The 122,869-nt window shown below is 36.1% G+C and overlaps 7 protein-coding genes across 8 annotated transcripts; 4 read left to right on the forward strand and 3 right to left on the reverse strand.

The window, feature by feature from the left end:
• The first annotated feature begins 6,433 nt into the window (after window positions 1–6,433).
• On the forward strand, window positions 6,434–19,625 carry LOC142623365 (aconitate hydratase 1). Its single transcript, XM_075796763.1, has 20 exons — window positions 6,434–6,591; window positions 6,872–6,976; window positions 7,548–7,708; window positions 7,806–7,898; window positions 8,091–8,276; window positions 8,436–8,597; window positions 8,832–8,976; window positions 9,092–9,234; window positions 9,306–9,362; window positions 9,451–9,530; window positions 9,635–9,710; window positions 10,317–10,502; window positions 10,980–11,047; window positions 11,140–11,258; window positions 11,348–11,469; window positions 11,548–11,646; window positions 11,740–12,219; window positions 18,716–18,814; window positions 18,932–19,174; window positions 19,313–19,625. Exons 1-20 carry the CDS (start codon window positions 6,588–6,590, stop codon window positions 19,385–19,387), a joined length of 2,703 nt encoding a protein of 900 aa, XP_075652878.1. The 5' UTR covers window positions 6,434–6,587; the 3' UTR covers window positions 19,388–19,625.
• Window positions 19,626–21,059: 1,434 nt separating this feature from the next.
• Window positions 21,060–26,372, reverse strand: LOC142625617 (putative prolyl 4-hydroxylase 10). 2 transcript variants are annotated; one of them, XM_075799278.1, is made up of 8 exons: window positions 25,928–26,372; window positions 25,730–25,811; window positions 24,390–24,487; window positions 24,146–24,243; window positions 23,627–23,756; window positions 23,353–23,540; window positions 23,028–23,116; window positions 21,060–21,388 (listed from the first exon to the last, which is right to left on the reverse strand). In XM_075799278.1, exons 1-7 carry the CDS (start codon window positions 26,128–26,130, stop codon window positions 23,043–23,045), a joined length of 873 nt encoding a protein of 290 aa, XP_075655393.1. In that variant the 5' UTR covers window positions 26,131–26,372; the 3' UTR covers window positions 21,060–21,388; window positions 23,028–23,042. The 2 variants fall into 2 exon arrangements, with proteins under 2 accessions (XP_075655393.1, XP_075655394.1); XM_075799279.1 differs by having other exon boundaries at window positions 21,060–21,344; window positions 25,928–26,313.
• A 19,230-nt stretch (window positions 26,373–45,602) lies between these two features.
• Window positions 45,603–50,265, forward strand: LOC142623408 (GDP-Man:Man(3)GlcNAc(2)-PP-Dol alpha-1,2-mannosyltransferase). Its single transcript, XM_075796815.1, has 7 exons — window positions 45,603–45,924; window positions 46,750–47,036; window positions 47,720–47,906; window positions 48,367–48,435; window positions 48,551–48,744; window positions 49,667–49,776; window positions 49,863–50,265. The coding sequence occupies exons 1-7, from the start codon at window positions 45,619–45,621 to the stop codon at window positions 50,102–50,104; spliced, it is 1,395 nt and encodes a 464-aa protein (XP_075652930.1). The 5' UTR covers window positions 45,603–45,618; the 3' UTR covers window positions 50,105–50,265.
• A 1,793-nt stretch (window positions 50,266–52,058) lies between these two features.
• Window positions 52,059–53,973, reverse strand: LOC142623447 (uncharacterized). The gene is made up of 3 exons (XM_075796865.1): window positions 53,632–53,973; window positions 52,698–52,822; window positions 52,059–52,402 (listed from the first exon to the last, which is right to left on the reverse strand). Exons 1-3 carry the CDS (start codon window positions 53,860–53,862, stop codon window positions 52,258–52,260), a joined length of 501 nt encoding a protein of 166 aa, XP_075652980.1. The 5' UTR covers window positions 53,863–53,973; the 3' UTR covers window positions 52,059–52,257.
• A 4,211-nt stretch (window positions 53,974–58,184) lies between these two features.
• On the reverse strand, window positions 58,185–58,863 carry LOC142623398 (uncharacterized protein At4g08330, chloroplastic). The gene has a single exon (XM_075796804.1). The coding sequence runs from the start codon at window positions 58,775–58,777 to the stop codon at window positions 58,403–58,405; it is 375 nt and encodes a 124-aa protein (XP_075652919.1). The 5' UTR covers window positions 58,778–58,863; the 3' UTR covers window positions 58,185–58,402.
• Window positions 58,864–62,418: 3,555 nt separating this feature from the next.
• LOC142623421 (DNA-directed RNA polymerase II subunit RPB1) lies at window positions 62,419–72,963 on the forward strand. The gene is made up of 15 exons (XM_075796831.1): window positions 62,419–62,751; window positions 63,014–63,277; window positions 64,334–64,633; window positions 64,743–64,901; window positions 65,110–65,271; window positions 65,355–65,575; window positions 65,691–65,832; window positions 65,917–66,252; window positions 66,339–66,625; window positions 67,030–67,288; window positions 67,382–70,485; window positions 70,723–70,794; window positions 71,480–71,533; window positions 71,638–71,795; window positions 72,562–72,963. Exons 1-14 carry the CDS (start codon window positions 62,668–62,670, stop codon window positions 71,756–71,758), a joined length of 5,565 nt encoding a protein of 1,854 aa, XP_075652946.1. The 5' UTR covers window positions 62,419–62,667; the 3' UTR covers window positions 71,759–71,795; window positions 72,562–72,963.
• A 4,237-nt stretch (window positions 72,964–77,200) lies between these two features.
• On the forward strand, window positions 77,201–79,920 carry LOC142624063 (terpene synthase 10-like). The gene is made up of 7 exons (XM_075797567.1): window positions 77,201–77,453; window positions 77,760–78,027; window positions 78,151–78,529; window positions 78,612–78,830; window positions 78,937–79,078; window positions 79,192–79,440; window positions 79,529–79,920. Exons 1-7 carry the CDS (start codon window positions 77,217–77,219, stop codon window positions 79,820–79,822), a joined length of 1,788 nt encoding a protein of 595 aa, XP_075653682.1. The 5' UTR covers window positions 77,201–77,216; the 3' UTR covers window positions 79,823–79,920.
• The last annotated feature ends 42,949 nt before the right edge of the window (window positions 79,921–122,869 follow it).

Genomic DNA, 122,869 nt, shown 5'->3' on the forward strand with positions numbered 1-122,869 from the left:
AAAAGAAGCCCAAAAAAATTTTTGAACTAAAATCTGAAAATATATATATTATAACATACCAAGCCCAAATGCCAAATAGACTCCAGAAAAAAAAATGCCCAAGATCAATCTCTTTTATTAAATTGAGTAATTTATGTTTTTTAAGGAATACCCTGAGAAAAATTCCTGGAGCCATTGAGTGTTTTTGTTTAAATAAAATCTTCAAAACCCAAATCATCATGTGTTAAATTTATACAAGCAATTATTGTTTTAATCCATTAATTAAGTTCTTAAATCCGAAAACAATCGCAAGAAATCTACCTTTGGTTGAGGGACTACTAATTTTCTTGGATTTGTACCAAGCAATTTCTTTTTTTATTCTTTTTTTTTTTCAGTGGGGCACCATAAAATCAGTGTTTCAATCCGTCTTGCTTACTTGGGCGTGGCAATGAAAATGGCACCTTTTGGGTCAAAGGGAATACAAGTACGGATAAGAATACAATGAATGATACCCCAAATAGGTCCACAGTCCACTGAACACTTCAATGTCTGTACTCCGTTAATAGAAGTACACTAGTACTATTTTTTTGATAGATTAGTATTACACTATAACTATTATTTATCTTTGATGACTGAATAATCATATTTGGTGATTTGGTTCTTCGTTCAATTTAGCATATGTTAGAGATTATATTATGAATTATAATGTAATGCTAATCCCATCAGACCTCCGCAGTTAAGCGTGTTTGGGCGAAAGTAGTATTAGGATGGGTAACCTCCTGAGAAGTCCTCATGTTGCACCTCTTCCTTTTTGTGGGTTCCAGTTAGCTCAGCTGATAAAGTCTCTGATAGTTGTATAAGAGATCTGGAGTTCAATCCCCGCCTACACCAAAAACTGATTGGTGTCTTGGTCTGATAATAAAGAGTAATTATCAGAAGCGGACGCCATAAGTTGAAACTCTCTCAAAAAATAAAAATCTATCACACGATGTTCTCACCCAGCATTATAAAAGTTGCTTGATATGTTGGTGTTGAAATAAAGGCCGCATCAAGATGTCAAGAATAGCAATTTCAGCGTGTTTCATGAAACTCAAAACTACAATCTACAGTAACAGTTTTTAGTGCTGGGGACCCAAAAAGTCTAAAACAAATGTTGTTTGATTTAGTGACTTATCATTATTATTATTTTTTTATAAGGTTTGATTTAGTGACTTAGGATCTTCGTATGCCTCTACATACAAACAAAACAACAGCAATCTACCAGGAAAGGTACAAAGTATTGTTTAATTTGTTTCTCATATTTAGTTTACTGTTTTAAGTCGCAATTGACTATTACTTGCTGAGACATTGTTCTTCAAAGTGGACCTAAAATTATCTCCAAACTCTTTCATTTTCCATTCTAGGTGCTGAAAATAACACCATGTTGGTAGAATTGTGATAAGACTAGCCTGGGAGGAAGTATAGTATGAAGATAAAACACACTTTAATAAGATAGAATTGGACACACGTCCGTATCTTAATGAGTCTAGTTTCACTAGACCCTGAACACAAACTCCAGTTAGATATTGTTCTTCAAAGCGGACCATAAATTATCCTCAAACTCTTTGATCTATCATTAAAGCTGCTGCAAATAAAGTAACACCATTCTGCAAGATTGATTAGGGACTAGGAAAGGGGGGAAGTATTGTATTAAGATAGAATCATAGAACACAGTTTGATTTGACAATTTGGTCCTCTTGGCCTAAATTTTATCTGAATCCTATTTATAAGATAGGGTGTGAGTTATGAGGACTGTCACAGTCACTGGCCTGAATTATCTTGTAGGGCCTCATATGCGGACCTATGTCAGCGGGCCATATACATTGGACAAAGAGTCTTTTATTAATAATTAGAGAGCAGGTGTTTAAATGGAATAAGATTGCATCACATCTCATAAAAAAATAAATAAAATAAAAATAAAAATAATTGTATCACATCGAATGGGCCCTAATAATAAGTTCAAATGTGAGCTCTAATTTACTCCAAAAATAAAATAAAAAAAAAATTTAGTTTGCTCAACTGGTAAAATATCTGATAATTAAATAAAAAATTTAAGGTTCAATTTCTGCCAATACAAAAAATCGATTGATGTCTTAATTTGATAATAAAAATAGCAATCATCAAAAATGGACATTTATTGTAGGGCCTCGTATGCGGCTCTATGTACATTTCTTTTCGTTTTTAGGTCAATGGGCCAAATACACTTGACAAAAATGGTATTAAGATAGTCTTATATTGAAAATTAGAGAGATGTCTAATTGGAAGAAGATTGTATCACATCTCATCAAAAAAAAAAAAGATTGTATCACATCTAATGGGCCATAATAATAATTTAAAAGTACGTTCCAATTAACTCATCTACTAAAATCTCTGATAATTAAATAAGAAATCTAAAATTTGATCCTCGTGTAGACCAAAAATCGATTAATGTCTTGGTCTAATGATAAGAAAGGCAATTATCCAAAGCGGACATCAAATGTGAGTTCCAATTTACTAAAAAAAAGTAATTTTCATTTAGTTCAACTGGTAAAATTTCTGATAATTGAATAAAAGATTTATGGTTCAATTTCTACCTACACAAAAAACCAATTGATATCTTAATTTGATAATAAAAATAGCAATCATAAAAAAAATGGACATTTATTGTAGGGCCTCGTATGCGGTCCTATGTACATTTCTTTTCGTTTTTAGGTCAATGGGCCATATACACTTGACAAAAATGGTATTAAGATAGTCTTATATTGACAATTAGAGAGATGTCTAATTGGAAGAAGATTGTATCACATCTCATAAAAAAAAAAGATTGTATCACATCTAATGGGTCATAATAATAATTTAAAAGTACGTTCCAATTAACTCAACTGGTAAAGTCTCTAATAATTGAATAAGAGATCTGAAATTCGTCCCGTATACACCAAAAATCGATTAGTGTCTTGGTCTAATGATAAAGAAGGTAATTATCAAAAGCAGACGTCATGAGTTGAAACTTTATCAAATTAATAATAATAATAATAATAATAATAATAATAATAATAAGTTCTAACATCCCATTAAAATATAAAACAAAAAAGTAAAAGTAAAAATAAAAAATAAAATCTGATGTCCTAATTTTTTTTTAATTAATAATAATTATATTCAAGAAAGATGGGAGGGTTTAAAAATATTTCTACTTTCATAACTTAAAGATGGGAGAGTTATTCACCATAATAAATTATTAATGATTATTTGTAATTTACATTATAAACTTCAAAATTCTATTATTAATATTATAATTTGAAATTAATTTGCAATATCTAATATACCATTTAAATCAATGTCTAATCTTATGTTTTGGCTGGAATAAGAGGCAAAAAGAGGGGAAGAGTTTAAGCCACCATTCTCCTCCCTTTCTCTCTTGTCCTAATTAATAGATTAATGGTTTTCTCAACCAAAAAAAAAAAAAAGATTAATGAACAAATATCAATCCTAAACCATGAAACTATTAGTATATTCACTCTATATTATAAATCGTTTGTAATTATCACCATGATTCGAAATTTATCTATAGATAATTTGGACATTGATTTAGACAATGATGGATAATTTAATAGTACAAATTTATATTGAATGAAGTTTTTTTTTTTTTTTTTGAGAAGATGTTAATTGCAAGCTTTTTATAAATTTTTGTGTATATTATAATTGTCCTCACAATTTATAGTGAATAATTAGGCAGGTTGAACGTGAACCTCCACGTCCAATTCTTTGGTTAGGATATAATAATAAACTCTTCACTAGTTTTTACGAATGTATGTATGCTCGCACGCATGTGTGCATGCCCTCGTGCGTGCACACACACACACACACACACAACTCTTCACTAGTCCTCACATTTTGGGTAATAAATATTGAAATTAAATCTCAAATATTATTCTCAAAAAAACTTGTAATTTCATGTATATGCATAGATACACTTAAAGATATATTATAATATGTATAATATAAATATAATTTAAATACTATTAATAGTCATTTTTATTTTTTGTTAATTCTTTATAAAAAATTGTAAGGATATTATTAGGTATAAAATGTAAATTGTCCATGTTTTTTTATAAAAAAAATTATTGTAAAGCATTTTTTTATGATTCATTTATTCTAGATCCTTTAGTTTTTGTTCTTAATAACTCGCTTAGATGAATATTTATGATGTAGTCCCACATTTGATTCTAAAATTAAGAAATAAAACTCTTTAAAAATAAATAATATAGGACACATGGCGCAAAATTAAAACTCTATTTTAGAATTCTAATTTGAGTTTTTCTCAGCTTCACCTATTATATATATATATATATATATATATATATATGTATGTATGTATGTGTGTGTGTGTGTGTGTGTGTATGTATGTATGTATATGTATGTATGTATGTATAATGTATAAGATATTGAATACATGCACATTTCATTCAAGTTAGAATTATAAAAAAAAAATTATTTTTTAAATATGACATATAAAATTGAAATTAAAAAAATTTAACAGCTGCATATATTACAAATTTGAACAAAAAAATTGGGCCTAAAAGAACTACTATATATGTTAAGTTATTATTTTATTATATTCTAAATTTTTATGGGATATATTCTAATTTATTAGAATTCTTACGTTGCCTTAATATAGTTTTATAAGATGTTATAATAAATCAACTAATTGATTATTTATTAGATTTATATACTCTTATTTTTTAGTTGTATTTTTAAGTGAAATATATAAAAATTGAATGAATAAAATGATATTTAATATATTCTTTCATTCACTTACTTGTCTTGGAAAAGACAAAATAACAAATGGTGTTTATTGTTTCATATTATTATAATTTAAAATAATTTTACTTTAATTTATATGAAATCTAATATGAATACATAAATATATATTATATATGACAATAATATCTACTCATTTAATTATAAGAACTATAAAGAAAATTCAATCTCATAATAAAATTATGAAAATACATAAATAAATTAAAAATATTGATTTTTCTTGGCAACTTTGAAAAGCATTTAGGTTCTTATTTATTTTTATTTTTTGGATAAAACGAATTCATTACATACTAATTATTTTCTTACAAAATAACTCAACCTTATCCAAGGCCAATAAATTCTCTATACCACAAATGGTAGTTTAGCAAAAATAATATGATCGGTAGATTCAGTACGTTAAGAGGTACCAAATTTAGCCAATAAATTAGCACATTAGTTGGCTTATCTGAAGATGTGATTGTCAAGTTAAAAATGGTATGAACCCTGAGCTCTACATCCAGCTCGGCACAAATGGAACTAATTCCAAGCACTTCGTCTTTTTTTTCTCTTGTTTGAGATAATTTTAACCTGGCATCCGCTCTTGATGATAATTCTTCATCATTAAACTAAGACACTAATTAGTTTTTTTGTAAAAACGGGAATTGAACCTCAAATCTCTTATTCAACCATAAGAGACTTTACTAGTTAAGGTAACTAGAACCCATTATCAGGGACTTTAATTATAGAGGTGGCAAAATTGGACACAACTTGCAAACCCGACATGACACAACACGAAATTAGTAGGTTATGGATTGAGACTTAATAGGTTGTATTATATTCGTGTTGACACGACTAACCCATTTAATAAACGGGTTGGGTTAGTGTCCATCACATGAAACCTGTTTGACATGTATGGCTCGTTTAATTAAATAATATTTTACCAATATACTCTTCAAATCCTAGGTATATAAATTTATTAGTTGTTGTGGTTTATTTTATTTGACATATTATAATTGATTATTTATAATATTGAGATATGTTTTAGTTTTGAATAATTATTTGTAATGCAATTACCCGTTAGTTCTGAATTTTAACATATATTGATTTTCATTTACATAATTATTGGCTATCCACCATGGTGGGTGGGGGTTTGGCCCATGGGTAATGGGCCACTAGGGGTCTTCGGTCAATGTTTAAGGCTGTATCTTGACAAACCCAACATAGATCCAACCACTTTATTGTCTCACTTGGTAACAAGCCTACGTTACCAGGCTCGGTAATTTTAACATATATTAAAAAAAAAACATTTAACATATATTTTATACATTTATAATTATAAAAAAGTAAATAAATACAAACATACAGTATATATGGTATGATTTGGAGATTGAAAAGGGTCAACATGAAGCTAAAAGAATATGCAGCTAAAAAAAAAAGTGTAAGATACGAGAGTAATCACTAATCAGTGGTAGGTGTGTGTCAAAAACGTGAAGTGAAGGAAGGAATATACGAAAAGGTCCAAAGGAAAAAAAAAGGCAAAATCTCATAAACCCAACCCAACAACAACATTTCAGCATAGCCTCACCCTTACCTCACACACTCTGTGCACATAACAACAACACTTCAGAGTTTAGAGAAGTTCAGATTTCTAACTCACTCACAAATCACAATATATATAATAAGACAAACAAAACCGCCTCAACGTCAAGCTCTACTCTCTCTCTCTCTAGAACCTTCTCTCTCTAGATCTCTCTCTCTCTCTCTGAGTGAAACTCGAAGCTGCGATCGTCACCATGGGTAATCTTTTCGTATCCTTCACTTCGATCTTTTTTCTCCAATTCTTATTAGTTTAAATCTAATGGAAAGGTTCAGATTGTTCTTCATTTCGTATTTGATTTTCATTTCGAATCGCAAAAGTTTCTTTCGGATTTGTTTTTGTTTTTTGATTTTTGATTTAAATCTAAAGGAAAAGGTTCGGATTAATTTCATTTTGAATCGCAGAAGTTTATTTCGGATTTTTTGTTTGTGTTTGTTTTTGAATCTGATGTGGTTTTGATTTTGATGATGATGATCGCAGCTAGTGAGAATCCATTCAAGAGCATATTGAAGACGCTAGAGAAGCCAGGCGGTGGTGAATTCGGCAAGTACTACAGCTTGACAGCTCTCAACGATCCGAGAATCGGTTAGTAGTATTTCCGTTTGGTTACTGAGAAAAATTGCTAGGAAAATCAAGGTAAGATTGTATGGTTTATGGTACTCTCAGGCCTAATTGATCCGTTGGACTTGGACTAGTTGAAGTAGCTTTTTGTTTTTGTTTTCGTAGCTCTCAATGTTGATTTAATTTAAATATCTTTACGTTTGGTTAATTAATTAATACGTTAGGTATAGTAGATCAATTACAAATGATTACATTAATATACATATAAATACATGCATATTATAATATGAATGTAGTGGATTTTATTATTTTAGTAATGATATAATAATCCTGCTCAAAATGTTGTGATCAATATGAGTTTAGATGAAAATGTTAAAAACTATTTTGTAATTATACTAATATTTATTGTAAACGGCATTAGCCGACCCCAAAAAAATTGAGATTAATGCCTAGTTGAACTGATATTTATTGTAATCGGCGTTAAGTGATTTTTAATTAGAACTATTAATTGATTTTATTTTTTTTGTGGAATGGTGTTGCCTGTTTGGTGTAGATTTTTAGACTTTTGATGATTCGATTGATGTTTGTGTTGCAGATAAACTTCCTTACTCTATTAAGATACTTCTCGAATCGGCAATTCGTAATTGCGATGAGTTTCAGGTTAAGAGTAAGGATGTTGAGAAGATTATTGATTGGGAGAACTCCGCTCCCAAACAGGTTGAAATACCATTCAAGCCTGCTAGAGTGCTTTTGCAGGTGAGCTATGAATAGTGATTTGATCTTGTTCTATGTGATTTTGGGGAATGTTATCTATGGAAGGTTGAAATCATTGTGATATATATCTTGTGCTCAGGATTTCACTGGGGTACCTGCTGTTGTTGATCTTGCTTGCATGCGAGATGCTATGAACAGGCTTGGTGGTGATTCTAATAAAATTAACCCTTTGGTGAGTTACCCATGGATTGATTCAGATTGGCATATCTAGTTCTCTATTTGTTTAACGCTTCCGTTTTATTTATTTTTTCCTTTGGTTTCGTGTTTGTGGAAAAGTGCCAATCAATACAAGGCTATATAGATTGATTTGGTGTAGTGGTGAACATGTTTTAGAGATGGTAATATAAACATCCTGTAAATGCAGGTTCCTGTAGATCTTGTCATTGATCACTCGGTTCAGGTTGATGTGGCGAAATCAGAAAACGCGGTGCAAAAAAATATGGAATTTGAATTCCAGCGAAACAGTGAGAGATTTGGTTTTCTCAAATGGGGTTCAAATGCATTTCATAACATGCTCGTTGTTCCTCCTGGATCAGGGATAGTTCACCAGGTAATTGCATCATTTGAGGAGTGCACTTGATACTGCTTTGCTATAAATGCATCTTGTTATGATCTGTGGTCTGTTAGGTTTGTGAAGATCAATTTCTGGTATCTTTCTGCAATTCCCATAATCTTGCAGTGAATTTGAGGTTTGTGATGTTGATTACAGGTCAATCTTGAATACCTTGGCAGAGTCGTCTTCAACACAGACGGCATGCTTTACCCTGATAGTGTTGTTGGAACAGATTCACACACAACTATGATAGATGGATTGGGTGTTGCTGGATGGGGAGTTGGCGGGATAGAAGCAGAAGCTACTATGCTTGGCCAGGTAAAAAAGAGTTTGACAAGTAATTCTGTATGACTGTATCTCATTATTGGAGCTGGAAAATGGAATGTTTCTTTGTTTGAATGTTTAAATAAACAAAATTTGTTACTTTCTGCAATATTCTTGCAGATATCAACTCTTTCGTTACCTATATTGAAATAATTCATGAACACAAACACATATATTTGAAATAATTTAGAGCAAATATTTATTTTTATGGTTTTCATTTTTATGCAGCCCATGAGCATGGTCCTGCCTGGTGTGGTGGGGTTTAAATTAGTAGGAAAACTGAGAGAAGGTGTGACGGCTACTGACTTGGTTTTGACAGTAACTCAAATGCTTAGGAAGCATGGAGTTGTTGGCAAGTTTGTGGAGTTCTATGGTAAACCCATTAAATTAATTATGTTCAAGTTCTATTTTAGCAATTTTGGTGGTCATTATTGTCTGTTTTGCCAATCTATCTAACACTAGATGTTGGCCTTTACTCTCTTATGCAGGGCAAGGCATGAGTGAATTGTCACTAGCAGACCGTGCCACTATTGCCAATATGTCTCCCGAGTATGGTGCAACCATGGGCTTCTTTCCTGTGGATCATGTTACTCTGCAATATCTGAAATTGACTGGCAGAAGTGATGACACTGTAAGACATTATTGAATCATTTTATTGTTATTTCCTTTTTGACATAAATTAACTTGTAAATTCTCGTGCAGATTGCTACGATTGAATCCTATTTACGGGCTAATAGAATGTTTGTTGACTATAGCGAGGTATGCATACAACTTATGTTAGACACAATATTCCTGCAGTGTATACAATAACATGGGTTCTGACTATAATTCTGCTGCCTGAACTCAGCCCCAAGTTGAGAGAGTTTACTCCTCTTATCTAGTGCTTAATCTTGAAGACGTTGAACCTTGTATATCTGGTCCAAAGAGGTACATTTTACAATATAATTTTTAACTTTCAGTCGCACACTTAATATGAACCGTACCATTTTCAATCTTCCATGATTTGCCACTCAAAATCAGATTCTCTACAGGCCGCATGATCGAGTTCCTCTAAAAGAAATGAAAGCGGACTGGCAAGGATGCTTAGATAATAGAGTTGGTTTCAAGGTAGTAACTATTTCAAACTTGTAGAAAATCGTGGTTAATTGTCAGGGTCATTAAGCTGCCAAGTGCATAGTTGTGTGGGACTACTCAAGTGTATTCCAGAATTTTGTTCTGGCACTGCGAAACATTGCATGAGAAAAAAAAAACCTATAAATGTTGGAGAAAAATATCATTCTCCATTGAGTGATAAGAAATACCATATTATGTCCATAGCTTCAAAATTGAAAAGACATAAGTAAATGTATCCTCTTTTCTAAGATGATGTTAAGGATAGTAAGTATATAAAACAAATACTTGAGAAAGATCATAAATGTGTCAGTCCAATAGTAACACGAAGATGAATATAATCAGTATATTTATAATAATAACAATCTACTAATGGGGTGGTTCCAGGATGTCACTTCCATATTAGGCCAGTCCACATGGAATTCTCAATTTTACCTAAAAATGGTTAGCGATGTTTTTTTTTTTTTAGACTTGCTGCAGGAGAAGTGTAAAATTGTGAAGCTATGCACATAGTGCGTTACCATGGGACTGTTACTTAATATAACAGTTACCACTGCCTCCCTCTTCTCTTTGTGCTTACTTTTCTTGCATGATATATAACAGGGTTTTGCTGTACCGAAGGAATCTCAAAAGAAAGTTGCAGAGTTCACATTTCATGGGACCCCAGCGCAGCTTAGGCATGGGGATGTTGTTATTGCTGCTATCACTAGTTGCACAAATACTTCCAATCCTAGTGTAATGCTTGGAGCTGCACTGGTTGCGAAGAAAGCCTGTGAACTTGGATTGGAGGTTAGTTGTCTCTACCTTTGTGTGCCTCTTCATGTTCCCCTACACTAGTTGTCCTTATGGGTAATAAGCAAAGAAAGTATGCAAGATTCAATAAGATCTGTCTGAAGAGATACTCAGTTAATAAATTTTGTGTTAGATGAACTGCATTAGCAAGCACTCAGTGTGGGATAGCGTGAGATATGCTAAAAGACTCCATATGTCTATTTGGAATACCGTCTAACTGATGATGTTGGTTGGATATTTGTTTTGCCTGCTTTGTTGTTCAATCACGTGAAGTTTTGCATTTAAGTTTTTTTTTTCCTTTTTTGGTAAGTAATAGAAGTTTTATAAGTCGTAAAAGTACTTCATGTTCAAAAGGTACTAGAAACAATTACTAGCAAATCAAAAGAAATTGTTGAAGGCAAAGCAATGAATATTTGAGTGTGAATATTATATCAATTGTTTTGCACTTACATATGGTGATATATCTTTTATCAGGTGAAGCCATGGATTAAGACAAGTCTTGCTCCAGGTTCTGGTGTTGTAACCAAATACTTGCTAAAGAGGTACTGTTTAGATGATATAAAATGCCATTTTCAGAATACACTCACTCACGCACATCCATATGCATAATTCCTGAGTCATATTGTGTCTGCAGTGACTTGCAGAAGTATTTAAATCAGCTAGGGTTTCATATAGTCGGGTATGGTTGCACAACATGCATTGGAAATTCAGGAGATCTTGATGAGGCTGTGGCGTCAGCGATTACTGAAAATGGTAGATATTTTGTTGTGCTTAGTGCTTTTTTGGATGCCATCCATAAGAGTTTTTCAAGGTGAAGTTTTTGATCTTGTGCATAATTCCAGATATTGTAGCGGCAGCTGTATTGTCTGGAAATAGGAATTTTGAGGGTCGTGTGCATCCTTTAACAAGGGCTAATTATCTTGGTTCTCCTCCACTTGTGGTTGCATATGCTCTTGCTGGGACGGTATGTTGCTTGTATCTTTGCATATCTTTGCAAACACGTGCACTTGAGATTATCTCTCATTTGGGGACAATGGTGCAGGTAAATATTGATTTTGAAACAGAACCAATCGGGTTGGGGAAAGATGGGAAGAAGGTATTTTTCAGGGACATTTGGCCATCCAATGAAGAAGTAGCAAATGTGAGTTGTTCAACCTCTTTAAGTACCACTTTTATATCCAGATTTAAAGATCATTAGCATTCTCATTTTTCTTCTTTCAAATCCTTTCTTCAGGCTGTACAATCAAGTGTGCTGCCTGATATGTTTAGAGCTACATATGAGGCAATCACAAAGGGAAATCCCATGTGGAATCAATTATCAGTACCTTCTGGCACTCTCTATGCCTGGGACCCAAAATCAACTTACATACATGAGCCACCATACTTTGCAGATATGAGTATGTCTCCTCCGGGCCCTCATGGAGTAAAGAATGCTTACTGCTTGCTCAACTTTGGCGATAGCATTACAACTGACCACATCTCACCAGCTGGTAGCATCCACAGAGACAGTCCAGCAGCCAGATACCTTCTGGAACGTGGGGTTGATAGGAGAGAATTCAACTCTTATGGAAGTCGCCGTGGTAATGATGAGGTGATGGCAAGGGGCACTTTTGCCAATATTCGCATTGTCAACAAACTATTGAAAGGAGAAGTTGGACCAAAAACCATTCATATTCCAACTGGCGAGAAACTGTCTGTGTTTGATGCTGCTTTGGTAATTTCCTCTAAGCTCACCTTTTACATATGGTTGTTAATAAATGATATTTAGCCTCTGATTCATGAACAGAAATATTGAAAGGAACAGATGGTAATGAAATGTTTAAAATTATTAATTATTGCCATATATATGCTCCAACATTGGTGCCATCCAAACTAACTTAAATTTTCATGTAGGATTATCAGTCATTTAGTTGTGATACATGGGTTTGTCACTGAATTTTAGTTTAACCAGTGATGTTCATTTAGGAGTTTCATTCACTGTACGGTTGTCCATGTGCTGGATACTCTTTATCACCCTGTTGAGTCTTATAAGTCAGTACCAAGCAAGAGAGAACCATCTTGTGTTGGATGGAGTCGGTATTTGACCATTGGGAAATTTTCTAGAACAGTATGATCTTGTTTTAGTTTAGGTGAGGCCCGGCTACCTCAAATTAGTCAGAAATTCTTTTTCCGTTTCTTTGTTTTTTTTCTGTTTTGGATCGATATGGGTGGATCTCGCAGTTTTTTTATTGAATCGAAGTTGTTTCAATTGGTGGTTGAGGAAGGGGGGAACTTTTTCTCCCTTAAGATTTTTGAACGAGGGAAGTATTTCATGCACTCAGTGTTTATGGGTAGGATTGCAGCAAGTTGGTTAATGCAGAGCTTGGAACAAATGGTGCTTGGGGTCAACCCCAAACATTTCTTCACGCTCAGGGATGGAGATTCTGCATACACAGTGCAACGGGGTTCTAACCCGTTTGGGCTTTTTATTTTAGTAACAGAGTTAAAAGTTGGCGGGATGAGAAGATCGATCATTATTCCGAAGTGTGGCACAACAAGGTTGGAGTGGCCTTTGGAATTGAATTGCGGAGAATGTTGGAACCTTCTCATTATGCGTTGGGTTCAAAAGCCATACCGTATAAGGCTAAGTTGGGTTCGTTGATTTATCCTTCCTGGCCATTTGCCGAAACGGTAAAAGCGCCGTGCAAGTAAGGAAGCCTTTGCACCAGCCCTTCATTAGAGAGACAGAGAAGTTTCGTGTTGTGGAGAATACAACGCAGCCTCCGAGAGACGAAGTGGGATTCAGTGGTGGCTCTCGAAGCTCCGGCTGATAATGTTTTACCGTTTGCCGTGGGTGGTATGGAGGGGAGCCACCGTAGTATTAATGGTGCCGGCTAGGCTTAAGGAGAAAATCCCGGAATGTAGGACAAATTCGCATTCACTAATTTGAATTTGAAAGCCGTTGATTCTCGGTGGAGCGTCAATTTAGGAGTTATGGCTGGTTAAGGAAAGGTTTGATCGTGGCAAGAGATGAATTTGGTAAGAGGCGGGTGTCTTGGCAACGTTATGGGGAGATAAGCAAGTCAAGTGTGGGTGGAACGTGAGGAAATTTCTGCCCAGTTGTGAAGGAGGGAATGGACAATGGGCCTTTTGAAGCCCATGCAGCTTAAGTGTTGCCTGTGCCCACCGTTGACTAGCCCTTTTGTTTTCGAGGCAGGGGCCCGTTCTAGACAATGGGAACTTATACCTGTACCAGTCTTACAGAGCCCATTGCCGAGGATGATAAGTTAGAGTCAAGCACGTCGGTCCGAGCACATTCTCGAAGGGTGCGACCGTCTTAGCAAGCTCGGTTCTCCTCTACCACCAAGGAGGACGACGAAGGCTCCGTGGATTCCATAGGCTCGACTCCTCCCATATCGCGCCGGGAAGTTTCGGCGGGAGTGGGTCTTGCGATCCGGTGAGTTCGAGCCGCCTACCCGGCCTCTCCTACAGTGCCGATATTGACGTCTGAAGTGGTGCAGATGCTTGCGAGGTGGGTTCGTCAACGTAGCTCCGATATGCACTTCGTCGAGCCGGCAGTGATGAAGGTGATGTCTTCAGGGGTTTTGGTTGAAGAGGTGGTGGAGATGTCGTCATCTCCGACGAAGACGATGGAGGAGGATGATGAGTTGTTGGGTCCGGAGGTAAGGGCGACGGAGCACGAGGCCTCTGATGGTAAGATGGTATTTAAACATCCTCCCACTATTAGGGGAATTGGTCGCTGACTTGGATAAATCACGGGGTAATTCCAAAGAATGGATGCTACAATTGCGAGATGGTCGACAAGTAGTGATTCCGTTAGCTCTATATCGATCTCCCGTAAAGTGTGCTCGATTGCTCGCCCATCGATGTAGAGGTCAGGTAATGACACTGTTATCATTGACGGTCAGCTAATTAGTTGGTCAGAGGACTGTGATGGGTTAGTTGAGTCTGTGTTTGTTGTTAAGGAGGCAGAGGAGGAGATGGGGGATTTTGATGAGAGGTTGATGTCTTGGGAGTGTAGTGGCAAGCCGTTAGAGGTGGTACCTTTGGCCACAGAAGTTCCTTTGGATATGGAGTGTGGTTCTGAGCGGGGGGTTGGGTGTTTGGAGTCAGGTGATGGTAATAATTTATCAATATGGGTAACAAATCGGATTAAGGCTTTTAGAAAATCGATGGGCACCTCCTTGGAAGGTTTTCGAGGAGCAGACACGGGATTGCCGCCGGCTATAGAGGCCAAGAAAAAGAATAATAAGCTTAAGGCGTAGATGATCTTATGCAAGACGGTAAGTCGTGCGTAAAGGTCACGGAGTTGAAAAATTTATTGACATATCCGAATGTTGAGGTTGATTCAACGAAACCGAGGAATATAAGTAAGGAGAGGGTCCGTGGTGGTTCATCAATGAATTTGAAGATTATTTCTTGGAATGTTGCAGGTCGAATGATAGGGATAAAAGGCTTCGGATTCGTAATTTGGTAAGGAGATGGAAGCCACATATTATTTGTATTCAAGAAACTAAAATGGAGTTGATAACTAGAGATGTGATTCACAGCTTATGGAGGGCCAACATGTCGATTGGTCTTATCTAGGCTCTTGCGAGCTTCCGGAGGGTGTTACCGATGTGGGATACACCGTTTGTTAATAAAGAGGAGGAGGTCAGGGGCGATTTTCAGCTTTCTTGTAGATTTACTAGTGTGTCGATCGCCTTGTTTGGGCGTTTACTGGTATCTATGGTCCTAATTCTGTGAGAGATAGAAGGTTCTTATGGGAAGAATTATTTGGCTTGAATAGTTGGTGGAATGTTCCATGGTGTGTGGGTGGTGACTTTAACGTGGTTAGGTTTCCTTCTGAGCGTTCTGGTTCAACCTCTTTTACTAATGCAATGCGGGAGTTCTCCAATTTTATTTCTGAGCTAGGTCTCATTGATATTCCGCTTCAAGGGGGATCCTTCACTTGGTCTAATACTCGTGAAGTTGCTTCGAAGGCTAGGCTGGACAGGTTTTTGTTTTCTGTAGATTGGGATGATAAGTTTCCGTCTGTTTCTCAACAACGCTTGCCTAGGCCGTTATCTCGATCACTTCTCGATTGTTCTCGAGGGTGGTTCCTTTCGCAGCGGTAGGAGGCCATTTAGATTCGAGAATATGTGGCCGAAAGATGAGGGTTTCGTGGAGAGGGTGCGATCCTGGTGGGCATCTTATAATGTCCAAGGAGCTCCGAGTTTTGTGTTGGCCTATAAATTGAAGCTTTTGAAAAATGATTTGAAGAAATGGAATGTGGAGGTTTTTGGAAATGTTGAAGATCGGGTGAGAAAATTGTGGCAAGAGCTTCGTGATTTAGAGATGATTGAGGATAGTCGAACTTTAGTTGCAGAGGAAAGGTCGGAGTTGGAAAGAATTCGAGGTGAATTAGAAAAAGTTACTTTGATGGAGGAAATCTCGTTGGAGGCGTAAGTCTAGAGTCCTTTGTATTAGAGAAGGAGACAGAATACCAAATTCTTTCATCGTATAGCTAATTCTCACGTAGAAGAGTTAATTCCATTGATAGGCTTATGGTAGATGGTGAATTGTCTTCGCATCCGAGGCTATAGCCGGTTGTATCTCTCATTTTTATAGGCAACTATATGCCGAAACCGTGGCTCATAGACCTTTACTAGATGATGTGGAGTTCTCTTGTATCTCGCAGGATGATGCAAAGGTGGCTAGATAGGCCTTTTGACGAGGAAGAGGTGTTTGGGGTGATTAGTGATTTTAAGGGTGATAAGGCTCTCGGCCCGGATGGCTTTTCTATGGCGTTCTTTCGCGTCTTGCCGGTCTTTGTTGAAGGCTGAAATTATGGCGTGTTCCAAAACTTTCATACTCAGCCGTGTTTGAGAAGAGCCTTAATGCTTCTTTTCCTTGCTCTTATTCCCAAAAAGGTGGATGCTGTGGAGATCAAGGATTTTCGGCCTATTAGTTTAGTGGGTGGGATCTATAAGATCATTTCTAAAGTGTTGGCTAATCGTCTCAGAAGGGTGGCACATGGGCTTATTTCGAATTCTCAGAATGCATTTGTGAAAGGTAGACAGATATTGGACTCTTTCTTGATTGCTAATGTATTGATAGTAGATTGAAGTCAGGTGTTCCGCGAGTGTTGTGTAAGTTGGATGTGGAGAAGGCTTATGACCATGTAAGCTGGGGTTTTTTAATGTATATGCTTCAGCGTTGTGGGTTTTCAGAGAAATGGAGAAAGTGGATAATGTGTTGCATATCTACTGTTAAATTCTCCATCCTGATCAATGGTAGTCCTTCTGATTTTTTTGGTAGTTCTAGGGGGATTCGACAAGGGGACCCCTTGTCTCCGTTGCTATTTGACATTGTTATGGAGGGGTTGAGTCGATTGTTGGATGTGGCTGTTACTCAGTCGGGCTTCTCGGCTTTCTCCGTAGGTAATTCAATCGGTAACTCGGTGATGGTGTCTCATCTTTTGTTTGCCGATGACACTCTTATTTTTTGTGATGCCGATGCTTCGCATATAGCTTGTTTGAGAGCGATCCTAGCTAGATTTGAGGAGGTCTCGTGCTTAAGGATTAATTTGGGGAAATTCGAGTTGGTTCCTATAGTGGGAGGTCTACAATATGGATGTGTTGGTGGGGATGCCGGGTTGTAGGCTATCCTCTCTTCCTTTGAGATATTTGGGGGCTTCCGTTAGGAGCTAAATTTAAGGAGTCGTCTATTTGGAATCCTATTTTGGAGAAGATGGAAAGGAGATTAGCAGGTGGTGGAAGAGGTTGTATCTATCTAAGGGGGGTAAGGTAACTCTTATTAAAAGTACTCTTTCCTCCTTACCTACTTACTTCCTTTCTCTTCTCCGCCTCTTCCCGGGAAGGTGGCGAATCGTATGGAGAAGTTACGAGATTTTTTGTGGAGTGGTCTTAATGGTGACTCTAAATTACACTTGGTCAATTGGGCTCGTGTTTGTAAGCCGTTGCAGTTGGAGGGTTAGGTATTAGAAGATTGAGGAGTTTTAATGCCGCCTTACTAGGAAAATGGTTATGGAGGTATGGTACGGAGACCGATGCTCTATGGAGGAGGGTTATTGCAAAGTTGAAATATGGGAATGATTGGGGTGGTTGGTGCACGAAAAAGGTGACCAGTGCTTATGGTGTTAGTTTGTGGAGACATATTAGGAGTGGTTGGACATGTTTTTCTAAACTCCTTATGTATGATGTGGGTGATGGTACTCGAGTGAAGTTTTGGAAGCAGGTATGGTGTGGTGATCGTACTTTCCAAGAGGCTTTTCCGGAGCTCTATAGTATTAGTAGGACAAAGGATTCTTCAAATAGCGGGAGGTTATGTGTTGGTCTGGTGGGAGGATTCATTGGGATGCTAAATTTCGTCGTCCTCCACAGGATTGGGAACAAGAATCCTTTGATCGGTTTATGGACATGGTCTACTCTTCGACTGTACGGGGTTTGGGTCCGGATCGGTTGTGTTGGAAGCCAGCAAGGAGTAGAGGTTTTGAGGTTAGAGGTTTCTATCATTCTTTCTACCCTCCTACCACCTTACCATTCCCTTGGAAGTTGGTTTGGAAATCAAAGGTTCCTCCAAGGGTAGCTTTCTTTTCATGGTCTGCTTCTTTAGGTAAGATTTTAACAACAGATAATCTTCACAAACGACGAGTGCTAGTTCTGGATTGGTGCTATATGTGTAAGAATTGTGGGGAGTCGGTGGATCATCTTCTTCTTCACTGCCCCATTGCTTGTGAGTTGTGGTCGTTGGTGTTTTGCCTATTTGGAATTCATTGGGTTATGCCTCAGAAGGTTATTGAGTTGTTTGAGTCTTGGCAGGGTAAGTTTGGAAGACATAGAAATATAGAGTTGTGGAGAATTGTGCCTCATTGCTTGTTATGGTGTATTTGGCGCGAAAGGAATGAGAGATGCTTCGAGGGCTGTGAACGCTCTATACTAGAGATTAAGTCTTTATTCCTACACACTCTCCTCGATTGGAGTGTGGTTTTTTGTCATTTTTCTTGTTCTTCCCTTCCTGTTTTACTTGATCGTTGTAATCTTGGTTATTGATTTATGCCCCCATAGTACATTCCCAATGTACTCGGGTTGGCTGTTCTTCATTTTTTAATAAAATTTTCGTTACTTATCAAAAAAAAACTTTAAAAAGCACTCCTAGAAGAATTCAGAAACGTGTGCATCAGTTTTTTAAATTCTTTTTATTTACAGAAATACAAGAGTGAAGGGCATGAAACTATAATTCTGGCTGGTGCTGAGTATGGGAGTGGAAGTTCTCGTGATTGGGCTGCCAAGGGACCAATGCTACTGGTACACCCTATATAGCATTTCATTTCATTCAATTTCCAGTTTGTTTACAGGCTGAAAATAACTTTTTCAGTTTGTTTCGGCTTTAATATGATGGCTTTAAATTATATTTGTCCCCAGGGTGTGAAAGCAGTGATAGCAAAGAGCTTTGAGCGTATTCATCGTAGTAATTTGGTGGGCATGGGTGTCATTCCCCTATGTTTTAAGGCTGGGGAGGATGCCGACACTCTTGGGTTGACTGGCCATGAACAATATACCATTGATCTTCCAAGCAGTGTGAATGAAATTAGACCAGGTCAAGACGTCACAGTGGTGACCGACAATGGCAAATCATTCACATGTACACTAAGATTTGATACCGAGGTAACAGATTAGACCAGCCTTTTGTCATTTTTTTGTCTTATCACAGATGAAAGTTCTGGTTTCTTAAAATTTTCCATTCAAACATAATGTTTTTTTAGGGGGGTTGAATAACATAAAGTTTCGGTTACTTTCATGCAGGTGGAACTGGCATATTTCGATCATGGAGGGATTCTACAATATGTCATCCGAAACTTGATCAATGCAAAGCATTGAATTAGCCGCGTAAATCAGCAAGCCATGTTGATGTCTTTGTGCCTGCCTCTAATTTTTGGCCATCCAAATAATCCATATGGGCTGGGAAACACACAACGTGTTTCAAATTTGGAGCATACCCTAAGCTAATTTTATGAATAAAATGTAAGGAACTTGTGGAAATATCCTAGTGTTTGACATGAATGGATCAATTACAATACGAAATTCCCAATAGTATTTGATTCAGCGTTCATCTTCATGATCTCCCCATTTATTTAACGTTGGAGTTTGATTACAGGTAAAAAAGGCTCGTAATGCCACTTTAATTTGATAGATTGAGGTCGCCAACTACTTGGATGAATTCTCATATAGCTCTTAACTATTAATGCAATGTACCAAGTGTGCATTTGGCATTGGCTTAAAAATCAATTTTTTTTACTATTCAATTTATATTTGCTACTATTTATAGGTTTTATTATACTTTTTGGTATTATTCAAGAGTTTTACTGTAATATTTTAACTATCTTTTAGTTTTATCTACAGTACTTTTAGCAAAAGATTTTCAGTTTTCAGTTTAGTACATTTAGATATCGCTTATTTTGCTAAAAATTAAAAATACTGTAGCAAAATGATTTTAAATGTATAAATAGTGCCATGAAACCTATTTTTAATGAAAAAGTTGCTAAAACAAAATTTGTGGGTCTCATAAATAATGCATGAAACTCACTAGTGTGTACTGCCCACCGCTTATTTGACTGGTCAAAGAGACAGTGGATCTTGTGAGAGACAAAACCATGTGAAAATACTGTTCTGAATAATAAAGTAAAACGCAACCGTGAGACACAACTCTCTAACCAAACGCATACTAAAGAAACTATTCCCAAAGAAACACTAGGTGCCTTGAATTAATCGGGATCATCACAGCAACCCAAGTAAAAGCGTATGTCTGCAAATTAAATGACCTTTATAAGCTTGTATTGCTATGCAAGTCCTATCTAATTTTGATAGTTAAAATCACATAAGAATCCAACGTAAGATTGTCAATTATGGCAAAAAAAAAAATGAGGATGGAGGTTCATCAAGCTTCGTGAAGCAAATCCGGGCTGGCCAACCTAGTAGATTGCTTGCATTGATTAGAGGCATCTTGCAGTCTAGAATTTTACCGCCACCCAAACCTGATTGATTATTTCCCCTTGCCAAACCTCATTCATTTATGACATAACGTGCCTTGCAAAGGATAAAGTATATATGGATCGCCTCACATTTTGTAAACTCAATACGTCTATGGAACCCATATGTTGTGAGGGGGCGTTTCATATGCTCTCTATCTCCTAAGATAAATATTCCTTGAAAAGACATTGATGCATGCAGCATCATCTTTCAAAACATTCTCATCTTTCAAAACATTCTCATTGTACCTAGAAACAAGGTACATATCTCCATTATAAAATCAATCCTCAAAAGACACACAAGACACGTTTTTAAACAGTTATCACGCAACCATCATTGCTGGGCACCGGTCAAGTCATGGTAGTCCTTTTCTTTTCTTTTTTTGAAACAAAAGTCATGGTAGTCCTATCAGGGCTCTAATTCCAATAGAGCTTAACAAACTGACATACATGTACCACAGAAAAATAAAAAGAAAACACATTATATTATTCACAAACAGAAATAAATGTACAAAGGAAATATAAAAGAAAGCACATTATCTTCATTGATTGTAATATTCTGTTTCTCGAAGGGCACGTTTCTTATCAACAAATGTTCTAAACCTATTTGATGATTTAAACGCCCATAAACTTTTTCATTTTTATTATATCGGTGGTCATAAAAATCTAAAGGGCTCACAAGTAAAAAATGCAAGTTAGCAAAAGGTGGAACTACATCAAAATTATGGCAAATTTATAGCATGAAGGCGTCGAGCTGGTATACAAGGTTACATACGAGACTTTTAAGCCCAATAGCGCTGGAGCTCTGGCTGAGAGATATAAGTACAACAATGAGATTAGAACTCATTTAAACCTGCCCAAGAAACAAGCATTAAGGACACCTAACAGATTTTCAATTGAGGATAAATATTATTATAATCTAAACCAACCAAGCAATTTCTAATTCTAAAACATATCACAAAAAAAATGTAAAAGATAAGAAATCAATTAGAAAAGGGATTGGTTTTTTCAACTAATAGATTCATTTATAAAGATTGCAGCTTCTCACATTAAACAGCCAGACCTTACCTACATAACCAGGTTTTTTAGCATTTCTTTCTTTATTTATTTGTTTTTATTTAAACAAGACATCAATCCAGTGGTCTCCAGCATCAAAAAATTACAAGAAATTTTTTAAAATAATATCAAATGCAATGCAAGGCTCAAAAAAATTTCCAGTGCCCCAGATTAAAAATCCTTTCATTTGCTTCAAAAAAGGCCGAAGATAAACTGCTGATCAAGCCCTTCAATGTATGACTAGAGGGCTTGTAGAGGAACTAAAACTACAAAAGAAGAACAAGCTTCACAAACACAAATTGCATGCTCAAAATTGTGTTCAGATAATCTTTTTTTGATAATTGGGTAGTTGAGGGAGGGGGGGATTTGAACCTTGGATGTTTCCATTTGAAACACCAAGAGGTGCCAACCAATTAAGCTACAAGGATCTTCCCATGTGTTCAAATATTCAGAGCTGACAAATATTTATCTTCTGCAGCCCATGGTGCACAAAACTAGTTCTTTTTATTCTTATTATTATTATTTTAAAGTAAAACTAGTTCAAATATTGTTAGATTGTTGACTGCATATCCAGGCTAGTAGCAAAAGAAATGCAAATACAAACTAACTACAAATAGAACCCACACAATCAATCGCCATGAAAGCTAGCATGATGGTCTAAAATCATCAAGCTTTAATATAAATATTTAGAAGAGCATATAGACCATATCAATATTTGTTCCTGTTGTTTCAATTGCGGCTTTACTAATAACAGTAGGAGTTAAAACTTAAAATCTAGAGTTTTTTAGTTATTCAAACACAACTTTTCCTATCAAATATTGAAAAATTCTTCTGGTCTCAATTTCAAGTCCAACCACAAAGCTAAAATCTATGCATGTCATTTGCAAGATATTCATTTTAAATCACAGTTTGTGGAATTTACATTTGTAAAACACCAGCCATCATCAAGGATGTTAGATTACATGATTAAATTCACAATTTCCTAATTTCAACCTTTTGGGAAAATCAATTATTTATCTTTGCATTAGAGCAGGAGGTCTCAGGTTCAAGCCCGGTCCCCATCTTAGCTCCCATTTAAAAAATTCTCAAGTTCATCATTTCCTAATAGATTAAACTTTTGGGACAATTAGTAATTTATGAAATGACTTAACCATTTATAACACCAACTTTTAATTTCAGGAAGAAAATGGTGTAAATTGTAGGTATACAAGATAACAGAATATCCTGATAGATGCTTGTCAACAGCGTATCAGCTTCACTTTATGTCAATATCTACATGTATGCAACAATCAATATCTTGATGTTTGTATATAAACACATGTTGTGTATCAAGTATCAACTCATATGAATTTCTATTTCTAATAACCACTAAATTGCTAATTAAAAATGAGATACTAAAGATTTCTTAATAATCTATTCTGGGAATACAAAATTACCTTTGACACAGTAGCTCAAATCTTGTACTCATTTACACGCACCCATTTTGTAGCTGACCACTTGTTCCCCTTGATCACAGGGCAACCACCTGAACAAAACAAAAGAATAGAACTCATCATTAACAATTGAATGATGACTCAGCATATTGTGAATAATTAACTAATAAAATGATAATTAAGATGTGCCTCATAAAATGCAGTAGTACACACACAAGAGAAATGCCACTCCTTCAAAATATGAAGGCATTTTGGCCTGGAAATGAGTGAAAAGTGAAAAACTGAACTAGGTGCTTCAGCATCCGAATGATTAACAATGATAACTAACCGTGCAAACTTGATGGATCTAGAGTAGCATCAGGCTTCATGCTCCAGAAAAGTAAAGCATCACCCATCTTTGGTTTAACAGAAAGTCCTTCTTTTCCGCAATCAGATAGCTCATTCCACCAAGGCACCGCTCTAATATTCCCCTTGGCCGAAGGAAACACTGTCTCACCCCCTTCTTCAACATCTGAGCTGTACCATTATGAAAGAAGATACTTTATTGAAAGAAATACTTGGGCCTCCAAAAATTAAGAAGGCAGAAATTTTATGTCACTTACAGATACATAAGAACTGTAGCCATACGCTGACCCCCATTTTTAGTGTTGAACTCATCAAGGAAGTAGTCAAAGTGAGGCTCATATTTTTGTCCAACTTCGTAGTGGAGCACTTGAACTCCTTCCCCGTGATCTGTTTATGATCAGCTTAATTATACAAGACAGATAACAGATAAAAATCAAAAGCCACACTTTTTTCCCTACCTGTTCCCTCATTCTTCCATAGACCATATGGAGGACAAAGATTCATTTCCATATTTGTTGCTTTCAAATAGAAATATATATTCTTAAAAAAAAATTTAACTATTCCCAAATTCCTTCCTATCAAGAGAAAATGGTGTGTCTAAGAGAGAAATATGAGAAAAAATCAAAATTTGAGGATTTGACAATAAACCATAATGAAAGAAGGTAAGTAAGAGTGAGACAAGAAAAATTCATTCCAAATTTAAGCAAAGATGAAACAGAAACTTCCATTTTGATCAACAAAAACATAAAGAAACATTGGAGGTTCAAACCACATACCCATAGGTAAAAAGGTGAAATCAGCAATCTTTTTCTCAATGTTCCTAATAATCTTATCACGTCCTCTTGGCAGAAATGTTCCAGAGCTTGTACGAACCCTGAATTTAAATAAAATATTACACATATGATGGTATTTTAAAATAATAATAATAAAGGCAAAGGAATGAAGATTAGGTCAAGGAAAACTTCCATCTTCAAGATTAAGCATAGATGGCATGACAGAAGAATGGTTAGGAAAGCAGACCTGCTATCTTTACTCTTTCCAGTTGCACTATCCACAACTGTTGACTTTTGCATGTTAGGCTTCGCAAGACTGATTAGATATTCACATTCCTCCTTGGTCTGCCCAAATAAGTTAACCATATTCAGCATTTGGTAAAATTTATATCACACATATCAAGGCCCAATCAAAATCAAACTCATCTAACAAAAAATGCATCAGAAGTATCCTATGACCCCGTCCAACATATAAGCTCAGACTCTAACAATAACTTGTTTTCCATTTTTTATATTAATCAAATCATGAGATTGCATGACTTGAACTAACCCTTCTATCTAAATTGTTGACACCCCCCAAGGACCCCAAACATTCAAGTGTACTTGTATAATGAGTAGTCAACCTTTAAAAAAAAAACTATTCTTGTGCATTAAATTTCTTCTTACTGGATGTATTAGGATGTGACTTTCACTTTTGCTTGTACTGAATTTCAAATGTTCTTCCAATACTTCACATAGAAATCTGAAAGATTGAAGTCTTAAAGACCCATTTTCAGTTGGGGCGCAAAACTTAGGTACAGTTGCTTTTTCTTTTCTTTTTTCTTCTTTTGGATAAGTAATGAAAAACATGTTGTCACCTAAGTATACAACAAGGACAAAGTACAATCAAGTGCAAAAATTACAAGAGTCCATTAAATCATGAACTGAAAATAAATAAACAAATAAAAGAACGATATCCTAACACTGCAACCCAATCCAAAAGAGTCTTAAAGAAGAAAAGTATAAGATCTGGAACTGTTTTTTTGTTTTTTTTTCAAAATCCTCAAAGGTCCAGTTATTTCTCTCCTACCAAATTCACCACATCAAACAATGTGGGACAGCCATCCAAATGTTACAGTTTCTTAGTCTCTATACATTAGGTTCCTCAATTAAATTCACCCATGTGGTTGTATTGCCATTGCCAATAAGTCATATGGTTGAATTTAATTGTCATTAAGAGAAAATAACACGGTTTGTATTTCTTATTGGTCAATACAACAAATAGCACACAACACCTATAGATCTGTAGCTAAGTTTGACCTTTTTAATTGCAGTTTTTACAGCATTTCTAGCAAATATTTTTCCTCTTCCTTAATATATTATGCAGATAACGCCATCGAACACAGAATAATTGAATCAATTTCCCCAATCAAACAGAAATTGCACTACATGAACATGAACATTTTGGAGATTCAAATTCAATTCACCTAAAAGACGCATATCTTAGTTGCTATAATCAAGATAAACAAAAATTAATCAACATTAACAGCTTAATCTTATCTTATTTATTCACACACAATTTAATTACACCAAAAATAAAAGGCTCACCAAGAAATTGTGGTAAACAAATGCTCTAGGCTCCCAAGAGATCACTTCAACCCACTGTTCTGGTCTCGATTCCTCTACAACACTAAGAAAAATGACACAAACAAATCACAATAATTACCGAATTGCCATTCCATTCCAAATTCAATTCAATTCAATTCAACCAAATGAATCAAAATTCAGGAGAAAAATTAAGCTTACTCGTGGACGGTGTTGTGTACAATGGAGCTGAGATCGTTGGCCTTAGGCGAATCGGAAGCGCTCGGAATCGAGAGGATCCCTAGGGCAAGGAGAATGAGAATGACGAAGGTGCACATGATGAGCATGGTCAGCATCATCGTCGACGACGGCGACGACGACGACGGTTTCCGACCCGGTAGCCGCGAGTACCTCGGCTTCGCCATTTTTTTGGCTTAAGCTTTTGGAGCTCCGAATCGAAACCCTAGAGATCAGTTTCTCAGATCTGAACGAAGAAAACGAAGAGAAAAAATTGAGTTCTAAAAAAACTTTCTACTACTACACAACGCGCCTTTAAATTTAATTGGAAAAGTCTTTGTGAGAGAGAGAGAGAGAGAGAGAGATGAGATGGTCTGTTAATTTAATGTTACAGTCTTATTGGTACTGCTTAGTCATTGTGCTTGCATTTAAAGTTTTAAGCTATGAGTATTTCCTTTATCACTATTCAAATGAATGAAAGATAAATAAGAAATTAATTATTTTCTTTCTTCTTCTTTTTTCACCATTACAAGACAATACCTTTTCATATAATTGTTTGAGTAATGTCGTAAATATTACATGTTTTATTACGTAATTATTATTAATTGATTTGTTGCCTGTTAAAAAATGATTTAAACATTTATTTATTATCTTAGGTTTATTGCATAATTATTACAAATTGAATTGTTTCCAATCACAAAAAAAAATTGGTTTGTAAGTTTTTGTAATAAAATTGATAGTAGTTTTTTTTTTTCACAACATTTTATGCTAATAAGTTATGATGATTTAAGATCACTTTTTAATACAAAATTTTCACATATCAATTATAACTTATTTACTCAACAAGTTATGAAATTGCGTGTGAATTAGGGTGAGTGTGTGTCCTTAAAGTTTCTCTTTCAAATTACTACTCTATATTATTATAAACAAACATGGCTTATGTCCAACGCATTATACACTAGACACATTAAGATATGAACAAATGTCCAAAATTAAACCAGTACCCAACTCATTATAAATTTATCTTAAATGCTTATCTCATTTTCTATCTTGCTCTCATAAATGCAAGTGTTTTTTATTCCCTAAAAACAATGACACTAAGGATAAATAGAGTCACTACATAAATGTACCTAGCTATGCGTTTATTAATAACCTTTTATTTTAGTTTTTTAACTTATTTCTTTATGTACTTTTTTCTTTTGTTAAAGTATTTTTTCCCCCAAGTCAACTATATTTTAAAAAGCTTTTAATAGCAAATAAGCGTCTAGCTAAAAACTATATCCACGGTGACCCTAGCCAACTTCAGAAAGCTTTGGGGGAAAAAAGGATAATGATCAAACTACACACAAAAAAAAAAAAACACTCATTGTTAGGGCCTCATGCAAGTGTTGTTAGAAGTTGCACTTCTAATTTTGTATTTGAATTTGCAGTATTTAAAATATTTCATTAATTTTCCACTTTAAAGTTGAATATTTCACATTTAAATAAATATATATATTTTTTCTATATTCAATTTTTAATATAACATCACATGCAGTTACTTCTTCTCGAGTCTCACCTCAAAAGATCTTGAAAATAAAAGAGATATATTTTTCCTAATTTTGAAAGTTGGTGACATCTAGTGGATGATTTTATCGTTCTATTTTTAGAGTACATGTATTAGTGCATTGTAAAGTGATTAAAGATAGTAATGTTTGTGTTAAAAAATAAAAGAGTGATTTTTGTAGGTTTTTTGTTACAAAATAAAATAAAATAAATTAAAAACATTCACATGAATCACATGATAATTAACAAAGAAGATATATATGGTCGGGCTTGGGAATTTTGAATGACAATATTGATCATTGTATCAACTAAGAATAATTAAAGAAAATACTAAAGTTATCACAAATTTTATTACAAAAACTTTCAAATTGATATATCAAAAATATGATCGGTTCTATTTAAGTCATATAATAAATAGATATTTATTATTATTATTTTTTTGTAATTGATGACACATCAACTCATAAGAGCTATATAATAAAATTTGTAATATTTTTAGTATCATTTAAGTTGGTTTTTTAATCGGTAACCACTCGGTTGGTTGAAGTCATGAAAAAGGCACCTACGGCTGCATGCATTCATTAATATACTGGGCTTAAGAAAATGTTTTTTGAGCATTGCCATTAATAAATAAAATAGACTACCATTGCACCACTTCAAGACTAAGACTTTTTACCACCACATACCCTTAATATAATGGTTACTCCACAAGTATAAATGCTTGCGAGATGTGAGAGGCAAGAGCCGGAGATTAAGGGCTGGAGTTTAAGTTTTCAGGAGAAAGCTTCACACACATATACACTTAGATTAGACTAGAATAGAATTTATATTTTGTATTAAAAAAGGAAAAAAAAAAATGACTGAGGTTTTTTTTTTTTTGGGAGGTTAATAGTTCAGATATTGCATATTGGTGTGGGTCTTTGTGCTAATGAAGTTAGACTAAGGCCATTTTTGTTAATAAAAAAAAAAAAGCAATTTAACAAAGTTGGCCATTCTTTCTTAACCTAAAGAAGGTTCCTGGAAAGTGCAATATAGGCTACAAATAGGATTAAGAATTTTCTAAACAGAAAAGTATCACTGTTTAACAAAGTAGGTATATATCAGTCAAGTTGATCTGGCTTTAGAGTTTCTACTCATTAAGATAAGGTTTTCCAATTTGTCTATGTACACTTTGAAACACATATATATGGTCTATACTAAACGTCGTAGGATCAAATGACGAGGCATACAACATTTGACAGAAAGCAAAGACAGACCTAGGATTTTAAGCTACTGAAATATAAAATAAAATAAACTCTAAATAGACATCCATATAGCATTAAAAAATAATGTTTTTTTTTAATACTAGGCTGGCTAGGATTTTTGTTGTTGTTGAATTTAGAGCATTCATGGTAGTGGTGCTAAAACTTTTAGCTTTTAGCACATCAAAGAGCTATTTTATCTATTTTACCACCTCACTTTACAATACACCCAATATCAAATGTTATATTTTTTTTATCATTTTTTTTAAAATAATATAAACAACTCATTAAAATAATATAATAAGAGAGAGAATTTGAGTTTTTTAATTGAAAGAAGAGATATAATCTAAATAAAATATTGTATTGTAGTTGCAAAAAAAAATTAGTTTTAGTTTCTCCAATAACACATGATATTTTGGTTCTTTTGTGGTAAAATAGTTTTTTTCTTCTAAAATATAATCACCATTGTGAATGCTTTTATTATTTTTGTTGTTTTTGTTAAGTTTTTGAGTTGGATAGTTGTCATTTGAGTGAGTCTAACTAAGCTTATTTAGGAGAAGGGAGACCTAAGGATTTGGAAGGGGGCTCAACTATAAAAATGAATTATATAACAAGTAAAAAAAAAATTTGGACCCAGGGGGCCCGAGCCCCCTTGGGCCCTACCTAGGTTTGTCCTTGACCAAAAGAATGTGAAAAAAATTGTGAAATTTCAGAAACACACATGCTCAGTTTTAACACGAGTCTATTGTTGACATAATTTTTTTACACACTAATTACAATTTATCACTTTTGATAAATCATGTAATTCTTTAAAAACAAGTAGGGGTAAGACAGTGGGTTTCAGCTAACTCAATTGATAAAATCTCTGATAGTTGAATAAGAGATATAAGGTTTAATCATCGCTTACACCAAAAACTGATTGGTGATTTGACGTCTTAGTCTAATGATAAAGAGTTATCATCAGAAGCGAACACCACAAGTTGAAACTCTCTTAAAAAAAAAGTAGAGGGTAAAACTGTCTATCATAACCTCTTCAAGACTCCATCAAAATAGAAATTTTGTGCATTAAATACAATCTTATAAATTGTGCTATATATATATATATATATATATATATATATATATATTTTTTTTTTTTTAAGTTTTCTGAGAAAAGTGAGTGTGAGCTTCTAAATTTTCTAGTTTTTATTAGTAAGGTATACGCATATCATTGCTTCTTAAATGGACAAATCATTTTATTTTTTCTCATATATATATATATATTAATAAATACAATATAATTTAAACGTATAGCGTCCGTTTCATGATAATTGTTCTCTATTATCAGGTCAAAACACCAATTTATTTTTTGTGTAGACTGGGTTTGAACTCCAAATCTTTTATTTAACAAAAAAATATTTACTAATTTAACTAACTAAATAACTCTTTTTTTTCTTTCTCTTATGAATGGAAGAGGTGTCATAAAAACTATACTTTCTTGGCACTTTTATTGCATTTGGAGATGGCTGAATTTAGAACATTTCATTAAATTTTCTGCTTTAAAACTTATATTTCCTATATACGAATTACCCATTTTATATTTTAAGTTCAATTTTTCAACAAAGGCTACCCTTTCTTGAGTCTTGAACCATTGATCTTAAAAGCTTCAGTTTTAGAGTTTAATCATTTCATGTTTCTTCTTTAGAAGAAAAATAGATATCTTGTTCCTAATTTTGGAGATCGGTCACAACTAATGGATGATGCAATCATTAGTATTTTATTAATAATTCAGCGTAAAGTGTCTAAAGACAATAAAGTTTCTAGGTTTTTTTTTTTTTTTTTCCCTAATCACTTGATAAATATGATGATACCAAGAAAATCAGTAGGCTGGATGCTTCGGACTTGGAAGGACTACTGGTTCTTTCTACGGCCTGAAAAAGAAAGAAAAGCGTATCAAAGGCGACCGGGGCTGCCGGCCAAAAATCCTCCGATGGCAAAGTTAGTTTTTTCCTCTAAGTTATTTAAGTTCCAACTTTTTTGGAGTGAAAACTGAACATACCTTGGCCTTGTCTGAAGCAGCCTTTATATAGTGTTCTTATAGACGGTTATTGAGATGGGAGCCTCTCGGATTCGAAATTTGAAACGTAACTGCTATAACCGTCCGGGAGTTACATTTCTATTTCATAACGGATACATGACCGTTATGCGTGGGATAAGGGATTGTCACATTTTATTCGGAGATTCTCCCAAGTATGGTACCCTCGTCCTGAATTTCCTTCGTCGTGTGAACCTGCTGATTCCAAATGTAAAATCCTAGTCCATGGATCTTCATGTGGACGAGTTTTCTCAGGGTAGGCTGTGCGCACCCCACGGACGAGGGATGTAACTTCGCTCACCCTATGGACGTCCTTGTTCGTTTCCCTCGTCCTGAGGATAACTTCTGGACGACTGCCGAGGTGATATCCGTCCATGGACGGGTTGGGTGGTTTGAGTGTTTTCATCCCACATCAGTTGCCCCTCGTCCAGGAGTTATGCGATTGTATCAATAGATTTTAAAACGCACCACGTGTCACACATCCATAGGAGGTTAGTCAACCGGTTTACTCCTCCGAGGCATGCGCCACGTGTCACCTTATGATTAGGTCCGTCGTCACGGTTACCGAGACTTTTCTGCTTATAAATAGTGGTTTCTCCCTCATGCCCCTCTCACTTTTTCAAATTTTCCGCTTTGACACTCTCGTCCGTCGCTTCGTCTAAGAGTACCCTCAGCGTCCTTAGTGTCTCTCGTCTAGAGCCAGGTAATCTTTCTATACTCACTTTAGTTTTCCTTGTTAAGTGTTAGGACGTTTTCAATGGCCTCCTGCTCGTCTAGCGACAGTGTGGTCAGGGCCATAGACGAGTATCATGACGGCTCTAGTTATGACACCTCTAGTAACGTCAGTAGTAGTAGTGGTCATACAACTGAGGAATATACATCTGGTGTTCCTGGAGTCCCTATAGAAACTCTTCAAGAGAGTATTAGGACGAGGACAGCCTCTGGGGCTGACACCTCGACGAGCTCCCCACCGTCCTCTCCTTTAGACGAACAAGAAACCGTATATAGTTGTGCTCTAGAGGTTCCTTCGAGGACGGACGAGAGAAGGTTAGATTCCCTTAGGACTTGGTTTCAGATTCCTGATGATCTAAACCCTAGGCTAGCTGTCCGAGGTGAGTGGTGTTGCCAGCCTCGTTTTGGAATAGGTGTTTATGAAGCCTATTTGTTAGGGGGGCTTAGACTTCCTTTAAATGCCTTTGCTAGGGAATTACTAACTAGGCTGGGCTTGGGAGTGTGTCAGCTTAACCCCAACGCATGGAGACTAGTTGTCTCCATGCAAGTCTTATGGATGGAGGTGTTTGACGGGGACCGTCCTATCACCGTGGACGAGTTCTTGTCTTGCTATAAACCCTCGAGATAAATCAATCTCGAGGCTTCCATCGATTCACGGCCGGGGGCAATGAGCATGGGCGATTAAGTCTTTGCCCTCGTCGACGAAGCGGAAGACGGAGTTTTTCTTCGTCTGCGGTTTTACGGGCGGGGCATCCCGTTGAGATTGGTAGAGACTCATTTGCTCCTTATACTGGAGACATAGGGAACCTTCGTCCAGAAGGTATGTCACGTTCTTCCTTTTTGTTTCTTTTATATTATACTTTTTGTTTGGACGATGGTCTGACCTTATTTTCTTTCTTCCCTTTCCAGCCGTTGGACGACCCTCTTTGAGCAAGTTCCATCGTGACCGCGTCCACAGGGCCCGTCTACATCCTGAACGAGACTTCCATTCGTTAGTGACCCTTAAGCGTCTACACAAGTGGGGACTCGGCCCTGAACCGTCCGTCGACGCCTTAGCACACGAGCTAACCACCCGTAGACGTGAGTGTTGCACTTACATGTCTTTTCTATTTTTGTTTTATTATTATTTATGTCTTTTCTAAATTTTTTTTTTTTATTTTTTTTTTTTTTTTTTTTTTTTAGGAATGGCAACCATGAAGGGAAACAAGGGGAAGGAAGTTGTCGACGAGGTAGCTAGACCTGAGCCTCGTCCTGCCTCTGGAGAAAAAAGGAAAAGCCTGTCCAAGCATGTGGACTTGGCTAGCTTGCCAAGTCGTCGAGGCAAGAAAGCAAAGTCCGGGCCGTCTAGGACTGAAAACGTTAGGACTGAACTTCCTCCTCAGCCACCCGTCCTGGTCGTCGACGTAGATTCGTCCACGCCTCTCAGTGCCACTCCGTCCAAGTCTCCTGCTCCTGACTCGTCCCAGCCTCCTCGAAGGACTTCTACTAATTTATTGGAGAACGAGGACCTGGCTTGGGAACGATTCCAAGAGGCTGTGAAGGGCGAGGACGTAGCTGCGTGCTACGACATGTCCTTGAAAGAGTTCGAACATTCTGGCGTCCACGATCTCTTCAAGGTAACCATCTTTGCCTCGTCCTGATTTGTCCTTGTTTTCCCAATATTACTTCTATCATCTAAACTTCCTATTCTTCTATGTAGGCAATGTCCAAGTTCATAGCTGCGTCCAGGCAGGCCACAGAGATGGACAGGACGAGGGTCCTCCTGGAGAAAAGAATAGAAGAGGTCAAAAACGACTGCAGGACGTGGGCAGAGGTGGCGAACAAGGCCAAGGACGAGGCTGAGGAGTTCAAGGCTTTGGTGGGGGAGATGAAGTCTGACGCTGCCAGGAAAGACGAGCGTCTTGAACTTCTTCAAAAGGAGAACGACGAGCTGAATCTACTTTTGAAGAAGGCTAAAGACGAGGCAGTGGAAGAATTCAAAGCGTCCAAAGAGTTCACTGACCTGATGGATACAAACTACGCAGCAGGGTTTGAGGACTTTAGAATGGATGCTATGGACAACTTTCCTGAAGTTGACTTTAGCATCATTAAACTCAATCTTGCTGCTGCTACAAGTTCCCTCGTCCATACAGGCTCAGACGATGTCAACATCGAGGACGACGCTTCCACCAAACCGGCTCAGGACGACCCCAATGTTGATGCCCCTTCTTCTTGAAGAAGTTGTTATCGTTGTTTTGCTTTCTTCTTTTCTCTTTCTCTTTTTTATTTAAAATGTATTTGAGAACTTGAAATGTTATTTAAGTACAATTTACTCGTCTAGAGTGTTCTAGACGAGCTTATGAACAATGTTTTTGCTGTTTATTTTGTAAGGGTTTTTGGACGGTGGCCGTCTACCCTTTTCAAGTTAAAGAATATCTTCTTTGTTTGTTTATCATTTATGTCATTGTCCTTTAAATTATGCTCTAAGTGTTGAATGACCGTCTACAATCTTTTTATGGACGACCCACCTAGGACTGATGATGACTGCATTACTTTAGCCTGTCCTTTAGGCAATTATTATTATTCGCCTTCTCGAAAGCAGTTTATAATGTTTATGCTTTCTCGTCTTGACGAATGCTCGTCTCTGGAATGCTATATCTTAAGGCTTACTTTTCTTCCTTAGACGAGTGGGCCTTGGCCTTCCTTTCGCTTTATTCTTTTTTGAAGGAAAGCTTTGGACGAGAAGGCCTTGGCATCTTTCTCTTGCATTTTTTGAAGGAAAGCTTTGGACGAGCAGTCCTTGGCTTCTTTCTCTTGCTTTTTCCTTTCTTTTGAAGGAAAGCTTTGGACGAGAAAGCCTTGGCTTCTTTCTCTTGCTTTTTCCTTTCTTTTGAAGGAAAGCTTTGGACGAGAAAGCCTGGACTTCTTTCTCTTGCTTTTCCCTTTCTTTTGAAGGAAAGCTTTGGACGAGAAAGCCTTGGCATTTTTCCCTTTGTTTTGTTCCCATCATCATTTTTTCTTCTTTTTTTTTTTAAAAAAGAATCTTGGACGAGCATGCCTTAGCATTTTTTCTTTGTTTTATCCTCATTTAAAGGAAATCTTAGACGAGTTTGCCTTCGTCCCGAGATTTTATTTGTCCAAGGCTTTTGTCTCGTCCGTGGATATTATCAAGGAAACTGGAATTCAAGTACATAAGAAATCCAAACCATATCATTACATGAACATTGTTCGCAAACTTGGCACACGCTTACAAGCTAGTGCCTTATTAAGATATCAAGTACATAACATCGTCTGTCATAAGCTAATCTGTAAGTAGTGCAGAAGTTTAAGAGCTAGTGCACTTTTATTCATAACACACCATAATAGTAGTAAAAGCACGAGTAAATATAAGCAAACAAGCAAATCACAACTGAAATTTTGCCACTGACTTCCTTCGTCCCCGCTCATCACTGATAGTACCTTCGCAGATGTTCCACGTTCCACGGATGCCCTAACTTCCGCCCGTCCAGGGCTTCCAGGTAGTAGGACCCCTGCCTTTTGCAGTTGATTACCCTGTAGGGTCCTTCCCAATTGGGTCCCAGTTTTCCATGAGTTGGGTTCCTGGTCGCCAAGGAGACCCTTTTGAGGACAAGGTCCCCCATACTGAACCGTCTGGGCTTCACCATGGCGTCATGCTGTCTGACCATGAGATTTTTGTACCTTGCCGTCCTTTGTTCCGCATTCATTCTTACCTCATCAATAAGATCGAGGTCGAGGCGAAGTTGTTCCCCGTTGTCTTTCTCCTGGTACTCCATCACTCGGTGACTTGCCATGTGGACCTCCGCTGGTATGACAGCTTCACTCCCATAGGCTAGTTTGAACGGGGTCTCTCCTGTCGGAGTTCGTGCGGTCGTCCTATAGGCCCAAAGAACACCCGGTAGCTCGTCTGGCCATATCCCTTTTGCCCCCTCAAGCCGAGTCTTGATGATTTTCAGCAGGGATCGGTTTGCTACTTCTGCTTGCCCATTTGCCTGTGGATGGGAGGGTGAAGAGTAGTGATTCTTGATGCCAAAATGATTGCAGAAGTCCCTGAAGGGTGCGTTGTCAAATTGACGCCCGTTGTCAGATACTAATACCCTGGGTACTCCGAACCTGCATAGGATGTTCTTCCATACGAAATTTTTCACGTTCTGTTGAGTGATTGCTGCAAGAGGCTCGGCTTCTACCCACTTGGTAAAGTAATCTATTCCTACCACCAAAAACTTCATTTGCCGGACTCCTATGGGAAAAGGACCTAGGATATCCAGTCCCCACTGTGCGAAAGGCCATGGGGCTGTCATTGGGGTCTGATACTCAGACGGCTGTCTGGGCACATTGCTATAACGCTGGCATTGATCACATACCTTGACATAGGCTTTAGCGTCTGCCTGCATTGTTGGCCAATAGTAGCCGGCACGGACGATCTTATGGACAAGGGATCTTGCCCCTGAATGATTTCCACATGATCCTTCATGAACTTCCCTCAGAACATAGTTTGACTCGTCAGGAGCCAGGCATCTTAAATAGGGTTGAGAAAAGCCTCGCTTGTACAACACCTCATTTATGATGACATACTTGGCCGACCTGACCCTTAACTTTCTCGCTTTATCCTTGTCTTCTGGAAGCCTCCCCTCTTTGAGATAGATTATTATTGGACTCATCCAATTTTCTCCTCCTCCTATCTGCTGTATGTCAGGGATGTCTATGCTCGGCATGTACTGGACGTCGTCAAACTCGTCTATGACTCCTGCCGAGGCGGCTTTTGCCAAGGCGTCCGCTTCAGCGTTCTCCTCCCTGGGAAGTTGAATAAAACTTATAGTTGAAAATTTCCGGGCAAGGCGTTTCACTTTGTTAAGGTACTTCTTCATTCGATCTTCTTTGACATCACACATCCCATTTACTTGGTTAATGATCAGTTGAGAGTCTCCTCTGATTGTTAACGACTTCGCCCCTAAGGACTTGGCCAATTCCAACCCCTTGAGTAGTGCCTCGTACTCAGCTTCGTTGTTGGTAGTTGGATACTGCAGACGGACCGCATACTCCAGCTTGTCACCCTCAGGGGACTTCAGTACAATTCCAACCCCTCCTGCATACAGTGTGGACGATCCGTCTACATTTACCACCCACATTTCATTTCCTTCGTCCTTGCTCGGGTCGTCCTGACTGGGGGTGAATTCTGCAATGAAATCTGCCAATGCTTGCGCTTTTATTGTGCTCCTCGGGAGGTACCTGACATCGAACTCGCTGAGCTCAACTGCCCACTGTACTAACCGTCCAGCGGCTTCCAACCTGCTCATCGCCTTTTTTATGGGATGGTCTGTCAGGACGTTGATGACGTGTGCCTGAAAATAATGTCTCAGCTTCCCCGGAAGCCGTGACTAATGCGAAGGCTAGTTTCTCCATCATCGGGTATCGTCCTTCTGCCCCTCTCATCGCGTGGCTTGTGTAATAGACCGGCCTCTGGACTCTCCCCTCTTCTCGGACCAACGCTGAGCTTACTGCGTGTGGGGACACTGCCAAGTACAAGTACAACTCTTCCCCAGGTACAGACGGACTCAACAACGGGGTCGTCATTAGATACGTCTTCAAATCTTGGAAGGCCTTCTGACACTCGTCCGTCCATTCAAAAGCCTTCCTAAGGATTTTAAAGAAAGGTAAACATTTGTCAGTGGCTTTCGATACAAACCTGTTGAGGGCGGCGACTCGTCCCGCAAGAGACCGGACTTCCTTGATATTTCTTGGTGGCTCCATGTTCGCATCGCCCGGATTTTATCCGGGTTTGCCTCAATTCCTCTGTGCGACACCATAAACCCCAAGAATTTACCCGATGAAACCCCGAAGGCACACTTGCTCGGATTTAACTTCATGTGGTACCGTCGCAACGTATCAAAAGTCTCTCGAAGGTCGTCAAGATGTTTATCCTCGTCCTGGCTCTTCACCAGCATGTCGTCCACATAAACTTCCACATTTCGCCCGATTTGAGGACGGAACATATGGTTAACCAGCCTTTGGTAAGTCGCCCCTGCGTTCTTCAAACCGAAGGGCATAACCTTGTAGCAATACAACCCTTGGCTCGTGACGAATGAGGTCTTCTCTTGATCCGCTTCATTCATCTGAATCTGGTTATACCCTGAGAAAGCATCCATGAAGCTAAGTATCTTGTGACCTGCCGTCGAGTCCACTAACTGGTCAATGCGCGGCAATGGATAGCTATCCTTGGGGCAAGCTTTGTTGAGATCAGTGAAGTCCACGCACATCCGCCACTTGCCATTGGCTTTCTTGACCATGACTACGTTCGCCAACCAGTCTGGGTAATGAACTTCTCGGATAAACTTCGCGGCGACCAACTTCTGCACTTCTTCTTTGATGGCACTGTCTCGCTCGGGAGCAAAAACTCTTCTCTTCTGACGCAATGGTTTCGAATAGGGACACACGTTCAGGCTGTGGGTAATGACGCTCGGATCAATGCCAGGCATGTCCTCATGACTCCATGCAAAGACATCGAGGTTTTTCTTCAGAAATCGAACCAAAGCGTGCTTTGCCCCCTCTTCCATGCTTGCCCCAACTCTGGTAGACTTCTCGGGATGGTCATCGTCCAAAGGGACGTCCTCTAATGCTTCAGTGGGCTCAGCCACGACCCTTCTTCCTTCTATATTCATCGCTTGCATGTGCTCGTCCATGGCCAGCATGGCTAGGTAGCATTCTCTGGCAGCTAGCTGGTCTCCTTGTACCTGGCCTACTCCGTGCTCGGTCGGGAATTTGACGGACAGGTGGTAGGTGGAGGTTACCGCCTTCCAGCTGTTCAAAGTTGGCCTTCCAATGATTGCATTGTATGACGATGCACAATCAACAACAAGGAAATTCACCTCCTTGGTTATCTGCTGTGGATACGTCCCGACAGCCACCGGCAACGTGATGGTGCCCACAGGTTGCACCTTCATTCCTCCGAATCCCACCAACGGCGAGTTCACTGGTCGAAGCCGATCTCGTCCTAGCTTCATTTGTTGGAACGCGGGGTAGTAGAGAATGTCTGCAGAGCTGCCATTGTCAATCAATACCCTCCCCGGTCGTGTAGTCGAGATGAGTAGTGTAATGACTATCGCGTCATCGTGTGGGTGGTGAATTCGTCCTGCCTCCTCGTCCGTGAAAGTAACAGCCTGTTGGTCTACTTCCGTCGTCCTAGGAGGTCGTCCAGACTGTTGGATGTTCTGCACCACCCTCAGGTATGTCTTCCTTGATTTGGACGATTGTACCGCCGAGCTTCCTCCCATAATTACCCTTATTTCTCCTAGTGGGGGGCGTGATGATTCTTCCACCTTGGCCTTCATTTTCTCATCTCTCTGGTCTCGTCCAAGGAAGTTCCTCAATTTTCCCTGTCTAATGAGATTTTCTATCTCGTCGCTTCAAGTCAAAGCACTCGTCCGTATCATGCCCATGGTCCCTATGAAAGCGGTACTTGCTCCTATTACGCTTGTTGGGGTCTCCCTTCAATTTGTCCGGCCACTTCAAGGACGGATCATCCTTGATCCGCATAAGAACCTCGCTCTAATGGCATAGTCGTGGGCGTGTATTGCCGATTCCTTGCAGAGAACCGGCCTTCTTACCATCCTTATCTTTTCTCTCGTCTACCCGAACTTTCTTCGGACGAGGTCCTTGGTCCCGGTAGCGATGGTGGCCCCCTTCCGAGCGCTCGCCCTTTTTCTTTTCTTGGCTATGATGGCGTCTTCGCATTCATAAAATTCTCGGGCCGAATGGACAAGCTCGGCCATAGTCTGTGGTTCCCGCTCGTAGAGCTTATGAATAAACAAGTCGAATTGACCCCATTGTGGAAAGCGGCCAGCAATAGCTTGTCATCCATCTCGTCCACCGTCAAGGCTTCTCTCGTTAAACCGGGTGATAAAAGATCGCAAACTCTCATTGTCCCCTTGCTCTATGGTCGGTAGGCTAGAGGAGGATCGCTTGTGACGCCGTCCTCCAATGAAGTTGTTGACAAACAGCTTACTCGCTTCTTCAAATGATCCCACCGAGTTTGGGGGAATCTTGCCGAACCACACTCGCGCCGGTCCCTTGAGTGTGGTGGGAAAAGCTCGCACATGATCTCGTTCGGGACCCCCTGCAGGTGCATGGTCGTCTTGAAAGTTGCAATGTGATCGCAGGGGTCGCGATTTCCATCGTACGAGTCTAGAGAAGGCATTTTGAACTTCGGGGTAGAGGGTGACTGTTGATGGAGGCTGTAAAAGGGGAGTCCGTTCGATGGACCATATCATCTACTGGGTTTGCTCGCCTCATGTTTTCCCTCATTTCATCCATGGCTTTCCTCATCTGGTCCATTTCTTTTTCCAAGTGCGGCACCCTTCTTGAAGCGGTACCCCTTGTTTGACCCTCGGACTCTACATTCTCCCCTCCTCCTTCCTGACTTGGGGCCCTTCCCTCAATGTGTCCTTGACGCTGCCTCCTAAAGTTGATCTCCTTATTCAATTCCTGGTTCTGACGCGTCAGTTCTGCCATAGCAGCCGCCATGGATTGTATGTGCTGCATAGAAGGCGGTTGCATTACAGGTGCTGATCTGCGATCACGAAGGGGATTGCTGGAAGCATCCCTACTCTCCTGGTGGCCTGGGCTGGTAGCCCTTGATCTTGTTCGAACCATTCAACCTTTTGTCTGGGATAGAATAACAAGTTTACTTCGATTTCCCACAGACGGCGCCAACTGATGATACCAAGAAAATCAGTAGGCTGGATGCTTCGGACTTGGAAGGACTACTGGTTCTTTCTACGGCCTGAAAAAGAAAGAAAAGCGTATCAAAGGCGACCGGGGCTGCCGGCCAAAAATCCTCCGATGGCAAAGTTAGTTTTTTCCTCTAAGTTATTTAAGTTCCAACTTTTTTGGAGTGAAAACTGAACATACCTTGGCCTTGTCTGAAGCAGCCTTTATATAGTGTTCTTATAGACGGTTATTGAGATGGGAACCTCTCCTGGATTCGAGGCTGAAACGTAACTGCTATAACCGTCCGGGAGTTACATTTCTATTTCATAACGGATACATGACCGTTATGCGTGGGATAAGGGATTGTCACATTTTATTCGGAGATTCTCCCAAGTATGGTACCCTCGTCCTGAATTTCCTTCGTCGTGTGAACCTGCTGATTCCAAATGTAAAATCCTAGTCCATGGATCTTCATGTGGACGAGTTTTCTCAGGGTAGGCTGTGCGCACCCCACGGACGAGGGATGTAACTTCGCTCACCCTATGGACGTCCTTGTTCGTTTCCCTCGTCCTGAGGATAACTTCTGGACGACTGCCGAGGTGATATCCGTCCATGGACGGGTTGGGTGGTTTGAGTGTTTTCATCCCACATCAAAATAAAATAAAATATAAAGGGCAGTAGAGATCAATCAGCCGTATCAAATTAGAATAATTAAAATAAATGGTCAAAATATATTTGTAATGTTACAAATCCAAAATTATATTTATTAGTTCCATGTCATTTAAAAATTTTAATTATGAAATAAATTATCTCCATTTTAATTTAATAGAAAGATTATGTTAAGAGACATAACATTACTCCTTCGACATAAAAAAGTATCTTACGTATCATAATATTAAATATATGCAACGAGCCTCTCACAACTTGTGTACTCCACAAAGCATTAGTGCATGCCTCGCTCTATATACTTGTATATATATTGAAATAAACTTATCCTTATCCTCTCCTACCGTAGATGAAGCGCAACTTCACAACAAAAAACTGTTCAGTCCTTATCAGAGGATAAACATCACTCAAGTCAAGTAACACATTATCTTATGGAGGTTGAATCAGCACATGAATATTTTTTTGATAATCAGCACATGAATCAAAATATATAACAATTTGTCTCCAGAGAATAGTTACAGGAAGCTTCTATCTCTGTATCAAAGTATTTTCAGATTATATAACCTGTAAACCTTTTTAATAATCTTTTTTTTTAAATTTTTATAATCTATAACCTGTAAACCTGATAAATATATATATATACCTTCTCCTCTGACATATACTATTAAATAAAAGGATTTTGTTAATACGTGCCCTTAGGACACACAATAAATATCTATTTTTAGACAAAAATTTCTTAAAAATTGAAAAAGTATTGACAACTTTTTCAATTTTCGAGAAATTTTTACCATAAATTACATCAGCAAGTTGAGCAACGGGCATAGATTATTATATTTAAACACGTTCCTCCTCTTCTTGTGAAGTAGGTCTGCACCAGACTTGTCTAGCCAGTAATCACTAATTGGCTGAAGCGTTGAAGAAAATGCACCTGCATGCATTCATTACTGAGCTTAACAAAATGTTATCTAAGATTCTGAGCAATGTTAAATTTCATTATATATACCATATAAAGTAATGAGCAAGACTTAGGTACCGTAGTAGATGTTATTTATTAGGTTTTTTTTTAAAGATTTTAACGTGAATTTTTTCTCATAGAATGGAATGAAAGTGTATTTTTTAGTTTAGTAGCCACATGAATAAATCTTAAGAGTGGAACCCTAAGAACAACACTTAAGTTTTGTCCATAAAAGAATAGTGATAAGTTGAATTATAAACACACGATTAAAAAAAATTAATTAAGAAATTTATTCATTATATTATTGATATAATGAATATTATTATTTTGATAAATATTCATTATATTATTGATATAAGATCAATCATATTGTGATGTCAGTTTATAAATTTTTATAGTAAAATTGATGATAAATTTAATATTTTTAGAATAAAAATTATTTGTCTTATTTTGAGTATTCTCTTTTATATTTTACTAATAAAATCTACTCTAAAAAACATACACACAAACAACATACTATAAACAACATACTATATTTTTTTTTCCAGGAAACAAAATTTAAAATAAAATCAATCACTCGGTATACAATAGAGAATATGAGAATAGTCTATATATTAATGTATATTTTGTATGTGACATTGTACAATATAGAGTCTTAATAGATATATAATGTCTAACATACAAGTACTATATTGAAAGGTAATCACTGTTTAACATATTTCTGGATTAAAAATTTTCTGGATCGATTGAAAGGTAATCACTGTTTAAGTCTTTAAAATAGCAATCAGTCATTTTGGTCAAGTTGAGAGGGCAACAAGGCTTCTACGCGTTAAGATAAGATTTTCCAATCTGTCATGATACAATTTTAAACAAAGGGGTCTATGCTTAAAATATTTTATAATCAAATAATAATGAGCTAATAAAGCAAAAGTTAAAAGTTAAAACCATATTTGACGAATGTTACCTTGTGTCTGTGGCCGCCTTCTCCACTTTCTAGAAAGGTGTGTTGCAACATGTTGAAATGGGATTTGGTGTCATTTCGATGCTTGATAGTTGATAGGTTAATACAACTATACACTACGCAAGATTTACAGTGATTGGGTGTTTTTTCATGTGTTGTTTGTTCATTTGATGCATTGCCTAGAGAAATATGTTTCTCGGAATATTAGAATTTGGAATATTAGAATTTGGATAAGAAGGGAAACAGGGTGTATGTTTCTTCACACTCATAGTTGGTGTGGCTCATTCAACTGTTAGTGGGATGAAGCATACACCCGAAATATAGTATATTTCATTGTAAATAAGAGCATATATGAGAAGTTTTTTTTTTTTTTTTTTTTATAGGATATAATTTTTTATTTGAGTGCTAAGCTAAAGAGATTTCCAAGACTATTTGACACTCGATTAATCTAACCTCACAGTCACATAACAAGCAATCATAGGGTAAATTCCTATAGATAGCCTTCAAAAGTTGGTTAAATGCTAATCCGGACAGGCCGCCGATCTCAACCGGCCCGGTACCAGTCAGTTTGGTCCAAATTTCGGAATTGGGCTTGCAGTGATAATGGGCTTCCAATTTTGGGCTTTTAGCAAAGTTTTCCTAATTGATTAGAAAAACCCAAGTACAATTTTCAGGCTATTTAGCCATTGCATTCTTACTGCCTTAGTAAAAGTTCACATCTTTTATGACAATATTAATTAGACCATTCATCACACATTCACAGTAAATCTAATATTTGTAATATATTACTGTGCACTCTTGGCGCGTTGGTTACTCTACAAGTATACACTTAAATTAGATTAGAGTAGAATTTCTATCTCGTATCAAAAAAAAAATATATATATATATATATATATATTTACAATATAAATATATAAATACGTTGACTTTAAAGTAAATACTTAAAGCTTAAAATAAAATGTAAACTGCAAATAAATGTAACTGAACTGAAAACTTGCATCAAAGAAATTACTAGAAGTACTTACAAATGTAGTTACTTGGTTTAACTTAAAATACTTGTAATGAAATCACTTGCAAATGAAATCTTATAACTAAAATACATATTCTGGAATGAGATGGGTTTCAGAAATGTAAGTTGGAAATAATACAAGTTTACGAAAGAAAGCTTCTGAGTTTTCCTTATCTAAGATTTTGCTCTACAATTGGCTTTGACATCTTCAAGGCTTAACTTTCTAATTATATTATTGGAAGTGCTCTTAAATGCGGTGAGAATGGAGACTCCTTTTTTTTAACAATGGATGTGAAGTGTCTTTGACAATGGAATGTTATGGGATGTCCTCTGTTTTTTGCCTGTTAGGATGCATGTTGCGATGTCTTAGTTTTTGTAATTTTTCTTGATGGAATATATTATTGTTGATTGCAACGGTGAAAAGATGCACATATTGCATAGTGAAATGATACACCATATTGTATAGCAGAACGTATTTAATAAGATGTACTTTTTGTATAATACATTATTGTTTGTATCAGTAGAATGATGTACTATTATTGTCTTGTTTAGTCAACATATATTGTTCAAGGATACTGTTGATGATATTCCCAATTTTTTCATGGTGATTGACGAGATTATATATGTAAGGACACAATTCAAGTTCCCAAACAACGACTGGGAGAAAAATGGGCTTGAAAGGCCTTTCTTCACAATGAATTTGTAGAGGATGGGTTTGTAATTTAGATTTCAAGGATGGTTTAGACAATTACAAAAAGAACGGGCTTTGGGCGTGGAACAAAAACAAAGAATCGTTTGCAAAGAGTAAGACTGAGAAGTCGTCCTCGGATAATATCCGAGGATGGTTTATAATAATATTTCTCAAGTTTGGATACAAGTGTTGATTATCATTTACTATTGACTCTATCTCTTCTACTCAAAAAGTCCTCCTCTTCTTCGTATGCCTTTCCTCCTATTTATATATTTTTCTCTCCCTTCATCACCTTCCACTTTCCTGGTTGCAATCCTCATTTTCGGATACTTGTCCCATCCATTCTTCCCTAAAGCCCGCTGGGATTAGGGACCAAGTTCCAAGCTCGATGTTCAGGTCCCATCCTTCCATCTATACAGTCAGCGTATCAATTTACAGAACTTTTAATGTATGGGCGGTGGTAGCAGCTTTATTTTTAGACATTCCACCGTTCTTTCTATCGCCCTCCACGTATACTGTGCATCCCCATAATTGTAGGACTCTTTATAATATAACCCAAGGATACTAAACTTCTCTTCCTATGTCCTCGGCTTTGTAATCCGAGGACAAATCTACTCCTCGGACGTATTTGGATATTTAAATAGTCCACGACCATTTTGATGTCTTCGAATTTTGGGTTTCCGGCCCAAAATACTTCGTTGGGCCATCCTTCATATACTATTGGGCCCAATACCCCTACAATATATATACAAAAACAATGAAAATCCTAAAAAAATAAATAAAAGTAAACAAAAGAACAAAATATTGAAATATGCTTCTCTTCAAAAAAAAAAATTCTGAGTTTTTCCCATGGATTTTGATTTTGACAAGAGTACAAATCCTAAAGGAGGAGAGAAAGCAGAGTTTTGAGGGTTTTTTTTTTTTTTTTTTTTAAGTTAAAAAATATATATATATAATTTAAAATTAATTAATTACTGTTCGGTCCGGTCTGGTCCAGGGACCAAAGACCGAATTGTTTTTTTTTTTTTTTTTTTTAAAATTTAGCACTGCTATTCTTTTTCAATAATAAGCAAGTATTGAGCTCCAAAAAACAGAGTAAATGGCTATCGCATATGTGATCTGGGGTGTGATCACTGCTCTCTCAGCCTTGATTATCAAACTATCTCTCCACATAATCACTGGCAGACGGAACAGAAAGAGAGCCGTGGGGTTCTTCCACCCTTACACCAACGATGGCGGCGGCGGAGAGCGAGTGCTTTGGTGCGCCGTCAAAGCCATCCAAGAAGAGACTTCGGACCTTCACATTGACTGCGTCGTCTACACCGGCGACCACGACGCCTCGCCTCACAGCTTGGCTGCTCGCGCTCTCGATCGATTCGGAGTCAGCCTAATTCACCCTCCTAAGGTCTCCTCTCTCTCTCTCTCTCTGATCTGGAATTTACTGAGATTAGCTGATTGGATTTGGGATTTTATGTAATTGCGAGTTTAATAATTTGTACACTCTTAGTATAATTTCATGACTCCTATAGTTTTGTAGTAGTGAAAGTCTAGAAAACGCGAAACACTTCATTTAGGATGTCGTACCCGTGTTATACTGGTGTGTCTTACTGGTCGTTTTATGTTATAATTTTTTAAAAATTGCTCATGTCGCCGTGTCCGTGCATCCTAGGTGAGAGTTATATGTTTATTTTTTGAGAGGCAATCTTATTTTTTTGTTTGTGTGTGTTGGTTAAGTTACATATGTGTCCGGTATTGCAGTGTGTTTTGAACTCATGAGCTAAGAAACGTGGATATAGACATTGTCAAGAGACGCAAAAATTCTTGAATAATTAAGACACCTACCTACGATGGCGATACAAAAACTATCAAAAATTTTAAAAACATAGGTGAAAATCAAGTGTGCCTTGGCGTGTCTGTGTCTAGGCCTTGATGGAAATGCCATTTGGGCCAATGCTTATTGGTGAGATGTTAGTCTGCAATAATCTGCTCCAAACCTTTGGAGCATTCAATTGCCTTGAGTAGCACTATACTTCCCATTTTGTTGCTTATTGGTGTGATTTATCTTACTGGTTATGGTGGGTGTTTGACTCTTTGTTCATTTGATGTTTGTCGCTGTTACAATACATGTTGTTGTGAATATTAGTCAATCTTTGAGTTTTGAAATTTGAATTTTTTGTTGCATTGTTACCATTGTTATATTATCTTAGTTTTTGATATCTTATATGTTCAGGTGGTGCATCTACATAAAAGGAAGTGGGTAGAAGAAACCACTTACCCTCACTTTACTATGATTGGTCAAAGTCTGGGTTCAGTCTATCTCTCATGGGAAGCTTTGTGCAAGTTTACTCCATTATATTATTTTGACACTAGTGGATATGCTTTTACGTATCCACTTGCACGGATGTTTGGATGCAAAGTAATCTGTTATACCCATTACCCTACTATCAGTTTAGACATGATATCTCGTGTTCGTGAACGAACCTCAATGTATAACAATGATGCCTTGATTGCACAAAGGTTTGTATCTAAAATCTTTAGATCACACATTTTGTATCCATGATTTGTGATGGTTACCCTGAAGGGTTTGTTCATATATAAAAACTTGCTGTTTTTCATTTCCTTTTGTAATAATGAAAATTAGAATATAGCTATAATTTTAATAAGTTTAGATTGAACTTAAAGCTGTTAGCATAAACAAAAGTAGGGGGGAGCATGGAAGGGAAGTTATTGCTGTTCATGTCCCTGCAGTGTGTTAGATAATATCCATATGATTCTGGAATTAACGTTGATTGATAATTTGATGGGTGTGGATTTATCTAAGTCATGAACTTGGTAGTGATTTTAAAGCATTTTAGTCATGAGCAAATCAAACATTACCCACCACCAAAATAAAAATAAAAATAAAGAAAAGAAGAAAAATTCCACGGGCAGCTTTTCCCTTCTTCCTCTTACCATATACAGGCAAGTATATGGTCACATGCCCATACAGATTATGAATATTTAACTTAGGTGTGCGAGCAACCTAATAGTCTTATGAGTTCCTGTATCTGACATTTCTTTTCTGAGCTGTCACTGATGGCCTGAGTTGAGATCTTCTACATTACATAAAGCTCCTGCATGCATTTGTAATAGATCTAGAAAACTTCATATTACCTGTTCTCTTCTTATGTTATAATGTAAAATTTTCTTATGTTTGGCAGTATTTGGCTATCCCGGTGCAAAATCCTCTATTACACAATTATTAGCTGGATGTATGGATTTGTAGGCTCTTGTGCACACCTTGCTATGGTCAACTCTTCATGGACTCAGTCTCATATTGAAAAGCTTTGGAGAATTCCTAACCGAACTAAGCGAGTGTATCCTCCTTGTGATACTTCAGGACTTCAGGTTTGTAATTTCCTGTTTCTTTAATCTAAGGATTATGTATGTACTGTGGAGTTGAAGGCAGGCCTTCATGTGTGTGTGCTTTTTTTTCCCCCTGTCAGTCCAAAATTCTCCTTCCATTTCTCTTTATACAACATTGTTATTGATCTTAGCATTCAATTTGTGTTCATGAATATAAGTCATCATTTATTGTTGTTACTTTTTTATTAAACAAGTTATCATTTATGTTTTCTTTACAACAAGATTATATCTATTGGTGCTAGTTTAGTGGGATTAACCACATTTTGCTCTCTTTTTTCTTTCCTTTAAAAAAAAAAAAATTTAAATGCAATGTTTATAGGTTTATGTTGGTAGCATATTTTCTCTATTCTGACAATAATACATGAAATTAATAATAATCCTCTCTTTTGTTAAAATTCCTATGCAAACACCTGTGGGTTCTAACAAGTTGCTGTCCAAACAGGTTCTTCCTTTGGAAAGACCTTCTAAAACTCCAATAATTATATCCGTAGCTCAATTTCGTCCAGAGAAGGTGGGGCATACTTGTATTATCCTTATAAGCACAAGGTATCATAAATGTGATGGCTCATTTTTAGGGCCTTTTGAAGTTATGACAAGTGCTTCATAACTTGATTCTTTGATCTCAGGCACACACTCTCCAACTTGAAGCCTTTTCAGTTGCTCTTAAAAAGTTAGATGCAGACTTGCCTAGACCTAAACTTCAATTTGTGGGTAGTTGTCGAAACAATTCAGATGAGGAAAGACTGCAAAATTTGAAAAATAAAGCTATTGAACTAAAGGTGGATGGAGATGTGGAATTCTATAAGAATCTGATGTACAGGTTTGTGCCTGTCAAATATATTCTGGATTTTTTATACATCCATATTATGTTATGTGGAATTAATGGATGAATATGTGCATTAACTTCTCTGACCCACAAGTATACATTTTATATAAAGAAATTGATTATACTCAGTCCAAAAAGAATTTTGCCAATTTGATGGACTTCTCCCACCTGGTTATTACATGTATCACATACTGATTTCAGATTCATATAGTACAAGACACGTGGTAAACACGCAGGGGATTTGAAGAAAAGCTGTGTTTTCCCTCATTAGGCAGCAGCTAATCAGATTATTACTACACATCATGTACTTGCTTAAACAGATAAAGAGCGGTTGCTTGTGCTTCTTAGACTCTTAATGTTGGAAAGTCAAATGTTTGAAGTTAACAGCCACCATGTGTGTCTTGATCTTCTGGGCAAAACCAAATTATGTGGAATGGCAAAAATTTTTACATTGACCATGTCACTGGTTCTAGGTCTTTATGATGGTGCATATTTTGGAAAATTATCTTGGGTAGACTCAGCATTAAATCAACTTTATGTGTATCAGCATTTAATTCAGAAATTAGTTACTGTCCTTTTCCACTGATGTTTCAAATAATCTTGGGGGATTTGGAGGGAGCCAACTATGCACTTCCATTATAAAATATGATCTGTGGTGATTGACATAACGGAATTAGTAAAGCCATGTAAACAAAATATATAATTCATAACTACCATTAAATTTTCAATTAGTCAGTGTATCTTTGAAGTTGTGGATTTCTTTATAATCTTTTTCGTATTTGAGTTTTTTTTTTTTTTTTTTAATAATGAATTTTTCAGAAACCCAATCTTGGTTATCTCCTATTTTGTAGTTTATTTTTTGCTGATTTGACATTCTTCTTGCTGTCTTATCTTTGGTATATTCCTCAATCTGCAGGGACTTGGTGAGTCTTTTGGGTGGTGCTGTTGCAGGAATCCACTCAATGACAGATGAACATTTCGGCATAAGTGTTGTTGAGTTTATGGCTGCAGGCGCAATCCCAATTGGTTGGCATCTTTTATGATCTCCCATTTATAACAAAATACCTTTCCACTACCGTATGTGTTGCTCATACTTTTCCTTCTCTCTTCAGCTCATAATTCTGCTGGCCCAAAGATGGACATTGTTTTAGAAGAAGATGGACAGCAAACAGGATTTCTTGCCTGCAGCGTGCAAGAATATGCAGATGCCATCCTGAAAATTATAAGGATGTCTGAATCTGAGAGACTCGAGATGGCTTCAGCTGCAAGGAGACGAGCAGGCAGATTTTCTGAGCAAAGATTTTATCAAGACTTCAAAGCTGCTATCCGGCCGATTCTGGACCGTGGTTCCTAATAATGGACTAACAACAGATACAGTCTGCTCGTAACTTAGAGAGTGTAACATAATGGACCCTTTAATTTTTTTGGCCTTTTAGTTGTAATCCAGTAATTAGATGAAGTTTTGTTGTTTAAATAGTTCACAATAATTTTAATCTCCAATATGCCTCATAAAAATCTTAATTATAATTAAATCTTATATGGCCTAGTTGGTTGTAAATTCTAATTAACTCAATTGATAAAATCTTTATTAAGGTGTCTGAGATTGAATATTAACTACACTAAAAAGAAATTTATTGGTGTATTGTGTTGAAAATAAAGAGCAATCTTATGTTATAGGAAATAAAGTTGTATCCATTCTCCTTCAAATTTTTTTTAGAACTCTTTATGTGGAAATTAGCAATTAAGTTTGTGTCTTCATACAAATAATTGACTAGCCATGTGCTCGTGATACGGATTGATTAAAAATTCAATATATTAGAAAAATAAATTTTAAAAATATTAGGGAAACTTTAATAAAGTGTCATATAGATTAAATTATTGAAATACAAATATATTGAGCTACTTAACTTAACATAAGCATATAACATGTAACTAGTAGACTTTGACTCTTTTTTTTAGAGGAAAAAGACTTTGAGCTTAAGTGAACTATCCTAATTAACGAGAAGTTAATCATTTGTCTGTCGTAGAGAGAAAATAGTCACTTGGCCAAACCATAACTATTAAGTCCAACTTTTATTAAGTTATATATGATATGATTATATAATGCAATGTATAATATCACCACTATTTCATTCACAAACAAAAGTATAGTTTTTTCATGCAGCATGAGCATACCACTTTTTGCGCCTATTTTTCCCTCAACATATGGGTGTCGTAAGGATGATACGACTGCGTTTTAATATTTTTTTTAAAATGCTGAATTTTTTGGGTGATCTTGTGGATGGAATAAACCATTAATGAAAAGTATTTTATAATGTAAGTTAGATAAAATGCTACTATTAAAAATAAATTGGATTCAATCATAAATTGGATTCAATCAATCTTTCTCTCAAAGTTTGATGCATTCAATTAATCAATTCAAGTGATCTTAGCAACACTAGCACTATTTATTTTACATTTTAGTTTTTTTTTTTTTAATGTATAAAGAAAGATAGTGAATGGTGATTGTTGTGTGTGAAGCAAGACAAAAAATTAAAAAAATCAAGAAAAAATTATATTTTAATGAAATATAATGTAAAATAAATAATCTGATGTTGGGTATTTTGAAAAATAAGTATGTAAAATAGAAAAAAAAAATGTTTTTATGCTAAAATAGACATGAATTTTAGACAAACTGATACAAATACACTAACTATATATATTTACATGGTTATTGTAGTAAAAATTGATTTTTGCACAATTTTACATTGGCTATGTAGGAGATTTTTGGGGTTAATTGGGTAAAGTGTGAGGCTTTTTTTATTTTACGTAGACCCATGCAAATACCGCTCTATTGTTTTTTTAGTCTATTGTTTACATTTATACCCTCTCTTCTCTATTTTTCATTATTCAATATTGCACTCTCAAAATCATATTAATCGGTATCTAATTAGATTGTTTAAGTATTTTATCAGCTTAGATAAACCATATCTTAAAAATCATTTTAAGGGAAAAGAGGCCATAAAACAACAGTAATCTTTAGCTTTTCTTGATGTTAAACTTCTAAAATCCCAACATAAATATTCATGTATCCATGAAAGTTTATGCAAATTTCTCTCCTCTTTTAGGCTCTCTTCTTGATTTTCCGTTCTTATTCTCCTAGAGGGTGAATAGCTGGAATCAAGTTAATTGCCGTACTTTTTTCTCACTCTCCCATTCCTATCAATCATTTCCATTTCCATTTCCATCCTTTGAGCCCCGAGCACATTCATTGCTGACACGCCAATTTGTAATGGACAAGAAAAGGAAAATGTATTGCAGCTTTACACTTCACACAAGCAAGAGGACAAGTTTTTTTTTTTAGTAACATCCCAATTCATCTCTTTGGGATTTGTCCAGAAGCTTAAAAGATGTGCAATTATACTTATTGAAAAGAACACAACTTAGCAAATCATACAAATCATGCAGCACAAACAATGTTTTTCACATTTTCAAATGAATACAATCAATTGAAGCAACTCCAATGGTCTAAAACACACCAAGGGATGTAGGATATAAAGGAGTGGGCTTATAAGGCAAACAATTGGGAATGAAAGTGGAAGCTCTTCTTTTGGAAGGATCCATGGACTCGATGGCTGGTTGGTTTAAGTAGGCATACTTGCTTTTTGTCCACCTGCAAATATCAATTAAGATTGATAATAGAACATATATTAGTTATTGAGCAAGTTGAAGATTTATGTGATGATAATGAATTTTAAAGCAGTTCACCAAATCAAATCACTAGAGACCGATAGTTGGGGGATTAGCATTTTTGCATGGCTAATTAGTCCATTAGAATTTCTTATCTTTTGAAGCTCAGTTCTTCTTAAAAGAACTTCATAGTATTTTGTAATTTGCATTTAATTTTTCTCATTGAGATATATATATATATATGCACTAATCATTCAGAATTTAGAAAATGAACTAACCAGTCCTTTATTCCCAAACGAATTTCATTGTTCTTGCTGTCACTAGCAGTGGCCGCTGTGTTGTTCTCCATGCTATCTTCATCCTCATTCTTCAAGGAATCCTCAAAGCACTTGTAGTCTTCCTCCTATACACCATACGCCTTCAACAAGTTAAGCAACTATAATAAATTAAAATGTTCTATGTTTGTGTGTTGTCAGTGTCACTAGAGAACCAATGGCCAGGGAAGAAAGCCTGATGGCAAACACATCATTTGGGCATGACACCATTGCTTCTAAAAGCCAAACAAATAGTAGAGCACTTGGAATTTTGAATGTAAGAAACTCAATTATGCTCTCTCCTCCCCATCCTCCCTATATATACAATGCAAAATAATATAAAGAAAGCAGTTTGTCAGTGTTGTTGTTTGCCGATGAATACTATTATGTTGTTGTTGACAACTTGTTTTATTAATGAATTTGCATAGATGAGATGATAAGAATAACATAAAGCCTACTCTTAAAAATAATTTTTACACTTAGCCAGGTCCAGTTTAACCTGCTAACGATGACTGACAGGAAATCAAAAAGAACAGGATTTTCATCAATTTAAACTTCTCTTCATATGAACTGAATTTAAATTTTTCATGGGAACAGAATCCAGGTTCGAACTAGTGCTCGATTGGAAGAGTTTCTTAAACTTAAAAAAATTAGTTGGAGAAAAATACAGTTGAACCTAGAAAAAGTAATGCTTTAAAAAGTTATACATAAGCTAAAAAGTTAGTAAAAAGCTTTGCCAAAAGAGGCAGCCATAAAAAAAACATTCTCACACGTTAGATTCTGTCACTTAGCTTCACAAATGATACTTTTTTTTATAAAAATGAGTTAAATTGATAGATATGAGCAGCCAATGAGTGTTGTATATCATATATCTAAAATGCATGTCATAAGATCTTACTGAAAGATTGCGGGCCCTAATTCGAGCTGCAGCCTTGATGGCAGCAAGAAGGTGATCTTCTTCCTCAATGCGCTTCTGCCTCCAGAATTTGGCAATCTCTTGATTTGTCACACTTTCTGCAAAACTCTTCTTAACCCAGAACCTTGGAAGTGGTGGCGGAGGTGGAGGAGGTGGTGGAACCACCTGTTTTGTCTTTGCACCACCAGTTTTAGTTTCCTCTAATTGCTTCATCTTGACAAACCTTTTCTTTGGTATATTCTCACTAATTGAGTAAACTTTTCTTTGGTATATACACACTAATTTTCTCTGTTCTAACAGTGTTGAGATCACAGTATGATGGGACAAATAATTTCAAAGCCTGAAAATTGACTAGCATGACCAACCTCCAGAGCTACTAATCCAACCTACCCTTCAAATATGATTGATAGATTGGTTTTCCATACAAAATCAATTGTTATATCCTCTAGTGTATAATTAATACTAAGGTCAAGGAGACTATAAATATCAGTTAGGTGAATGTGAACAGCAAAAGACAAAGAAAAATTGACTGGTAGTTGTGACATGGAAATTCTAAGAACTGACAAGTGAGCGTATGAATAAATCCAGAATTTCAGTTGTAAGAACTCCCAACTAAAAATATAGGCAGAGCATTTAGTTTTTTAAGAAATTGATGGTTGCCAAGCATTATCCAAACTTGCTTTCTCTTCAGTCAAGTATATTTTAAAGGATTGAGCCTAAGACCATACATGGATGAAATAGGGCGTCCAATTAAAACTTCCAAGTCCATATTCAACAAAAACATATAACCAGATATGCAACACTTTATAGAACTTCTCTCTCTCTCTCTCTCTCTCTCTCTTAATTGCAAAAGTGAGACTACCAAAAGTATGCAATAGTCTTTTACTCTCATTCTTTACAAAAGCAAATGTGTATTTCTAAGAACAATAATAAAAATATAAAAAGAATTTAACAATCTCATATTTCTTATAACAATTTAATGATAAAAGAGAAGAAGAAGATAATTTCAAATCTTTTTGCACCATAACAAAGCTAAGAACTTTAGTCTTTTTATACAGTTGTAGATATGATAGTTTTTTTTTGCTTGAAAATTGTAGTCTTGTAGATAAAATAGATATTTCACTAATTTCGTATAGTTATTAGATATTACTATGTTAGATCACTGGATGGTGTATGCCATTATGACCGATAATACAACCACCATCAGCATCACTTCCACAATACATTGATTTCAAATACAGAAATGTTTATCAGGGAGGAGTAACATCATAAAAAAGCAATTGTATTTTATATTGAATACACTGATTTTAAAGAAATTACAACCCCTCATTAAGCAAGAGATGTCTCATGAATTATACAAGTAGCTGAACCAGATAGACTATTGCATTTGCAGTTCTTGGCCCCTCATCACTGTGTCCTTTCTGATTAATTGGTGAGCACCCAGTAATTGAATTTCTGATATTAACACTCCATACATATGAACATGCATAATGGAGATTTTAAGCAACATAGTAATTCATAAGATCATAAGCCCCTTCTACTCCCAACACCCCAAGAACAAATCAATCCGCAGTTGGGCCCAACTTCCCTAGGCTGTTAAAGCCTGAACTCTTCCCCTCAAATGCTCGTAGCTGGGTCCAAAAGGTATGAGAAAGCAGGAATTTAGCAGCCTCTCCTAGCTGATGGCTTTCCTGACAATTTGATAGCATGAAGTCCAGTAACAGTGCAAAACTATATTGCATATGTGAAAGATAACTATGAGCGAATATGATCTTCTTATATTCAAGAGTAAACTTCCTCGTAAGGTGCCTGTTATTGCTGTCATAGATTCCTCAAATCAGCATCCATCTTTAATACTATAGATCTTCTAATCAGAAGATATACTCATATACATATACATCAAGGCCGAAACTTTCAATTTCCAGAATAGAAAAGCTAGCTAGATATTACCATCCATTGACTATACTATGTTGTGTTTATTTTCCATCATCAACTAAAAACTGCATATGGACTATGAAAATTACTCAATGTCTAAAATTATGACTCCCCATCATACTGTGCAGAGTCCTGATCTGCAATGTCTCCTGCAGAGTCCACAAATTTCCAGTCATCCAACTTCCAAGCAGTTCCAATATCAATCTTCGTCTACATTGCATGAGCAAAAAAGAATGCTTCATCTTTCTTAACAATTACTCTTGTAATCAATCCTTCTACTCCTTTCCAATACCAATCCTTCCTATCCACTCCATTATTCCAAGAAACATGTTGAAGACACAGTTTCAGCAGCTCAATCTTCTAAGACAATATCAGTAACCATTTATCACTCTTACAATCTACCACTTTGACTTAACTGGTTTGCAATAGATCACTTTACCCATGTTCCTAGTTCGGCCCCCATCTCTACAAATAGACCAGTTTGATATGCTAGGAGTTTAAGCCACTGCGCTATTCAACTTTTCATGCTAGAGATCATCCAAAACTAGTTTTATCACAAAGAAAGAACTACCTTTGATTGCCTAACACACACACACACACACACACACATATATATATATATAGTAGAAGGGGTAATAGTATAAAACAAAAAAGAGATCTTTAAGTAACATTCTACTAGCTTGTGGAGGAAAGCAAATCACACATGAATGGACAGGATGTATTAGTATATTCTAAAACATCATACCACACCTATGATGTATTAGTATTTTCAATATATTTCCATGGTTGTTTAGTCGAAAATTTTAAAAGGTGGAAGAAGTTTAAGGCAAGGGGGTCCTATATCCCATAGCTCTTTGTCCTAGCCATGGAAGTGTTCTCAAGGTTACTGCAGAAAGGCATAAACAACTGGCGCCAATTTTAAGTTTCGCTATTAATGTGGTGCTCTTAAGGTCTCCCATCTCTGATAGGCTGATGGTTTAATGGTTTTCTTGAAGGCTGACATTCACTCTGTAGAAGTGGTGCAGAAAGCTTTAGAAGACTATAGTATAATTTCTGCATTAAGAGCCAACTCTACCAACAGTGAGGTGTTTATCATGGCTAATTCTCCAAATCTTAAGCAGAAAATTCTTAACATGCTCCGATTGAAAAAAGGTAATTCTCCAATCAGATATCTTGGACTGCCCTTCATATCCGAAAATCTTATTGAAAAAGACTATGGTCCTCTCATAAATAAGATTACAGCCATAGTTAATGCATGGTCTTCCAAGTTTTTGTCCTATGCTTAAAAGTGCAACTGATTAAGTTGGTTTTATTTAACCTTCAAGTGTATTGGACCAAAATTTTGATCCTCCCAAAGAAAGTTATTAAGATTGTGGAGCAAAAGCTTTAGTACGTTTCTTTGGAATGAATTAGTCCATTTGACTTCTAGGGCAAAAATAAGTAGAGATCAATGTATGCAAGCCAAGAAATGAGGGTTTAGGATTGAGGACATTAGAGGAATGCAATAAGGTTGCTATTATTGGGGTCATTTGGAACTTATTTACCCAGGCAGGCTCCATTTGGGTTGCATGGGTTCGCTTGAATCTTCTCAAAAGAAGAAGGCTTTGAGTGGTTAAAGTTCCTCAAGACAGCACCTGGTCTTCAAGGAAGATTTTGAATTACAAGGCCATTCATTAAGTTCATAGTAGGCTCAGGTGAAACTATCTCCCTATAGCATGGGTATTGGCACCCCAATGTCACTTTGTTTCTCCAATATGGCTATCGGGTAGTGTATGATGCAGAAAGTTCGTTTGAAGTAGAGGTATTCCGTGTCTTAAAGGATGGTAATTGGATTTGGCACCCTGCTAGATCAGAGGATCTAATGTGTGCATCCAAAGTAAGTTGAGCTTGATGGAGATTGAGAGGGAAAACAAACCAATATTGACTGTTGGAAAAACTAAGCAATTATCATGCATAGGGGCCTGGAATAGCATAAGAACTAAATTCCCTAAAGTAAGGTGGCGGAAATTGTTATGATTCTCTAAAACAATTCCCATACATACCTGTATACTGGCTCACAACTAAGGATTGATTGATAAGCGGGGCATTACTATGGACAATGGACACTCAATGTATTCTTTGCGGGTTGAGGATAGAGAGCAAAGATAACTTGTTCTTTGGTTGTTCTTTTTCGAAAATGATTTGGGGAACCTTGATGTTATAGTGTCTAATAAAAAATCCTAAAAATCATTGGGAGAATGTGTCTTGCCATCTTGGGGTGAATCTCGGTTGAAGGGTAAAGGCATGAAGTCCCTTTTATGTAGACTCTCATTGTGATCTACAGTTTAGATGAGTGATCAACAATAGAATACAATGCGGTGGACAACTTTGTAACTATGTAGAAAACAGGGTTCTTTGTTGCCTTTAGGTCTTTCTGCTTCTGTTATTACGAGCAGATTGGTAATTGGTGTTAAGTTAAAGAGGCCTGAGCCTTTTCCTTTTTTAGTAGATATTTGTGTGGCTGGTGAATTTGTATTGTGCTGTTAATTGTTTCAGTCTTTCAGATTCTAATAATGCCAGCTATTGATTCATAAGCCTTATGATCTATAGCAAAATAGTACTAAAAACAAGATCAAGAGCCATTTTATTTCGACCAACATATATATTATATACAATGAAAGTCAAAATATTGCAAAACCGAACCTTTTCTATCCAAAAGTATATAACAACATATGTAAAGCCTCAGAAACCCAAAACCCTATTTTGACTTTCGAAAAAAAAAAAACACATACACACCCAAAACCTCAAAAACACAAATACCCAATTTCAGTTTCAGGTTTTAGGATGTGATCTGAAGCGCCTTGGTCTTGATCCGATACCTGGGAGCTCTAGGAATGACCTGGCTAGGTCCCATGTGAAACTGACCAGGACTATCAGTCATAGGAGGACCATCATCGTACACGTGACCAACAACACGGCCACAGTTATTGCAAATGATCTTGGTTCTTTTCCTCTGTATGCCCCAGTAGTTAAGGGTCTCGAAAAAGGGTCTGATCTTGTCCTCTTTCTCGAACCTGAACTTGGACGAGTCGACCTGTGAGAAGGAAAGTGTGCCTTTGTTCCCAGCCTCGAAGTAAAAGTCTGATGGGTAGAGGTGGGCTGAGCTCAGATTGAGATTCGTCCCACATTCCGTGCAGCTGTACATGGAAGCCATTGATTGGTAGTGTTCGATGGGTTTAGGAATTGTTGTTGTTTTTTTGACGCTGAGAACAAAAGGGTGAGAGGGTGGTTTATAAAACGGACTTGGGCTTTGTATTTTGAATTGTCATCGTATGTAACGAAGGTCAACTCTAAAGTCTAACCACGAACAATAGCATGAATTTTGCCGCAACTTGATACGTGGTGAATTATGAGAGGTAAAAAAAAAAAAAATTACGTGGGCCCATATTTGCATGAATCACAATTTATTTTGTGGCAAATTTTGACAAATTATTTGTGTTTCTAATATTTTTATGTGATTTTGGAAAAAATAATACTAATCCCACTTAAATTGACATAATTTATGCCGCAATTCATCAACATGGACTGTTGTGAGTGGCAGTGCACAGTTATTTTGAAAGAGAGGTGCTACGTCTATAATATTTTTACAATATTTTCACAATAAATCATAGGTGATTAGTTATTATTGGTTCAAATTTGAACTTAACACTAAGATTACTTTTTTGCCTCAACAATAACAACCAGTAACAACCTACCACTTAAAATTTATTGTAAAAATATTATAAAAATATTGTGAACATATCATTTCTCATTTTAAAAATGACAACGCTTTTGCGTGTCAATTGTTATCTGGAAATTTCAAGAGCAGTGAGAGTCTGAGCTGGTTTAGGTGGGTTGGATTTGGGTTTCATTGAGCATTGAGTTATGTACCGCAAAAAGATATGCTTTAGCCCAACTTTCAGGCCTGCACTAAGAAAGAATGAGTTCATAACTTTGTCTCTTCCTTTGAGCCCATTTAATCCCTTATTTATTATTATTTTTGTAAATAAATAAATTCTTTAAACAAAACACCAGTTACAACGTTATTAAAAGTGTGTCATAGTACATCTGCACATGACTACTAAGGGTCGGGTGGAGATCTGCTTAGTTTGTTAAAATTGAAATTTTTTTGCTTAAAAGTACTATAAATAAAAGTAAAAATTAGTCGAAATAGTACAATGAGACTTATAAATAGTACTCACTCCGTCCCAATTTGTTTATCATGTTTGAAAAATTAAATTTTTTAAGAAAATATCATTTATTGTTTTGTCTGCCTTATAAAAATATATAAGTTTACAAAATTACCCTTAAATAAATTTATCATTTTTTTAAAAGAATTATTCTTAATGAGGCAACTAAAAAGGTGCCCCAATTAGATTGATTTTTTAAATATTTGTTAGTTTTCTTTTCAAATAGTTTTGAATTTAAAGTAAGGGTATAATAGGAACACTAGTAAATTAATAATTTTTTTTTTTTTTTTAGAATCACACACACAAACATATATAAAGAGAGGAAGGGGGATAAGATAAGGAAATACACTCACACACCAACACCAAAGCAGTTAGTGTTGCGGAGTAAATCAATAACTTTTATTTTTAGAAATAGAACAATATTTTGGGACATCCCAAAATAGAATAGAGGACAAACAAATTTGGATGGAGTGAGTACCAAAAAGTGCAGTGGGGCCATAAATAGTAGCAAAAATAAGTTGAATAGTAAATAAGTTAACTTTTTAATTTTTGCCAAACACACACTAAATCCAAATTTAAAAGCAATAAAACACTATAATGGATAGTTCAAAAACTATAAGTTTACCTAAGATTATTCATATCATCTTATATATATTTTAATTTCTATTTTATAATAAGAACTTATTTTTTCTATTTTAGCTAATTATTTTTCAAAACACTCACATAAAATGATTATCTATTCAACACTCCATTTCATAAAAGCATCAAAATTTCTTGATTTTTAATTATTTTTCTCTCCTTACACATAACAATCACCACTCACTATCTTCTTTCACTCTCAAAAAACGTAAAAAAATAAATTGTTTTATATAAGCTATAATAACTTGTATATTTGCTAAGCAATTTGTAGTAAAATCTCATTTTGCATAACCGGTTCATAATATGATATAAGTGACTTCTGGGTTTTATTGGCTATAGTTTGGGGTTCATGCTATTTTATAATAACTAGTGCGAATAATCTTAGTTCCTTTACTTTCATGAAAGCATCTATACATCTATTGCCTTCTGTGTCTAACCTTAGTGCTGGTTTGGATCCAGCTTATTAGTGCTGCGTCTGCGTTTTGCTTTTTTTTTTTTTTAACCCAGCCGCAAGGTTGGACTTTTCAGCCATGAACAGTGCACAAATGCACTGTTCATGGGTCCCACAAATTTTACTTTTCAGTAATTTTTTCATTAAAAATTGGTCCCACGGTACTATTCACACATTTAAAAATTATTTTGCTACAGTGTTTTCAGTTTTCAGTTTCAGCAAAATAAGTTCTATCCAAACGGACCCTTAGTTTGATGAATTTTGCTAAGTAAATCTCGGCATTCACTCATGGTATAAGAGACCAATTAATGTAAGTGTTGTGGATTAGCTAGGCCAAAGCTAGTCCACAACAACTTTTACATCGGTCATCATGTTCAACATCCAAAACTAGCAATTGCATTTAGATGTACAATGTAAGTCCATCTTAGGGGTGTGCATGGATCAAGTTGATAAGTTTTTTCAACACAAACCACCATGATGGGTTAAAAAAAATCTAATCCTACCCAACCCATCATAGGGATTGAACCTAACCCAACCCAACCCAACCTACGTAAATCAGGTTGGGTCGGGTTGGACCCATGGGTTAAGCAATTTTTTCTAATTATTATTATCATTATTAAATTGAGCATTAGAAAAACCCCACAAAAATAAGAGCAAAAATTTATAAACTAAATAATCATGAGCATAATATTAAACAAATACAAACTATATGAGAAAAACTTAGGGTTTAGGTTTTATTCAGGAGGAGGGGCAAAATAATAAATACAAAAAATTATATAACATATTTTTAATATATATTTTTATTTTAAATAAAAAAAATATAGGTGGGTCGGGTCGGGTTAGGCAGGTTCGTAGATCTTATGGTTTAAACCCAATCCAACCCACTGTAAAAAAAAAAAAAAAAAAAAAAAAATTCATGACCCAACCTAACCCACCATCTCCTAAAAACTGACCAAATCCGATGGCTTTGGTTGGGTCAAGTCAGTTTTGGCGGGTTCATTGCATACCCTTAGTCCATATTTATATGTCCATAACTTCCTAGCTTCATTAGTGACCACACCAATGGCTCCAACTTTCACCTAGAACATCTAGTTTGTCAAATTATGATTCTCCACCATTATACTTAAGTTTTAACCAAAAGATCTATAGTTTACTCCACTTAATACTCTAAATATTTGTTTTTTTTCTCCTCGATACATCATAAATATTTGTTTTTTTTTTCTCCTCGATACATCATTAATGGGAAAGAAAAATTCAAATAATGTGTATTTCCTTTAAAAAAAAACTAGAAATTGCCACCCAATTTTTACAGAGACATGTTTTAGGATCTAATTGCAAAGATTTTGATATAATTTTTATTTTCAATTGAAATTTTATGATTTATGTGGGAAAAAAAAATTATAAGGGGTACTTTAGTCTTTTAGTCCAAATAGTGTTATGCTCATTCGGCGCACGATAGCGTTGGATAAGATAGAATGCGCACACGGACGGGTTTGCTCGTCTATAAATATACCCCTAGGGCTCCCAATTTCTTTCGATTGGAGCCTCTCCTATTGAGAGTTTCTCAAGAGAGACAGAGAAACACGCCGTCGATCTCTCTCAGTTATCTCAAAAACACTTAACCGAAACATTTTTTCAAACAAAACGAAAATACAAACTAATCTTCAAAACCAAAAAAAAAAAAAGTATTTTAAGATTTAAGAACTTTCAATCTCTCTCTTTCACTCTCTGAATTAGGGTTTGTTCTTTATTTATTTTCTTTTTTTCTTTCCAAATCCGATCGCCATGGATATGCGATTTCCTTACTCTCCGGCGGAGGTCGCCAAAGTCCGCATGGTTCAGTTCGGCATACTCAGTCCAGACGAGATCGTAATTCTCCATTTCTCAATTCTCTCTTTTTTTTGCAATTTTGTTCAGTTCCGTTTGGTTGCTGAGAAAAACCATGGGAAAACGGGAAAAAAAGGAATTCGGATTTCTTTACCAGCTGCAGTTGTAACTAAATTCTGATTTTTTTTTTTTCTTCATGTTCTGTTACTTCTTGTATTCTAGGGTTTGTTGAATTGTGTTTTTTTTTTAGCTCTTTTTTTGAAGTGTGTTTTGAACGAAGAGTTGTTGGTGTTTTGGTGTGCAGAGGCAAATGTCAGTGGTGCAGGTTGAGCACAGCGAGACTATGGAGAGGGGAAAGCCGAAGGTGGGCGGTTTAAGCGACACTCGGCTCGGTACAATTGATAGAAAGTTGAAGTGTGAGACTTGCACAGCGAACATGGCAGAGTGTCCTGGACACTTTGGGCACCTTGAGCTTGCTAAGCCTATGTTTCATATTGGGTTTTTGAAGACTGTGCTCAGTATCATGCGCTCTGTTTGCTTCAATTGCTCGAAAATTCTGGCTGATGAGGTATCTGAAAGCCTCAGTTATGTTTTATTGGTTTTAAGTGCACTTGTTGAATTTGGAATTGATTCCGTTTGCATATAGTAGTAGGACTATAAGATTAAGCTCCTCCACCAGGTTTTCATGTTAGTTGCCTACTTGAACGTTGGGCGGTTAAGAAGTGAAATTGTCATAAAATGAGTGTAGATGAAATGAAAATGTTTAGAAGGATAAGTGGCAATACAAGGAAAAATAAGATTTTGAAATGAGGAAATTTGCTGAAAGATAGGGGTGGCCGCTGGCCACTCTCGATGAAAAGATGAGGGAGAGTTGCTTGAGATGTGATTTGTTCATGTCTTAAGAAGAGTGATTACTGCACTAGTGACAAAGCGGGTTTGATTCAAGCTGAGGGAACAATAAAAGGTAAGAGGAAGACGAAAAATAACATTACTAGAAGTAGGAAAAATAGGACATGTCAATTAAGGGAGAGTATGATTTTGGATTAAATAGAATGGCTGAAAAAAATACATGTGGCCAACCCTCACTAGACTGTCGAAATTTAATAGTCGATCCCAAAATTTTGGAACTAAGTGTTGGTTGTTGTTATTGCCTGCATGACTCCCTGTAATTTTAATTTTTAGAGTTAATTGGAACAAGCATAAGTTGAACATGTGCAATACAAATGATCTTTGTGGGCCATAACCTAAAGGGGAAAGGGATTGTGAAAGAGGATGAACCAAGTAGTTCACTGCGGTCAATTTAAGTATGTATAAAATGTTCCACCATCTGAATTATGCGAGAGTACTAAACAGTAGAGATTATGGTGATAATGCATATATTGATTAAATGAAACAAATTGAATCCCAGAATTTGCGTTCCTTTTTAGATTGACTAGACTAAGCATTTCAAGAGACTCTCGCTTTGTTTACTCTCTAGTTTTGTATCAGATGGTATATGTCTTAGACATTGTAATTTTTGAAAAAAAATTATTTTAGCCATCTCTTTGTTCTATGATAATGGAATTCAAAAATTGGGTGTCAGTAAGATTGCTTACTCTTTCTACTTCAACTTTTGTTCTTGCAGGAAGACCACAAGTTTAAGCAAGCATTGAAAATAAAGAATCCTAAAAATAGACTTAAAAAGATTTTGGATGCCTGCAAGAATAAAACGAAATGTGAAGGTGGTGATGAACTTGAGGTTCAGGGTCAAGATTCTGAACAACCAGCAAAAAAGAGTCGTGGTGGCTGTGGTGCTCAGCAGCCAAAGCTCACTATAGAAGGTATGAAAATGATTGCGGAGTACAAGGCTCAAAGGAAGAAAAGTGATGATCAAGAGCAGCTTCCAGAACCTGTGGAAAGAAAACAGACACTTACTGCAGAAAGGGTAACCCATTCTGCATGCAATATTGCTTTCTTCATTCTTCACAAAAGATATTGCGCTCTTCATTATTAATGAGTTGTTGCATAATGCTAACATATTGAATGTATGGTAGGTTCTTAGTATTCTAAAGAGGATAAGTGATGAAGACTGCCAATTGCTAGGCTTGAACCCTAAGTATGCCCGTCCGGACTGGATGATTCTACAAGTCCTTCCAATTCCTCCACCTCCTGTTAGACCCTCTGTGATGATGGATACCTCCTCCAGGAGTGAGGCAAGCATCTTCTACTGTTTGTTCTCTTAGTTCTACTGGACACCAGTCTTTCTTTTGTTACTATTAGTTTTTTTTAACTTGTTTGGTTTCATGCGTTGTAGGATGTTATTTATGTAATTTAGCAACTTTGATTTTATGATTTTATCATATTCAAGAGAAGAAACCCTGCTTATGGTCAGTTCTGATTTAATGTCGTTGTTGAGTGCAGGACGATTTGACTCATCAATTGGCTATGATTATAAGGCACAATGAGAATCTGAGGAAACAAGAGAGGAATGGGGCACCTGCACATATCATTTCAGAGTTTGCACAGTTGTTGCAATTTCACATAGCCACATATTTTGACAATGAGTTGCCGGGACAGCCAAGGGTATGGCTGCTGCTTAAAATTACACAAGTGTATCCGAGATAAATGATTTTAGGTATTGGCTAATGCATTTCCTAACCATACAGGCAACCCAGAGATCAGGGAGACCTATTAAATCTATCTGTAGTAGGCTTAAAGCAAAGGAAGGTCGAATCAGAGGTAACTTGATGGGGAAACGTGTGGATTTTTCAGCACGAACTGTTATTACCCCTGATCCAAACATTAATATTGATGAATTGGGGGTCCCATGGAGTATTGCTTTAAATCTCACATATCCAGAGACTGTTACTCCATATAACATTGAAAGGTACACCGTTTCGTACATATTCGTATGTCTACCCTTGTATTATTCTTTGCTCTCTTTATATTTTTGGCTAGTTGTAAATTAACTCTTTTCCTCCATTTTCCTGTTAATGAAACAGGTTGAAGGAGCTTGTTGAGTATGGGCCACATCCTCCACCTGGCAAAACTGGTGCCAAGTATATCATTAGGGATGATGGTCAAAGGCTAGATCTCCGTTACTTGAAGAAAAGTAGCGATCACCATCTAGAGCTTGGATATAAGGCATTGTCTTATATTCTAAATGGTTTTATATTATAGCTCTAGCTTTTTACCACTAGTCTCAAACTCTCTTTTTTGTGGTTGCAGGTGGAGCGGCATTTGAATGATGGAGATTTTGTACTCTTTAATCGTCAACCTAGTCTCCATAAAATGTCTATTATGGGGCATAGAATCAAGATTATGCCATACTCAACTTTTCGTCTGAATTTGTCTGTTACCTCACCATACAATGCTGATTTTGATGGTGATGAAATGAATATGCATGTTCCTCAATCATTTGAAACTAGAGCAGAGGTGTTGGAGCTAATGATGGTGCCTAAATGCATTGTCTCTCCTCAGTCGAATAGACCTGTTATGGGAATAGTTCAGGATACGCTTTTAGGATGCCGTAAAATCACCAAGAGGGACACGCTTATTCCAAAGGTAATAGTGATGCATAAGTTAAGTCTATTTAACAATATCCTTTTCTTAAAATCTTCTGGGAGTCTAATCTCCACTGGTTTCTGCAGGATGTTTTCATGAACATCTTGATGTGGTGGGAGGATTTTGATGGGAAAATTCCTGCTCCTGCAATTTTGAAGCCTGGGCCTTATTGGACTGGAAAACAAGTTTTCAATCTTATTATACCCAAACAGATAAATCTCATACGAACTTCTGCCTGGCACTCAGAGTCAGAAACTGGATCCATTACTCCAGGGGACACCCAAGTGAGAATAGAAAGGGGGGAGCTACTTGCTGGAACTCTTTGCAAAAAGACACTTGGAACATCTACTGGAAGTCTGATACATGTTATTTGGTATGCATGGTTAACATATAGTTATCCACTCACATTTTTAGGTGTGGTATTTTTATGCACTCATATAGCTTATCTTGTTTGAAACTTTAACAGTTTCTGGTTTACAGCCAAAATATGACCAGCCCATTTATTTTTTAATGAGACTTCTCAAAATTGGAAAATTTTCTTCTTTTGAAGTTGATAATGAATACGTAGTTGTTGGGAAAGAAGATTAGTCATTAATAAAACCAACGGTTAAGATTTATTTCCATCTATTCTAATGAAACATGATTTTGCACCTGCTATTGAAGGATGAACTGAAAAACTGAACTCACACAGTGGATATCAGTTGTTATACATGGGGCTTTGCTCTGAAATTTTTTGAAGTCCCTCTTTGATTTTATTCTATGTGTTTGTTTGAACAGGGAAGAGGTTGGTCCTGATGCGGCTCGTAAATTTTTGGGTCATGTGCAGTGGCTTGTTAATTATTGGCTTTTGCAGAATGGTTTTAGTATTGGCATTGGAGATACCATTGCTGATGCATCAACAATGGAGACAATTAATGAAACTATTTCTAAAGCAAAAAACGAAGTGAAAGACCTTATTCGGAAAGCCCAAGCAAAGGAGCTAGAACCTGAACCTGGACGTACCATGATGGAGTCATTTGAAAACAAAGTGAACCAGGTGCCAAGTCAATTTTCTTTTTCCAGATTCTCCCCCCCCCCCTTCCCCATTTTGTTTTTCAAATACTAACTAAATTTATCTGTTATTTTTCAGACTTTGAATAAGGCCCGTGATGATGCCGGAAGTAGTGCCCAAAAGAGTTTAGACGAGAGTAATAATCTCAAGGCTATGGTTACTGCAGGATCCAAAGGTAGTTTCATCAACATTTCACAGATGACTGCTTGTGTGGGGCAGCAGAATGTGGAGGGTAAGCGAATCCCATATGGGTTCATAGACCGGACATTGCCCCATTTCACTAAAGATGATTATGGGCCAGAAAGTCGTGGGTTTGTGGAGAACTCGTATCTGCGTGGACTAACTCCACAGGAGTTCTTTTTTCATGCCATGGGTGGTAGGGAAGGTCTTATTGATACTGCAGTGAAGACCTCTGAAACTGGTTACATTCAAAGGCGACTTGTGAAGGCTATGGAAGATATTATGGTCAAATATGATGGGACTGTACGGAACTCTTTGGGTGATGTTATCCAGTTTCTATATGGGGAAGATGGTATGGATTCTGTCTGGATAGAATCGCAGAAGTTGGAATCTTTGAAAATGAAAAAATTAGAATTTAATAAGACGTTCAGGTATGAGTTTGATGATGAAAATTGGAACCCAGATTACATGATGCAAGAACACATTGAAGACTTGAAAACCATAAGAGAGTTCCGCAACGTGTTTGATGCTGAAGTTCAAAAACTTGAAGCTGATAGATTCCAACTTGGAACAGAGATTGCCACTACAGGTGATAATACTTGGCCATTGCCTGTCAACCTTAAAAGGCTTATATGGAATGCTACGAAGATCTTTAAGATTGACAATCGAAGGCATTCTGATATGCACCCAATGGAAATTGTGGAAGCTGTTGATAAGCTCCAGGAGAGGCTGAAGGTTGTACCAGGTGAGGATTTGTTGAGTGTTGAAGCTCAGAAGAATGCTACTCTCTTCTTTAATATTTTGCTACGTAGCACTTTTGCCAGTAAGAGGGTGTTGGAGGAGTACAAACTTACTCGTGAAGCATTTGAGTGGGTTATTGGTGAAATAGAATCGCGTTTCCTACAGTCACTTGTAGCACCTGGGGAAATGATTGGTTGTGTTGCTGCACAATCTATTGGTGAGCCTGCTACACAGATGACTCTGAATACCTTCCATTATGCTGGTGTTAGTGCAAAGAATGTCACTCTTGGTGTTCCCAGGTTGAGGGAAATCATTAATGTTGCTAAGAGGATCAAAACACCTTCTCTCTCTGTCTACTTGAAGCCTGAAGTTAGTAAAACTAAGGAGAGAGCAAAGAATGTTCAATGTGCTTTGGAATACACTACTCTCCGGAGTGTAACTCAAGCTACAGAAGTATGGTATGATCCGGATCCCATGAGCACAATTATTGATGAGGATGTTGATTTTGTCAGATCCTATTATGAAATGCCAGATGAAGAAGTTGCCCCTGAAAAAATCTCTCCTTGGTTGCTTCGTATAGAGTTGAATCGTGAAATGATGGTGGATAAGAAGTTAAGCATGGCTGACATTGCTGAGAAGATCAACCTTGAATTTGATGATGATTTGACTTGTATATTCAATGATGACAATGCTGAAAAACTGATCCTTCGTATCCGTATCATGAATGATGAAGCTCCGAAGGGTGAACTAAATGATGAATCTGCTGAAGATGATGTTTTCCTCAAGAAGATTGAGAGTAACATGTTGACGGAAATGGCACTTCGAGGTATCCCAGATATCAACAAGGTTTTTATTAAACAATGTAAGATTAACCGGTTCGAAGATAATGATGGATTTAAGCCAGAGCAAGAGTGGATGTTGGATACAGAAGGTGTTAATCTATTGGCAGTTATGTGCCATGATGATGTTGATCCAAAGAGGACCACAAGCAATCACTTGATAGAAATTATTGAGGTTCTCGGAATTGAGGCAGTTCGTCGATCCCTGTTGGATGAATTGAGGGTTGTTATATCTTTTGATGGATCTTATGTGAATTATCGCCATCTGGCTATCCTGTGTGATACAATGACCTATCGTGGCCATTTAATGGCAATCACTCGTCATGGTATCAACCGAAATGATACAGGGCCAATGATGAGATGCTCATTTGAAGAGACGGTGGACATTCTTCTTGATGCTGCGGTGTTTGCTGAAACAGATCATTTGAGGGGTGTTACGGAAAATATAATGTTAGGCCAGCTTGCACCCATTGGCACTGGAGACTGTGCTTTGTATCTCAATGATGAGATGTTGAAGAATGCTATTGAGCTCCAGCTACCTAGTTATATGGATGGCCTGGATTTTGGCATGACACCTTCCCGCTCTCCTGTCTCAGGAACTCCATATCATGATAACTTGATGTCTCCAAGTTATTTGCTGAGCCCAAATCTCCGCCTGTCTCCAATTTCAGATGCTCAGTTTTCTCCTTATGTTGGTGGAATGGCCTTTTCTCCTACTTCATCTCCAGGGTACAGCCCATCATCTCCAGGCTATAGTCCATCATCCCCAGGATATAGTCCTACATCCCCAGGATACAGTCCTACCTCCCCTGGATACAGTCCCACGTCTCCTGGATACAGCCCTACTTCCCCTACTTATAGCCCTAGCTCTCCTGGTTATAGCCCAACAAGTCCTGCTTATTCTCCTACAAGCCCATCTTACTCGCCCACCTCTCCTAGCTATAGCCCCACATCTCCAAGCTATAGTCCTACCTCTCCAAGCTACAGTCCCACATCTCCCACTTACAGCCCAACTTCACCAAGCTATAGCCCCACATCACCTGCATACAGCCCCACATCGCCTGCATACAGCCCCACTTCACCTGCGTACAGCCCTACGTCACCATCCTACAGCCCCACCTCGCCATCCTATAGCCCAACTTCTCCTTCTTATAGCCCAACTTCACCTTCCTACAGCCCTACATCCCCATCATACAGCCCCACATCCCCATCGTACAGCCCTACCTCACCAGCCTATAGCCCCACTTCTCCTGGCTATAGCCCAACATCACCAAGTTACAGCCCAACCTCGCCAAGCTATAGCCCTACATCTCCAAGTTACAATCCTCAGTCAGCAAAATACAGCCCATCACTGGCATACTCACCAAGCAGTCCAAGATTGTCACCGTCCAGTCCATATAGTCCTACCTCTCCAAATTACAGGTGACCCATGTTGCAAAATATGATGACTTCTGTTTGTTTTGGCGGTACAAGGTGTGGTTGATTATGCTAGAAGCTGATTGCAAATATGTAATCGTTCTCATATGTCATTACATTTTCAGCTGCTAGCTGAATGTCCTACCCTTGTCTTGGCCAGTGTTTGATTTTTTCTTGATTTCCAATATTGTGGCAACTTATATTTACTGTTTGTTATGCTTGAACCTTTCATTTCTGTTGCAGCCCAACATCCCCATCATATTCACCAACATCCCCCTCTTATTCTCCATCAAGCCCAACGTACAGTCCCAGCAGGTAAATTTGCTATTTTTAAGACAGCACTTTTTTGGTCTTCTTTTTAAATTCTCTCATGGAAGATATTTTTTCATAAGAAAGAAACATCTCTTATGAAGGATCTATGTCAGGTTTTTCTGTGTTAACATGATGGTTAATTGCCTCAGTCGTTATTAATTGGTTTGCTTGTTTAATGAGCTGCAGAACTGATTGGTCTGTAAAGTAACAACTAACAACTTGAGCAGTTGCGTCTGTTTGGTTTTGTTTTTGGTGGGGTTGGGGTTGGTTTAAAGCACTTTTTTGTTAGTCTGTGTCTCATTCTTTCATCCAAACACCTAATGTTGGGAGAAGGTAGTTCTCAGATTTGGTGACTTCAGTTTCTGTGTTGTTATGAGGTGTAACACACAGCATTTAAGAGCATGAAAAATATATGGGGTTTTACTTAAAAGTAGGTTTATTTTTGTTATTTTTAATTAAATAAGTTTTGATAAGATATTATCTAAATGTTGGTTTCAAATTCAGTCACCATACTTTTTAAAGCTGCATGCTCATCAGCTTTCTGTCCTGGATTTAACTCAGATCACCTGACTTATCCCGTGCTTGCAAATACTATGTATCATGGTTTGGGAGTGGATTGACATATACTTCTTCATTTTGAGTGTTAAAACTGTCTTGAATGATGTTTTCAATTTTTTTACCTCTCCAGTCCATACAATTCTGGAGTGAGCCCGGATTACAGCCCAAGTTCTCCACAATACAGGTGAGCTGATAATGCAATTCTAGTTCTTGAAATAGATCTTTTAAGCTTGTTATTGAATTAATAGGCACCAATATGGTTCTTACATTTCTTCTCTCGACATGCAGTCCAAGTGCAGGGTACTCTCCCAGCCAACCTGGATACTCTCCGTCATCTACCAGCCAGTATACTCCACAAACGAGTAACAAAGATGACATGAGTGACAAAGATGATAGGAGCACTCGTTAAGTCGTATTACTGATAAATAGCTTTAATTATAGCAAAGGTCAAATTCTTCTTCGAGCTCTCATCTCAATGATGTTGAGTAATATAATATTCTCTTATGAAATTCACACATTTTTCTCTTACCACATGACTGCTCTCTAATAATTTAGTCCATTACTGTCTACTGGCTTCTCTCCTTGCTGGCTTCAGCCAGGGAAGTGGTCAATATATACCTGCTTCAGATCCAGTTAAAAAAAAAAAAAAAAACTTGCTTCAGATCCTTCTTTGGGGGTTTGCCATTTTATCATGATTCTCTGCCACTGCAAGTCTGTTGCCACAATTTTTTTGGAATATATTTTGATGTATGAAAATTTTATGTATCTACTTGTCTAGTTTTTGAGGCAAGAAACTTAAACCGTGTTTGTCCTTGCTTTAAACAAAGCGGAATGGGGTATATTGTATTTTCCAACCATGTAAACAGTGCTAATTTCTATATGTTAAAATAACGTTTGATATTGAAAGAATTTAGTTAGAAACGGAGTTGAAAATAGGATGAGTAGTTTATATGCGCTGCTAGTCGGGCGTTCTCTAGCCTTTAATTCCTTCTGACTATCTTGTGCCAGTTGATCGTGTTGTCATCAGTTTGCTATTCATTTATTTTTTTACGGTGTGGGGCAGAGGTTTTTTATTTTTTTTATTTTAAAAGGATGGATCTGAGTTATGTATTGTATTTGTTCATCAAAAATTAAGTCTGTTACTGCTCATCTTCACCTAATTCAGAATGGATACAAGGCTAACTAACTTGCATTTCATTTGTTCATTTGCAGTTAATTTATAGAACATGGGCTGTTGACTTGCAGTCGATATGTAGATGTCTCAGAACTTCGGCAGCTGCTGACATGAAGTTAAATAGCCCTCAAACTGGGCAGTGATGTGCAAAATAATATTTAATCGGAGATGTCAGTTTGTATTGTAGTAGTGCTTGATACTTAATACGTCATCCATTCATTTTGTTTTCTGTCGGAGTACTATTGATGGACATTCTATTATGGAGTTGATTCTGCTGTGCCAATGGCCAAATATATGGGCTAAAAGCCTATTGCATCAATGTATATTTTTCCTTGTAGCAATATTGTAGTGATCTGAAGTTTCAATGTCACTTTTTCAGTATCAAGAGCAAATCTGCAGGTAGACTGAGCAAGGCATTAATGGAACTAATCTTTTATGAATTGTCATTGTTTCCACTTCTGGTTACTATGTCAGTTTTCCATTCCAGGTTATAGCTCTTAGCATTTGTGAGAAATTACTTATTTTATATTCTTCAGAACAAAAGCGATCTGGATGGTATTATGGTTTTGGAGTTGAAACTTGAGAGTGATGGGAGGGGGGCTGGGACTAAAATGGAGTAGGGTTCGAATGATGGTCAGTGATGCCCAAAAGTAGTCCGAGATCGAGTGAGTTTTTAGATGTATAGGTTTTTAAATTAAATGTAAATACGTGGGTTTTTTTCCCCCGTGAAGAATGATTAAATTCAATGGTGTTTTTGATATATATATATATATATATATATATATATATATATATATATATATATATATATATATATATATAAAAGTTGCCTGACACAATGAGCTACCGGAAAGACTTGAAATATCAGTGCAGCTGCTTAGGGAGGATGAAAAATTGTGGATTGAAAAGTGGAGAGAGAGCATTTTAAGTGGTTGTTTGGTTGGGAGAGGGAGGGAAAAAACGTGGTGGAACCGGGTGTTTGTTCGAGATAGTTACAAGAGAAACAAAATGATAATATTACAATAGTAACACAATGAAAGAGATTGTTCGGGATAGTTACAAGAGAAACAAAATTATAATATTACAATAGTAACACAATGGAAGAGATAGGGAGGATGAAAAATTGAGGAGAGAAAAGTGGAGAAAGCATTTTAAGTGGTTGTTTGGTTGGGAGGGGGAAGAAAAAAAAGTGATGGGCTCGGGTCTTTGTTCAAGATGTTTACAAGAGAATTATAATAGTAACATAATAAAGAGAGAGGTACTACCTAATTTTAGAGAGAATTCATTATGTTTTGGAAGCATGCATCCTCTCCCTCATGTGAGCATGAGGGAGATGATGCATGTTTCTGAAACCGAAACATGTAATATTCTCTCCTAATGCTATAGGAGATGATGAGTTGTTAGCTATTCCAATAATGAAGTCTCTCACAATTATTGCTATTTTGGTGCGTTGTGACTTGTGATTGGGAGTTGGTGGAAGTGGGCTCCCATGAAACAAGAGATATAAAGATCTATACAAAACAATATTTAATGTGGTTCGATTAATTAGGCTCCCATGAAACAAGAGATATAAAGATCTATACAAGACAACAATATATAATGTGGTTCGATTAATGCAATGACAAACAAAATTCATAATTAATGATATAGATTACTATCTACCTCAGTCTCACTCGCTCGGCTGTGTATGTACATGTATATGACTAAAGTTACTCTCTTGGCTTCACCAAAAATGGCATCAGCTCCCCTAAAAAAGTGCTCTCAGCTCTCTCCTCGTTTTTGGCACTCACAACCTACCTAAAATAAATTGGCCAAAACCTTTTTTTCAACTTGCCACACATTCTTTTTATTTTCATTATAAAACATCCAAGTTAAAAATGGAAAAAAAAAAAAAATCAAATGCATGACATACAATTAATTGACGGAGTATAAAGTGGAATACGAAAAATTAAATAGAAGATTTGTATTTGCAATCTCTTTTATTTTGTTCCACTCCTAGCCCTTCAAGTATTACACACCTACCCACTGCCATGCATTAGCACAGCGATTAAGAAAAATTGTTCCCATGGCTTCATTGAGAAGATTGACGTGGAATTCAGAATTTGAAGGGCATGCTCGAGGAAGCTTTAATTGCTAGAGCGATCAGGCCCCAATTGCTTGAGCAAACGAGAAGAATCAAAATCTTTCTCTGATGCTCACAAACTGACCATGAATTGATTGCTCGAGCAGGGTTGTGCAGGCTTGAGCGACCGTTGCTTGGGCAGGAATACTCTTGCTGAAGCAAGATCCTACCAGACTTGATTATCTGAATTAGGAATTACAGCCTTTAATCTAAGTACATTGTCAAAGATATTATTAAGCGATTTAAATTATAACATAAATGACAGAAAACACACCATTTTCCTAAAGATATTTTTATTGAAACCATTTTCTGTAGAAGGATGATCACATTTGGTGATGGGACTGAAAGATTCTCATAGGACGTAACTTCTGTCTCTTTGTTTTTTTTGGCGTAAGCTGACAAAAAACGTGCCGTGTTTCTGACCGAAGCTGGATTCTGATGAAAACTAAAGCGTTTTTGGCCTTTTATGTTTTTTTGAGAAGAGTGCCGTGTATTATTTAGTGGATCTCGTGAGCTATTTTATTTAGAAAAAAAATTTAAAATTAAGTTTTGTACTATTATTTATATATTTAAAAATTATTTTCCAGTAAAATAAGTAATATATAATCACAAAAATTGCAATCAAGAGTAGTTTTTAAAGAAGAATTATTTTTAATATTTAAATACTAAATTTTTTTTAATATTTAAATACTGAAAATTATAAAGAAATATTTTTAAGAATGTTTGAGTTATGTTTCTCATTTTAGAGTGTTTAAATTTAAATACAAAATTTAAAAAACTCATTCTACCAGTTTTCAAATAATATTGTTCAATATCACTTTTCTAAATATTTATTTAGAAAAATGTAAGACTCACCGATTTGACAATACCTAACCAATTTTCTTTCTTTCTGACTTCTTTTTTATTTTTCTCTCTCTTGCACGCTATTCTTTGAATTCGTTTCGATAGAACTTATTGCTAAAAATAAAAAACTAAAAACTGAAAACACTGTAGTAAAATAATTTTTAAATGTGTGAATAATGAAGCAGGACCCATTTTTAATGAAAAAGTATATAAACAGTGTCGTGAACAATATCATAAACAGTAATATCAGTGATAAACAGTGTTGTTTGTTTCCTAAAAGTTGAAAAGCTATTGCAGGAGGAAAAAAAAAAAAAAAAAAGGAGCTGAAACGCAAACTCAAAAACTCAAAACATAGACTTGGTATCCGAATGGATATTTTGGGTCCGTTTGGATAGAACTTATTTTGCTGAAACTGAAAACTGAAAACACTGTAGCAAAATAATTTTTAAATATATGAATAGTTTTGTGGGACCCATTTTTAATGAAAAAGTTGTTAAAAAGTGAAATTTGTGGGACCCATGAACAGTGCATTTGTGCACTGTTTATGGCTGAAAAGTCAAAATAAACTGCTGGATTAAAAAAAAAAAAAAAAGCAAAAACGTAGACGCACAAACGGCGGATCCAAACGCCCTCTTTATCTTTCTTCTTTCTTTCTTATTTCCTTTTCTTTTCCTCTTGCTCCTGCACGCTGCCACTCTCTCTTCTTCTTTCTCTTTATTATTTTTTATTTTCCTCCTCTTTTGCACGCTGGTCTTCTTCTTCTTCTTTTTTTATTGCCCTTTTTTGTGTGTGTAAATATCGTAGTTGATGGCTTTCTCTTGTTTTTGTTTTTTCTGGGTTGGATAACCAGTGATTCAGTTGGATAGAATAGCAATTTGGCTTTTCTTCTGTCTGGGTTTTTCTTTTCTCATGTCTCAACTAAAAAAATAGCAATTTGGCTTTGGTTCGGTTGGGTTTGCATTCTCAAAAACAGCTACATATATAAAATACACAATTATATTTTTTCACTTAAAAAAAAGATGTTATTAGAAATATGGTACCAAACATTTATTTATTTATTAGTTTTTTTTTTTTTTGTATTAGGAGTATTTTAAACACGTGTTTTCATAACACTTTTTAAATTATAATTTTCACATCATTTTATACAACAAGACTTAAAATATGCTACCAAACAGGCCCTTAAAGTCTTCCCATTGCATGATTTGGTTTGATCTGGGTTTTGATTCCCCCATCCACTTTTTCATTTTATTTTTCATTTAAGTTTTTACATGTTAAAATGTGGACAATATCGTAGCACTAGTGGATGTATGTGTGAAATTGTGTCAAAAGAATATTTTTCCTCCAAGGAATTGCTTGGCTACACTCTGCCAAAATTTAAAACTGGTTTAAATATATTGTATTACATCCGTTAGAAATATGTGGTTAAATGATTAAATTTGTCATATCTTAATAGCTTAAATTTTTAGGATAATCAGTAATTAAACATGGTATCAGAAATGATTAAATTTACTATATCCTAATAGTTGAAGCTTTTGGGACAATGATTAATTTAACAACATCATACCAAACTTTCTTTTCTAATTCTTTTGACACAAAAAAAAACAAATAAATAAAAGAAGAAAATAAATAAAAAATTGACTGCCTTAAAGGGTATATCAATGCATACAATTGCACGGCCAATCAACCAAAAATCTTATATAGCTTTATTTTAATTTGAGGCCTGTTACTATGAGTCTTTTCCTTCACTCTTCTGTTCCTCTTCTCTCTTTCACTAAATTGCCAGCTACAGCTAGAAGTTGCTTTTCTCATAAAACAAATGGTAGCGAGAGTCGTTCCCCTCGTACAATCCAATGCATGGCGGCCAAAAGAAATTCCGAAAATTCAAACATTATTAGGAGAACAGCAAATTACCAACGTCCAATTTGGGACTACGACTACATGCAGTCACTGAAAAGTGAATACGTGGTATAAGATTTTGTTCTTGTTATTCTTGCTGTTGGTTCTTAGAAGTAGAAGCATGCATTTGGTATCGTTTAAAAAAAAAAAAAAAACTGCCACTCTTACTATAGTTTATTCCTACTCCACTTTTCTAATCCACAAAATTGAAAGATTGAGATCTAAAATAAATGAGACCACAATGGTTAATTATTATAGTGTTGAACCAAGTATAAAAAAATCTATGTAGTTTTATTAATTTTTTTTCCTAACTATGCAATTATATTATTACAGTCGAAAGAAAAGTGTAATTTTATCCAAATGATTGATATGCAGGGAGAACCATACAGTAGAAGAGTCAACAAGTTGAAGGAAGAAGTGAGAATGATGCTAGACAAAATGGTGGATCCTGTAAATAAACTCGAGTTAATCGATCTCTTGCAAAAACTTGGTTTATCATATCATTTTGAGAATGATATAAAGAAATTGCTGAAGAGCATATACGACAATATTTCGAACAATGATGCATGGGATAAGGAGGCTTTGTATGCTGTTGCTCTCAAATTTCAACTCCTTAGACAGCATGGGTATAATGTTTCTCAAGGTAACCAAAGGAAGCCCTCTTCTTTGTCCACATTAAAAGATAAAAAAAGTGGTGATTGTATATATATCTAAATATACTTTGAGTTTAATCCATGTTAAATGAGATATGCATTCTTGATTGCAGAGGTTTTTGGTAGTTTCATGGATGAGTTGGGGGAATTTAAAGCATACCTTTATGAAGATACTAAAGGAATGCTATATCTGTATGAAGCATCATATCTATCTATAGAGGGTGAAAATGTCCTAGAGCACGCAAGAGATTTCACAACTAAGCATTTAGAAGAATTTGTTAAGAGAAACAAAGATCAATATCTTTCCAGAGTAGTTAGCCATGCCCTGGAGCTTCCATTGGATTGGAGGATGCCACGGTTGGAGGCAAGGTGGTGGTTCATAGATATATATGAAAGAAGTGACGACATGAATCCTACTTTGCTTGAGCTTGCTAAGTTGGATTTCAACATGGTGCAAGCAACATACCAGGACGATTTAAGACATATATTAATGTAATAGATCATTATTTCTCACTTCATGTTGTGATTTGATTTATTTTCTTAAACTAATATGGTATCCCTTGTCTCATATAAGGTGGTGGAGGAGTACAGGTCTTGGGGAAAAGTTGAACTTTGCTCGAGACAGGTTGATAGAGTGTTTCCTTTGGACTGTGGGAACTAGATTTGAGCCACAATTTGGATATTTTAGGAGAATGAGCACTAGGATTAATGTACTTATAACAAATATTGATGATATTTATGATGTGTATGGTAAGTTAGATGAACTAGAGCTCTTTACAGAGACCGTTGAAAGGTTGGTAATCATGTACTTTGTTTTACATGCTTCTTCTTATGTTAAGTATATGCTTCTTTACTACTTAATTTGGTTATAATTAATACAATTTACAATGTAATTTCAGGTGGGACGACATAAATTTAACAGAGAAGCTTCCAGACTATATGAAGCAATATTTCTACGTTCTCAATAACACTCTCAACGAAATAGCTCTTGACACTCTCAAGGAACAAGGACTTCATATCCATTCTTATCTGAAAAAAGCAGTACACATTTGCTCCCTATATTAATGATTTTTTTTTTAAAATTTCTCACTTTGTTGAATATTAAATTTCTATATGTAGAATGTATCATATAACCAATATTTTTTATGGTTCAGTGGGCAGATTTATGCAAATCTTATATAGTGGAGGCAAGGTGGTATTATAGTGGGTATACGCCGACCTTACAAGAATATAACAACAATGCATGGATTTCAATAGCCGGACCTGTAGCACTAGTGCATTATTATTTTTTAGTTACAAATCCAATAACAAAGGAGGCCTTGCAATGCTTAGAGGAGTATCACAATATAATTCGTTTGTCATCAATGATTTTCCGATTTGAAAATGATTTAGGAACATCTCCGGTATGCAATTTCAATAAAGATGATTATAATGTTAATTTTTGTAACAATATGATATACTACTGATCTTCTTTGTCTTCTATTGATTTAGGATGAGTTAAAAAAGGGAGATGTTCCCAAATCAATCCAATGTTACATGCACGAAACTGGAGCTTTATATGAAGGTGCATATGAGTACATACAATATTTGAGTGGTATAACATGGAAACAAATGAATAAAGTTCGAGTTGCAAAATCTCCCTTCTCCAAGACTTATATTGGAATTGCAGTGAACCTATCTAGGACGGCGATGTTCTTTTATCATCATGGAGATAAGTTTGGGGTTACAAACCGTGAGACTAAGGATCGAGTATTATCATTGCTTGTTCAGCCATTTCCATTATGAATGTACAATGTTGTACCACAACGTCAATGTAGTCAATGTTATGGATGAGGTGATCATGGGAATCAATATTGTGTCAGTAACAAATTGTTTTGCAGATAGAGTTCTTTTATTTTTATATTTCATTTTAAAATGAATGGTTAAGATTGTACCATGTTGTTAAGTTTTAGATCCCTTAACGCAATATGTTTAACCTAATATTAAGCCAAGTTGATTAACAAGTTTGTTAATTAAAACTAGGTTAAACAAATATGTGTAAAATAAATATAATGCGGAAAGTAAAATACACAAAGATCTGATGACCTAATAAAACTTAACCAATAAAAAACCTGGGGAGGATTTATCTTAGCTATTCTCAAGGTAAGATCTATTATGAAAGAATTGAAGTTTGTACAATAAGACTTAGACCACTAACATCCTATTGCTACCTCGTGTAGAAAACTTATTACTACGACCACGTGACAGCTCCGAGTTCACGGACTACTTTTTTCCTTGATCTACGTCAACCACCTACTTGTGACTTTGACATACTTCTCAAAGGTTTCAGATCTTCTTGAAAGTTTTTTATGCAGCAACTAAAGCAACCATCAAGTTCTTAATGTGAATCTTGATCTTGATAGTTCTATATATGTGTATGAAGGTAAACACCTCTTAGATCTCACAAAAGATTCAACACACAACTCAACAAAGACTTCTAAAATGTAGTTAGGATTTTTCTTTTTATACTTGGAGTGAAACACTTAATCTTACATGTCATATGGGCTTGGGCTGGTTTGAAACTACTACAGAAAGTTCTTGTTCTGCGAGATTCGATCGATCGAGTCTAATTTTCGATCGATCAAGCCTTGCAGAATTTGACCAATAAATTCCTGCAATTACTCGATTTCAAACTTACACTGATCCAAACTTTAAGCAAGTCTAAACCTAGACTCATTGTTTTGATCATGGTTTGCCAACATATACAAAGTGAAGTCCTAATAAATTAGTTCCTAATGTCTTAGAACCTAACACATGTTCCTAATTCCCTCATAAAAACTTATAATAATGGCACCGCATCATCTACTTAAAATTAATAAATTGAATTCTTGATTACACTGTAAAGTTGTGATTTACAACTATATTTTATGTCGGCTTTATTCTATGACAAAAAGTGTTATATTTGCTTTAATTTGTTTCTTGTATTTTGTGGGATTTTATTATATTGAGTTTAGTATTAAGTTGGTGAAGAATCGATCATAAAATAAAGAATTAGTGAATTTCGCTAGTGTCTCGCTAGAAGCTAACTCGTGAAAGAGCCACATGAGAAGCATATATTGGAAGCTGAAGAGTCATGCCACCCTGGAGGATTTTGCGAGTATCTTGCGGGTAAGGCCTTCTCGCGAGATACCCGTGAAACTCTCTGTCTGGAGGATTTTTAAGTATGACTTTCTTACCCTTCACCCATACTATATATACCCTCATTACCCACAAAGTAAGGAGAGACCATTCAGAGAGAAAAACCCTAGATAGGTTTTCAACAACACACACACACACACCCATTCTTTTAGAGAGAGAGAACTACTCATCCTTAGTGAGAAATCATTCTAGTCTCTTCTCATTCCCTCTCCCATTGTCATACCTTAAGAGGAGACTTGTACCCAAACATAACCCACACATTTTCAGAGTGTAGAAAGTGTTTCGGAGCTTGGGAAGTTCTGAGGATTTTCCAAAAGAAGTTGGTGAGGCTTGGCAGATGCAATCGGGCGTATTGCGGGATCTGAAAAGTTAGACAAGACACGGTTTCGAGAAGCCTTATTGGAGTAGGAGCTTGGAGGGTTTAGGTGCATTGGGTAGATTAGGCTTGAAGGGTTTCTTGCTATTCGTGTATCCCAACTTATTGTCTAGTGGATCGATTTACCGCTTGGAGGGCGGTAGAGAGGTTTTTTGCCGAGGTCTTCAGTTCCCTCTTCGATAATACATTGGCGTGTTATCTTGTGTTTGCATCTTTCTTCCCTTACTCTTGTGCTTTACTTTTATTTTTTGCTATTCATGTTTATGCACTAGAGTAGTTATCGATTTATTGTGCCTCATTTACTCTTGTTCCGCACTTAGATAAGTTAGAGTAAAAGCAATCTAGCCGTAGTCCTTTAATTTGGGGTCTAAACAAGCTCTTGTGTTTTAACACAAATTCGAGCTTTCACTCACTATTGTGTTGATGCCACCCAAATTTGTCTTTGGCAAGATCTCAATGCTAGAGATGACAAAGAAGTTGGTGGCGCCATCGGACTTCATTGAACTTGATTTTCAGAGTTTTAGAGCTCTCTATTGGCCTTCATTCATGAGCTTGGGTTTCCCAGGTACTTCTTTGAGGGCCACACACAAGAACTGCCCCCTTTTCCATAACCCAAAACAACTCAATTTCTAAGAAGAATAGTTTGGGATGGTGGTTGATAATACAAGACAGCATCGATCACACGTTTCTATCAAACTCCCAAATTTCTGTATCATATTAATTATTCCATCTATTCCAAATTGTTGCAAGTATTTAAAAACCCACCATTTTAAGAGGAACATTCTTTGTTATTTTGTCTCTTAATTAAAAAGATAGAAGTTTCCAAAATTACCAAAAAACAAAGTTCTCAAAAAATTTTATCGTTTGAAGTGTTTGTGTTTGGTAGGAGCATAGTAGGAAACTCAATAAATTAATAATGACTTTTAATTTTAGAGACAAAATTTTTTTGGGATATTTCAAACTGGAATACAAGACCAACAATTTGAGATAGAGGGAGTATTAAAAATGGTTAGAAATGATTTAAAATTGAAAAGAGAGAAAAAGATAGACTATCATACAGGTGTGACTATTTGATTCACAAAAAATCATCTGTTTCTAGGACATGCGTGGCTTAAATATCATGTGGTAATAATTATGGTATTCCATTAATTATTGAAGCTCCATGCTTCTAAGTTCTGTCTATTTTTTTGGGGTAAGTTGACAGAACGTGTTCTGTTTCCATCACAATGAAACATAGGATGATTAATTACAAAGCATACCAAATTGTCTTTTTTACTTCCTTAGAAACAAAAATTAAAAAGGGGAAATGATAGTGATTTAAGAGTATATAAATGCATAAAATCAAGAATCTAAAACAGTTTTGAGTTCCAGTTAGCTCAGCAGGTAAAGTCTTTAATGGTTGAATGAGAAATCTGGGGTTTAATTTCTGCCTACATCAAAAACTGATTAGTGTCTTAGTCTGATGATAAAGAGCTATTATTAGGAGCAGACGTTATAGGTTGCTACAGTACTCTCTCATTCGAGAGAGCTACCGTAGCAACTCCAAACATTTTTTTTTCTCTTAAAATAATCTCTTGGTTGAATAAAAGATTTTTTTTCTCTTTCCTCCATTTCTCTTTCTTTGTTCTCCCTCTTCGTTGGTCTTTGTTCTCTCTCTCTCTCTCTCTCTCTCTCTCTCAGATGTGATCTTTCTTATTTTGAACTTTTGGCATGTGGTGGTCCATGGGGTTGTAATTTGGGTTCCATCTATCCCAAATTGTTGCAAATAATAATAATAATAATAATAATATCAGAGACAGTCCCAACACATTTCAAATTAGTGTTAGATTTCACATGGGCTTGAGGTCTTGAGCAGATAAAAAGAGGGAAAACAGGAAAGGGAAGGGTAAAAGCAAAAAGTAAGAATAATAAAGGAGAGGAGATCCCAACCGGTGAACTGATTGTTGAGAAGAAGCATAAGAAGCTTGGGTGATCAACAACGGCAACAAATGGCGTTCCGGTGCTGCTTCTTGCTTTAATTGCTTCTTCTTCCTCTTTTTCTTCTTCTTGTCAGCCTTCCCCTCTCTCAATATTTACAAAGCAACTCTCTCTTTTCTTGAAAGTTTACAAATAAATCAAAGATTTTTGCTTCGGTCCGAAATGCACTTACCGGCCGGAATCCTGTATTTATCTCGGTGCGATCGAAACAGCTCTGGTATGGCCGGTATTAAATCCAGTTTGAAATGAGAGTCTACCTGTACCGGTGAAGGTGCCGGAATGGAAAATTTTGGCCGTACCGGCCGGTACAGTATGAAACTGACTTCCTTGAATAATAGACACTTTAGTGTAAAGGCAATCTATGCCTACATTATTCTGGGTCCTTTACTTTTTTTTGTTTGTTTATATTATTATCATTTTGGCCTTGACATATTTGGGTTTGGTTCTTACATTATTGTTGTACATTGTGTCGGGCGTTGGGCTACCAGTGAGATCCTAGGCATTGCATGGTGTGCAATAGCATAGATCTCAGCTGTTAAAGCCATTAAATGGCTCTTGTGAAGAGCCAGCTCATCAATCCGCATGAAAGGTTAAAAAAACCCCTAACTTGCCAAAATATTTTACCAAACCTAATTTCACTTACAACACAGCTAGCAACAGTGCAAATTTCTTGTCCCAAAAGATGAGGTGAAGAAAAAGAAGCCGCCAGAGATTATTAAGGGACCAAAAGAAGGTGGGAAATCTGATGTTTTTAATGATGACACAATGGTTTTGAAACAAGCAGTGCCTTCTTTGGGTCTGATAAAGCGGTTTTCAAGTGCTCGTGGTGCGTTGTCACACTTTCATTGGGGGACTCATGGTGCTGTTGTGGTGCCGGATTGCCAAGATGGGTGTCGAGAAAGATAGAAAGGGCAAAGAGTTCACCACAAGGAATTTCATATATCTGATACTTGCATCTTTCCTCTTATAGTCTATAAGTTATACATGATTATATCGTCCACACACTATAAAATAAAAGATGTATACACATATCAAATGTATGAAATAATTATTGTAACTTTTGAAAGGAGATATAATATTTTTTTTATAACATTTGTAATTGATGTATATTAATAATATTAATAGTATAAATGGTAAGTTACGTTGAATTCATGATATTTTGATCATAACTTATTAAATTAAAAAATTTATGAGGAAAACCGTTTTCTTAATATTACTCGGGAAGATAAAGAGGTGATATATCGTGTATCAAATACATGCAATATTTCTCTCAGCTCCTCCCACCTTTGGCCCGTATTGTAGCGAGCTGCACAGGAGAGTAGCTTTGAAGTCAAAGAAGTCAACCCTCCCTTCCCCTAGGAAATAATTGCAGCCATATTATTGAATTTTCTAAGTCAAATAAAATTAGTAGATTCCGTTCCGTACAAAAGTTTTTAGATCATCGTCACTTTTTTTTTTTTTTGGCTGGGTAAATGTGGGGGAGATCATCGTCACATTTGCTACAATTGTAACAAAAGATTTAATTCTGGACAAAAATTTCACTTTAGACTCTGTTTGGGAGTTCATAAGGGAATAGAAAGAAATTGAATGGAATGGAATATATTTAAGTAAGGGAAATGAATGCAATTAAGTAACCTTGATTGGATGTTTTAAAATAAACGAATAGAAATGAATGAAAATGAATAGAATGTAAGTAATATGGTTTGAGAGTAACATGGAAGGAATTGAATGGAATCATTTTATGATCATATTACTATTAGACCCTTATTTTAAAATAAAAGGTTGGATATATAAGGGTATTTTGAGAGTTTTAGTAAAAAAATCATTAAATTTAATTTCATTCCCTCCCATTTCTCCCAATTTTGGGGGGAACGAAAATTTGAGGTTTTAAGGGAATAGAGAGGAATGATTGTTCCCTCATACCCATTCCATTCCCTCATACTTAAACTCTCAAATAAGGGAATGAGCTTTCCATTCCCTCCATTAAAACTCCCAAACAAGGGAAGAGAATAATATTCTAAAATTATTCTTTTCATTCATTTCTATTTCATTCTATTCACTCCTCCCAAATGAGACCTAAGGGTCTATTTTGCACTTTCAAAAGTCTATTTTGCACTTTACCCTTATAGTAAAAGATAATTAAGATAAATCTATGTCACATATATTTAGAGTGATGTGCAAAAGTAGTCTTGTAAATTGTAATGTTTAAACAAACAGTGAATGTTGCCTCGTTAGACATGGAAACAAGATAAGATTTATTTACAATAGGAGAGAGGGTCCATCATAATCTAAAACATGACACTTTTCTTCCCCCCTTTGTGGCATGCATCATACGATCAAATAAGCAGAGTGCAAAAGGGTGTTCCACCTAAATAAAAGAATAAATGGTTCCAATAGTATCTCCTAAATTGAATGGGAATAGGTGCATGAGATCATTTAACTCAATTACAATTTGTTATGTTCAAGATCCTAGCACACAAAATATCTGAATAGAAATAGTATAAAAAATATGTTTATTAGTTCAAAGAAAAAATAACAACAAAAATATAAACAATTGAATTTGTATGGAAAGCTAAAAAAGCAAAATTCAATTTTGAATTTAATTAAATTTTCTCTAAGTATTGGTGGTATATGATAGGTCAAGAATGTATTGACCCATTGTGATGAATTAATTGATTAATTAGCCAAGTTTATTTAATTAATCAAATTAACATGCAAACGCGTGGTAGCACAAACAAATCACCAATTAACTAAACTATGCAGCGGAAAATAAATTTGACACGGTGATTTGTTTACGAATGGGGAAAACCTACACGGCGAAAACCCCACCGGGTGATTTTAAGGTCACCACTCCCAAGAATTCATTATTATCACAAAAAAAAGTTACAAGTAAAGGAATCTCAGTACCTTATACCAAACTACAGTTGAACCCTTACCCCAATACCCAATTGGACTTGTTCTGTAGTGACAATCTCTCCTTTAATTGCACGGCTCCCAGTACGTGACTAACCAATTGCGCGGATCCCAATACGCGACTTCAATCACCAACTAGAGAAGATTGTTGGCTACAAAGTTCTTCATTTCATCACATGATGAAGATCGAGAAGCTCTTTGGTCACAAAACCCTACGGTGTACAAACACAGCAACTTCTTCACAAGAAAGATGAACTAGGGTAAATTCTGTCTCCGGTCACAATTTGCAAGAATAAACTTTGCTCAACACTTGTGCAACTTGTGTCTTGGTTGTGCAACCTTTGACGACCCTTAAAATAATCCTTTCATATGTCTAGGGTTGTGAGAAAAAAAAGCCCAAACATACAATCACGGATTGGATGAAAAATAGACCAGAAACTCTGAGTTTCATAAACCTCAATAGATACCCTACCTGTCAAGCCACGGGTTGGAACAGCTCTTCAAGGCTTGATAGATGCTAGCTGTCGAGTTTTAATGAACAATACTTTTCACACTTGAATCTTGGATAGACTTGCATGGCTTTAGCACTTGAACTTGAAACAAGGTTTCTTGAAGCATTAAACACATCCTAGATCTACCCAATTACAAGTAAAGTGCGTTTTGTCAAAGGATTAGCCAATTACATAAAATAGTGACATGTGTTCCTAACATTGAATCACATATGTTCTAACAATCTCCCCCTTTGGCAATCCATGGCAAAATCACAACAAACAAATGAACATATGAGAGAATTCATAAATCGCTCAACTCATATTCACTTGTTAAGTACAATAAAATCTATCATAACACAAACTCTTGAAAAACTTTGCAAGAAGAGAATTCATGGCAAGGAAGACTTTGACAACCTGTATTTCTGAAATACTTAAACAAAACTCATCAAGGCATCATTGTGTGAAACAGAAATAAAAGATTGCATACAATAAAATAAGAAACATGTGTATAAAGAGAGAAAAGAAACAACACATGGAGAGATAGGTGAAATAACTGTAATAACAACCTCACAATGTGTATATAATCAACAAGTACAAGATTTGATATCACAATATGATCACAAGATCCAAGGTACATGAACAATGTATCTAAAAATAGAGAGAAAGAAAAAGATACGTGAAATCCTCACTACATCCCTCAAAATCAACACTCCCTCTAACAAAAATCTCCTATACTAACTTTCCCCCTATGAGTATGACTACTCTCATATCCAAAACTACTTCCCCGTTTTGTCACGAATGACAAAGGGTAAGAGTATCAAGTAAACATCTCGTCAGCATTGGAAGAGCTAGCATCGCCATCATCCTCATCATCGGAAGCAGTAGCATCATCAACATCATCCTCATCCTCAAAAGCCTTTGGAGTGGGTGGAGGAGACGCAACGAAGCCACTCATGACCGCCTATCGTTGTGCAATACGACTAACACGGGTGTTTACCTGACACAACTCATCACTGAGAGTGTCAAGGCGAGCATCCATGCGCTGAAGCTGCGCCATGATGTCTTCAAGAGTCACACCGCTCATAGAAGAAGAGAAAGCGGATATGGATGGAGCTGAAGGAGCTGGAGGAACCGTCGATCCGAACTGCCTCGAATCTAGCTGTGCCTCGCTCTGTTTAACGGTGGCGGCTTCTATAGAACATATAACATGGAAGTGGTCGGACGCGGGAAAAGGAACAAAGAAATGGCATAAAATCCTCGTGATAGCCGAAGGGAAGATGAGCTTATCATGGGTCGCCGTATCCTTATACACATCTATGATAGAAAGAATGAAGTGAGAAGGAAAATCTATACTAAGATGCTCAAGAAGGGAAAGCAAAAACTGTGCACGGGGCTCTATGATAGAGTTATAGTGAGATAGAGGATGAAGAACAAAAGTCATAACCATGTTCAAATACCGAGGGCCTTTAGCAAAGCCTTAACAGTAAGTGAACTGATGCTCACCCCAGTCAGAAGGACGCTCACAAAAAGCTGATATAAGCTCGTCTTTAGACACAGTCTTAAGACGCTCACAACCAGGGTAGTTAGGATGCACTACCCTAGGGACATGGAGCACGTCGGATGTAATATCCGGAGTGACCACGATGTGCGTACCTCGAACGTGAGTGAAAAACTGAGATACTGAATAATCGAATCCATGCATGTTGGAGTAGAACTCCTGGATCAACACGGATCAGTGTCGGAGAAGTCCGATAAAATGACTTGGCGTTCCGAATGAATGCCTTTTCTAGAGAAGTTCTCCGAAAAGTCCTTGTGGGCTTTATCATCACAGAACCGAATATGAGAAGGGGTAGGGTTAGAAGAAGAGGATGCCCCACAATGTAGAGGGTTTCGGGACAGAACAAATTTACGTTTAGGTGCAATAGAAGCAGACTAACGCAAATAGAAGAGAGAGAGAGGGAGAAAGAGACAATCAGAAAGTCCCAAGGAGTTCCAATATATCCAAATATATTGAGAAGAAAGAACGTATGCATGAGAATGCATGAACATGTGATATGCAATAGAGAAAGCATCATGGGCTCAGCCCAATTCATTCCTATCAGCATACAATCAGATAACATATATAACACACACCTAAATGCATGACAATATAGTTATAATGCACATGAGATGTAATGTATGAAGTTTTTAAGATCAAATCTTCAAAACCCATCCCAAAATTTTTGCATTAACCTCTTTGATTTTGAAAAACCCCAAAATTTTCAATAATCCCAAAAACTTAGGTTAAAAATCATGAGATGCATGAATATGAGGGATTTAGACACTTACCAAGTGAAGAAAACTTGATTAAGGTTGAAGAATCCTTGGGGAAGAGGTTTGGGGTGAGAAAGAGAGGTTTTAGGAAGTGAAGAGGCGAGAGGAATCGAGAGAGATCAAGAGAAGTGAGACCTGAATTGCATTGACCCTATAAATAAAAGCTCAGTAATTCTCGACAGATCGAGAGGTGTCGAGCTTTAAAAGGGTTGACAGATGCAGCTATTGAGCAAGTGTCCAAAGGTGTCTACAGCAAAACAAGCTCGATGGATCAAGGAGCTATCGAGGTGATAGAAACTTTCTCGATGGATCGATGAGCTATTGAGAAGCTATTGAGATTGCGATAAGAAAAAGTTGAGGAGCTCTATAAATAAGCCAGGTGTCGAGAGGTATCGAGGAGTTGTCGAGATTGCTTAAAAATAATTTTTCAAAGAGGAGAAAAACACAGATAAGAATGCAATCAAACATGCAACTCAATTAAGGATCCAAACAACATTTTGATCTCTCAAAAAAGTCTCTCAACGAAAATTGTTAAGCACATAGATCCCAAAACACACACACACACACTAAACAAGTTTAACCAATTTTATATTTCAAAAATGAGTTAAGACAGTTTAGTGAGCATACATTAACACATGTAAACCTTGTGATGACCAAATCACATTGTACTTGCACATGTATCAAAAGTAGCAAAGAATATTGCGTGTTGTGTGTGAAAAACATCGCAAGATTGCATAAGTGTATACATGTTATGACGATTTGAGAAATGAAAAAATCACTTTAACTCACACACAATCATAACTGTTTGGTGGGGACTATCACCTTTGAGGTACATCCTATAACTCCCACATCTCCTAGAATACACGCTTGCAATGATATATAAACCATTTTGATCTTTTTGCTTTTATTTTTCTTTGCATATTTTTTTTTCTTTTAAGCAAACCATGCATAAGCATATAAGAGATAGAAAAGAAATACCCAATTATGTTAATCATTTGACATTGCACCCTATGCCGAAGCATACAGATGTCATTGACATAGCACTTTTGCTATGCCAAAGCATACAGATGTCATTTCATGATTGGTGGGCAACAGTGGTGAGATAATTATTTATGCTTTTCTCTTAGGATTTTCTAGTCCTTCCTATTAAAAAAAGTGATACGAGTGTTAAATACACGAGATAACTTAATCTTACTCATCACAAACAAGAGCCACAAAGCTCACTTGCTTAGTTGTGCATAGAGATGCTCATCTAAGCTACAAGAGATACAAAGTTTAGAAAACTTTGTTTCATTGGCCATTCAAGGTACAGAAGTACCAATGTACACATACACACACTGTTTTTGTATTTTTCCGATTTTTCCAAATTTTTTTTTTAATTTTTAAGAATGAAAAACAAAATAAAAAAAAAACTAAAAAACAAACAAAAACATGTAAAACAAAGCAATGCAAAGCATAAAACTAGATTGACTCAAAACATTCAAGTAATGCAAAAACAAGAAAGGGAGAGAGAGAAGTGATAAAATCACTTGGAGCCCTTTTCCTTCCACATCTTGGAAGAACCTTTTCTTTGAGCAAAGCCTTGAACCAACTGTGAGGGGGAAGAATTGAAACCGTTCAAGTTCGAAAGGAACATGAGGGCTTTGAGAAGATCTCTAAGAGGAGCAAAAGAGGATGGAAACTGATTCTGGTTTCCCGATGCGATCATGTTGTTGCTCTGTTGAGTTGCTAACCACTTATAGCAATTAGGTCGAGTATGACCGGCTATTCTAGAGTGATGACAAAGATGCTGCTTCTTTTGTTTAGGCTTTTGAGAGTTAGCCTTATTAGCCCTAGGGTTTTTAGCTTATTTCTTATCCTGCTTAGGGGGTGCTCCTAAGATAGATTTACCTTTATTTATGTTCTCACTAGCTAACTCAGTTTTGACGTTAGTGTTCTCAATATCAACATTATTACTAGGAGGAATAAAAACAGTAGTACTAGTAGAAGCACTATTAGAAGAAGAGAAATCATACCCTAAATAGGTTCGATTGGAAGCAGATTTCTAAATACTGAGCATCTCATCAAGCTTAGCGCTTGAAGTCCTTTCCAACTGAACTCTAACTTGGAACAGTTTTGCCTCAAGCTTTTTGGTCTTCTCAGCTAAGAAATTATTCTCAAACCTCAGTGCTCCTATAGTCTGATTTGCTTCATCAAACTTTGTGGAGAGTTCTTCACGTTTAAGCTCCACATCACTGAGCTTCTTAGTGGTCAACCTATACAACTTTTCATGTTTCTCCGATATCTTGTATAACTTTGCATAGGTAGTGTGGATGTCATCTTGCTCGTCCATCTTCTCAAATTTTGACTCCATCAAGTTTTTTCTTCTTCTTCTTCTACATCTTCTACAATCTCTTTTGTAGGATTGACAGTGACGGTATAGGCATTCAGAATTCCGTCATCCTCATTTTTGGATTCATCCTCAGGTTCGGTGTCGCTTAATGTAGTAGCAAGCACCTTGCTTTTCCTAATAGACTTGAGATAGGTGGGGCACTCCTGTTCATGTGTCCGAAGCCTTGACATCCAAAGCACTTGGGTCTTAAGAGAACAGTGTATTGACCACCATCCCTTGCATCCTTCTTCCCTTTGTCTTTGCTTTTGAACTGAGAAGAACTGGATTGCCTACGGTCCTTGTCGCAGCCCTTACCATTGAGATTCTTCATGAACTTCTTGAATTGCCTGGTAATGTAAGACTTCATCTTAGAATCTTTATCATCTGAGGACTCATCCATGTCACTGATTTTGGCCTTCAGTGCCATGTTCTTGCTCTTGCTTGATTTCCCAATCCTTGTCAAAGCCAACTCATAGATCTGCAGATTACCAACCAACTTTGTCAAAGGAATTTTGTCAATGTCCTTTGATTCCTCAATGGCAGTGATTTTGGCATGAAATTTCTCGAGTAGAGATCTGAGCACCTTTCTCATAATCTTGGGTTCAGGAATGGTTTCCCCAAGATTAAAAACCGAGTTCACTATGTCCTTGAGCTTGCCATAGAACTCATCGAACGACTCATCCTCCTCCATCTTAATCTCTTCTAAGCTTGTAGTGAGCCTCTGGAAGCTTCGAATCCTTGACAGCCTTAGTTCCCTCATAGGTTGTCTGAAGGATGGTCCATGCTTCCTTAGCAGTTTCAGTGGAGGATATCTTCTTGAACTCCTCATTAGTGACTGCACTGAATAAAGAATTCAATGCCCTGCTATTAAAGTTTTCCGCCTTCATCTTAGGTTCATCCTAATCAGCCGGCGCTTCCTTTGACTTGGTCCAGCCAAACTCTACAGCTTGCCACACTTTCTTATCTAGAGACTGCAAGAAAGCTCTCATGCGTACTTTCCAGTATGCATAGCTAGTACCATCAAACAATAGAGGTATAATAAGAGATTGTCCTCTATCCATGACAGTAAGGGTCAATGGATCACACATAAAGATTAACCCTAATCAGAGTGTGCTCGCTCTGATACCACTTGATAGGTCAAGAATGTATTGACCCCTTGTGATGAATTAATTGATTAATTAGCCAAGTTTATTAATTAATCAAATGAACATGTAAATGCGTGGTAGCACAAACAAATCACCAATTAACTAAAGTATGCAGCGGAAAATAAATTTGACACGGTGATTTGTTTACGAATGGGGAAAACTTACACAGCAAAAACCCCACTGGGTAATTTTAAGGTCACCACTCCCGAGAATTCACTATTATCATAACAAACGGTTACAAGTAAAGGAATCCTAGTACCTTATACCAACCTACAGTTAAACCATTACCCCAATACCCAATTGAACTTGTTCTGTAGTGACAATCTCTCCTTTTATTACACGGCTCCCAGTACGTGACTAACCAATTGCGTGGATCCTAGTATGCAACTTCAATCACCAACTAGAGAAGATTGTTGACTACAAAGTTCTTCAGTTCATTACACGATGAAGATCGAGAAGCTCCTTGGTCACAAAACCCTACGGTGTACAAATACAATAGTTTCTTCACAAGAAAGATGATCTAGGGCAAATTCTATCTCTGGTCACAATTTGCATGAACAAACTTTGCTCAACACTTGTGCAACTTGTGTCTTGGCTGTGCAACCTTTGACGGCCCTTAAAATAATCATTTTATATGTCTAGAGTTGTGAGAAAAGAAAGCCCAAACATACAATCATATATTAAATAAAAAACAGATCAGAAATTCTGAGTTTCATAAACCTCGATAGATACCCTAGCTACGAGTAGTTGTCGAGCCACGGGTTAGAATAGCTCTTCAAGGCTCAATAGATGCTAGCTATCGAGCTAGCTGTCGAGTTTTAATGAAAAACACTTTTCACATTTGAATCTTGGACAGACTTGCATGACTTTAACACTTGAATTTGAAACAAGGTTTCTTGAAGCATTAAATACATTCTAGATCTATCAAATTACTAATAAAGTATGTTTTGTCAAAGGATTAGCCAATTACATAAAATAGTGGCATATGACTAATTTTTTAAAAATTATTTTCTGCTAAAATATTTGGAAAAACAACATTATCTCACCATATAATGTTTTCCAACTCATATTTAAGATCACTACAAAACAAAGAAAAATGAGATAATTTTTCAACAAACTCTTTTTGAAAAATAACTCATTTTCTAGAAAACTAATAACGTTGAAACAAATAGAGAATGCTATTCTTACTCTTGTTTCTTCCTCGACTTTTCTAATCCACGAAATTTAAAGGTTCACTACAGGTCTAAAATGTTTGAGAGCTTAATGATTAATTTGTCTGCAAAATGAGAGGGAGTAATAATACTGTCTCCAATCATGTAGTATCCTAGGAATCTATCTTTAATGGAACTTGTCGAAATTTGTGAAAGAGTGAGAAAAGAAAAGAGAGGAGAGAAAAGAGAAAACATGAGAGCTTATGTAATTTAGTGATTTGGATTTTGGTCTTGTGGCTTATATCATGTATTACAATGAAATCCATATTTGTAATGGGAATTATAAGAAAAAAAATTCAATCATTAGCCAAGTTTCGTGATTTTTTCTAGCCATGTTCGGCCAAAATAATTTTAGCACAGATGACAAGCTGGAAAAAAGGCCAAATGAGGGCAATAATTGAGGCTGGAGGGCAATAATTGAGGCTGGAGTGTTGATACAAGAAACTTTGATGGTAAAAGAGAGAACTTTGATGTTGTCCACTACAAGGAATAAATCATGATGAACATTCATTGTGAATAGTAGCGGTGTTGAGAGAAGGAACATGTATCTTTTTTTTTCTTTTTTTTCTTTTTTCTAGAAAAAAAGGAATAAGTATCTAGTGATTAAAAATATGAGTTAACAGAGATCATAAAGCCTAAATCTAATACCATATTAGAGAAAATAAAACATCATCTTATACCATGTTAGAAAATATGAAATATAACTACGATATCTAGAGAAAGTACACTGAAAAAAGATTATAAAAGGCATAGAGAGAGAGAAAATGACAAAATGCAACAAACATTGGCAGCTACATCTTTATTTTTTAACTATATGTTTTATAATGAAACCATTGAAAGCTATTTATAGTAGGTTAAATCCTAGGCTAATACCTCCGCTTCATTCCATATATATATATATATATATAAATTCTTTCAATCTATTTAGTTATATTCTTACAATAAAAAAAAGTGTAATTTTATCCAAATGATTGTTATGCAGGGAGAATCATACACTAGATCTAGAAGAGCCAATAAGATGAAGGATGAAGTGAGAATGATACAAGACAAAGTGGTGGATCCTGTAAATCAGCTCGAGTTAAGTGATATCTTGCAAAAACTTGGTTTATCATATCATTTTGAGGATATGATAAATAAATTTTTGAAAAGCATATTCGACAATATTTCAAACAATGATACATGGGATAAAGAGGTTTTGTCTAGTGCTGCTCTCAAATTTAATTAGGGTCCTAACACTCATAAAACAACATGGGTGTAAGGTTTCCAAGGTAACCAAAGGAAGCCCTCTTCTTTTTTCACATTAAAAGAACAAAAAAGAGGTAGTTGTATATTTAAATATACTTTGAGTTTAATGAATCCATCTTAAATGAGATATGCATTCTTGATTGCAAAGGTTTTTAGTAGTTTCATTGAGGTTTTTATTTTCCTCAATTGTATCTACTATAATGATCTTCTCTACCTTTCATTGATTTAGGATGAGTTAAAAAAAAAAGAGATATTCCCAAATCAATCCAATGTTATATGCATGAAATTGGAGTTTCAATATTTGTGTGGTTTAACATGAAACAAGATGAATAAAAATCAAGTTGTAAAATCTGCTTTATTTGAGAATTGAGACTCTTATTGGGGTTGCAATTAACTTTGTTAGGATGGGTCAGTGCTGTTACCTGCACGGAGACGCATTGGGAACTACAAACCACGAGACTATGGATCGGGTATTATGACTATTATCACTGCTTATTCAGCCATTTCCGTTAGATGTGTGATGGATTCCTGTAGCGCCAGGGTCAAGACTCAATGTCATAGATGAGGTGATCATGATAATCATTAATATTGTGTTTGCAACCAATGTCATGCAAACAATCAATATCTTTGTAGCTTTGGTTAGAAAAAGTAAAAGTGGTAAAAAACTACAAGTACAAGCACTCCTTCAATAACTTATTTGCTGAACCCATCACTCCCATTTTGCTAAAACACACTCCCTCTGCCACTCATAGTCTTAAAATTGAAGGAAAAAGGCGGCGAACCGAATTATAGCCCTCTCTCCTCACAACAATATAACTATGATAATTTCCTTCACAACAATATTCTTCCAAATAACTCTAAAAATATGTGATTTGAATCCACGAGAAAAAGAGAAAGATCCCTATGAAATTTTATTAATGAAATTCTGAACTTTTGAATTGAATTTTCGTTTTACCTATTGTAGGCCTATTTAAAGGCTCTAAAAATCTTATTTCTCAAGTAAAAATATTCTTAAATTGATCTTGATTGATTACCTACCATAATAGAATTCTAATTTAATTAGGAAAGGCTTCAAAACACCTAAAATAAAGGAAATAAAATCATATTTTCTAAAATAAGAAAAATCAACAAATCATAAAAATTAAGTGTAATACTACAGCCACAAATTATTTTATAACATTTTTACAAAATGCTGATGTGACCAATCTCTTATTGGTTTTTATTTAGGCCTATCATTAATATCACTTTTTCATTATCAATAATCACTCACCACATCAGCAATTTATAAATTTTTTTTGTAAAATAATTTATATCTCTAGCACTCTATTTTGTCCTCCATAACACCATATTTTTGCACGTGAAACCGATTCTAAGGTCAGGTGTCTCATCAAACTAAGCAACCTAACGCTATCATGTTCTCCTAGTGTCTAAAACTATGGTTGGTAGGTATCACCAGAGTACCACAAAGCCTATGTGGATAATCAGTAGGAACAAACCATGCAGATTGTGAATTTTTACAATTGAGCTGGTACAATATTATTGATTGTCATATGGGCCTATTATTTACACTAGTTTATTATTCAACATTAATGATGAAGGATAAGATATGAGGTTTAATTTTTATCATTTGTTAATTTTTTTAATGTAATTTTTGTTTTATTTTCCTGATTTTAGGTGTTTTTAAAGGTTTGTTAGTCAAATTATGGTTCATTTAAGGTAAGATATTGATTAGAATAGATGTTTAGGAATATTTTTACTTGAAATTTAAGTTTTTTTTGGAGCCTTTAAATAGGTCTGAAATGTGTAAAATGAAAATTAAGTTCAGAATATCAATATTATTCTATTTTTAAAGAGTTTTCCTTGTGGACTTGAGAAATTCCTTTTGAATTTAAGGGTTTTGCTAAACTAGAACAAGATGTAGCTTTTTATTTTTTTTCAATTAACAACTTGCCACCTTGTATTTGTGAAATATATTTGTGTGCAACTGTTTGCTACTTTTTGTATCTCTATGATGTAAATTTTCGTTTTTTGTTTTACGGAGTATTTTAGCAGCAAACGATGGTGAAGTTTGAGACTGCTTGAGACTGAGACTGAGATGTGTCGTTTGGGTTAGGATGAAAAATAAAAATTATTTCACTTTTTTTATTTATTTTTGCTATTATTTATGAGCCTACTGTTAGGGTCGGCTCAATAAGTGATGCAATTGATGCTATTATCTAAGACTCTCAAATAAAAGAAGGTCCCACTAGTAAAAAAATTTATACATATATATATATATATATAATATTTATCTATATATTTTAATTAAAAAAAATTTAAGCACTTTTATTGGTTAATAAAATGCATTAAAAAAGCCCCATTGTATCCTAAAATGCAGAAAATTAAAAAGGAAAAAAACAAAAATAGTCAAACTTCAACTAACAAAATTAAATTTTAGGAGATAAATTTATTAATTCATTCTTAAGATATGCTAAAATCAAAATTAATACCAGACAAACTCATTAATAATACAACACGTCTTAAAATTTGCTAAAATAGAGATTATAAATTTCAAAAACATAAGAAAAATCTCTCATCTCTCTATCTCTCTGACTCTCCATCTATATTTTTACCTTTCTTTTCTTCATCTTCATCTTGATACTTGATCTTTTTCCACAAACTCAGTCAGTCAATCTAGCTTGAATTTTTTCTACCAAAGGTAATCTTCTTCAGCTCTTCCCCCCTCTGTCTTTCTGAAAATGGAGACTCAGAGTCTTCTATTTATTTAACTTAAATTATATATATTTTTAAGTTTATTTCATTGACTTAGCCATAGGATTATAGTATGTTTTTTGCTTTAAAACTTAGCCATAGGATTATAGTATAGGCCCTGTTGGCTTGCTCACATGCTTCAATATATATATTATTTGATTAATATAATTAATATTAATTTAAAAATGGCCCACTTAAAATTTTTGCCTAAGACCCCTAAAGTTGTTGAGTCGGTCCTGCTTACGACACTTTTTGGCACTATTCATAGGCCCCTATTTTAACTAACCTTTACCTTTATTTATCGTACTTTTAGCAATAATTTTTCAGTTTCAGAAAAATACGCAGTATCCAAACACACTTTAAAACTATCCACCAAACGATGGTGATCCAAGCAACTATAAAAAGCATGGCTTTGTGGCTATTTCAGAGGAGACGGACCTTCACCTCCAACTCCAAAATCCAAATATTTCAACCATGTTTGCCCTGTTGTTCATGCTGTTTACCACCATCATCGCACCACTAATTCCAACCCTCTCTTCACAACCACCACCACCACAACCCTCTCTTACTCCGCCTCCACCACCGACAGATCCAGCATTTGAGTTTCCTCCAATCCAACATTTTCCCCCATTTCCTCCTTTCACTCCATCACTACCAGATGACTGCATATGACCTCCAAGTCAAACACAACTAGTATCCGTGTGGTTCGTGCTAGGGTGTATCTTGGCTCTAATAATATTAATTAGCTTAATCGTAGTGGCAATTTACATTCTCTGGCGAAAAGGGCCGAAAGGGGATCCAGGGAAGCTAGGCCCAAAAGGGGACAAAGGGCTGAAAGGGGACAAGGGGGACAAAGGGGAGAAAGGGCCGAAAAGGGGACAAGGGAGACACAGGGGAGAAAGGGCTGAAAGGGGATCCAGGGCCACCAGCCTGCCAGCCAGGGTTGCCAGTGCCATGTTAGCTACTAGGAAAAGATAACAGTAATTTTTTTTTTTCCTTTTTGTTTGGATTTTTATATTTTTCCCCCCTAGTTTTTACCATTTGGTTTCGTCTAAGTATTTGGGTGTTGGAGTTTCTGTAATGGGCTTTTTTTGGAGGGAATTTAGTTTTAGAGTGCTTGTATTTGGGTGTTAGAAATGTTTTTTTTTTTTTTTTTTAAATCTCAGTTCTATTAATGGTATCAAAATCCAGACCGGACCGTACGATCCGGCCCAGTTAACGAAGAACTACCTCTTGAAACGGTTTTTTAAACCCAAAACCCGCTCTGTACAAAAAATACAGTGAACTGTGTGAACCATGGTTGAACTGCTTGGGTTTGAGAGCCGTGGCCGGTCTCGCAAGTTAAGCTAAAGCTAGAAAGAAAAGAAAAAGATGGGGGCGTTGATGTTATGCCATTTTCTCCGTTGAACTCTGGCTTTTTATCTCTCATCCTCGCCACAAATCCAAAAAAGCAATCCCAAAACACACCAAGTCCACAAAATAAAATAGAAATGAAAAGCACAAACCTTATCTTTACCCTGCTTCTTCTGCGTTTTCCAGTTTTCCTTTTTCTCCAATCTTCGATGTTTTCTTTCTGCGTTTATTCTTCTTGCTTGTTTGGGGTTTCCTTTCTTCTTCTGTCACTGTGTTTTCGTTATATCATACAATGTACAAGAAGAATTTCCCAACTTGATAAACATGCTCTTTCCGTAACATGCAATATTGTTGTCGTTATTGTTTCCTTCTTTTGGAGCAATTATACGTAGAGGGATTTATATTTTTTTATGAATGAAAAGCATACTCGGGAGGACTGTTGTGCTCAGTGAATTAAAGTCTTCCCCCTTCATAGCATGTATCATGAATTGAATAATTGGAAGTCTCTGTGCGTGCTATGTCCTTTCCTGTTGTTGTGTTTGTCTTGACACTGTGTCATGGTCGTTGTGGCGTTATTGTAGAGTTTGATGTGTATGTAGCGGTCGTTGTCAAGTTATGCTGTTTGTAGCGTGTAACTCTTTGAAGTCTCTGTTCTGTATTTTCAGTTTGCAATAAAATCCCTTTTTTTTGGCTAGCTGAAAGAGAAAAGAGTGGCTTTTTATTTTATTTTATTAAAGCAAAAATTAACAAAAAAGAGAGTAAAAGAAAAAAAATAAAATGATAGCCTTAATTAAATGGTACATAAATGCAAACAATTGCATGCCCAATCAACCAAGAATCTTATATAGCTTCATTTTAAGGCCTTTCACTGTGAGTCTTCACTTTAGCCCTTCGGTGCATCTTCTCTTTTTCACTAAATTGCCAGCTACAGCAAGAACTCGCATCTCACATATAACAAATGGTAGATCAATGTCGCACCCCCTAGTCCAGTCCAATATATGGCAGCCGAAAGAGATTCCAATTCAACTATCTTAATTTATTATCACTTCCTCCAAAAACAAGGATATCTTAGTTTATTATTGATAGACATAAATGACAGCCTAACTAATTTTGAAGAGAAGAATACCGACATACCGTATCAATATAAATAAATTTATAAGAAGTTTGGGACGAGATTTGAACCCAAGTTCTCTTCCATAGATATATTGGCCAATATTACAAAGCCACAAACTCTTGGCAACTACAAATAATCGTTTTAGATTTCTGGGAGAGTCAATTTTATATGAAGTTGAAAAGTTAAAAAAAAAAATTACTTTACAATTATGCATTATTAGTTTTTTGATGTGATACAATTTGCATTATTAGGATAGGAAACGAATTTTAAAACTTAAAGGATAATGGATATGTATTTATTTTAAAAAGTGAGAAGTAAAATTATCTTTTTGTAATGAGTAATGTTAGATATATAAAAATCTTCATAATCTTTTTTTACAACTATTGACTAGTAGGTTGTGATTAGGGTAGCATTACTTTCACATAGATCACCATTGACTCCGCTTTGATTAGATTGTGAAAAATAAAATTTATGAAAAATTATATCTCTAGACTAATTGTTTGTAATTCAAAGTACGAGATATGAAAAAGTGAGAAATAAGAGACTTAATCCCAATCTTAACTGCCCAAGAAATTGATAATTATCTCATGCATCATCTCTCACACAACACATAAATCTCACAATTATGTTTAGCCTACTTATTATGAGAGAGAAAACGCATATATCGAATGTACCAAAATACCTTCCTCATGAAATTCCTTTTTAAAAAGAAAAAGAAGGAAAAAAAAAAAACTTTGTTTCTACATTTTTTGCTGTTTCTCTTTTCAGTTATTTATTTATTAAAGCCACCATTATCGACTTAATATTGCAGTGTTCTTCGACTTAAAGGAAAAGGGGGGGAGGGGTGCACATTTATTATTTTAAAATTTTTTATATGTTGTTCAATTTATATATATATATATATATATATATATATATATATTATTGAACAGCATATATTTTTTTTTTTTTTTTAATTGCATGGGAACCAAGCCCATGACATTTATCTCATGCATCTATTACATGTATCATCTATCTCACAACACGTGAATCTCACAATTATATTTATCCTACATATTATTAGAGAGAGTATATATATGCCAAATGTACCGATATACCTTCCCCGAAGAGAAAGAGAGTCCTTTAGCGGGAAAAAAAATAAAATAAAATAAAAGAGAGGAAAATAAAATTTGTCTCTACGTTTTTTTTCCTTATTAAAGCTGCAATTAACAGCTTAATATTGCAGTATTCTTTGATTAAAACAAAAGTTATAAAATATTGGACAACATATAAAAGTTTTCAATTATTTTATATGGGAGCCCATGACCATTGGGTAAGGTTTTTCCTCAAACCAGTTTGGAGAAATCTCGTGTAACTCATTATGTGGCAATTTAATAGACTATCTACCTGTATTTTCTAAGTAAGTCATGACTCATTAAAAAAATTATGTGACTAAAAATACACATGAATAGTTTTTTCAATTGCCATCTAATGAATTGAAGGAAGTTATCCGAACCAAGTTGGAGGTAAACTTTTTCCATGACTACTCCCTTTGCCTTTACTTCTAGTTTACCACACTACTAAACCATATTTAGGTGAGGTTGAAGGACAAAATAATTTGAAAATGACCAAGTAGTGTAATCCCATGTTGTCGTATGAATAGACCGTATCATGGGGTTGATGAAAGTTGACCTTTAGAAATTCCCAATGAAATCTTCTTAAAATCCCAATAGAAATCCCAAAAAAACCAGCGAAAATCCAAGCCAAACAACACATAAATCCCTTTGTAAATTCTCAATGAAATCTCCTAAAGACCCCAGTTTAACCTCAAAAAACTAGCAAAAGTCTCAGCCAACAACATAGAAAATCAACACAACCCCAATTGTCAACCTCATTAGAGAAATCAGAAAAAAAACACACCATATCACAAGATTGACTTCATTGTCTCCTGAAGAAACAGTACCCAAATCTTAAATCCAAATGCCATGCTACAATCCACCACTCCGCTATAAAGAGGATGAGAAGGCAAGATCTAGTTCGAACCACAACCACCACCACCGTGTGGGTTTCGATATAAGAGAGAGGGGGCGAGAGTTCGTTGGCGGTGCTAATGGTGTCAATCTTACGGTGGGTATTGGGAAGACCTTGCGTGGTGGTGTTTTTGATGCCGGTGACCAAGCTCATGGGCTTCGTCGTGGTTGAGGTTCCGTTAGAGATAGAGTTCTAAGAGGGAGAACTCAGAGAAGAAAGGGGGAGAGGAAAGAGACCGAAGAGAGAGAAAGAAGAGAAGATAAAAAAAAGTAACGGCGTTTTTAAAAAAAAAAAAAGTTTAGGGACAAAATTGTCCTTTGGATACCAAATTGGTAGCTTTTAAAATGTTTTGGACTTAATTAGTATTATCACAAACCTCAGGATAGGTTTGAGAAATTTACCCTATTATTTTTCTTCTTAATTTTAAAATTTAGTACTTCTTATTATTTTCTAAATTATGAGCACTTTATCTTTTTGTCAAAGCACCACACGTAACCCAATTTTGAGTTGTATGGAATGAGATGGCCCCCATTGCCTTTGTTTTGCTAGCCTACTGCTAAAATGAATTATTGAGTTGGCATATGCTTAGCATGTCTCAATTCTCATGTCAAAATCTTCGTAGGAGAAGGGGAAGTGTCCAAGAAAATTTAAAAGCACTTGGACCCCATTTCTTTGTAATAAATTTACGATTTTTGATAATTTTTTCTTTTTCAAAATCAAACATTTAATGGATTCACAAATGCAGTGAATCAAGCAACAAATAATAGACACTTTAGTACAGAGGCAGTCTATGCCTACATTATTTTGGGTCCTTTACTTTTTTTTGTTTGTTTATATTATTATCATTTCGGCCTTGACATATTTGGGTTTGGTTCTTACATTATTTTTGTACATTGTGTCGGGCGTTGGGCTGCTAGTGAGATCCTAGGTATTGCACAGTGTGCAATAGCATAGATCTCAGCCGTTAAAGCCATTAAATGGCTCCTGTGAAGTGCCAGCTCATCAATCGGTGTGAAAGGTTAAAAAAACCCCTAACTTGCCAAAATATTTTACAATCTGCATCTCATTAATTCAAAAACAATCTCTCCTATAAAAATTAAATAAAATAAAAAAAACCTCTCACTCCTCCAGTTCAGGAAATACCAAGAAATGTTAGTTAAGTTACATGGTTCTTAGTTAGAAAAAGACATTGTTAAACGTGAAGTTTGGTATAAAATAGCTATTGAATTGTAAGAGTGATTCCATCTTAATTTTTAGGTTTGTGGGCAATTTCATCATGTACTCATGTGCCTCTATTAGAAGAGTAATGTTAGAAATATAATACATTAATCTTACAAATTAATGTATCACGAATCACAAATTTTGCTAAATAAATCTTATATTGTTCATGTTACCAAATTGATATACAGTTGCTTTAATATTTTTTTTCCATTAGCATCCATTTACCTTAGGTAGACATTTGTTAAAACAAGATTGCACGCAGCCTTGACGCCCCCCAAAGGGGAACAGACCTCTCCAAAATATATGGCCTTGTGAAAAACAGCAAACATGGCTCTATTCACCTTAACATTTATAAATTTCAGGAAAAAAAAAATATGTATGACGAATTTACAATAAGTGGGAACAAGGGATTTAAACCCAAGATCTCTCCTTACAAAGAGTTAGACAAGACGATTGAACTACATGCTCTTGGCTTTTATATTTCTGTATTTTTTTTTTTTTGCTAAATGATTAAGCTTTTTTATAATTCAAACAAAGAATGATACACTTTCTACAAGGGATTTATCCCGAAGGGCTTCTACATTTCAGTATAAGTAATAGCGTAATACAACCTATGTTCCTTATATCTTGGATCGGACTTTCTCTATGAGTTCTCTTTTCAAGATCTTTCCTACAGCTGACCTTAGGACATTGTGTTGGGTATACACGTATGAGTGAAGTTCCACATTGAATAATGATGATAAGAATGAGTAGTTAATATAACATAATTGAGTATATATCCATTGGGCTTAGACCTTTTGGATTAAAGTGTGTCTCTATATGTTATATTAATCACTCAAGGAAAGCTCCATTAGGTGTTTATCTTCCCAACAAATGGTATCAAATCCCATGGAAGTGTGGGGCAAAGGTTATCGAGATTCCTTTCATAGTTAGAGTAGGAATGGGGTGTGGGTACTTGGTATATTGCACCAAGCAAGCCCATAAAGCCCACATAAATGATCTTGGAAAAGAATGATTAAAGTTCAAGCAAAGGAATGTTTGAGCCCCTTCATCAGTTGTTAGCAATACACGTTCATTCACGAAACATGGTGACAAACTTAACTTATGCAAGCATCATGTGCAGCAAAAGATATCACAAATTGGCTTTTTCTTGAACAGATGATAGGAATCATAGAATTTGAACAGAGCATCTACTATTTGATGGCAATGCTTTATCTCCAGGCCAACACACCTGTGTAGAGTACACACTAACTAGCAAATATGAAATATCATATATTAGGTTTTGGGACATTTGCTTTTGAATTAAGAATTTTGCTGGCCAGGACTTTACACCAAGTGACACTAATTAAAGAGAGACTGCATGGTTATGGTTCCATAAATCCAAGATGATGCACTAAGGGCCTTATAGTCATAGAAGCGTGAGGCATATCCCACTATCAACGGAACAATTTTTCGTTTAGACTTTTGCAATTGTAATAACTATTGAGGATCTCACAAAATGACCTTAATTTTTTGAAAGGTAAACATTAAATAGACAAGTGATTTCTGAATGGATGAGTTCCTGACTGAAATGACTATTTATTTAAAAAGGTATACTGCCATCGCTGCAATTGATATCATCCAAATAATTACTGTGTGCCTGAGTTATTCAAGATCAAATCAATCATTGAAAAAGGTTGGTTTTTTCCCCCTTCCTAATTCCTTCGTACTGAATGATGCTTTGCATATCCTTTACCTGCTTTGCAATAAATTTCTGATTTTCTGCTTCTGTTAGCAAGCTGTTTGGCGAGTGCACAACATGTGCAATTGGGATCTCACCATCTTTGGCATCAGGGAATCTACAAAGTCAAGATTGAAATTAAGCTGTAATGCAGTGATTCAAATATAAGGCAACAGATGGACATTTATAACTGCTTATAAAGCATGGGGAAAATTATGACACTCACGGGATTACAACAGCATCTAATATTTCAGTGTGAGAAATCAGCAGCCCTTCAAGCTCGGCCGGTGCCACCAAACAATAGTCAAGTGCAAATATAGAACTTAAATACAAAATTAGAGTTAAGTTGTAAAATATGAGATATTAGAAGTAAAAAAGAGGAAATAATAGTGGAGGGAGAAAGATTTGAGAAAAGGTTTTAGGGCTCAATCAACCAATTCAAAACTAATCAGATGACTATTGACATGGTGACAAATCGTCCGTAGAGCAAGTTATATAGCACTTTGGGGTTTTTTTTTTTTTTTTTGCTTAGAAAAAAGAATAGCTATTGACAAAAATATCAAATGAAGCAGATAACATTAGTGCTAACGTTGCAGGTCAGCTAATTTTCATTACTCCCTAAAATACATAAAATGATCGGGAGGCTCATGGATCATTCACTCACAGGGGAAATGTAAAGCTATATGAGCAAATGTAAAGCTATCCAAAAGTCAGATGCGGCCTGCACTAGTGCACTGTTAGATCCTCATTGTCAATAGAAATTCTAAAAGAAACGGATAGCTTTTATCCTCTCACAAGAAATGGTTAGTAAGATTACATGCACCTGAACTTTTAACAATCAGCTAAGAATAAGTCACCTGAAAGCTATAAGGCTTTATGAACTCCTTAATTCGGTCCACAACAAATAATTGTCCCTCTTCATTGAAATATCCAATATCTCCTGTGTGCACCCATCCTTGTCCATCTATTGTTAGCTTTGTGGCTTCTGGATTTTTGAAATAACCATGAAAGGATTTTAAGATGCTGCATGAATCATACTAGCAATATCTAATCATAAGAAGAAAAAAAGTAACAAACTTTGTAATCAACACAACTGATGTTATCTTCTCTTCTCCTACTCCATCTCTATATAAATAATTAGTTCTTTATCTTGGGCTGGGACATTGGTGTTTTTACTAGAGTTTTGTGTTCAAGGGCTAGTGAAGACTTCAAGGAGGGTCTGTGGTCCAGTCTCTAGATTACCTTACAACTAAAAGTTCAAAACCTGTAATGCCAACTTCTTTTAAATGAAGTTAGCGTCCATCAGAATTTTCAAACAACTGCATCCCACAATGATTCTAAGATTTTCCCAATACGTTTACTTGATGTCTCATTATTATTTTACATATTTTTTCATAGGGCCGGCCCTTCTACTAGGTCAATTAAGTCATTGTCTAAGGCCCCAAAGTGAAAAAGAGCTCCAAAATTTTGGCACAAAAGGGGCCCTAAAATACACCCTGATAAAACATAAATTCAGTCTAAAAATATATATTACAAACAAAACAATCACAGATTAAAACAAATCAAAAATCTCAAATCCCTAAAATTTATCCACCATTGCTCTCTCTCCCTCTCTTGATCTCTCTTGATCTCTACCTCTATTTGTCTCAGCTCTTCTTTTTCTGCCTCTCTCACTCTTGTTCAAGAAGTCTATCAGTCTAGGGCTTAGTCTACTATATATACACATGTCATGGTTCATTGTAACGTAGGATTTGTATTACACTCTAATATATTATTGATGTAACCCTTTAGGATTTCTTCTGTGGATGTAAGCCGTTAGGTTGAATCACGTAACTCTCGTGTGTTATTATGTTCTACATTTTATGCTTTCAATTTTGTATCTATATTAGCATATTCAACATGGTGTATCAATACTAATATTTAAGATAACTAAAGCGGAGTAGGGTTCGAATAATAGTCAGTGATATGCCCAAAGTAGCTAGGCCTCCTTTTTTCCCACTTAAAGTAGTGAAACTGAGTTTTCCTTTACTTCAATTGGTATTTCTTGCCATAGATTGAGTTAGTTTTTGTTACTGGTGTCTTTCTAGTATATGCATATTCCTCGTAAAATAAATCGAATAACATAATATATTTCGTAAATTAGGTTACTTGTCGTGATTGATACATAAAAAATTTATAAGACTGCTCGTCATTTGAACAATGAAAAATAAATAAGAAAAGAAAAGAAAAAAAGAGTAGAAAACGCAAGTTACCGACACAATAAGCTACTGAGAAGGACCTGAAAAATCAGTATTAAATTGTAGCCGGCAATTTACTATGTGCGTCACTAAGAGACCACTACCACCATTTCCTTCGTCTCCTGCCGTTGCGCTCCTAAGGCTCCAAACTTTTGTCTCTTTCACCTCTCATCAACCATCACTTCCATTCCATATATATAAATATAATGCATTGTTAGAAAGATTAATTCATACAGTGAACACCAAGTCTTTCAAGAATGTTAGAAATACTGAATGATTGTATTGTATTTCTCACTGAAAGAATATACATGAGTGCCTTTATATAGGAGGCATATGAGTGCAGTACAAGTAAATATGAGTGTAGTACAAGTAAGAGTGTAGTACAAGAATGTGTGCTATACAAGTAAACTAGTTGGGCCTAAAGCCCACAACATCATACATGTTAACAGCCCCCCTCAAACTCAAGGTGGATGTGAGACCAACTTGAGGTTGTCAACCAAAGTAAGAAGGCGTCCTTTAGGATGTGACTTAGTGAAGATATATGCAAGTTGATCTGTAGAGGAGACTGAGATTAGCTAGAGAGCACCATGGACAAGATGAAAACGGATAAAATGACAATCGATCTCGATGTGTTTAGTCCGTTCATGGAAGACATCATTGTGAACAATATGAATGACACTCTTGTTGTCACAATAAAGAGGAGTAGCAGAAGATGTAGACACACCTAAGTCTTTGAGAAGCCATTGTAGCCAAAGAAGCTTAGATGTGGTATTAGCAAGGGCATGATATTCTGCTTCAGTACTGGAACGGGCCACATGAGTTTGTTTCTTGCTTCGCCAAGAAATCAGAGAAGAACCAAGAAGAAAGCAATAACCAGTGGTGGACCTGCAATCAGTGGGATCTCCTACCCAATCAGCATCAGAAAATGCACGGAGAACAAGAGGAGACTGAGTAGGGTAGAAAAGACCATGGAAGAGAATGCCCTATAAGTACCGAAGAATGCGCAGAACAACAGCATAGTGAGTCGATCGTGGAGCAGACAGATACTGGCTCACCTGGTGAACAACATAGGAAATGTTTGGACGAGTAACAGTGAGGTAAACTAGGCTGCCAACTAAGCGTCTGTAAAGGGAGGGATTAGACAATGGTTTCCCCCCTGAGGGAGTTAGATGCGCATTAAGCTCAACTGGAGTGTCAATAGTCTTACTATCAGTGAGTCCAGCTCTAGACAAGAGTTCAGAGGCATACTTGGCTTGAGTAATGTAAAGTCTATCTGTAGAATGAGTGATTTTAAGACCCAAGAAGTAGCTGAGATGTCCAAGATCTTTCATCTCAAACTGCTGACTGAGAAAATCCTTGAGTTTTTGAATGCCACTGAGGTCATCACCAGTTATGATCATATCATCCACATACAGGAGAAGTAAAATAGTGCCTTTGTCAATGCGACGAAAAAATAAGGCAGAATCATAATGACTGGCCATATAACCCAAGCGAGAGATGGTAGAGCTGAATTTGTCAAACCAAGCTCGTGGAGCTTGTTTAAGGCCATAAAGTGCACGTCGAATGTGACAAACCTTGTTTGATTCAACAGAGAGACTAGGAGGAGGTTGCATATAAACTTCTTCACTTAAATTTCCATTAAGTAATGTATTTTTGACATCCATCTGAAAAAAATCTCATTTACTGGCAGTAGCAACAGCTAAGAGGGCATGAACAGATGAGATACGAGCAACTGGAGTAAAGGTCTCTTCATAATCAATCCCATATTCCTGTGTAAAACCTTTTGCAACAAGACGAGTTTTAGCGCTTAATGGACCCATCAAAGCGAGTCTTAATCTTGTAGATCCACTTACAACAAACCACAGATTTCCTAGGGGGGAGAGTGACCAAGTCCCAAGTATGATTTTTAAATAATGCATCAAGTTCCTCTTTCATTGCAATCTACCATAGAGGGTCAGTGGAAGCCTTATGATAAGTGTGAGGCTCGTACAGTGTAGTAAGGGCAATGTAAGAATGATAGTCAAGTAAATATGCATGAATGGACCTTACCCGAGTTGAGTGACGAGGTGGAATGTTTTGTGCATGATCTTTAGGCGGAGCAGGAGCAGGGGACCCAAGATCAGGGTTGGGTAGCTCTCTCACTTCCGTGCTTCTCTATCTTCCTCTTCTGTCTTAGATCTATTTCCAGATGAGACACATATTCCTTTTGTAGCTGCTTTTGACCTTCCTATAGCTGCTCCTGATCCTTCTGTAGTTGCTCCTGATTCTCCTATTGACTTTTCTGTACAACCACTAGATATCCTTGATCCCTTGCAACAAGCAGAATCCATAAGAGTGCCTTTTTGGGTCACCTCCAGACTATCACCACCTTTGCTCGTCCTTATTTTCTGAACTTAAACCTGCACCACACTCTCATACTATTTGCACAGCAAATGGTTCCACAATGTCTGGCCATAATTTAGGTTTCGTTTCAACCTCCAACCTCTCAGTTTCTGGGGTCTTTAATGTTCCTGACCTTTCTTATAATTTGTTTTCTGTGGGATAATTAGCTGAGTTGGGTTATCGAATTATATTTGATTATTCTGGGTGTATTGTGCAGGATCCAAGGACAGGACAGGAGCTAGGGACCGGTCCCAGAGTTGGGCGTATGTTTTCCGTGGACAACCTTTGTCTTCCACTTGTTGCTCCTGTTTCTATTGCTGCAGCTGCTGCAGTTTCTTCTATTTCTTCCCTTGCACTTTGGCATGCTCAACTTAGTCACACATCTTCTTCTCATGTACAACAATTGGCTCCTAAAGGTTTGTTAGATTCAGTGTCTACAAAAAATTTTGATTGTGTTTCATGTCAGTTAGGAAAACAACCAGCTTTGCCTTTCAATACTAGTGAATCTATATCCACTAATATCTTTGACCTTATTCATTCTGATGTTTGGGGACCTTCTTCTGTCTCTAGTATTTGTGGATCTTGATATTTTGTTGTCTTTTTTTATGATTACTCTCGCCATAACTGAATTTTTAATATGAAACATCATTCTGCATTATTGCAAGTATATTCTAATTTTGCAAAAATGGTCGAAACTCAATTTTCCGAACATATCAAAAATTTTCGATCTGATAATGCTCTTGAGTACACTCAATATGCTTTCCAATCTATTTTGCATTCCTATGGTACTGTTCATTAACTAACTTGTCTAGGTACCTCTCAGCAAAATGGTAGAGCCGAACGAAAACTTCGTCATATTCTTGACACTGTTCGTGCTCTCCTTCTCTCTACCAAAGTTCCTGCTCTTTTTTGGGGCAAAGCTGCTCTTCATGCTGTTCTTCATGCTGTTCATGCTATTAATTGCATTCCCAGTCATGTCATCCAAAATCAAACTCCATATGAGCGCTTTTTTGAGTTATCTCCAAACTATCACCACCTTCGCTCCTTTGGCTCTGCTTGATTCGTTCTTCTTCAGCCACATAAGCATAACAAACTTGAGCCTAGGTTAAGACTTTGTTGTTTTCTTGGCTATGGAGAAACTCAAAAGGGGTATTGGTGTTATGATCCTGTTTCTCATCGTTTTCGTATCTCCCGCAATGTTGTCTTTTAGGAATATCGCCTCTTTGTCGAGCTCTAATATCATGTTAGAAATACTGAATGATTGTATTGTATTTCTTACTGAAAGAATATACATGAGTGCCTTTATATAGGAGGCATATGAGTGCAGTACAAGTAAATATGAGTGTAGTACAAGTAAGAGTGTAGTACAAGAATATGTGCTATACAAGTAAACTAGTTGGGCCTAAAGCCCACAACATTATACATGTTAACAAAGAACAACTTCACTGATTAGTATTCTTTCATTTCTCAATGGACAAACCATCAAAATTTTAAAACAAGTAGTTGAAGTTTCTACCACATGTAGCCACAGTAGTAACCTTCCAAAACCCACTTGTTAGCCCCATAAAACCCATATCCACCGTTTCAATCATATCAATGCTCCCTTCAGAGCCTCGAAGAAAACCCAAGAATGCAAGTGGGTTTTGGAAGTGAAACTTGCATGGTGTTTCTTGGAAGTGAAATTACCTGCTTAATAGGTTTGGTCCTCTTTTTCTTGTTACTCAATCTGACTTGGCCCATGCATGAGAATTTTAGTGAAGTGGGCTCTTAAGAATGCAGGCATCGACTCACGAGAGCCCACTTCACTAAAATTCCCACACTCTATTATTCTGAAATATTATCATTTTGCTGCCCATAAACACATCTTCATCTCTTTCTCTATTTCTCTTACAATACTTCTCTTCTTAGAAAGCAACATAACTCATGACATAGCACAAGAAACCACTCCAGCAGCAACTATAAACTCATATATTTACTATATTTAACATTCATATTATTTATCTCATACTTCCATATATTTTACATACATTTTCCTCACAAACTAAACATACATACTTATCACATATATTTCTAATATATCCTACAAACACCATATCTTACAAAACATATGTGTTCCTTACCATCCCCATACATCTTTAAAGATACCAATACCTCTTCCAAGAACTTATTACTAAAAGCCCTTTCTCATGGAAGGCATATGAACTTTAAAGACTAAAAGTCCTCCTAGAAAGCACAATGATATCATATTAAAGTCATTCTCATGAAAGACATAAATTTTAATACTAAAAGTCCTTCTTATGGAAGACAATAACACTTATATTTGACTAAAAACTAAAAGAGTATTACATGGGAAAAATCATTTAAGTGTACAATAAAGGGGATAAACTTAACCAACCTATGCATACGGTTGGACATATTCTCTCTCCCTCCAGTTGCACCCAATTTTTCCCTTCAATCATGAAGTCACCATGAAAGGACTCATAATATCATATTGTACTGTTGGACTCATTTTCACACGTTGCCGATGTTATACGACTAGAGCTACAAACTATGAAGATAAGTCATTATATTTTGGCAAAAATACACTTTTGGTTCCTACATTTTGGGCCGATTCTCATTTTGGTCCCTAAATTGATTTTGCTACTAATATAGTCTTTAAAAAAAGAAAATCAATTTTATTTTGGTCATTGCTGTCAACCCGCTAATAGAAAAATCCTATGTGGCATACGGAGTGCATAAGTGGCATGTTAAATGCTGACATGGCTATTAAAATAATATTAAAAATGCCACGTCAGCATCCATGTCAGCATTTTAATAAATAAAAAAAGTCACCTCAGAAAATTAAAAAACAAATAATGAAATAAATTATTTTTTAAAACATTAATCTTTTTTTTTTTTGGCTTTTCATTATTTCTTCGGAAGAACATTGTTGTTCTTCTTCTTCCCCAGAAGATGAACTTCAATTTATTAAAAAAAGAAGAAGAAGATGAACTTCACGTTCTTCACCAAATCAAGACAAACCCAACCGGCCAACATTCATAATCAATCTCAACATAGAAAATTCTAACACATTTAACATTGAAACCTCTATAAATCAAACCCATAAATCCAAGAAATAGACCCATAAACCCATAACCAAATACTCTTTCACATTCATCCATACAAGGTTCATAAATCCAAGACCCACAACCCGTAAATACGAAACCAAACTCACCATCCTTGACCCAAATCTGCCATCAACAACACCACCCCGCCGATCAAACCATTTCCCAAAGTAGCAAACACCACCACCATCGCCGGAAAAACCCGGCCCCATGGAAACCCATAAAAAACTAATCAAACCCACACCACTATTGCCGATCAAACCCAGCCCCCCAGAAAAACCCGATCAAACCCACACTACCATTGTCGATCAAACCCAGCCCCGAAAACCTAGAAAAACCCGATCAAACCCACACCACATCGCCGATCAAGCCGAAAATACCCAGCCCCACAGAAACCCAGAACAACCCGATTAAACTCACATAACCATTGCCGATCAAGCCGGAAAATCCTAGCCCCACGGAAACCCATAAAAACCAAATCAAGCCCACTCCACCATTGCCGATCAAACCCACACCACCATCACCGATCAAACAACAAAGAGGGAGAGAGAGTCGGGTTAAGAGAGAGAGAAAAAAGTCAGAGATTAAGAGAGAGTGAGGGATTGAGAGCTTGAAAAAAGGAAGAAGAAAAAGAAAGATACAAACACAAACATGCACCGTGAGAAAGAGAAAGAGAGAGAGAGGATCTAGAATTGAAAAGGAAGAAGAAAAAGAAAGATAAAAAATTTATTAAAAGTAGCTTTTTTTTTTAATTTTAATTTTAATAATGAAAAAAAAAAGATTTAAGGTTTTTTAAAAAAGTTTATTTTATTATTTAATTTTCTGAGTGGCTTTTTTTATTTATTAAAATGCTGACATGGATGCTGATGTGGCATTTTTAATATTATTTTAATAGCCACGTCAGCATTTAACATGCCACCTATGCACCCCGTCTGCTACATAGGATTTTTCTATTAGCGGGTTGATAGCAGGGACCAAAATAAAATTGATTTTTTTTTTAGGGGCTACATTAGTAGCAAAATCAATTTAAGGACCAAAATGAGAATTGACTCAAAATGTAGGGAATAAAAGTGCATTTTCGCCTTATATTTTTATCTTCAAATTTATATTAAGAAGTATATTTTATTCATTATCATTATACCACTCGACTAATGTTATTATACCGTTAGAATGTTAGCAGCTCATTGACGCTGTACAGTTGGAGTCACAAATCATATAAAGATTAAAATGATGTTATACAGCTGAAGTTAGACACATACAAGATAAGTCAATATCTCTCTATCTTCAAGATTACATTATTAAGTATATGTTACTCATTATTATTGCACCGCTGGATGCAAATTACTTTAATATTATCTCACTATTTAATAAACATGGATTCACTAATACTTTATTAATAAACACATATATTAAGAAATAGAATCCATCTCACTACCGGACATATATTATTCAGACATAAACCACCGCTGGACATATATCATTTGGATATGAACTGCCATTGGACATATATTACTTGGACATGAACCACTGCTGGATGTGTAATATTTGGATATAAACTACAGCTGGATATGTATTATTTGGATATAAACCATTGCTGGACATATCTTACTTGGGCATAGACCATTGCCGGACATACCTTATTATGTTGAACATGAATTATACCACAGCTGGATATGGACTATTTGACTCATCCCATTACTGGACATATGACACCTACGTAATTATTCACTAATATTGGAAATCACTTAATATATATAATAATGATATTCAACTCATTATTTAATCAAAGCTATTTATTTAAATACACTATTTATTTATTTCAACCATTATCATGGCTCTAAGACTTTGGGCTTCATCTATTTTGTAGGCTTAAAAATGCATTGGAAGCCATTGGTCTATGCAGCCCAATGTTGAGTTCTGAATTGAACTCCCCAAAACAAATTCGGGTCTAGCAAAGTTACACCTCCAGTGGAAGACACCTGACTACGCTAAAAAAAAGCCCCCGACAAGTGGTAGATCACATGAATTGATGTTTAGATCATAACTTATTATATTAAAAAAAAAATTGGTGAAAAACCCATTTTTATCCCTACATTTTCACCCGATTCTCACTTTGGTCCCTAACTTTTTTTTTTCACTGCTTTTACTCCTTATCTTGGAAAACGCGTTTCGTTTTTGTCTCTGCTGTTACATCAGAGACAGAAAATACACACGTGGCAAACAGAGTGCACTGTTGGCACACTAAAAGCTTATGTGGCCATTAAAATACTAATAAAAAAATGTTATTTGGTATTAAAAAATGCCACATCAGCATTTAAATTTTAAAAATTAATTTATTAATTTTAATTAAATAAAAAAATAAAAAATAAATCAAAATTCACATGAATTAAAATCTAAAACTATTTTGAACAAGAATACCAAGAACATCAACTCAAACTTAAGATCTCAAAATTAAAAACCAGAAACCACAGATTGCACAAAAATTGTCGCTCCACCATGGCTGAAGCTAAATCAAATTCACACATAGCCTCCATCACTCCCTCTCACACAACCTCTCTCACTCTCAGATCAGATCAGATCAAATCAGATCACGCACTCAACTTCTCTCACTCTCACGTCTCAAGATCTCTCACTCTCCACGACACCAATCATCGCTGCTGCCGAGCTCCGATCCACAATTCTCTTGTTTTTTCTGCTCTTTATCTCACTCTTTCTACCTTCTTGGCATTGCTCCTCGCAATTTCTAGAGTATTTTCCCTTATAATCCAAACCCACTTCTCAAAATCTGTGCTTTATTGTTTGAGTTCTCTTTGCTTTATGTGGAGTAGTATTGGATCTGGGTTTTTGAGTTTGATATAATTTTATATTATTGTGGATTTGTGGGATTGTTTTTTAGCTGTTTTTGGATTATGGGTTTTGTTCAGATCTGGGTTCCTCTTTTCTTTTTTCTTTTTTGGTAATGAATTTATGGGTTTCTCATTGAATGGAGTTTAATGGATTTCTGGAATTTGATTTTGATGAGGGTTGAATTTGTGTGAATAATTTGAGTGGGTTGGAGAAATTGTGCAATCTGTGGAGTTTGGCAGAAGTTTTGGTGGATGTTTGGCAGAGATTTTGTGGCAATGGTGGTGGTTTTTGTGCAATCTGTGGTTTTTGGTTTTCAATTTTGAGTACTTATTTCTAGGTTGGTGTTCTTGTTCAAGACACTTTTAGATCTTAATTCATACGAATTTTGATTTTGATTTTTTTATTTAGTTAAAATTAATAAATTATTTTTTTAAATTTAGATGCTGATGTAGCATTTTTTTAATGCCAAATAACATTTTTTATTAGTATTTTAATGGCCACGTCAGCTTTTAGTATGCCAACAGTGCATTCCGTTTGCCACATGTGCATTTTTCGTCTTTGATGTAACGACAAAGATAAAAACGAAACGCGTTTTCCAGGATAAGGAGTAAAAGCAGTGGAATAATAAAAAAAAAAGGTTAGAGACCAAAGTGAGAATCGCGTGAAAATATAGGGACGAAAATGAGTTTTTCGCCAAAAAAATTTAATAAGAAACATTGTTTTCTTAATATTACTTCGGTAGATGAAGAAGTGGTATCTTGTGTATCAACTACTAGCAACATGTCTCTCACCTTGTGTAGACTCCACCTAATTATGTCGGCCGTGTTGTAATGAGGTGCACTGGAAGGTAGTTGTGGAGCCAAAGAACGAAAGAAGTTAATTTGTGAAAAAGAAGAAACCATATGGCTCCACATGCAAAATAAATCGCCCATGCCAATTCAATTTTGTTGGAGATCAACTTCTAATCCGCTTTCGTTTTTGTTCCCCCGCCCCAACCTTTTTTTTTTTCTTTTTCTTCTCTGTGTTTTATTTTGTTGGTTCTATTCTCTCTTCCATTAAAGGAAAAACTGCTCTTGGCTAAAAAAGGAAAAAGTAAAAGAACTGTTTTATTTTGTTGGTTCTATTCTCTCTTCCATTAAAAGAAAAATCTCTCTGTATCATTTTTTGTATATTATTCCATGTTCTACTAATAACAACTTGTCATATATTGATTTTACTTTTCTTATAAAATAATTGGAGTTAAAAATGGAAAAAATTATATACATAGTAAGTTATAATTGATGGAATATAAAGTGATACATAAAAAATAGTACAAGAGATTTATATTCAAAAAGGATAATTATGTGTGGGTTCCAGCTAGCTCAATTGGTAAAGTTTCTGATAGTTGTATAAGAGATCTGTGGTTCAATCCCCGCCTATACCAAAAATTGATTGGTGTCTTGGTCTGATGATAAAGAGCTATCATCAAGAGCGAACACCATAGGTTGAAACTCTCTTTAAAAAAAAGAAAAAAAAAGGATAATTATGTACGATGTTTCCACGAATCGAATGAACACCTAACTGAGAGGAACTCTTCAACCAAACTCCAGGTCTCTTAGTTATTATTAGACCAAAAAATATATAAATAATAGGTACAATGACGTAGCATGTTCTCCACAAACATGGTCTACATAATTTGTACTTCCAATTTTAATCCAAATAATTGATTAAGAGATTTGGACTTAGACCCATAGGATGATATATAAGATGTGAAAACTCCAAGATTAATCCCTTACGTTGATATTTATTTGCATAGACCACAAAGTAGTGAAAGAAGGCTTTTTAGATTTTTTATTATTGTGGCGATAGCACTAGTGTTTGAGTATCACATGAATGATGAATCACATTCAAGACAACAACCATTCAATAACCGACAAGAAAAGAGAAACATGACCCGTGTGATTGGCCCATTTTCCATTATGGGCTAGGAATTCAGAATTTTCATCATTAAATACAAATACAAGATATCACTGCCAACTCTCATTTCAGAAGTCCAAACGTAGTGCTGATGTGTCATGGCCCATTAGAGCATCCCATCCGAAAATTGTATCTTATCCTATTTTATTATTTTAAAAATTACTTTATCAATTACACTATACCATTTTACAATATACTCAACATTTCAATTTTTATTTTACAATATAAGACATTAAAATAATATAAATTATACAATAAAATAATAAATTTCTACCACTCCCCTCTCTCTCATTTCTGTCCCTACCTCTGTCCTTCTCTCAACAACCAAACAACTCAATCATCACCACAACACCACCATGCCCACCACGCCGCCATTGCCCACTACCCACCAAAATCCCACGAGAACCAAAACTCCATTTTACAACACTCCTAACATCCCTCTACCCCTAGCACCAGCCACAACAAATAATAATAATAATAACAATAATAATAACAATAACAATAACAATAACATAGCCACCATGCCACCCATCGAGAAACCCATTGAGAAACCTACCGAGAAACCCACCAATCTCCACGATCCAAACCCACGACTCCACCTAACCCATGATACACCAATCCACCTATCCAAACCCATCACTTGACCCCACAACTCCAAACCCACCATCTAACCCACAACCCACACAACTCACCGATCCAAACACAACCCACCACGATCTCCGATCTCTGTCAACCCACGCCGATCCAAAATCCAAAATCCACGCCAATTGCCATGCCATGACCACGAACCCAACCCAGCTCAAGTGCAAGCTTTGAACGAACAAAGAGATGTGAGATGAGAGAAAGAGTGAGGACTGAGGAGGGAGGAGCTCTGTGAGAGAGAGAGAGAGAGAGAGATAGAGTAAATGAGAAACACTGAAACAGAACTGAGAGTGAGAGAAAGCAAAAAGTGAAAAAGAATAAAATAATATTTTTTTGGTTTTACAATTGAGTTATAATGCAATTCTGAATGTAGAACTGTACTATAACACAATTGCAATTTTTTTTTTTGTTGCAATAGTCAGATTTTACAAGTTGGGATGACGTGGAGGGGGGGGGGGGGGGTTGAGCTTTTATGCTAAATTGAACCAGTATATGGCCTATGTCATTCCCAATGTAAATGCTCTTAGTGTGTGACACGCTATTTATCCGAATATGTATATATATATATATATATATATATATATATTTTAATACAAGATAGAAATTCTACTCTAATATAATCTAACTGTATATGTGTGTGAAGCTCATTCCTAGATACTTGAACTCCAGCTCTTACCCCCCACACCTCACGAATACTTATACTTGTGGAGTGACTATCGCACCAAGGATGTGGTGTAGTAATCTATACTCTTCTTAAAGTTATTTAGTTCTAACCCACAAATCACAATCTCCCTCAGCAACTTTCAAGACACTTTTGAGTTTTTGTGAATACTTTTTCTTGTGTTTCCTCCTTTCTCATCTATCTTCATCTTTATTCTTCAAAAACCTCCATTTTCTAAATATACTTTTTCAATAATACCCCGATTCCAAAGGTGCCACAAGGTTCAAACTCTGTGCTACAAGCAAAGCAAGTAACCAAATCCAAATTTGTCATCATTCTAGTATTCCATACCTTCCTTGAGTATTTGATAAAATTCTTGAATATTATATTCCACTGGATCTCTCTTAAATTTCGCTTATAATTTTGAGTGACGTGTAAATAATTACAGAAAATTCAGTTACATATATATAAATACTTGATAAAATTATTACATTGACGTGCATTCATACAATTAATGTGAATAATGGTATGAATGATACCTTTTGGTCAGCGCTATCCCATAACCACCTGATGTGTCAAGATACGCATCATTTTGCCACCTGATGTGTCAAGATACGCATCATTTTGCTTATTGAATTTATGTAATAATTTTTTTAGGTCAAATTTTATTAGTATTATGGGGGTGCAATTTATGTTATATATCCTAAATAAACAATATATATTTTCTTTGATATCATAAAGAAACAGTAATTGTGACCACCAATAATTGTAGGTTTTATTCTATTTATTTTCAATTTTTATTGTTAGTAACGTGATATTGGCCTCGAGGTGGGACTTGGGAGTCTAGTAGTCAAACACTTCGTCTATCTTGCGTTAGTTTTTAAGTTTAAGTCATATGGGACGCATTAATATTAGGATTGATTGGGCCATTTAATATAGGTTTTAACTCATCACGGTAGAAAATGATTTGCTCCCAAGAATCCACCTTTTTTTTATTTAGCAAGTACAAAAAATAATTGTGGCGTTATTTGGTTATTTTGCTTGCATCTTTTGGTTTTCAAGTAGGCGAAAAAGTAGGTTCATATATGCGTCTTTCCAATTTCTCTATAGTCGGGATTTATGGCATTGTTGTCTCACCAATTACAATAGTTCTTTGGGTAAAACCATAGACAGAAGAATATACAATAGGCATCAGTTAACTCCATTTATACCCAAAACGATATAAGAGGTTAAGGCAAGTAATTATGCTGTCAAAATCTGCAGGAAACCAAGTTTGATTTAATGTACCTTAATTTTTAAATAAAGTGTCGAGACCAAGTGACCAACCATCATTGAAAAAATCCAAAAAAAAAAAAAGGCTAAATACATTTTTTTTTTTTTTGGTAAACACATTTATAGTAGATTTTGTCATTGATGGAACTATTTTTAAAAATGAAGATAGGACTGGTATTGTGGTGGTTATCAGTGACCATCAGAGGTTGATTATAACTTCGCTCTCTCAAAATATTGCTCTCCCTCACTTTGTGGCTGAAGTCAAAGCCATGGTTGCAGCAAGAGCTATGGATTTTGCTCAGGAGCTAAGCATTGATTCAACTATCATAGAAGGTGATTCCGAGTTGGTTATTAATACTTTGAAAGATGTATCACCATCTCATACTTCTTTTGGTCTTTTAATTCAAGATGCTAAAGTATTTGCAAAGTCTTTCCATTGTCTTAGTTTTTCACATGTTTGTTGTGAGGGAAACTCTGTAACTCATAACCTTATTAGATATGCTACTCATGTCACAGGTTTTCTTGTGTGGATGGAAGATAACCAACTCAGAGTATGAGATGGTGATACATCATTCAAAGAATTAATAACTAACTTGGAGTCCCCTTCTATAATAGCTATATCAATGCCTAGCTCTTGAGCTAACTCCATAGCTTTTGCTAAAACCATGGCTTCGACTTCAACCACAGAGTGAGGGAAAGCAATATTGAGAGAGAGAGAGAGAGAGAAGAGCTATAATCAACCCCTGATGGTCCCTAATAACCACCCTAATACCAACCCTATCTTCATCTTTAAAAATAGCTCCATCAAAATAGCCCTATCACCTTCTCATACTCCTTTTGGTCTTTTGATTCAGGATGCTAAAGCATTTGTAGAGCATTTTCATTGCCTTAATTTTTCACATGTTTGTTGTGAGGTAAACTTTATAGCTCATAACCTTACTTGATATGCTACTTATGTCACAGGTTTTCCTATGCGGATAAAAGATATTCTACCAGACTTTTTGCTATAATCCACACCAATTTAGGTAATACTTAGGCTGCATTTGTTTCGACGGTAAACGCTTTCAGGAAATTGTTTTCCGCGTTTGCGGGTGTTTGGCAACACCTGAAATTTTGGTCAAACGGAAAATTAGTAACATTTGACTGTAAAATTCTGCCTCCCACCCGGAAAATATTTTCCATTTGTATTTTACCTTCAATTGGTTTCAGTCCTCATTTTCCCTCTCAGCTTCTCGCATTGTTAGTCACTCCAGTCAAGCTCCACTCCCTGCCTCAAGCCAGTCCGAGCTTCACCCACCGTCCGATGAGCGCCGCCACTCTCCCACGGTGAGTTTCCTCCACCGTTTCTCGCATTCTCCTTCACACACCAAACGACCCACACCTCCGGCACACTCGACAAAACCTCACCCACACACCTCCGGCCCACTGGACAAACCCACACCCACACACTTCCGACCCACTTTACACAGCCCAGCACCGATTGCGCACCCCAGCACCGATCGCGATAGCGCACCCCAGCATCGCGATCGCGCCGACGCACCCCAGCCTTCGCGATCGCGCCGTCGCACCCCAGCCTTCGCGATCGCGCTGCCTTCACGATCTTGATCGCGCCTCCTCCTTCGCGATCGCGTTGCTTCTCTCTCGGATTTTATGATTTTTTTTTTTGGGTTTTGTTTCTTTTGTGATTCTACTGAGAAATGATGTTATATATTTGTTTGGAAGTTGAGAAAATGTGAGCATCAAGTAGAAAATGTATTTTCTATAATATTTTCAAGATCATAACCAAACACCTGAAAATATTTTTCAAAGTATTTTTTAAAATGCCGCCAAACACCTAAAAATATTTTTCTTTCCGAAAAATATTTTCACCTGAAATTATTTTACATCAGAAAAATATTTTACACCCAACCAAATACAGCCTTAAAATATAGGTTATAGCTTCCTTCTCAAAAAAAAAAAAAAAAAAAAAAAAATTCTGGCGGGTAATTATGATGTCAAAATCTGCGGGAAACAAGTTTGATTTCATCTGCCTTAAAGTGTCCAGATCAAGTGAACAACCATCAAAACAGTAGTCACATCAATGGAAAGTATTTAAAAATAAATATTTATTAAATTTTGTTAATATGTGATTTAAAGGTACACAATAATTAATTATTTTTTTAAAATTAAAAAATATTAATAATTTTTTTAATTTTTTTAAAAATATTTTTAAAAATAAATAACTTAAGGTGTGCTCACTGGACCCATATTTATTTTTGCTAAATACATTTTTAGTAGATTTTGTCGGCAATAATAATGAACCCATATTTATTTTTGCTAAATACATTTTTAGTAGATTTTGTC

Source organism: Castanea sativa, chromosome 2 (genome assembly GCF_040712315.1).
Source record: "Castanea sativa cultivar Marrone di Chiusa Pesio chromosome 2, ASM4071231v1".
Taxonomy (NCBI): domain Eukaryota; kingdom Viridiplantae; phylum Streptophyta; class Magnoliopsida; order Fagales; family Fagaceae; genus Castanea; species Castanea sativa.

What these genes read in the sequence shown, in the direction of transcription:
- LOC142623365 (XM_075796763.1), top strand. An exon ending in ATAATAGAGTTGGTTTCAAG is followed by an intron (nt 9,711 to 10,316) that starts GTAGTAACTATT and finishes GATATATAACAG; the next exon opens with GGTTTTGCTGTACCGAAGGA. An exon ending in CCTGTGAACTTGGATTGGAG is followed by an intron (nt 10,503 to 10,979) that starts GTTAGTTGTCTC and finishes ATCTTTTATCAG; the next exon opens with GTGAAGCCATGGATTAAGAC.
- LOC142625617 (XM_075799278.1), bottom strand. Translation starts at nt 26,130, where the DNA reads ATGGCGAAGCCGAGGTACTCGCGGCTACCGGGTCGGAAACCGTCGTCG. An exon ending in GTACACAACACCGTCCACGA is followed by an intron (nt 25,812 to 25,927) that starts GTAAGCTTAATT and finishes CATTTTTCTTAG; the next exon opens with TGTTGTAGAGGAATCGAGAC. An exon ending in AGATCCATCAAGTTTGCACG is followed by an intron (nt 23,117 to 23,352) that starts GTTAGTTATCAT and finishes TGTTTTGTTCAG; the next exon opens with GTGGTTGCCCTGTGATCAAG.
- LOC142623408 (XM_075796815.1), top strand. Translation starts at nt 45,619, where the DNA reads ATGGCTATCGCATATGTGATCTGGGGTGTGATCACTGCTCTCTCAGCC. An exon ending in GTGATACTTCAGGACTTCAG is followed by an intron (nt 47,907 to 48,366) that starts GTTTGTAATTTC and finishes CTGTCCAAACAG; the next exon opens with GTTCTTCCTTTGGAAAGACC. An exon ending in TATAAGAATCTGATGTACAG is followed by an intron (nt 48,745 to 49,666) that starts GTTTGTGCCTGT and finishes CTCAATCTGCAG; the next exon opens with GGACTTGGTGAGTCTTTTGG.
- LOC142623447 (XM_075796865.1), bottom strand. Translation starts at nt 53,862, where the DNA reads ATGAAGCAATTAGAGGAAACTAAAACTGGTGGTGCAAAGACAAAACAG. An exon ending in TTAGGGCCCGCAATCTTTCA is followed by an intron (nt 52,823 to 53,631) that starts GTAAGATCTTAT and finishes TATGGTGTATAG; the next exon opens with GAGGAAGACTACAAGTGCTT. An exon ending in CGTTTGGGAATAAAGGACTG is followed by an intron (nt 52,403 to 52,697) that starts GTTAGTTCATTT and finishes TGATATTTGCAG; the next exon opens with GTGGACAAAAAGCAAGTATG.
- LOC142623398 (XM_075796804.1), bottom strand. Translation starts at nt 58,777, where the DNA reads ATGGCTTCCATGTACAGCTGCACGGAATGTGGGACGAATCTCAATCTG.
- LOC142623421 (XM_075796831.1), top strand. Translation starts at nt 62,668, where the DNA reads ATGGATATGCGATTTCCTTACTCTCCGGCGGAGGTCGCCAAAGTCCGC. An exon ending in TACTCAGTCCAGACGAGATC is followed by an intron (nt 62,752 to 63,013) that starts GTAATTCTCCAT and finishes TTTGGTGTGCAG; the next exon opens with AGGCAAATGTCAGTGGTGCA. An exon ending in AGACACTTACTGCAGAAAGG is followed by an intron (nt 64,634 to 64,742) that starts GTAACCCATTCT and finishes AATGTATGGTAG; the next exon opens with GTTCTTAGTATTCTAAAGAG.
- LOC142624063 (XM_075797567.1), top strand. Translation starts at nt 77,217, where the DNA reads ATGAGTCTTTTCCTTCACTCTTCTGTTCCTCTTCTCTCTTTCACTAAA. An exon ending in CACTGAAAAGTGAATACGTG is followed by an intron (nt 77,454 to 77,759) that starts GTATAAGATTTT and finishes ATTGATATGCAG; the next exon opens with GGAGAACCATACAGTAGAAG. An exon ending in TTTACAGAGACCGTTGAAAG is followed by an intron (nt 78,831 to 78,936) that starts GTTGGTAATCAT and finishes ATGTAATTTCAG; the next exon opens with GTGGGACGACATAAATTTAA.